Source organism: Pinus tabuliformis, chromosome 5_2 (genome assembly GCF_031772625.1).
Source record: "Pinus tabuliformis cultivar Carrire ecotype Pingquan chromosome 5_2, CPIR1, whole genome shotgun sequence".
Lineage (NCBI taxonomy): Eukaryota > Viridiplantae > Streptophyta > Pinopsida > Pinales > Pinaceae > Pinus > Pinus tabuliformis.
In genome coordinates, this window is record NC_142306.1 from 882,417,877 (window position 1) to 882,562,055 (window position 144,179).

A 144,179-nucleotide genomic window follows, 5' to 3' on the forward strand; every position below is an offset into this window, starting at 1 on the left:
CACTTCCTCGGCAATGTCTATCGAAATAGACAAAGGTGAGCGACGAAGCCCGCCAACTCACATAACTTTGACAAAAGAATCTTATTCTAGAATAACCTTCTTCCAGCAAGGGCGGGGTATAGACTAGTCATATTCTCCCGCGGAAACCTACTTTATACCCAGAGTTTTCTCTGCCCAAAGCAGACCAGGATGCATGCCCCCTGGGTTCCAGTCACATCCTTCCGAATCACTCGCGCTCATTGGGAAGAAGGACTGGGGGTGGAGACATTTCTTGCGTGAACAGACCATTTAGGGTTGGTATATGATTATTTGCGATGCGTGATCCCGGAAATGAAAGTTGGTCTACGAGCTTGACCATTCTTCCTTCGTGTGGAAAACACATTACTCTAAAGAGTGACAAGACGATGGATCCCATGCAATATATATAGTCACGTCCAAGGAGTAGGTTATAATCCAAGGGTCCTTGAACGAACATCACGTTCATTTGAATGGTCTTCCCTTTCAATGTTATGGGCACATTGGGGAGGATCCCTAAAGGTCGACTGGTTCCTTTATCGAAGCCTGATAGATTTCTCATTTCAGGCAAAAGCGCTAGCGAACCAAGTGCTTTCCAAGCAATAGAGGAAAGGATACTCACAGATGCCCCCTCATCAATGGTTGTGCCAGCCATTACCATTCTAAATATTTGGATGATAATTCTGAATGGTATGCTTGCTGGTAACCGGGGTCTGCCTAGTTGGTTCCAGTTGAACGAGACAACTAGGTTGCTTAGTGGTGGGACCGAATAGACAGTCGGATATCGCTCTGACGAACTTCCTTCCTGCGATAAAGGAATGGGAGGGTTGCCCCCTTGTTCGTCGAAGTCTGTGTTGATGTAAAGAATCTGGATGGTGTCATCCTTATCCTCTTCAGTGACGGTATGATTCGAAGATGAATCCTCTGAAGGCAAGACCGGGTCAACTGCCGCCTCGACCTTTTGACTTTCGTCAGGTATGGATTCAGTAGGTTCATTTTCAATGACTGACGCTTCAGTCGACCACTTGAGTGGGCCAGCTGGATTCTCAACTAACGAAGGACTTGGCACGAGTTTTTTATATCCAGGAGGAACTCGTAACGGTGAAACCGAACGATCTTACAAAACTCTTTTCCCCTCGTCTAAGAAGGGACAACGGTGGATGGCGTGATCGCCTTCACACAGTCTGCAAGGAGATCTAGCTCTCCCTCTTTGTCCTGGAACTTCACTTTCGCTAGTTGATGATATGCATTCAACATGGCTATCAGAGGTTGATGCTACCGGATTGTGCAAACGAGGAGACCAGTCCCTCAGTATCCGGGGAATACAGGGACAATCTCTATGGAAGTGGTCTCCTCTACATATGACACATGGCGATTTAGGCCCGGTCAGTGCTGTGTGTGGATTTTTTCTGGACGACTCTTGTTTGCCCCCAGGTGCTTTTGGCTCCTTCTTCTTCTTCTCTTTCTTCTTCTTCTCCTTCTTCTCCTTAGGAACTTGGTTTTTAGCTTTACCAGTTCCCTCAAGCGAAGAGGAAGGAGGGGAGGAAGAGTTAGAAGAGGTAGAAGGCTGGTGGGCAACTTTAGACTCATCTAGCTGTCGATTCGACTGTTCAGGAATAGTGGTGTTCTGAACTACATTGGTTGAGAAGAGCCAGACTGGCAAGCCAATTGTCAATCCTGGAAGCGACAATGTGGCCATATGGGGCACACTAACATCTCCCCAAGAGGAGAAGGGACTAGGATTTCCACCAAGGGGAATTCCTTGGTTGGCGTGTTCCATTTTCTCAACCGAAATATCAACGTAGGAAAAGGGGGTGATTTTGTTCCGTTTAAAATAAATTTTAACGACGCTTTAGACACAACTTGCTTTTTCAATTTTAAAGAGTCGAGAAAAAGCTAAAGATGACTCTAGTCTCCTTTGATGTTTTAACGAGCCCGAGGTGACAAATGCTCGGATGGACTTTTTCTATTATAGAGTCTGAAAAAGGCCAAAAGAAACTTCTATGGAGTTCTAGGCAGAGGGTGTGCCAAACTTTTCGCAAAACCGCAGAATACTTTTTAAGGTACGGGCGGTCGATCTTCTTGAATGCTGTGTTCAGTGCATTGCGATCAGTAGGGCGGCCGACACGGCTTCCTATGGATAAAGGCTTTATTCCTATAGGGGTCTCCCAATATATACGCGACGGTATGTGGGAGCACAATCCGTACTGATACTTATCGCTTCACCGTGGAGGAATCACCCAACCACTCGACGGTAATATATCAGGCTTTACGACGCCGGAACACGTCTCTAGCCTAGACCTCTATGTTGTGCGTTATGTTACAAAGTGTTGTTAAGTTCATTCAATTTATTTTAGGTTGACCTTTTTTAGAAGTTTGCCTTTTTGGATCACCACGAGATGTATGGTACAACTCCTAAATGCAGTCTAAAGATGATAAGCAAGCTTTTTATATCTTTTCAACAGATGAAAATCCTAGCTACAAGGGGAAAAGAAAGACATCATCTTTTCTCACAGAGCATAGAGCACACAGTAATGCACTTTTCCTAAATCAACATACAAGCTGTCAAAATGCAAATGCACAAATGCATGTATTTCTTTTCTCTTTCTTAATATTGATGTTTATATAAAGAAAGATGTTGTATAACTTTGAATTCGATTTCAAGTGAAAACATAAACAAGTTCCTTTTTCCAAAATCAAAAGACACCTTATGATTTACTTGTTTCGTCACTAGAAATGCATAAATTCAAACCAAACGACGAAAGTAAAAGCTAAATCAACTGTGAACAACAAACAAACTCACTCCTAAGATCAAAATGACACTTATGACAGGTCTAGATCTAAGGGTCACAGTAAGACTAGTTTACTTTCGTAATGGGAAACTGCAAATGATGCAACAAATACACAAAGAACAAATACAGTTTCTTCATACAACTGAGGTGGAATTGAGGCAAAGAGAGGTGGTTTCAGATAGGAACACTAACTGATAACAGGCTGCAAAAAACAGGGATAAAACTAAGCAAAAGGACACAGGGAACCACAGCTGCACAAAGCAAAGACTGTTCAGCGCAGATCTAACACAGAGGTTTTGACATTCAGCGCAGGTAGCCTTCACGGGACCTGCGTTGAAATGCAGAACCTCTTCATAGGCTCTGCGCTGAAGCAGAAACGAGAGTTGTTTCTAGGTTCTGGGTTACAGTTTGCAGTTAAATTCACAGTTTTTGGCCAAATAAAAGCTATCAATTGGGTACAATCTAAGGGATTATTCAAAGGAGGATGAAGATCTATCACTAAGAGCTATTAGAGCACTTGTGGATCAGCTTTTCAGATCATAAATAGGCCCAGTGAATGGACTAGAGTAGCTACTCTCTACTTTGCATTTGAAAGAGACAAATGTAGTTCGATTCGACACTCTTTGAGTTTATGAAATGTGTTATCACTAGGAACTATAGTTCATGTATATAAGAGTGTCCATAAGTTTTTATAAAGTATTGAGGTCTTGTAAATAGGTTTGTTAGTTGATGTCAATTTCAAATTTGAAATTCAAGAGTTGTGGATGAGAATTCGTGTAAAGGCAAGATCATTAGACACCCTCCATCATTGTTAGTTATGTCATGTCATGTCATTGGTACTTTGCGCAGTTTCGCAGCGCGGGTATGATGTCTTTGGTACTTGCGCAGTTTCGCAGCGCGGGTGTGATTAGTCAGTTTTGCTGCGAAATAATGTTTGCGTGTTTTCGTAGCGCTCTGTTTGTCAGCGATTTCGTAGCGCATCCTCTTAAACTTGAACTACCCGCGCTACGAAATCGGAGTTTCAGGGTTTTTTGCAGCGTTTTTCTCTGAATGTCTAATCCGAGAGTAGTGAGTCACAAATCTGGTTATGATTGTCTTTTCACACCCTTTCTATGTCATGATTAGCCATTATTTTGCCATAAGGTCCGAAGTCATATAGTTGTGTGTCAGTTTGTAGGACGTTATAGGCAGTGGTCATTCCATAATGAGTTCTTCATATCATATGAATGTTTTTGCTCTATGAAAAGCCTGAGCTTTGTTTTAAACGGACTACTGCAAGCGAGCCTGCTCTCTACAGCTAAAGATTGTCTTCGTGCTGCAAACCACCGTCATTCCCTTGTGTAAAATTACTCAAAGAAGCATGGAAAGAAGGGAACATCGTTCGGGTAAATGTGTGAGAACAGAGCCGGAGGGGTTAGATGTAACCCTCAGGGATGAGGAGGTAGCAAAGGCGTTTAGAAGTGCTGGTTGCTGGCAATTTTGTGAAAAATTAAAGGGTGGACATGCAGAAGTGACCAAGGCATTTGCATTGAACTTCACTGGACTGAATTCGAAGGTGACCATGTTGGATTTTCCGGTGTCACAGAAGTCATTTCTTCTGTCACAGAAATCCCGAGGGGTGGCCAAGAGTGGTTCAAGAATTTCAAGTTTGACATGGGTCCGTGCAAGGAGTTCTTGAAGGCACCATATGTAGACGAAGATCTTACTAAAGCTGTCCCAAGGAGCTATCTAAAGGAGAATTATGCTATGCTATTGACATGTATCCAGAAATACCTGACGTGTGAGGGTCGGTACAACAAAGTCTACTCATACCATTTTAAGCTGCTGCTACACTTCACTGGTAAGAGCTCAATAGACATACCTTTTTACTTATTCAGAAGTATTAGCAAGATGTGTGATAAGATTCAGTTAAAGAAGGAAGCTTATGAAACATCTCTTTTTCATCATGGTCTGGTTAAATTACTAGTGTTGGATAGCCTACATAAAATTGGTAAAGACTGGGATTCATTTGTGTTCATGGCCGGTTTCCCAAGTAAAACGGGCCTAACTCCATTACCTGTAAGAGAAAGAGAAGAAAAGAGTGAGGAAACTACTTTGGCTGAGATTAGGAAAGAAATAACAGACCATAAGAAGCCCAAAGCTAAAACAAAGAAATCAGAGAGGTCTGTAACAGTTAAAGAAACACCTGAAGCATCAATGAAGAAAACTCCTAAGCCAGCAGTTAAAGAAACACCTCAGTCATCAAAACAGAAGACTCACAAAAGAAAGGATGAAATTAAATCTAGTGAAGTTGAAAGGGTTTCAAGGGTGAGAACTAGAGGCCAGCTAAGCAAAGAAAAAGGAAAGTCAGCCCCTGTGGAAGAGAGTCCTATTTCTAAGGGCAGTTTAAATGACTTACTGGAAGCCATTGAATTAGAGCAAGACCATCCAATTCAAATTGAACCACTTGAAATTGAGCAAGATCAATTGGTATCACCAATGCATATTGATCTAACACAATCCTCACCTGAAAGTTCTAAGAAGTCAAAGGCTTCTAAAAGATTAAAGTTTGAAGAACCAAGTGAAGAGTATGCCTTTAAACCACGCAGACCAATGACTAGAAGGCAAATGAAAGAAGTGGAAAAAGCTCAGAAAGAGAAAGCATCTTCAGAGATGCCTAGGACAGAGGCACTTGAAGTCTTCTCTGAAATAGTCCAAGCAGCTAAAAACAAGAACAAGGATAATAAGGTTGTTATCAGTCAAAGTGGAAATGTGATTGCCATTAAGAAACAAGCTGAAGCAAGTAAGGAAATACCTCAGGTTCAAAATGTTTTTAAAGAAAAGGCAGTAAGATTTACAAGCTATAAGAAAGCTGTAATGAAAGGTAAAACAAGTTTGATCAGTCAAGCTAGCTCAGTATCTGATGCCTATGTATGGACAGTGCCAGCTCTGAAGCAGGCGAAGACTATGAAACAAATAAATGCAGGTCTAAGAGCAGAGAACAAGAAGTTGAAGGAAGAAGTCATCAGCCTGAAAGAGAAGCTAGACAAACTAGCTAAATGATTCAAGAAGGGATGTGTTTTCCAAATTTTGATATATTTTGGCCATCGTCTTTTTAAAAGCTTTTTGAGACTTTTTGATGTCTTTACACCTGTATAGAATGATTGAAGAAATCACAGACTTGAGTTATTGTTGCTTTAAGGTTCATGTATTTAATTTTGATGACCTACAGCAGTTTCGTAGCACGCTACGAAACTGCTGTAGATGACTGGTTATGTTAAAAACTTGAGTTTGAATGCTGAGGTCAGCAAATATTTAAAGAGATGACTTAATGCCAGCATGGAGGTTATAGAAGGTCAGTCAGATATTTAAAAAAGGTTGCCAGGTGTAAATATTCGAAGAAAAGGTGAAGTTTTGTTTCTTATTGAAAGTTTCACTTTATGTCCGAGTTTTTAGGGTTGTGATAGAGCTGCTGAGGTGTTAAGTGATACACTTGTCTAGTTATGGGATGGCCAGATCATGAGTTTTCTTCAGTCACACGGGACTATCCAAGGATTAAATGGCTTGAAACTGGATCATTAATACATGAACACCGATGGGAGGCAGCAACCGAGAATATAGGCTTCATTTTCTTATTGGTTGATGAATCATCTATGCATCAGTTATCCGGAGCTGTCCATACATTGAATCTGCTTTCGGTTTGGGTTTGGTTATTATTGTAATGCTACAGGTGGCAAGCTCTGAGAACGCAGCAAAGTATACGAGGAGAAAGACTTAAAGTGCCAATGTGACAGAGTCCTCTGTTTTCGTAGCACCATATCTCTTGTAATCAATTAGTTTGTTTATGATATAGTTAAGGTCATTAATGTCAAAATTCCGAGCTCCCTTCATGCTTGTTGAGGAGTCTCGTGCAGTAGTGTTTTGATTGGCTATATATAGGAATAACTTTTATGTAAAAAAGGTTGGATACTTTATAGAAAAACAGTGTTGTTTTGGGCCATTGTAAGACCTCTTTGACAGTAATAGTAAAACAGAGTTATTCTCTTCTCAAGATTCTCGAAGGATTGTCATGTTCAAATGTAGTGATGGTGTTTTATACTTTATGTTATTTTATAGTCTTGTTGTATGCAATCACTCAGAATTCATAATTATATGCTCTGACTTCCTGTGTATTCAACAAGCTATGTTTTGGTGGAGTATGTTTGACATGTAATGCTAAGAGCCTTGATTTCCATGAGATCACTGTGTTTTCCTTGTTTACTTAATATTATAGACTCCATAGCCCAATGAGAGCCAGTTTGATGTGTTTCCAACCAGTTATGCTTTCATAAGTGAATAAAGAGTTAGCCATCTAGTGTTTGAAGGATTTTATCAAGAGTTGTGAGAGAGCCCTCTCTGATTAGGAAGGCTAATTCCTAATCTAAAGTATGGTCTGAAACAGTTACATGAAACTTTGCTTGGTTGCAGCCCCTAGTTCTGGTTTTGTGATAACATTTTGGTGCGTCTGCCGGGAGCTTAAGATTGAATTTCTGAAGGTAGCAGGAGTTCAAATGATTTTCGAGGCTGCATTCTACCTTGGTGACTCCATTTGTTATTTAAAAGTTTAAAGGTGGCTTCGAAAGGAAGGTACACAAGGAGTAACCCTGATCCAAATCCACCTAGTCCTGTGGAGAATCCTAATATCATCTCAAGGAGTAAACAAAGATTCTCTGATATACCAGGTACTTCAAGTATTTCAAAGTCATTATTTATTGAGTTTTCTAGAAGTCCTGAGAATAAACTTGTTGATGATAAAGTTCAAGAGGTCATATTAAGGTCTGAAAATGAAGAAGAATTAATTGGTATCATTTTGGATCTACAAAAGAGAGGTATTGATACTTCTTCTCTAATTTCACATAAAGATAAAGAGGAGTTTTGGGAAATTGTTTCTTCTGAGCTATTATTAGAGAAAGAAGATTTAAAACAGCTCAAGGAGCTTGACCCTTTTGAAATTTTGCTCAACTCAAAGATTGGTTTACCTCTCCCAAATTGGAGTTCTTTTGTTAGTGGTCTACAAAGTCCTAATAGTCCTTTTCGTACTCATATTTTGTCCTCTGCTTCTGCAAGTCCAAATAGCCCTCAAGCCACATTTCATACTAGTTCTGGTCATAACATACCTATTGTCACTCTTCCTCCTTTCATTATGGCCGTACCTGCTAGGTATGCTCCTTTGGCTCTTCCTGCTGTTCTGCATGATTTACCAAATAAATATGCTGCTAGGATCCCAAGATGGGGAGGAGATGAGGACATTACAGCTGAAGAGCATGTGGATAGATTCAATGACTTTATTGATAGGTATGAAGTGGATGATGAAGATGTCAAATTGAGATTGTTTGCTCAGTCTTTCATTGGAGAGGTTAGGAAATGGTTCAAGGCCTTGGGAGCTGGTAGCATTCACAGTTGGGCTGAGTTTGAAGATAGCTTTCTCAAGAAGTGGGGAAATAGAACTAATCCAGTTCAGGCCCTCACTGAATACAATAATTTAAGAAGAACTCCAGATGAGACTATTCAAAATTTTTCTAAGAGGTTTAACAAGATTTATAATTCTATTCCAGCTCACTTGAAACCTCCTGGAGCTTTAGCACAATTAAGATATGCTGAGTCCTTTCATTCTGACTTCTCTCTTTTACTTAGAGAAAGAGAGTCTGCTACATTGGCTGACATGCAAAATGATGCTATCAAAGTAGAGGTGAATATACTTGCCGCTAAAAAGTCCAAGATGGCTAAGACCAAGATAAAGGAAGAGGAAAGGCCTTCTACTTCTGCTCAAGAGGATAAAGTTGAAACCATGATAAAGACTATGGAAAAATTGATGGACCAATTAGCACTTGGGAATACTGCTGCTCCTCAAGTACAACAAGAACCTCGGTTTAGAAATCCTCAGTTTAGAAGGCCACAAAATCAACAAAGGCCAAGGGAGAATAGAAATCAACAAGCTGATCCTCCTGTAAGACCTCCGTTTCAGCAAAATATGGTAGATGGAGAAGAAGAATCTGAGGAACCTGAAGAAACTATTCATTGTCTTGGTGAAGAAGATTCAGAGATCTTTCTAACAAAAGAGGAACATGATGAGTCTAGCCAACAAAAAGTTGAAGAAGAACCTTCAGATTTCCTAAAGGGTTATCAGCATGCCATATTTGAAATTCAAAAGCAATATAACCTCAGAAATAGAGATGTTCCCATTACAGCAAACAAGGGTCAGCCTAAGAAGAATATTTCAAAAGCAGTGGAAGACAAAAAAGAAAAGCCAAAACAAGCTGAAGAAAAAGGTGATGCTCCTATTGAAAAGAGAGATAATCAAACTCTTGTTCTTCCTAAGGAAGTTGAGAGGTCTACTCCAGGATTCAATATAGAAAATGAGATTTCTAAAATCAAAATATCAGTCCCATTTAATGAGATTTTGAAAGTAAACAAGTATAGAAGCAAGATTGTGGAAATGCTTAATTCTCCCCCAGGAGGAGCTGATATTTTAAATTTGCAAGAAGACAATCCTATTATTTGTTTAGGCCCAAGGCTTGAAGATGAGCAGAATGATGAATTTCCTCCTTTTTATATAAGCATCAATATACATGAAATGACTCTTCATAATGCCATGTTGGACTCAGGAGCATCTCATAATCTTATGCCCAAAGTCATTATGGAAAGGTTAGGATTGGAAGTGACTAGACCTTATAAAGACTTATTTTCTTTTGATTCTAAGAGGGTTCATTGTATTGGGTTAATTAAGGATGTTGTTGTGGCACTTACACAAATCCCAGCTAAAACCACTGTCATGGATATTGTTGTGGCTGATGTTCCACCTAAATTTGGAATATTACTTTCAAGGTCATGGGCAGCTAAAATTAAAGGTACCATGCAAATGGATTTGACTTATGCTACTATTCCAGTATTTGGGGAGCAGAGAAGGTTATACCGGGAAACAAGGATGGCATATATGGTGAGTAGCAAGGATAAACCACAGAATTTTCCTATCTATTCTTGTGATACAGGCTTGGGATCAGCCATTCTATTTAATGAATCAGTGGGAGAAGAATCACAGAAAGAAAAAGCAGAAAATCAGTGTGAAGAGTTGCAGCAAAGTAATGAAGAAGATATTTCTGGTTGCTGGTCTTTGTATTTTGATGGACCAGCAGGGAAGGAAGGAGCTGGTGCTGGAATTTGGATCATGAGTCCAGATGATGAAAGTAAGTTTCTGTCTTATAAGCTCAATTTTGATTGCACAAATAACATGGCCGAGTATGAGTCCTTGGTTTTAGGCTTAGAAAATTTGATTGAGTTCAAGGCAAAAAACATTGCTGTTTATGGGGACTCTGAGCTGGTTATAAAACAAGTTCAAGGTGTTTACCAAACAAAAGATGCAAGAATGAGAGCTTATAGGAACTTGGTGTTAGAATTGTTGGAAAAGTTTCAATCATACACTTTCAATATCAAAACCAGATAGCAGAATTCCATGGCAGATTCTCTTGCTGTAGCAGCTAGTCTTTTTGTCATTCCTAAACATGCTTCTGACAGTTATGAAGTCAAAGTCCGCCATAGGCCAGTAATCCCTGATAATATATTAAATTGGCAAGTCTTTGAAGATGACCAGCAGGTGAGAAGTTTCATAGAATTGAAAGGAGAATTTGAGCATTGTCAAATTGATCAGCAAAACATGTTAGTAGAAACAAAAGAAAAGTCTGAGGTGTTACAGCTCCAAAATAATCTCATTCCTAAAGGTTTGATTCCTCTTGAAAAGCTTTTTGATCAGAATGATGTCTTTAAGGCGCCAAGGTTGCAAGCAAATGAAGAGGAGATAGAAAACTGCAATCTAGGTGATTTAGTAGCGCCTAAATTGATCAAAATTTCAAAATTTTTATCAGCTGATCTAAAAGTTAAGTACATTGATCTATTGAAGAAGTTTATTGATGTGTTTGCTTGGAATTATACTGATCTCAAACAATATGATTCCTCAGTTATACAACATACAATCCCCATCAAGCCAAATGAGAAACCTTTTAAGCAAAAATTGAGAAGAATAAATCCTCTGCTAATGCCATTAATTGAGAAAGAAGTCAAGAAGCTGTTTGATGCAAAGATTATTGCTCCTATCAGATTTTCAAATTGGTTGGCCAACTTGGTTCCAGTTAGGAAAAAGAACGGAGAAATAAGGATTTGCATAGACTTTAGGAATTTGAACAAGGCTTCACTGAAGGACAATTATCCTCTTCCTAAAATGGATCTTATGCTGCAGAATATTGTAGGCTCTCAAAGAATGTCAATGTTAGATGGCTTTTCAGGATACAATCAAATCCTTGTTCATCCAGAGGATCAGGAGAAGACAGCTTTTACCACCCCATGGGGCACCTTTATGTATGCCAAGATGCCTTTTGGCCTCATGAATGCAGGGGCGACTTTCCAAAGGGCTATGGACATTGCTTTCGCAGAGGAGAAAGATAAATCAGTTGTGGTATACCTTGATGATATCACAGTCTTTTCAAAGAGAGAGGAAGATCATTTAAAGCATCTGGAGAAGATATTATTGAAGTGTAGAAGGTTCGGCATTTCTTTGAATCCAACTAAAAGTATCTTTGCTTTGACTTCTGGTAAGTTGCTTGGGCATATCATTTCTCAAGAAGGCATCAAAATAGATCCAAATAGAGTTAGTGCTATTTCAAGGCTGGATTTGCCAAGGAGTAAGAAAGAAGTTCAGTCTTTTCTTGGTAAAGTTAATTTTGTTAGGAGGTTCATTCCTAACTTTGCAGAGGTGGTTAAGCACATCACAAAAATGCTAAAGAAGGGAGCAGACTTTAAGTGGACAGCTGAGGCAAGAAAGTCATTTGAAGAAATTAAAAAAGCACTCACTCAAGCGCCGGTTCTTATTAGCCCTGATTTCTCCAAGGAATTTTTAATATTCACCTATGCCTCTGAAGATACAATCACTGGAGTTCTTTTACAGAAAGGGAATCAAGGTACTGAGCAGCCTATCTCATTCTTCAGTAAAACATTGGCAAATGCTGAATTAAAGTATAACATTTTAGAAAAGCAAGCATATGCTTTGGTAAAGGCAATCAAAGATTTTAGAATCTATGTGCTTCATTCTCATATTATTGCATTTGTGCCAAGTGCTGTTATTAAAGAAATTCTCACACAAGCAGACCCGGATGGTAAAAGAGGGAAATGGATAGCCAAATTGTTGGAATATGATATTGAAATTAGGCCAACTAAATTGGTGAAGGGTCAAGGGTTAGCAGAATTGCTAACTCACTCAAATCTAGACTGCAGTGACATTAATTTTAATGCAGAAATATCAGAAATTTTTGAAGAAGAGGAAGAGTTGGTCAAAATTAATGAGAAATTTCTGATATCTGAATGGTATAAGGATGTCTCATTTGTTCTACAGCACAACAGAGCCCCTGACAAACTTCCCAAGTCTAGAGCTCGTTTCATCAAGCTGAAATCCCTTAAATATTTTGTTTATGAGCAGAATTTATTTTGGAAGGATGCTGGAGGGATTCTATTAAGTTGTTTGATTGAAGAGGAGGCTGATAGGGTGATTGAAGAGTTTCATAAAGGAGATTGTGGGGGTCACCATTATTGGAAGGCTACTGCTAATAAAATATTGAGAGCCGGGTATTTTTGGCCCACCATGTTCAAAGATATTTATAAAAAGGTTGCAGCCTGTCATGAATGTCAGTTGTTTGAAGGTAAAAGGAAGCTCATGCCTATGCCTCTAGTTCCTATTTATGTAGAAGCGTCGTTTCAGCAGTGGGGGCTAGATTTTATAGGTGAGATACATCCCTCTTCATCAGGCCAACATCGGTGGATACTTACAGCCACTGATTATTTCACAAAGTGGATAGAGGCAGTACCAACTAGACAAGCTAATGATGCAGTCATTATTTCCTTCTTAGAGAACAATATTTTATCAAGGTTTGGATGTCCACTGAAGCTTATCACGGATAATGCTCAAGCCTTTAAGTCTAAGAGAATGATAAACTTTTGCCACCAATATCATATTTCTCTTGGTCACTCAACAGCCTATTATCCACAAGGCAATGGTCTAGCTGAAAGTTCAAATAAGAGTCTTGTGAGGATTATCAAAAAATTGCTGGAAGAAAACAAGAAAACTTGGCATTTGAAACTGAAGTATGCATTGTGGGCTGATCGCATATGCACTAAAAGATCTATTGGAACCTCTCCTTATGAACTTGTGTATGGAGCAGAAGCTATTTTTCCAACGTCTCTTGGTGTCCCAGTTATGAAATTAATTCAAGGACTTGAAGAAGAACCAAATGCCATACAGCGGAGGATTAATCAATTGATTGCATTGCAAGAAAAAAGGAATGAAGTGGTTGAAGATTATCAACAAAATCAGAATAGAGTCAAGAGGGCTTTTGATAAGAAGATTAAAGATGTGACCTTTCAAATTGATGACAAGGTTTTGAAATGGGAAGCCAAGATTGAAGAAAAGGGCAAACATGGTAAGTTTGAGAATTTATGGAAGGGGCCATATTTGATCTCTGCCTTCCATGGAAACAATACTTATATTTTGCAAGAAGTTGATGGATCACAGTATGCTGGTGGGCCTGTCAATGGCAGGTTCTTAAAGCATTATTATCAGTGAAAAATCTGCCAAGTAATTCATGATCATTGTAAATAATCATTGTTTTTGAAGTGTTTGTGTTAGCAATAAGTGACAAGCTGAACTAGCAGACTTTAGCCCGAGGAGAAGGCCCACAAAGTTTGAGAGGAATGCTTGTCAGCCAGATGTGAGTGTAATAAATGGATAAAGCACTGGTACTGCGTGTTCTTAGTGTACCACAGGGGCACACTATCCCTAGTGGAGCCACTGTTATCACTAGGAACTATAGTTCATGTATATAAGAGTGTCCATAAGTTTTTATAAAGTATTGAGGTCTTGTAAATAGGTTTGTTAGTTGATGTCAATTTCAAATTTGAAATTCAAGAGTTGTGGATGAGAATTCGTGTAAAGGCAAGATCATTAGACACCCTCCATCATTGTTAGTTATGTCATGTCATGTCATTGGTACTTTGCGCAGTTTCGCAGCGCGGGTATGATGTCTTTGGTACTTGCGCAGTTTCGCAGCGCGGGTGTGATTAGTCAGTTTTGCTGCGAAATAATGTTTGCGTGTTTTCGTAGCGCTCTGTTTGTCAGCGATTTCATAGCGCATCCTCTTAAACTTGAACTGCCCGTGCTACGAAATCGGAGTTTCAGGGTTTTTTGCAGCGTTTTTCTCTGAATGTCTAATCCGAGAGTAGTGAGTCACAAATCTGGTTATGATTGTCTTTTCACACCCTTTCTATGTCATGATTAGCCATTATTTTGCCATAAGGTCCGAAGTCATATAGTTGTGTGTCAGTTTGTAGGACGTTATAGGCAGTGGTCATTCCATAATGAGTTCTTCATATCATATGAATGTTTTTGCTCTATGAAAAGCCTGAGCTTTGTTTTAAACGGACTACTGCAAGCGAGCCTGCTCTCTACAGCTAAAGATTGTCTTCGTGCTGCAAACCACCGTCATTCCCTTGTGTAAAATTACTCAAAGAAGCATGGAAAGAAGGGAACATCGTTCGGGTAAATGTGTGAGAACAGAGCCGGAGGGGTTAGATGTAACCCTCAGGGATGAGGAGGTAGCAAAGGCGTTTAGAAGTGCTGGTTGCTGGCAATTTTGTGAAAAATTAAAGGGTGGACATGCAGAAGTGACCAAGGCATTTGCATTGAACTTCACTGGACTGAATTCGAAGGTGGCCATGTTGGAGTTTCCGGTGTCCCCTGAAGTCATTTCTTCTGTCACAGAAATCCCGAGGGGTGGCCAAGAGTGGTTCAAGAATTTCAAGTTTGACATGGGTCCGTGCAAGGAGTTCTTGAAGGCACCATATGTAGACGAAGATCTTACTAAAGCTGTCCCAAGGAGCTATCTAAAGGAGAATTATGCTATGCTATTGACATGTATCCAGAAGTACCTGACATGTGAGGGTCGGTACAACAAAGTCTACTCATACCATTTTAAGCTGCTGCTACACTTCACTGGTAAGAGCTCAATAGACATACCTTTTTACTTATTCAGAAGTATTAGCAAGATGTGTGATAAGATTCAGTTAAAGAAGGAAGCTTATGAAACATCTCTTTTTCATCATGGTCTGGTTAAATTACTGGTGTTGGATAGCCTACATAAAATTGGTAAAGACTGGGATTCATTTGTGTTCATGGCCAGTTTCCCAAGTAAAACGGGCCTAACTCCATTACCTGTAAGAGAAAGAGAAGAAAAGAGTGAGGAAACTACTTTGGCTGAGATTAGGAAAGAAATAACAGACCATAAGAAGCCCAAAGCTAAAACAAAGAAATCAGAGAGGTCTGTAACAGTTAAAGAAACACCTGAAGCATCAATGAAGAAAACTCCTAAGCCAGCAGTTAAAGAAACACCTCAGTCATCAAAACAGAAGACTGACAAAAGAAAGGATGAAATTAAATCTAGTGAAGTTGAAAGGGTTTCAAGGGTGAGAACTAGAGGCCAGCTAAGCAAAGAAAAAGGAAAGTCAGCCCCTGTGGAAGAGAGTCCTATTTCTAAGGGCAGTTTAAATGACTTACTGGAAGCCATTGAATTAGAGCAAGACCATCCAATTCAAATTGAACCACTTGAAATTGAGCAAGATCAATTGGTATCACCAATGCATATTGATCTAACACAATCCTCACCTGAAAGTTCTAAGAAGTCAAAGGCTTCTAAAAGATTAAAGTTTGAAGAACCAAGTGAAGAGTATGCCTTTAAACCACGCAGACCAATGACTAGAAGGCAAATGAAAGAAGTGGAAAAAGCTCAGAAAGAGAAAGCATCTTCAGAGATGCCTAGGACAGAGGCACTTGAAGTCTTCTCTGAAATAGTCCAAGCAGCTAAAAACAAGAACAAGGATAATAAGGTTGTTATCAGTCAAAGTGGAAATGTGATTGCCATTAAGAAACAAGCTGAAGCAAGTAAGGAAATACCTGAGGTTCAAAATGTTTTTAAAGAAAAGGCAGTAAGATTTACAAGCTATAAGAAAGCTGTAATGAAAGGTAAAACAAGTTTGATCAGTCAAGCTAGCTCAGTATCTGATGCCTATGTATGGACAGTGCCAGCTCTGAAGCAGGCGAAGACTATGAAACAAATAAATGCAGGTCTAAGAGCAGAGAACAAGAAGTTGAAGGAAGAAGTCATCAGCCTGAAAGAGAAGCTAGACAAACTAGCTAAATGATTCAAGAAGGGATGTGTTTTCCAAATTTTGATATATTTTGGCCATCGTCTTTTTAAAAGCTTTTTGAGACTTTTTGATGTCTTTACACCTGTATAGAATGACTGAAGAAATCATAGACTTGAGTTATTGTTGCTTTAAGGTTCATGTATTTAATTTTGATGACCTACAGCAGTTTCGTAGCGCGCTACGAAACTGCTGTAGATGACTGGTTATGTTAAAAACTTGAGTTTGAATGCTGAGGTCAGCAAATATTTAAAGAGATGACTTAATGCCAGCATGGAGGTTATAGAAGGTCAGTCAGATATTTAAAAAAGGTTGCCAGGTGTAAATATTCGAAGAAAAGGTGAAGTTTTGTTTCTTATTGAAAGTTTCACTTTATGTCCGAGTTTTTAGGGTTGTGATAGAGCTGCTGAGGTGTTAAGTGATACACTTGTCTAGTTATGGGATGGCCAGATCATGAGTTTTCTTCAGTCACACGGGACTATCCAAGGATTAAATGGCTTGAAACTGGATCATTAATACATGAACACCGATGGGAGGCAGCAACCGAGAATATAGGCTTCATTTTCTTATTGGTTGATGAATCATCTATGCATCAGGTATCCGGAGCTGTCCATACATTGAATCTGCTTTCGGTTTGGGTTTGGTTATTATTGTAATGCTACAGGTGGAAAGCTCTGAGAACGCAGCAAAGTATACGAGGAGAAAGACTTAAAGTGCCAATGTGACAGAGTCCTCTGTTTTCGTAGCACCATATCTCTTGTAATCAATTAGTTTGTTTATGATATAGTTAAGGTCATTAATGTCAAAATTCCGAGCTCCCTTCATGCTTGTTGAGGAGTCTCGTGCAGTAGTGTTTTGATTGGCTATATATAGGAATAACTTTTATGTAAAAAAGGTTGGATACTTTATAGAAAAACAGTGTTGTTTTGGGCCATTGTAAGACCTCTTTGACAGTAATAGTAAAACAGAGTTATTCTCTTCTCAAGATTCTCGAAGGATTGTCATGTTCAAATGTAGTGATGGTGTTTTATACTTTATGTTATTTTATAGTCTTGTTGTATGCAATCACTCAGAATTCATAATTATATGCTCTGACTTCCTGTGTATTCAGCAAGCTATGTTTTGGTGGAGTATGTTTGACATGTAATGCTAAGAGCCTTGATTTCCATGAGATCACTGTGTTTTCCTTGTTTACTTAATATTATAGACTCCATAGCCCAATGAGAGCCAGTTTGATGTGTTTCCAACCAGTTATGCTTTCATAAGTGAATAAAGAGTTAGCCATCTAGTGTTTGAAGGATTTTATCAAGAGTTGTGAGAGAGCCCTCTCTGATTAGGAAGGCTAATTCCTAATCTAAAGTATGGTCTGAAACAGTTACATGAAACTTTGCTTGGTTGCAGCCCCTAGTTCTGGTTTTGTGATAACAAAATGAATAGCAAAAAACACAAATAAACGAACAAGATACAATCCCCAACGGAGTCGCCAATTTGTTGTTGGGAAAAGTATCCAACACGGAATGCCCCTATCCCACTCTAAGGAGTGATAGTGCCTTAGCAACAAACAAGACAAAACTATCTGAGTATTCTTCTTTACGAAATGTAAATATAGGAGAAAGAAGTAACTAACCGATGTCTTCCGCTAGTTTGTCAATCCAATCTCACTCTCTTCTATTTGCTTCCCGCTGCTTGTTCCTTCACTGGCCCAGCTACACCAAATTCCTGCAAGATCACAAGAGAGGGAAACTACAAGAAGCATAGATTTACATTCATAACTAGTTTAGGATTAGAATAAACTAAATATGCAAATACAACAAAACATCATTGATATACATGCATATAGAAGAAACTCAAATGGTTTTATTGATGAAGAAATAAAGTTCAGGAAGAGATACAACCACGTGAGGCCCAATCCAGCATCGCCTTCCCAGCAAAAGGAATCTCTTCTTCACCTCCTTCAAAGCAAATCACCCAATAGTTCTAGTCTCAAACCAACAGCAATTCTCTGCAAAATACCAACTTCCAGCCTCCGGATCTCATGGAGGAGAGATCCATATATAGATTTTTGGAGAGAGGATGAGTCAGCTTGAGATCTGACTAGTGTCCTCTCCCTCTTTCAGTTCTTGCTTCCACTTGGAGATTTGGAACCTCTTACTCATCACCAGTCGAATTCACTGAGGCAAGTGTCATTTTGGAAGCTTCCTGGGTTTTGACACCTTGAGGAATGAGCCTGCCACATGTCCAATCTCGCTCAGCGCAGGTAGCCAGTGTTGGCTTTGACATTCAGCGTAGGTAGCCAGTGGATCCTTTGACATTCAGCGCAGATAGCCAGTGGAGCCACTGAAATGATCCTGATTTGACTTGTTTCGAGCAGTTTTCTGGTGGAGAACTTCTGTGAATTGCTGTGGTATGTTAGCCTTGTTCCTCTAGGGGTAGGAACAACATGTTTAGGGACTTTGGATCCCTTAGATTATGGACATTTCATGCTCAATGCTGTAAGGCACAAAAATGTCTATAACAGTCATTTTCATGATCCCAGTCATACTTCTTTGTTTTTGAGCTTCTCTAGTCATGATTGTTTTATAATAAACAAATTAAGTTGCTTTGTGGCCAAAGTTATGGCAAGAGAAACATTGGGCATTGAAGAAACTTCTGCGATTATCAATTCTACCTACCAAATTATTGTAGTTTCTATTGTCATCCATTCTTGAGGCAAATTGAGAAGCTTTAACCTGTGGCTGGTTGTAGCTTTTGTTCATCCTTAAGGTGGATTTCCCCTTATTTACCTGGTAGTCCTTGTTTATTCTTGATGTAACTCGTCCCTATTTTACCTGGTGATCTCCATTGGGCTTTTGCTCATCCCTCCTTGCTGCATTGAGATAACTCTTTGAGGTGGATGCTTGAGATGCTTCTCCATTATACCCCAGACCTGTCTTGATTACTGGAGAATGTTGTACATTGATAATCTCCTCCAGAGTTTCAGATCCTTTAACAAATTTAAGATTAAGAGCCTTTGTTTTCTCAATTTATTTTCTAAGGCCAACAATTTCACATTCTAACTTCTCAAGAAATTTTTCTTTTCAATCAAGTTGGAATTGTAGAGTATTAATGATCACATTCTTTTCTTCTAAACATGTTTTGAGTCTAGAAATCTCTTCATAAAAGCCATCCACATCTTTAGCATCCGTGTAATCATCATCTTCAAAAGCCATTAAAAGTTTATAGTTATTACCTTGTTCATCTTTATCACTATTTGAAAGACCATCACTATCTTCATGAGTATAGTAACTTTTCTTAGTTACATTTTGTTTCTTGTTCCATCTAACAGGTTCCTTCCCTTTGTCAGTTCTATCCTTATGAGGACATTTGGCAGCATAGTGACCGACTCTCCCATAAGCAAAACATTTGAAAGGTAACTTACCTCTGAATCTTCCAGTACCCCGTTGACGCATGTCATAACTCATAGTAGTCTCCTTTGCCTGAAGCCTTGAAAGCTGCTTCTCTCCTATCTGATGGTCCTCCCTTCGTCATTTCATAAGCAGTTAGAATCCCGTGTAGTTTTGACATGGTAAGGTTTCGTAGATTCTCCTTTTCTTCTATTGCAAAAACATTAGATTCAAACCTAGGGGACAGAGATCTTAGAACCTTTTCAACCACAACAGCCTCTTTTATTTCTTCACCCAAAATTTTCATACAATTAACAATCTCATCTACACGAAGGAAATAGTTAGCCACACTTTCATCATTGTGGATTCTAAGATTTTCATACTGAATCCAGAGGGTTTGAAGTTTTGCTCGTTTTACCTGTTCATCCCCTTCATAGCTCAGAACAATCTTGTCCCATATTTCTTTTGCGGATTTATATTGCATTACCTTGACAAATTCTAATTGAGATAGGCATCCTAATAGAGTATTGACTGCTTTTGCATTTGTTTCATATTTCTTCTTCTCAGCGGGATCTGTAGGAGTTGCTGAAGGAAAAGTGTACCCTGTATCTATGATATCCCAGACTTCTGTACGAAGTGATTGAAGATAGGCAGTAACTCTTACCTTCCAATATACAAAGTTTGTCCCATCAAAAATCGGTGGCCTGATAGATGCTTCTCTCTTGTAGTTTCTCATGATGATGGATCTTCCTCCAAGCGATCAAGCTTCTTCAGAAGGACCTGCACTGATACCAATTGTTGGAAATAATACTCAGAGGGGGGTGAATCATTATTATCAAATTCTTTTCAATATATCTTCCAGATTTATACTTTAAGTTATTCTTCAGATATTGATCTTTAGTTTGTATGTCAGTACCATATAATAATGAGAAAGAACAGGAAAAATAGATAATCACACCAAAGAACACCAGATATAAGGTGGAAACCCAATGTGGGTGAAAACCACCTGTTGCAATATGTCTCTATATTCTTTCAATTAGAAACTTCTTTTACAATGATTTTGTACTGGTACAGTCCTTTACTAGTACGCAGGCTACAACCTGCAAAGAGCTACAACCCTCTCTCATTTTCCAGTCTCTCCTGGAAGGGAGCTACAACCCCCTACTTCTTTTCTTCCAAGGGCCACTTTTCATAAATTTTCAAACTGGATCCATGAACATCAAATAATCATCATGTACATGTGAATCACCCAATCAACTTTTTCAATCAACCAATAACTTCTCAGAATGTAGTAACCAGATCAGCAATACCAATAATCTAAACACAAAACTCTACAGCAATAGATAAAAGTCAGGCAACAAATGTTTCAAGAAAGGTCTGCAACTTCACCAATAGAGGCCTGCGAATATCCACAGCTCTTCTGTGTCTAAACTGTGCAGATCCGCACCTAGTCCTTCTTCTGCTCTGCGTACCTCTGCACCTACTCCTTCTGCTGCCCTGCATACCTCTACTCAGATCCGCACCTGCACTATCTACCTGACAGCATACCTCCGCACCTGGTCCTTCTGTTCCCCTGCGTACCTCCGAACTGTGCCTTCTTCTTCACTGCGTACCTCGCACCTGCACCTTCTGCTGCGCTGCGGATCCCCGCACCTGCGCCTTATGCTGCGTTGCGGACCCCTGCACCTGCGCTATGGATCGCTTGCGGACCTCTGAATAGATCCAAATTAATAGTCCTCCAATGTGCCACAGACAGTCAGATCCACAGACGTGCCCGAGAGATCATGACCTATCAATAGATTCACCTTAAAATTCACCTTGATTTAGATCTAGGTTTTAAAACCGATCACCCAAAATTTCAGATCTTAAGATATTCAATTTTCACAAGTATCTAGCCAAGTGATCTCCTTTCCTTTTTATAGGCAAGCCCTTATTCACACCATGGGACAAAACCATCGGAAGCCAATACAAGGGATCCAAACCGGGGTTCAATACTTTAGATCCTATACCACGGACCAAAACCATAGGATCATGATCGACGGACTAAATACCAAGGGCCGACCATAAGAAACCCCATGTGTGCACACTACTCTACATTGGAGTGAGTGAACTGGGGTTCGCACCTTCTGAACGCAGCACCTGCGGATATGTCCGCACTTCTTGGTCTGCGTACCTGCGGGTCCGCAGCTTCTCTTAGGATTGCCTGTGGGTATCTCATTTTCTATGATTTTGAGAGCTTGAACAGAGATCTGCCACTTGAGTGAGTTTCCATCAAGTACAACACCTGTGCCATAGTGCCAAACTTGAATCATAATTCCAACAATCTTCCCCTTTGGACTTGATGGCAACCCCAAGATCCTTAAAGTCATTCTTCCCCTTTGACATCAAGGGCAAAGGGCGGACCAAGATATTCTCTTCCTTTGCTGTCCATACTCCGCCTGTGTGCCTGCTGAAATTTTTGAATGAGCTCTCCCTGACTATAGACCAAATCTGCGAAAGAAAAATTCTTCGAGAAGAACCATAAACTACCATACACCATACATGACTTTGACAAAAGAGATAGAGACATATTAGCAGCAATATTCAGATCAACATTCATGTTCTCCTTCTGTACATTCTCCTCCAAGACCTTCTATCAGAATGCCTACAATGCATTAATAGAAGAATATATGCTCCCCCTGAACCTATGCCATTCGATCTTCGACCAATCCATAACCCAGCAAATGTACACGTATACCCCATGTGAAACTCACGTACAACCAACAATCTCTGAAACAGATGAGATTCAACAACAAGATGATGCATCAAGTACCCCCAGATTTTTCCTGATGTATTCAAAGGTCTCCCTGGGCAATGGTTTGGTGAGTATATCAACAACTTGTTCCTTAGAAGGAACATACTCCAACTTGACCTTTTGTTCAAGCACTTGTTCCCGAAGAAAATGATATTTGATAGGTATATGCTTGGTATTTGAATGCATGACTGGGTTCTTTGAAATGCTGATAGCACTTGTATTATCACATAGGATGGAGATAGGTGGTGTACAAGTGATTTGAAAATCCTGCAAGGTCTACATCATCCAAAGGAGTTGAGTGCAACAAGATGCAACAGCCACATATTCTGCTTTAGCTATAGATAAAGCAATTGAACTCTGTTTCTTGCTGAACCAAGATACTAATCTCAAACCCATAAAGAATGCACCACCACTTGTGCTCTTCCAGTCATCCACGCTTCTGGCCTAATCTACATCTGTATAAGAATGAAGTGTGAGATCTGTATCTCTAGCATACCATAAGCCATAGTTTTGAGTTCCTTGAAGGTACTTGAAAATTCTCTTCACTGCCTGAAGATGAGTTTCCTTTGGATTTGCCTGAAATCATCCAACTATTCCCACTACTTGCATGATGTCTGGTCAGGTACCTGTCAAATAAAGTAGACTTCCAATCATAGATCTATAGGTTTCCCGATGCACTGCTGCTGATTCATCATTTGCACTGATGCTACATCCTGTAACCATAGGGGTACATACTGGTTTTGAATCTTCCATGCCATACTTCTTCAAAATCTGCTTGAGGTACTTGGTTTGAGACAAAAAGATACTGCCTTCATTTTGTTGGATTTGTAGACCAAGAAAATATGTCAGCTCTCCAAGTAGTGACATTTCGAATTCTTTCTGCATCACCAAGGCAAAGTTTTGACTCATAGTTTCTTCATTGTTGCCAAAGATAATACCATCTACATATAGAACAAGTATTAGCAATTTGTCATTTTCAATTTTTACATAAAGATTGCTATCTGCTGATCCCTATGAAAAGCGTTGTTGAGGAAGATATTTGTCCAAACAATAGTACCAAGCCCTTGGAGCCTGTTTAAGACCATAGATAGCCTTTTTCAGTCTGCATACAGGATTTGGATCATTCCCATGAATGAAACCATCTGGCTGCTTAATGTATACTTCTTCTTCTTCTATGTCTCCATTCAGAAAGGTTGATTTCACGTCCATTTGAAATACTTTGAACTTCTAAAAGCTTGAGAGAGCAAGGAACATTCGGATGGCCTCAAGTCTTGCAACCCTTTACAAACAAGTTTGGCCTTGTTTCTAATTACTTCCCCATTTTCATTCAACTTATTTTTGAAGACCCATTTTTTCCCTATGACATTCTTATCTTTTGGTCTAGGAACCAATTCCCAAGTATTGTTCTTTTCGATCTGCTCAAGTTTTTCATCCATTGCCTTGACCCAGCATTCATCTTTTCATGCCTCTCTTACATTTTGTGGTTCAGTGGAGGAGAGTAATGACAAATAGCTTGAAGCTTCTGCAATTGTTCTTCTTGTTTGTACGCCTGCCTCCTTTTGCCCCAAGATTTGAGATTCTGGATGATTCTTTTGAACATACCTGGATGGAGTCTTCTCTTGTATCCTTGTCTATTCCTCTGGTGCCTCTTGAGGTTCATCTTCAGTCTGATTTGGAGGGTAGTCTTCATCCTCTTTGATATTTTCATGACTTACTTGCCTAGGAATGTTTCCTTTCTCATCAACCACCACATCAATGCTGTCAACAATTCTCCCAAGTCTTTTATTGTAACACTTATATGCTTTTCTGTGAGGAGAATAACCAAGGAGAATGCCTTCATCTGCTCTAGGTTCAATTTTGCCAGGCTGTTCATCATTATTCTTAATATAGCATTTTCTTCCAAAAATTTTGAAATGATTTACCAAAGGAGTCTGACCATACCAGAGCTCATGAGGAGTTTGAGTGCTGTTCACTCAGACATTTGTTTTGTTGAGAATAACAACCGCAGCAAATGCAGCTTCACCCCAGAAGGTTGCCGGTGTTCCAGACTCATCAAGCATATCACAAGCCATTTGTTGAACCGTTTTGTTCATCCTTTCCACCACTCCATTTTGCTGAGGAGTCCTAGCTGTAGAGAATTCCCTTTTTATTCCATGTTCTTCACAGAAATCGAAAAATTCATTTGAGGTAAACTCCCCACCTCTGTCAGACCTGAGGCACTTAATTTTGTGATATGATTCGTTTTCAGCCAAGGCTTTGAAATATTTGAATTTTTTGAATGCTTCGTCCTCGTGTTTCATAAGTCCTAGCCAAACCATCCTGGAGAAGTCGTCAATGAATAATATAAAGTATTCTTCTCCTCGAGGTGACCTTGTCCTAAATGGACCACATACATCTGTATGGACTAGTTCAAGAGGCCTGCTGGCTGATCGTTCCTTCTCAGTGAAGTTAGTTTTGGTTTGCTTACCAAACTGACATGATTTGCATATGGTGTTGTCTGGAATTTTGATATCTGGAAGACCACGAATTGCCTGGTACTTGCATGCTTTCCTTATTTGTGAAAAGCTTAGATGCCCCAACCTCTGGTGCCATAACCAGTGTTCATCATCCTTGCTCAAATAGCATTGTTTTTGTCCTTCTTCAAATATGTATAAGTTATTTGGAGTTATTCTGCCTTTGACCACTATTTTTCCTGTATCAAGATCACGAACACTACATCCATTTGATCGAAATATTACCTCGGTTCCTTGATCCCACATATGATTGACACTCAGAAGATTATGCTTCAAGCCATCAACATACAAAACATTTCCAACTTTGACCTTTTATTTCAATTGAGCAGTGCCTCTTCCTTTTATGACTGCAGGGGTATCATTTCCAAAAGAAACCTTCTTTCCCTTTTCTAAAACACTATATGATTGAAGTTTTTCTTTATCACCTGTCATATGTTTCGAACATCTGATGTCGATGTACCATTGATTTTCCTGTCCTTCTGCATAAAAGCCTATCCCACATCTTTCTGGTTGTGGTTCCTTTATTCTCCATGTTCTGGTACTTGAGGCTTGTCCCTTTGTCTACCAAAACCTGCTCCTGCATTCAGAATCTTCATGACCAAAGTTATTACAAATAGAACATTCAATTTCATTTTCAAGGGCCGAAAAGTTGTTATAGGTCCTTTTCGTGATCCCAGTCATACTTCTTTGTTTTTGAGCTTCTCTAGTCATGATTATTTTATAGGAAACACATTGAGCTGCTTTGTGGTCAAAGTTATGGCAAGAGAAACATTGGCCATTGAAAAAACTTTTGCGATTATCAAGTCTACCTGCCAAATTATTTTGGTTTCTATTGTCATCCATTCTTGAGGCAAATTGAGAAGATTTAACCTGTGGCTGGTTGTAGGTTTTGTTCATCCTTAAGGTGGATTACACCTGATTCACCTGGTAGTCCTTGTTTATTCTTGATGTAATTCATCCCTGTTCTACCTGGTGATATCCATTGGGATTTTGCTCATCCCTCCTTGCTGCATTGAGATTACTCTTTGAGGTGGATGCTTGAGATGCTTCACCATTACCCCCAGACCTATCTTGATTAGTGGAGAACGTTGTACATTGATAATCTCATCTAGAGTTTCAGATCCTTTAACAAATTTAAGATTAAAAGCCTTTGTTTTCTCAATTTCTTTTCTAAGGCCAACAATTTCACATTCTAACTTCTAAAGAAAATTTTCTTTTCCATCAAGTTGGAATTGCAGAGTATCAATGATCACATTCATTTCTTCTAAACATGTTTTGAGTCTAGAAATCTCTTCATAAAAGCCATCCACATCTATACAATCCATGTAATCATCATCTTCAAAAGCCATTAAAAGTTTATAGTTGTTACCTCGTTCATCTTCATCACTATTTGAAAGACCATCACTATCTTCATGAGTATAGTAACTTTTCTTAGTTACATTTTGTTTCTTATTCCATCTAACAGGTTCCTTCCCTTTGTCAGTTTTATCCTTATGAGGACATTTGGTAGCATAGTGACTGACTCTCCCACAAGAAAAATATTTGAAAGGCAACTTACCTCTGAATCTTCCAGTACCCCGTTGAAGGTTTTTGACAAAATTTGATTCTTCTTCCTCTTCTGACACATGTCCTAACTCATAGTAGTCTCCTTTGACTGAAGCCTTGAAAGCTGCTTCTCTCCTGTCTGATGGTCCTCCCTTCCTCATTCCATAAGCAGTTAGAATCCCGTGCAGTAGTGACATGGTAAGGTTTTGTAGACTCTCCTTTTCTTCTATTGCAGAAACTTGAGATTCAAACCTAGGGGACAAAGATCTTAGAACCTTTTCAACCACAACAGCCTCTTTTATTTCTTCACCCAAGTTTTATACAATTAACAATCTCATCTACACGAAGGAAATAGTTAGCCACACTTTCATCATTGTGCATTCTAAGATTTTCATACTGAATCCTGAGGGTTTGAAGTTTTGCTCGTTTTACCTGTTCATCTCCTTCATAGCTCAGAACAATCTTGTCCCATATTTCTTTTGCGGATTTATATTGCATTACCTTGACAAATTATGATTGAGATAGGCATCCTAATAGAGTATTGACTTCTTTTTCATTTGTTTCATATTTCTTCTTCTGAGCGGGATTTGTAGGAGTTGCTGAAGGAAAAGTGTACCCTGTATCTATGATATCCCAGACTTCTGTACCAAGTGATTGAAGATAGGCAGTAACTCTTACCTTCCAATATACAAAGTTTGTCCCATCAAAAATCGGTGGCCTAATAGATGCTTCTCTCTCATAGTTTCTCATGATGATGGATCTTCCTCCAAGCGATCAAGCTTCTTCAGAAGGACCTGCTCTGATACCAATTGTTGGAAATAATACTGGGGGGGTGAATCAGTATTATCAAATTATTTTCAATATATCTTCCAGATTTATACTTTAATTTATTCTTCAGATATTGATCATTAATTTGTATGTCAGTACCATATAATAATGAGCAAGAACAGGAAAAACAGATAATCACACCAAAGAACACCAGATATAAGGTGGAAACCCAATGTGGGTGAAAACCAACTGCTGCAATATGTCTCTATCTTCTTTCAATTAGAAACTTCTTTTACAATGATTTTGTACTAGTGCAGTCCTTTACCAGTACGTAGGCTGCAACCTACAGAGAGCTACAACCCTCTCTCGTTTTCCAGTCTCTCTTGGAAGGGAGCTACAACCCCCTACTTCTTTTCCTCCAAGGACCACTTTTCATAAATTTTCAAACTGGATCCATGAACATCAAATAATCATCAAGTATAGGTGAATCACCCAATCAAGCAATGAATCAACCAATAACTTCTCAGAATGTAGTAACCAGATCAGCAATACCAGTAATCTAAACCCATAACTCTTCAGCAATATATAAAAGACAGCCAACAAATTTTTCAAGAAAGGTCTGCAACTTCACCAATAGAGGCCTCCGAATATACGCAACTCTTCTGTGTCTAAATTGCACAGATCCGCACCTGGTCCTTCTTCTGCTCTGCGTACCTTCGCACCTACTCCTTCTGCTACCCTGCGTATGTTATGTACCTAGGGGGGATAACATGGGGTACCAAGGGAGGTACCCAAGGTAATAATGTAATAATGGGATGGGCCATAGTAATAAATAAGGTGGTTAACCCATGTCATGTAAGGGACCACAAGTAGTTAATAATAATGTAAGGGGCCCATGGTATTAGTTGATGGTATGAGGAAACCATGGTAATGATACATGGTATTGTATGTATGAGGCCTATATAAAGGCTAGATACTCCACATGGAGGATATGAAGATGAAGAGAAGTATTCTTGTATGAATAGGCATATGGCTTGTGGAGTGTTCTCCTTCCTTAAGGAGTGAATGTATGGTGTTGCCCTACCATAAGGGTTTTGATCAATAAAGAATCATTTCATATTATTTCTGGGTATATTTGCATTATCTTATGTTTTGATATCAGATCTATAATATTTCTGGGTTAGATCTACACCAATTGGTATCAGAGCACTTTCTTGGGCACCAAAGTGGAGAATTTTTTTATTTATTTATTTTTTTTTTTGCAGGGATTTTTGGGCGGCGAATTTGCAGATCAGATCTGTACATTTTGGTGCAAGATTTGCAGAATCTAATTACAGATCTGTATTCCTTGTGAAAAAATACCCAAATTCAAAAAAAAAATCAGTTGAATCGGAGTCCGGATGAAGGAGATATCGCTGAATTAAAAAATCAGTGGGGTTGCAGACAATTTTCAGGACAGCGAGTTTGCGGCACAGATCTAGAAGTCTTGGTGCAAGATATGCAAGATCTAATTGTAGATATGGAATCCTTGTGAAAAAACACCTAATTTCAAAAAAAAAAATTCAGTCGAATCGGAGTCCGGATGAGGGAGATATCGCTGATTTAAAATCAGCTCTTTTTGCAGAAATTTTGGGTGACGGCGGGAGAGTAGCAGCGCAGTTCTGAAATTTCAAGTGCCTGGATCAAGATTTCTATCACATGGGCAGATGCAGAATGGTTGTTCCATTTCCAAAAACAGGTTATAATAGAGATTCTGAGAAATATTGACAGATTTGTGGCCGTTTCAAATTTTCGCCAAGTTAGTGAATCTTTCTCAAACCCTCCTCATGGAAAAGTTTACAGGGAGAGATGATGGCCCTACTATTGAAGAATACTTACAAAGAATAAAGTCCAAATATGGGATATGTTGGAAAACTGCATTATGGTTTAATTTGACAGAAGAGGCTGACAGATGGTATTCTTCACTTGACTACCAGCAGTTGATCAAACTTTCAGATGCAGAATTTGAAAAAGTCTTTTTGGACAAATGCTCTCGGGCTAGAAAAAAGGAGAATGAGACACATAAGGGGTTAATTGCTACGGGTATATCCTTATTGCAGATTCATGGATTGATTCAGAAAGAGAAGATCATTGTTTCTATCAATCCTAGTTGTAAATATAATTTTATTTGTGTTAATTTGGCAAAAAGATTGCAAGTTCCAGCAAAAAACATTGAAACTTTACAAGTTGATAATGAGGATGTTCAAGTGTACAAGGATTTGAAGATTTCTATGGATAAATATGTGTTGCATGGTGAATTTTATGCTTCAGATATGGATAACATGGATGTTGTTTTGGGATACCCTTGGATGGAATCCGTGGGTACTATCAATATTAATGTGCAGAAGAAATTCCTGAAGCTATGGTACAAAAAGAAGAAAATAACATTACAGGATATGTCCATCCATAAACAGGTAGAGCACATGGAGGCTGAAGCAGAAGATGTTCAAGGGACTGACATATCAGATGATGAGCAATTGATGGTCGACAATCAAACACAAACAGAGGCTGAAGCAGAACAGGTTACAGGTGCTGACACATCAGATGAGGGTTCAGTGGTTGAAGTCATATTGAAAAAGAAGCCACCACAACAGGCACCACAGCAGGGTGAAGTAAAGAACAAGCCATCGTGGGTTAAAACTTCAACATATCATCACCCACATCACCCCGCAAGGCAACCATCAAGATGGCAACCAATTAGCCACATGGACAACAAACCCCGCAGGACAGATCGAGAGGAACAAAGATCCACCTACTACACTTCCACACAGAAGAGCTACCGCAGTCAACTTCCATCTCAAGCGAGCGAGGCACCAGCGAGATCGAGGGTTCACCTTTCTCTTGGATGGCTAGATGCACGTGCATGGTATCAGTGGACTACTCTCTTGAGTAGATCTTATTATTTATGTTCTTCCCATGTTTCGGGGATGAAACATGTTTAGGGGGGTGGAATGTTATGTACCTAGGGGGGATAACATGGGGTACCAAGGGAGGTACCCAAGGTAATAATGTAATAATGGGATGGGCCATAGTAATAAATAAGGTGGTTAACCCATGTCATGTAAGGGACCACAAGTAGTTAATAATAATGTAAGGGGCCCATGGTATTAGTTGATGGTATGAGGAAACCATGGTAATGATACATGTATTGTATGTATGAGGCCTATATATAGGCTAGAGACTCCACATGGAGGATATGAAGATGAAGAGAAGTATTATTGTATGAACAAGCATATGGCTTGTGGAGTGCTCTCCTTCCTTAAGGAGTGAATGTATGGTGTTGCCCTACCGTAAGGGTTTGATCAATAAAGAATCATTTCATATTATTTCTGGGTTTATTTTCATTATCTTATATTTTCGTATCTGATCTATAGTATTTCTGGGTTAGATCCACAACAATTGGTATCAGAGCTACAACAATTGGTATCAGAGCTATAATATTCTGGGTTAGATCTACAACAGCGTACCTCTGCTCAGATCCGCACCTGCACTGTCTACCTGACAGCGTACCTCCGCACCAGGTCCTTCTGTTCCCCTGCGTACCTTCGCACTGTGCCTTCTTCTGTGCTGCGTACCTCGCACCTGCGCCTTCTGCTGCGCTGCGAATCCCCACACCTGCTCCTTCTGTTGCGCTGCGGACCCCCGCACCTGCGCTGTGGATCGCCTGCGGACCTCTGAATAGAGCCAAATTAACAGTCCTCCAATGTGCCACAGACAGTCAGATCCACAGATGCGCCCGAGATATCACGACCTATCAATAGATTTGCCTTAAAATTCACCTTGATTTATATCTAGGTTTTAAAACTGATTACCCAAAATTTCAGATCTTAAGATATTCAATTTTCACAAGTATCTAGCCAAGTTATCTCCTTTCCTTTTTATAGGCAAGCCCTTATTCACGCCACGGGACAAAACCATCGAAAGCCAATACAAGGGATCCAAACCGGGGTTCAATACTTTAGATACTATACCACGGACCAAAACCATAGGATCATGATCGACGGGCCAAATACCAAGGGCCAAACATAAGAAAGCCCACGTGTGCGCGCTTCTCTGCATTGGAGTGAGAAAACTGGGGTCCCCACCTTCTAAACGGAGCACCTGTAGATATGTCCGCACTTCTTGCTCAGCGTACCTGTAGGTTTGCAGCTTCTCTTAGGATCACCTATGAGTATCTCATTTTCTATGATTTTGAGAGCTTGAACAGATATTTGCCACTTGAGTGAGTTTCCATCAAGTACAACACCTGTGCCATAGCGCCAAACCTGAATCATAATGCCAACACAGAACTCACCCACTAAGAAATCTAGAAAATAGTGTGCGAAGGGGTCCCCACCAAACAGCGTGATCTATCTTGAGCGTTGAATTTCCCATGCTCCATTGGATGGCTGAACCAAATATTGCGCATCCAAAGTGATCGACCATTAGGTAGCGGGGAAAGTGGTATTATGAACGAGCCCATATCCACGTGTCACTCTCTCAGTGGCATCACTGCCAAAATTAAAAACCACTTTTGACATAAAAGTGGTGCGACGCAATGACCCCACTCCCAAGGCAGTTTTAACTGAGGAAAATGGAAAAAGTGGGTGAAGCGTAAAAAATCAATTGTCAGGAAACTCTGATGACGGTCACAGAGTATAATCCTGATCGTGGTCGACTTTGCCGCATACCTAGTTATACCTCTCATTATGAACTTATCTATCCAACCTAAAGAAGCCCTCTGACTATGGTCCATTACTGGTTTGATTCTGTTCTTTTGCTTCTAAAATCTGCTTTGTCCTCCTTCGCCTGGTTATGACAAAGTTTTTTTAGATTACTTTGCTCCATAGTGCTCCACTTCCTTGAAATTTCTCTGTCCTTGCGGATGACACCTTGATTTGCAATGTCCACCAATTTGTTGGCTTTTCTCCTCACATGAATAAATCTGAGAGTGAAAATTTCCCGTAGATGTTCTTGGATCCTGTGTAGAACCTGAGTTAACCTCCAGTGTTTAGTGACCTTTTTCAGCCCTGCACCATTACTGATTCTCTTGGCAGCATTTATGACCAACTCTGAATCCACTTATATTATGACATTATGACAGTTTCTTTGAATCAAAAGTTCTAAGCATTGTTCCAAGGCCATTAGTTCAGCCATATTGTTAGTGGCTTTTCCTAAGTGTCCATGGAAGAGGGAGATTATGTTTCTTAAATCATCCCTTAGAACTCCCCCAAAGCCAGCCACCCCCGAGATGCCTTTGGAAGCTCCATCAATTTTGAACTTTAGAAAACCTTCAGGGGGAGGATGCCAGTATTCCCCCCCCTTATTGCACATACTTGCTTCTCTGTCTAGATCTTGAGGAATAAGCCCTTGCAAGTCTAACAGCTGGAGGATTCTCAACTCCTCAACTGAGGGAGGATTTTTGGGGAGATTTCTAACTGTGGTTCCCACTGTCTCTTTAAGTTGTTTTTCTATCAACTTCACCAGGCTAAGAGGGACAGTCTTTACCTCTTTGAATATCTATTGTTCCTTTCTTTCCACGCATTCCATATAATGAAACTCAGCAAGAGTTCCTAGGCTGAATTTAGAATTTCATTAGTAGAAAAATTGTTCCTCTAGTTTATGAGAGTGTTAGAAATACTTTCTTTGTCTCTGTCAGACTACTTGAAAATATTAGTAAAAAAATCCCAAATTTTGTCGGTGTAGATAATATTCTCCTCATGGGTCTCACAGAGATGACATCTGGAGGGTCCCAGCATGCCCCTTTTTTTAATGTTGTCCCAGGTTAATATCTTCCTATGGTGAACTAACCACATGAAGAGTTTGATTTTCATCCAACCTTTGTGTCTCCAAAGCTTCTGCTAGGTTTTATTGGGAGCTTGGGGTTCCTGATCAAGGAGAAAACCTTTAGCTTCATTAATATTAAAGTTGCCCTCTTTGTTGTTACCCCATCTCAGTTGGTCATGCCCTTCTGCTACTAAAATTATTCTCTGATCCATCGTTCTCTTAAGGGACTCTGCTTGACTGTTGTGGGTCCTTTCCTCTCTGCCCTCAATTTTTTTCCAAATTCTCCATTTACCAACATTATGTGGATTCTCCCAAAAGTCTTTCACTTTTACTAAACCTTGACTGTCAGTCTCATGCTTGAGGCTTAGAAATTCTTCCTTCAGTAGATTTGGTTCTTGCTACCACTTTTCCTCCCAGAAAAGTGCCAGATCTCCCTCTATGATTTTCCAGAAACTATTTTTTTGAACCACTTCTCTATTCGCCCAGGCCTTGTTCCATATGGGTGAGCCTTTCCTAGCTCCTGTCATATGAATGATTTTAGACGCCGACCAGTCATTGGCATATTTTTCCTTCCAGATGCTTGCCCATTGAGCTTTAGGATACTTAACCCACCTCCGCCAGAGCTTGGCTCCAAGAGCCTTGTTGAGAATCTCAGGATCGTCCAAACCCAGGCCTCCTTGGTTCTTGGGTTTGCAGATCTTTTCCCATGAGACTAAGGCCCATTTTTCCTTGTTTCCTCTTTGCCCCAGAGAAAATCTCGTTGGATATTCTGAAATTGCTGTAAGACTCCTATTGGAGCTGGGAGGGCTAATAGCATAAAGATTGGGATCACTTGGAGAAATGCTTTAGTAAGAACCAATCTACCATCCAAATTTAGAGATCTGTTTGTCCATTTCCTGACCTTGTCTTGCATTTTAGTTACTAGAGGATCCCATATACCCTTTTGTCAGGGTTTAGCTGTAAGAGGAACTCCCAAATACTTGGAGGGAAGGGATTCTCTTTGAAAGCCTAAAATTCTGGAGACATTTCTCTGTATGGCTATATGAGTGTTAAAGAAAAATACTTTTGATTTGGAAAGGTTAACTTCCATACCTGTGGCCTTTGCGAAGTCATTTAAAATTTGTTTGTAAGCAAGTGCTTCTTTAAATGTGGGAATTTCCTGTAGCATGGTATCATCTACAAATTGTTGATGAGTCAGAACTTGCCCATTCTCCAAAATTTGGAGTCCCTGAACTTTTCCCATTACTCTTGCATTCTTGATGGACCGCCCCAGCCCTTCCATCATGAGGATGAAGAGAAAAGCGAAAGAGGATTGCCCTGTTTAAGACCCCTCGAAGGGAGAAAAAGTTCAGAAGGGGAGCCATTCACTAAAATTGAAAAGCTGGAAGAGGTCACGAGGGCCATGACCCATCTGACCCAATTATCATCAAAACCAAAAGCTGTGAGCACTTTTTTGATGTAAATCCAGTTTACTTTGTCGTATGCTTTCGCTATGTCCAGTTTCATGATCATGCCCGCTCTCTTGCTGCAATTTAACGAGTGCACCACCTCGTGAGCTTGAATTATGTTGTACATAATTTGTCTTCCTTCTACGTACCCTATTTGTTCCCCAGAGATGAGTGTGGGCAGTAGGGGTTTAAGTCTGTTAGCCACAACCTTGGAAATTATTTTGTAGACCACATTGCATAAGGCAATGGGCCTATAGCTCTCGAGAGCTTGAGCACTATCCTGTCTTGGAATCATCGCAATGAAGGAGGTATTGAGAGCTTTCAAAATGGTCTTGTTCCACCTGGAGTCTTCGAGAATCTCAACAATATCCCTTTTAAGAATATGCCAGTAGGCTTTGAAGAAATCCACATTAAATCTTTCCGGACCTGGTGCCTTGCCATTTTGCATTTCCTTAAGGACCTCACTGATCTCCGTTTTAGTAATAGGTTTGTTGAGATTAAAATTTTCCTCTCTGGATACCAGTTTAGGAATGTGTTTTATTAAGTTTTTAATGAAAGGTTCTCTTCCTGAAAAGTTTTCCTTAGCAATGCCCCGAAAATGCTTTACTAACACTGCATCTATCTCCTTGTGGGATTGGAGAATCTGGCCATTCTTGTTCTTGATTGAAGAGATTCTGTTGTGATTTCTGTTCGCAATGGTAGATCTGTGGAGAAATTTAGTATTTCGTTCTCCTTATTTTAGCCAGAGAACCCTAGATTTTTGTTTCCAAAAAATTTCTTCTTGATTACACAGCATTTCCAATTCTTGGTGATATTTCTCTGCTTGTTCATTTTTGTCTTTATCAAAGCCATTCTTGATCAGAGCTTGGTTGAGCTCTAGGATTTTTTATTTCTATAATTTTTTTACTTGTGAAAATATTGCCAAATTCCTTCTCGTTCCATTCCTTTAGCTTCTTCTTGATGTTTTTTAATCTCTTATGCAACAGGTACATGGATGATCCTTGAATCTGTAGGTCTTCGGCCCACCATTTTTCAATGTTGCTGATGAAACCCGGGTGTGAAAGCCAAATATTTTCAAACCTAAATGGTTTGTTTCTTGGGGTACCAATGCCCTTGATCTCCATTTGAATCAGCCAATGATCTGAGCCTCCAAAAGGAAGGATATCTGTTGTAATTTCCTTGTCTAGAAGCATGAGCTCTTTCGAGATCATGAATCTGTCTAGCTTTAGAGCTACCAGGGAATCCCCTCCTCTTTTATTGTTCCAAGTGCAAAGACCATTATTTGTCTCAATGTCCACCAGCTTCATGTTTTCAGAAAAACTTTGGAAAGCTGAGGATTCTTTGTTTAGTGCCCTTGTGCCCCCTTTTTTCTCCGAGAGAGATCTAATCATATTGAAATCTCCTCCTATAACCCATGGTATCCCTGCAAATCTGTTTCGAACGTCCACTAAGGACTCAATAAACTTTATTTCGTCCTCTAACCTTTGTGGGTCGTAAACATTCATTACAAGATAAGTCTCCCTATCTCCTATAGGCTGAATGACAACTGATAAATAATTCCTTGTTGCTTCCGCATCAATAATACCTATTTTATGGGGATTCCATAGGATGAGGATACCCCCTGCTGTATTTTCTGCTTTGACTTCTATAAACTCATATTTGCTGAGCCACTTACTATGGATTTGTCTTATCTTTTGGATAGAGCTTTTCGTTTCTTGGACAAAAATTATATCTGGAGCTACCTGTTTCATTCTATTGTTCAACATTCTCTATTTTATTTTAATTCCTAGACCTATGATGTTCCAAGTTGTAAGCTTCATAATTACAGATTGGTAAAGGAGTAGTTGGTTAGGCATTTCACCTTACCTGAGTCTATCATGAGCTTCCCACATTCCATTAATAGCTCGTTTTTATTTTTTCTACCCCCTTTTTTCCCCGAGTTTCTTGGAACTAATACTGGAGTTGATTTTACCACTTTCACTCCCTGCTTACCCTGTCTTTCACTGTTGTGATCTTCTCCCAAGCCCTTTCTCTGAGTTTTCCATAAGAATAGTTGCTTTATTCGATTGCATTCTTCTTGTGGTAGAGATTCTACTCCATTAGTTGTACCCTTACTCAAGAACCCTTCTAGATCTAGGTTTTCTCTGTCGAGAATCTCTTGTAACTCATTGTCTTCCATTTCCATCTTGCTCTGGGTCATCTCCCGATCCATATCCATCTCTGGTTCACTCATCATTATCTCTTTCTATTTTTCCTTTACCTTCTCTTGAACTTGTTCTTCCTCATTCTCATGTTTATCATGTTCATCCTTCCCAACTTGATTTTCAACTACTGCGTCCTCCTCCTCTTCAGGAACCTGGAACTGATTTTGCCTCACTTTTTGGTCTTCATTTTGGTACTGTTTTGGCCCCCTTTTTCCGTTTTTGCCTTTGTGAGTTACTTTATGAAAGCCATATGTTTCTTTCATTATGTTAGCTTTGCTTTTGTTCTCTGCCTTACTGAGAGGACAGTCTCTCAGAAGGTGCCCGTGTTCATGACATTTTTGACATCTAAACAGAATATGCTCGTAGTCAACCGTTTGCACCCATTCCTCATCATAAACCTCGAGTATAAACTCGTCTAGAAGAGCTCCAGATAGGTCCATTTCCACACAAATCCGAGCAAAGGAGGTATATTTTCCCCTTCTTGTTGCTTCAGAAGTTTTAACAAACCTTCCTAATTTATTTCCTCTGGTTGTTAGTGATTCTATTTGCCAATAATCCAGAGGTAGCGAATAGAGTCTTACCCAAACTGGCGCTGAGGTAAAGGTTTCTTGCTCCGGCATGAAGTTCATCATCCACGGCCGCATGTAGAACCCTACTGCTCCATAGAAGTAGGGCCCACCTTCAAACACTCTGTCTTTGTCCTCAATGTTCGCAAACACCACAATGAAAAAACCCTTGGAACCTAGATGAATATCAATTCTTCCTTTAGGCTTCCAGTGGTATCTGATCCATGTTTGTAACGCCTTTTCGGTGGGCCATAGTCCCATGAATTTGCATATGATTGCATACATCTGGATGTGCTCCCTGTGGGCTTGTAGCTCAGGGTTATTTAAGATAACTTTGGGAGTGACTTCAGCTTTGGGTTTGCATGGTCCCTTTTGTTTCCTGTCTTTTGTTCCCTGTTTTTTGTCATTTTCCTCTTTGTCTTTTGTGTCAACATTCTCCTTCTTGTTGTTACTTTCTATTTCCTATTTCCTATTTCTTCCTCCTTCCATCGTTTTGCCTTTGTCTGATTCTGGAGGGGCCTTGATCTTGTTAACCACGACCTCTCTAAAGGAGGGAGTGGAGCTCCCTGCTCTGCCCCCATCAAAATGCCACGTAGAAACTCTCCGTTTTGGTTTTCCACTCTTCCGCTCTTCCGCTCTCGATCACTTATATTCCCTTTCACTGTTATATTCCATTTCCATATTGTCACACGGAATGAGTCAATCTTGCAGACAAGATAGACCTTCCTAGAATCTAACGATATCTAGTGACAAGCAAGCCAATCAAAAACTATATTTCTCTAAATATGCAATTACAAACAAATGAAAACAAGTGTTTAGGCCTACCTTGGGTCCAATGCAAGTTTGTGGAAGCCTTGCTCCTTTGATCCAAATGAGCTCCCTTGTAGCGAATCTGTAAACACAAACAAGCAAACAAATTAAATAACACCTGAAAAGCCAATATCATAAAGCATACTTAACATGATGATCAAGGAATTCATGAAACAAATGACATAAGACAATTTGTTGAGAAAAATGAATATGATTGTATTAATTCAAATCAAAGAAGAACTTTACAACTTGTGCCTTGATGTTGAACAAGCTCCTCCCAGGGTCCAACAAGAAGTCTCCTCTACTTTGACAAGTTTCACTCTCTTCCCAATGAAGCCAAAAAGGTATCTGATCTCTCCTCTCAATCTTAACTAGGAAGTCTCAATTCCACCAGCATTTACCCTAAAAAAATTTCAACTTCTAACCTCTCTAGCAACTAGCCCAAAGCCTTAATTTATAGTGCAATGGAGGGAAGTTACTAGGTCCTCCTTCAAAGGGATAAAGCCCTCCTTCAAAGGGATAGCTCCTCTCATCAAGGGATTAGCTCCTTCTCTTTTGGGATGCATGAACCACCTAAGAGCAACCAATCCACTTCAAAATTCCTTCTAGAATCATCTAGAATTAACCCAAAGTGAGTTTTTTTAGAATAAACTTGCGCCTTTTTGACTTTCACAGGGGTCCGCACCCACTCCTTTAGGAACAGAGCGGGCAGGTCCACAGGTATTGTGAACAGGGGGTGCGGGACCGCAGGCAACAATGAGAGAAAGTGCAGAACCAGAGTTTTGTTGATTTTCAATGTCTTTCTCTCATTTTCAAAGCTTGACTTGAAGAGCTGAGGTCTGAGACTTGCTTAGGAGGACAGTACAAGTGATGATAGACCCATACTGACTGCGAATAGACATGGTGACGATATTTTTGTGTAACAGATTGCCGCCTAAAGTGTGAAGTCTGTAGTAGATGAGGATTTCATTTATCATTAGGAAGAGTGAAGTACTTTATCATTTCGAGGATCATATTGTGGAGAGCCCGGTCAGAACCTATAAAAAAATTCAATGCAAAATATATATATGAGATCATATCATCGCTGAGGTAGGCATTCCCATACTCAGATCAAAACTGACTAGAAAACTAACTACTGCTCTGATATAAGAATGATCTTGTAATACATCACAAGTATAGACACATGTAGACACAATATGGATGCAACCATCTGTTTATAAATAGTCCACAATATAATGAATACAAAATTCCTCGCAGCCTGGATTGCGGAAACTAGATCCAGGGTCTTCATTTCAAATTCCTGAAACAGTACGATTCTATCCATGCGAATGAATGTGTTGGAGTCGAACATGGTAGAAACCACTTGATTACCAATCAATGATGTAAACAAGTGTGAGAGAAACCACCAGTAATGTTAATGGCTCTCAAAGTACTCAGTACAACCCACGAGATGTGAATAGATGTGTTGATGTCAAACATGTCACGAAGTCCTTGGATCGAAGGTCAATGATGCAACCTATCGTCGAAGGCGAGAAACCTGCCATTGAGGCATGCAAATCTCAAGGTACTGAGAATTTCTAGATCATCTTTCTAGATAAAGAGCTAAAGTCGATAGAAAGCGATCCGTCGTAGGCAAGCCCACAACACGAAATCATAGATCAAGTTGAACAAATTTAGTTGCAAGGACTGACTCAAGGATGGTCAAGATGGATGATAGATATTTTGCAGATGAATGGCTTATTGGCACTAACCTCTTGAACACATAATGACACAACAGATGGTTTGGTGACAATCGACCCAAAGTTAATACCCAAAACCCAGCTGGAGACTTTCAATGTGGTTTGATCAACTGTTAGGAAAAGGATTTCCCAACCCAGGTGAATAAAAGTGTCATGTTCAAGAGTGGTTACAAAGTATGACAAACAGGCTCATTTTTCTCTCTTTTCCCCCACCATTTCTGGCAAGTACCTCTTTATTTTTGACAACCTTGAGGAGGATAACATTTTCTTGATTATAAGCTCATCCTTCGGATGAGTCCAACTTAGTTTAAATTCGAACCCTAAGAAGGAGTGGTCTGTTCCTGTTTGTAATTGAACAGGTCCTTTAGTGTTAAATTTTAATGAGTCCAGTATAGGAGAAACTCGGCGTTTTTCAATTTTAGAGAGTCTGAAAAAACTTAAGAAGACTCCAGGGTTGACCTTTTTCGTAAATTTGTGTCTCCCAAGCCTGAAAAAGTATAAAATAATACTTGAGAGAAGTGCTTGATCTTTACGATCAAGGAGTACTTTTTATAATTAGTGCCTCTGATCCAAAAAAGTAAAAAAGTGATCAATGACACATTGTTTTATAACCAATATCGAATTTGAAATGACAAAAATATGGCAATCTTTTCATGTTTTTACGGTAAGAAAAAGATCTGTCAGTGGACTGTCTTTTTAGTTCCATTTTAACGAGTTTAAAAAGAAAAACTCGGTGACCTTTTCATGTTTTAGGAGTCAGAAAAGAGCTTAAAGGTGACTCTAAATTTTTTTTTCGTCGAAAATGACCGATTTCGCCTGAAAAATCCGTTATCTTGAACAAAAATGCAAACATTACTCATACCTGTTCGACATGGATAAAAATGCTGCAAAAGTTACCTTTCTAAAGTGAAACATAAACAAATTTACAATTCATTTATTTAACAAACTTATAAAAAGGGCTTTCGTCAATTCATTTTTACCATTTGAGATTTGGGTGAGAAAATAGTGCTTTTGGTCAGAAACTTCCCATGAAGATTGCGGAAAATCCATCCGTCAGAATCGAGCGCCATCTCCTCCAGGTAATCCACATCATCCTACTCTTCAATTTCATCTGTTTGAATTTGTTTTTGAGGGTTTTATTTCATTTTTTAGAGGGCTTTTAGGCTAGAAACCCGCGCGCGGGGGCCCGCAGGCATAACACTGGCAATCTGCGGACCCCGAATTTTTCTCAATGGGGAAAAAGTCAGGGGTCCGCACCTTCCGTGAAGACAAGGTGTGGACCCATGCATTGTCTCTAATAGAGAGGGTGCGGTCCCCGCAGCAAGGGTTGGTAACCCTAAATTTCTCAAAATTGACCCAAACAATTCAATTTTTTGTATTCTAATTCGCCCTTTTGTTGGATGTAGAGTATACATAATGCTTGATTGGCGAGAATAGGAGCATGAGGACGTAGATCTTGCCACGTTAAATCACCAACCTTTGATCGATGCATTGAGGGCATGTGGCTTGTACAAATTCTGGGCCATACCTGGCATGAGGGCCCAGGTGGACTTCTTGCAGTGGCTGGTAGACAGGTGGAGCATACAAGGCTAGTGCTTCTTCATTGGTGGCCACCAGCTCAAAATTGAGCCGGCAGACATATACTTTTTGACTGGTTTGCCTAAGAGAGGCAAAGACTTGACTCTATTCGGGACTAGGCCAGGTGGCCAGTCTGTCGATAGCCTCCGGCTAGAGTTCTGCAACAACCAGGCTAGAGACAAAGGGATAGACATTAAAACCATATCCCATTCTGAAATCATGGTGATCGTGTTTACTGTTACCAGGCTTTGTGGGAGCGCTGCACTACATATAGCCACCGGATCCCAGATGCGGATGGCAGTTGACTGCTTTCGAGGCACCATCTTCAACTGGTGTGATGCTGTGTTGGCTAATGTAAAAGGCCAACTGACCAGAGAAAAGAACGGACAACTGAAGACCTTTGGATATGGTGCTTTAGTTGTGAGCTTTGGTCTGGAGAGGGTCCCATTGTTGGTCCCACAGCACCTCACTATTGGAGCTGGACTTCCTCGAGAGCCCAAACTAATGTGATGGGTTGCAGTTATGGCCCGTCATCCTGACGAGGGGACAAAGGTCATTCGATTCAAACCTGAGTATTTCCATTGGTTGGAAAACCAGGTTTTTGCTATTCATGACTTCCCTTACGCTGGGGTAGATTTTCGTGGTGACCCAGACATGGCTCTTCCACCAGGAGAGTAATGGGATGACTCAGGTAAAATCATTTTCAACATTTTCCTATTTTAATTTTTTTTTGTTTTTATCTCATCCAAAAATTGATAGTAAAAGTTTCAAATGTAGATGTGGGTCTACAGTGACCAGCCGCTCTCCGACGTTATGAGAGGAAACAACCAGCTGCAGCGGCACCAGCCCCACAGGATGAATCAGCAGAGACCTTGGCCGAGTTGGAGAGTCATCTAGAGCATTTGATAGGGGTCACTCCAGAGACTGGCATAGATGACATTCCTCGTCGACTATAGCGCTATGAGATTGGGGTCCCAGGACCTTTTAGGAGGTTCCTTTGTAAGGTGGCCCGTACAGTGGTTTCTTATCGAGATCATCACCAGTGATAGGATGATCACCTATTGTAGACACATATGACATTTTTGCTTTTTGTACTTATCATTTTTTCCGATCATAAGGTGTTTTTCAACCTATGATTGAGGACGATGTATATTTTGACACACTCCTATATTATACTATATCACTATTACCGGCTCATATTATAAAACATGTTATGGAATGCTTTTAAATTTACATGTATGATTATTGCAAATTTCTAATTAAAATTCGAGAAGCAATTGCATCTGCTAATGTATTTAAAGATCTTGGAATATGCTGATATTCAATATAATCAAATTCACGTTCCAAGAGACGCACTCTCAAAAATAATCTCAATAACACTGGATTTCTAATGGCATATACTCTATTAAGCTGTAATACAACGAGTTGAGAATCTAACCTCACTATCAAGCTCCGAATCCCAAATGAAATAGATTCAGATAATAACTCAATCATTGCACTATACTCTGCAATGTTGTTCGTTGTTTGACCGAGGCTTACCCCATGCATAGATACCAACTCGTCAGAGGGCGAATAGATAACCCAAGCTGCGGAAGAAATGTTCCGTGTATTACGACAAGCACCATCAGCAAAACCAATGTATGTTTGGAGAGGCATCGACATCTGCAATATCAAGAGTAAAACCAAGATAAGCAGGAATAATGACGAAAAACACTCTCTAAGCTAAGCACACTTTTTAAACTAAAACACACTAGCTAGAAAGAAAACTATCCTAACTAAAAATCTCCACAACCATCCTTTAAGCATAATACCTCTTCAGGTAAAGACCATTTCTGGGTTTACCTAAAGAGTCCCGGTCAAAGTCTACTAATTCATAGGCCCCTTTTGCTAGCTTTTGCTTGACAACATAGGGACCATGCCACATAGGAAAGAATTTTCCAGTGCGTAATTTATCATTAGCTTGATCGTACAATAAGACTAGGTCTCCTTCTGAAAAATTTTGAGGGGTCACATTTTGATCATACTGAGCTTTAATACGTTTTTCATGAGTTTCGATCGCTAATGCAGCATCACGTCGATTCTCATCTAATTGAGCCAATTATAACAAATGTTTTTCCTCTTCGGAAGTGGCTGGAAGTAACTCGATGGCCATTTGCAATGACAGGATTTCGTATTCAATGGGTAACACAACCTTCCAGACTGTTGTACGGAAAAGTATCCAATACGGAATGCCCCTATCCCACTCTAAGGGTGATAGTACCTCAGCAACAAACAAGACAAAACTATCTAAGTATTCTTCTTTATGAAATGTAAATAGAGGAGAAGGATGTAACCAACCGATGTCTTCCGCTAGTTTGCTGATCCAATCTCACTCCTTCTGCTTGCTCCCCGCTGCTTGTTCCTTCACTGGCCCAGCTACACCGAGTTCCTGCAAAATGGCAAGAGAGGGAAACTACAAGAAGCATACATTCATAACTAGTTTAAGGATTAGAATAAACTAAATATGCAAGTACAACAAAACATCATTGAGATACATGCATATAGAAGAAACTCAAATGGATTTATTGATGAAGAAGTAAAGTTCAGGAAGTGATACAACCAAATGAGGCCCAATCCAGCATCACCTTCCCAGCAGAAAGGAATCTCCTCTTCACCTCCTTGAAATCAAATCACCCAATAGCTCTAATCTCAAACCAACAACAATTCTTTGCAATCACAAAATTCCAGCCTCCTGGATCTCATGGAGGAGAGATCCATATATAGATATTTGGAGAGGATGAGTCAGCTTGAGATCTGACTAGTGTCCTCTCCCTCTTTCAGTTCTTGATTCCACTTGGAGGTTCTTGCTTCCACTCGGAGATTTGGAACCTCTTACTCATCACCAGTCGAATTCCCTAAGGCAAGTGTCATTTTGGAAGCTTCCTGGGCATTGACACCTTGAGGAATGAGTCTGCCACATGTCCAATCTCGCTCAGCGCAGGTACCCAGTGTTGGAGTTGACATTCAGCGCAGGTAGCGAGTGGAGCCATTGACATTCAGCGCAGATGGTCAGTGGAGCTGTTGACATGATCCTGAATTGACTTGCTTTTGAGCAGTTTCAGGTGGAGAACTTTTGTGAATTGCTGTGGTTTGTTGGCCTTGTTCCTCTAGGGGTAGGAACAACATGTTTAGGGACTTTGGATCCCTTAGATTATGGACATTTCATGCTCAATGCTGTAAGGCACAAAAACGTCTATAACAGTTGCCCCCTAAAGTATGAGGCCGTTTATCGGGTGAAATGCTTTATACAGGAGGGTCCGAAGTTCATCCATTTGCTGGGAGGAGACCTGTAATAAGATACAATACAATACATTATGATTCATACTGCTTTCATGATCTAGCTGAGGCGAGCATTCCCATGCTCAGCTTTATAAATTCATTTTCGTACATAGAACAGACGATCGTCTGATGGTAGACTGATAATTTTGGTGAAATCATCATCCTTTCAGTAGGATGATCATCTGCTGCAATGATGTACATGTCAAAATGTCTTTATTTTTCCTGAATATATATCGCAGCCTGGATGGATGAAACTAGATCCGGGGTCTTCAAACTCGTTCGATCTTCACTCTAAGTACAAGTCGATCCATGTGAGAATTGTTCTGAAGTCGAACACGGAAAGACATCGCTTGATTACCGGTCAATGAGGTAAACCGTTAACAAGGGCGAGAGGAATCATTGATAATGACAATCACCCTCAAGGTATTGCAGTACAATCCACGTGGTGTGAATAAAGGACTTGGCGTCGAACACCACGCAAAATCTTTCGGTCGAAGGTCATTGATGTATACCTGTCGCCGGAAGTGAGAAACTTGCCATTGAGGCATGCAAGCTTCAAAGTACTGAAGGGGTTGTTCCTAGATCAACTTCTTGGATAATGAGTTGATGTCGACAAGAAGCGATCCATCAAAGGAGGGCCTTAATGAATCCCACATCAGTGACACGGAACGGAGCTAATGATTTTGATGGAGGTGAAAATGATCTGTGACATATGATTCAGGGTGGCGGTCATGAAAGGATGAAGGATAATGTATGGCAGTGGATGGGACACGGTTGACTCTTTCTGAACGACTTCTCTTGAACATATGGCGACACTGATGCGATGGATCGGTAGCATTACCCCAATTATGGATGGTATGGCGAGACCATGGTGATGTGACCGGTGAATGAAACAACCCAACCCGATTGTGGTACGGAGGAAAAGTGTCATGTTCAAGAGCGACTTGCTACCATCAAAGCTTTCTTTGAGTTTCTCCCAATTTTTCCCCAGTCATTGCTAACCAGTACCTCTTTATTTTTGTCAAGCTTGAGGAGGATAACATATGCTTGTTCTATAACCTGCCCTTCGGGCAAGCCCATCGCTATGTTTTAACGAGCCTAGCGATAGGGAAACTCGTTCTCGTCTAAAGACAAGTTTGTCGCTATTTAATGATTTTAACGAGTCTAACGACAAGGATAACTCAGTCCTTTTCATTTTTAGAGAGTCTGAAAAGGTACATAAAGTTAACTCCAAAGTTCCTTTTTCGTCATCTAATCCCTTAAGTCCGAAAAAGTATAAAACAATACAAAAGGGATGGATTTTCGATCTTTTTTAACGAGCCGAACAAAACAAGCGCTCGATCGTTTTGTGCAATAATCCCTCAGGTCCAAAAAGATTAAAATCTAGAGGAGGGATAGCACTTCCGGTCGCTTTAATGAGCTGGAAGGCCAAAACTCGGCAATCTTTTCATATTTTACAAGTCAGTTGAAAAGAGCTCAAAGAAGACTCGTCTTTTGAGGAACGAGTGATGAACAGGGTTAGCAGCTGATTCCAGGTACAGGTTGGAATTTTCCAATCACGGCAGTGTCACAAGGATGGCTAGGTGAAATCACTCTTCGCAGCTGTTCCTCAAAATGGGTAAACAATCAAATGGAGGTGAACGATCGGCCAAATGAAAAGTGGAGGTGACGGTGCAAACACGACCAAGGCTTTAATGGCTGACGACCTCTACATTCACAGTGGTTTTTTACCGGTTCATTTTTTCTGGATGAGCTTGAACTCTAGGGGAAAGCTTGCTCACAATCGCTTTTGTATTTTTTAACGAGCATAAATTCCACGTTAAAACTGCTCGATCTTATGTTTATTTTTTAACGAGCATGAACTATGTGCTAAAACTGCTCGTTTATACCAGTCATATGATAAGAGCGTCTCATTGGAGATGCTATTTTTTATGGAGCTTCATCTCACGTAAGCTTTGCCCCGGATCCTTTCGTTATGTAAGTTCGGAAACGACTAATCCTACGAGTTTAAAGGGTTAGACCTACAGGTTTAAAGGGAGGACCTAAAAATTTAAACAATAAATAGCCGCCCCTTGCTAGCACTCCAAAAGGTTTGCATGCCCCCAGGCATAAAGTACGATTTCAAGGTTACCTCTCCTGCTTCTCACCTCTTCTTCTCTTTGGGTGTTCACAGCTACTTGTCATCTTGCTAGTCTAGCTTTAACGGGTCCATACGAGATCACAAGAGAACAGCTACTTGCCTTCTCGCTAGACCAACTTTCAATATATTTTTGCAAGATCGCAAGAGAACAGCTACTTGCGACAACAGAAGAACACTACTCAAAGACAAAACATTTGTTTTACTGAGAGAGGCCTACCTATTTCAGGTCACCCAAAGATTGTCTTGTTAATCTTTCAAACAAAACACTTCCTCGGCAATGTCTATCGAAATAGACAAAGGTGAGCGACGAAGCCCGCCAACTCACATAAATTTGACAAAAGAACCTTATTCTAGAACAACCCTCTTCCTAGACGTACGGGGTACGGACTAGTCATATTCTCCCGCGGAAACCTTCTCTATACCCAAAGTTTCCCTGCCGAAGCAGACCAGGACGCATGCCCCCTGGGTTCCAGTCATATCCTCCCGGATTACTCGCGCTCATCAGGAGGACGGACCGTGGGTTGAGACACTTCTTGTGTGAATAGACCATTTAGGGATGGTATATGACTATTTGCGATGCGTGATCCGGGAAATGAAAGTTGGTCCACGAGCTTGACCACTCTTCCTTCGTGTGGAAAACACATTACTCTAAAGAGTGAGGAGACGACGGCTCCCATGCAATGTATATAGTCGCGTCCAAGGAGTAGGTTATATTCCAAGGGTCCTTGAACGACCATCACGTTCATTTGAACGGTCTTCCCTTTCAATGTTATGGGCACATTGGGGAGGATCCCTAAAGGTCGACTAGTTCCTTTATCGAAGCCTGTGAGATTTCTCATTTCAGGCAAAAGCGCTGGCGAACCAAGCGCTTTCCAAGTAATAGAGGAAAGGATACTCACAGATGCCCCTTCATCAATGATAGTGCTGTCCATTACCATTCTGTATATTTGGACGATAATTCTGAATGGTATGCTAGCTGGCAAGCGGGGTCTGCCTAGTTGGTTCCAGTCGAAGGACACAACCAGGTAGCTTGGTGGTGGGACCAAGTATACGGCCGGATATTGCTCTGGCGAACTTCCTTCCTGCGATAAAGGAATGGTGGCATTGCCCCCTTGTTCATCAGAGTCTGTGTTGATGAAAAGGATCTGGATGGTGTCATCCTTATCCTCTTCAGTGATGGTGTCATTCGAAGACGAATCCTCTGAAGGCAAGACCGGGTCAACTGCCGTCTCGACCCTTTGACTTTCGTCAGGTATGGATTCAGTGGGTTCATCTCCAATGACAGGTGCTTCGGCTGACCACCTGGGCGGGTCAGCCGGGTTCTCAACTAGCGAGGGACTTGGCAAGAGTTTTTGATATCTAGGAGGAAGTTGCGCTCGTAAAATCGGGCGATCTTCCAGAACTCTTTTTGCCTCATCTAAGAAGGGACAACAGTGGATGGCGTGATCGCCTTCACACAGTCTGCAGGGAAATTTAGCTTTCCCGCTCTGTCCTGGGGCTTCACTCCCACTAGTTGACGGTGAGCAGTCGACATGGCTATCAGAGGTCGATGCTACCGAATTGTGCAAACGGGGGGACCAGTCCCTTAGTATCCGGGGGATACAGGGACAATCTCTATGGAAGTGGTCTCCCTTGCATATGACGCATGACGATTTAGGCCTTGCGGGTGCTGTGTGTGGATTTTTGTCAGATGACACTTGTTTGCCCCCAGTCGCCTTAGGCTCCTTCTTCTTCTTCTCTTTCTTCTTCTTCTCCTTCTTCTCCTTAGGAACTCGGTTTTTTGTTCTACCAGTTCCATCAAGCGAAGAGGAAGGAGGAGAGGAAGATGAAGTGGAAGGTTGGTGGCCAATTCTTGTCTGATCTAACTGTTGACTCGACTGTTCAGGAACCGTGGTGTTCTGAACAACATTGGTTGAAAAGAGCCAGATTGGTAGGCCAATTGTCAGTCCTGGAAGCGACAATGTGGCCATGTGGGGCGCACCAACATCTCCCCAAGAGGAGAAGGGACTAGGATTTCCACCAAGGGGAATTCCTTGGTTGGTGTGCTCCATCTTTTCAACCTAAATATCAACGCGAGAATAAAGGGTGATTATTCCATTTAAAATAAATTGTTAACGACGCTTTAGACACAACTTTCTTTTTCACTTTTAAAGAGTCGAGAAAAAGCTAAAGATGACTCTAGTCTCCTTCGATGTTTTAACGAGCCCGAAGTGACAAATGCTCGGATGGACTTTTTCTGTTATAGAGTCTGAAAAAGGCCAAAAGAAACTACTCTGGAGTTCTAGGCAGAGGGTGTGCCAAACGTTTCGCAAAACCGCAGAATACTTTTTAGTGTACGGGCGGTCGATCTTCGTGAATGCTGTGTTCACTGCATTGCGATCAGTAGGGAGGCCAACACAGCTTCCTAAGGATAAAGGATATATGCCTATATGGTTCTCCCAATATATACGCGACGATACGTGGGAGCACAATCCGTACTAGCGCTATCGTCCCTCAGGAGGAATCACCCACCTTCCATGAGATCGACAGTCACTAGGCTTAACGACGCCGGAACACGTCTCTAGCCTAGACCTCTATGTTGTGCGTTATGTTACAAAGCGTTGTTAAGTTCATTCAATTTATTTTAGGTTGATCTTGTTTAGAAGTTTGTCTTTCAGGATCACCACGAGATGTATGGTACAATTCCTAAATGCAGTCTAAGATGATAAGCAAGCTTTATTATCTTTTCAACTTTGAAAATCCTAGCTACTAAGGGAAAAGAAAGACATCATCTTTTCTCACAGAGCATAGAGCACACATTAATGCACTTTTTCCTAAATCAACATGCAAGCTGTCAAAATGCAAATGCACAAATGCAGGTATTTCTTTTCTCTTTCTTAATATTGATGTTTATATAAAGAAAGATGTTGTATAACTTTGAATTCGATTTCAAGTGAAAACATAAACAAGTTCTTTTTCAAAATCAAAAGACACCTTATGATTTACTTGTTTCGACACTAGAAATGCATAAATTCAAACCAAACGATGGAAGTAAAAGCTAAATCAACTGTGAACAACAAACAAATTCACTCCTAAGATCAAAACGACACTTATGACAGGTCTAGATCTAAGGGTCACAGTAAGACTAGTTTACTTTCGTAATGGGAAACTGCAAATGATGTAAGAAATACACAAAGAACAAATACAGTTTCTTTATACAACCGAGGCGGAATTGAGGCAAAGAAAGGTGGTTTCAGATAAGAACACTGACTGATAACAGGCTGCAAAAACAGGGATCAAAACATGGCAAGAGAGAGCAGAGAACCCCAGCTGCACAAGGCCAAGCTGGATCAGCGCAACCTCAGCACTGTGGGTTTGACATTCAGCGTAGGTAGCCTTCATGGGACCTGCGTTGAAATGCAGACTGCCTTCACAACAGTTGCGCTGAAGGAGAAACTCTCGTTTCTCCTAGGTTCTGGGTCACAAATTGCTCAAAAATCAATAGTTTTTGGCCCAATAAAAGCTATCAATCAGATATAATTTAAGGGATGATTCAAAGGAGGATGAAGATCTATCACTAAGAGCTGTTAGAGCACTTGTGGATCAGCTTTTCAGATCATAAACATGCCCAGTGAATGGACAAGAGTAGCTGCTCTCTACTTTGCATTTGAAAGAGACAAATGCAGTTCGATTCGGCACTCTATGAGTTTATGAAATGAATAGCAAAAACACAACTAAACCAACAAGATACGATCCCCAGCGGAGTCGCCAATTTGTTGTAGGGAAAAGTATCCAATACGGAATGCCCCTATCCCACTCTAAGGGTGATAGTACCTCAGCAACAAACAAGACAAAACTATCTAAGTATTCTTCTTTATGAAATGTAAATAGAGGAGAAGGATGTAACCAACCGATGTCTTCCGCTAGTTTGTTGATCCAATCTCACTCCTTCTGCTTGCTCCCCGTTGCTTGCTCCTTCACTGGCCCAGCTACATCGAGTTCCTGAAAAATGGCAAGAGAGGGAAACTACAAGAAGCATACATTCATAACTAGTTTAAGGATTAGAATAAACTAAATATACAAGTACAACAAAACATCATTGAGATACATGCATATAGAAGAAACTCAAATGGCTTTATTGATGAAGAAGTAAAGTTCAGGAAGTGATACAACCAAATGAGGCCCAATCCAGCATCACCTTCCCAGCAGAAAGGAATCTCCTCTTCACCTCCTTGAAAGCAAATCACCCAATAGCTCTAATCTCAAACCAACAACAATTCTTTGCAATAACAAAATTCCAGCCTCCTGGATCTCATGGAGGAGAGATCCATATATAGATATTTGGAGAGAGGATGAGTCAGCTTGAGATCTGACTAGTGTCCTCTCCCTCTTTCAGTTCTTGATTCCACTTGGAGGTTCTTGCTTCCACTTGGAGATTTGGAACCTCTTACTCATCACCAGTCGAATTCCCTAAGGCAAGTGTCATTTTGGAAGCTTCCTGGGCATTGAGACCTTGAGGAATGAGTCTGCCACATGTCCAAACTCGCTCAGCGCAGGTAGATAGTGTTGGAGTTGACATTCAGCGCAGGTAGCCAGTGGAGCCATTGACATTCAGCGCAGATGGTCAGTGGAGCTGTTGACATGATCCTGAATTCACTTGTTTTTGAGCAGTTTCAGGTGGAGAACTTCTGTGAATTGCTGTGGTTTGTTGGCCTTGTTCCTCTAGGGGTAGGAACAACATGTTTAGGGACTTTGGATCCCTTAGATTATGGACATTTCATGCTCAATGCTATAAGGCACAAAAACGTCTATAACACAGACGATAAACTAGTTGGAAAGGAGTGAACCCTGTTGACGTTTTTACTGAGGTTCGATACGCCCAAAGCGCTGAAAATAGCATGTTATGCCAATTCGATTGATGAATCCCAATGATTCGTCGGATCATGATGACTAAAAATTTGTTGATGGATTCAACCAGACCATGAGGTTGTGGATAATAACGAGTTGAGCTAACGTGACGCAAGCCAAGCTGGCCTATAAGTTCAGTCATCATAACGTTTCAAAAATGACGCCCATGATCAGTGATAATCACTTGTGGAACACCAAACCTAGCAATTATATGATTGAACACGAAAATTGCAGCTGTTTTTCCGTCTGCCTTAAATGTAGGCATCACCTCAGCCCACTTGGTAAAATAATCTACCGCAAGGATGATATACGCATGCCCCCCGGCCGAGTGAGGGTTACATGTAATAAAATCGATACCCCATTTGGCAAAAGGACCAACGGAAATTATAGGGTGGAGAGGAACAGGTGGAGCGCGCATCTTTTGATAAAAAATTTGGCAGTTGTGGTATTTTCGGACCGCGTTAATACAGTTTTTAAACAAGGACAGCCAGAAGTAGCCAGCGCGCAATATATTTTGGGCATACCTAGACATATGACCGCCACATGCTCCAGAGTGACAGTCATTTAGAACCCTTTCAACTTCCTTGTGAGTTAAACAACATCGAAAAACAGAGTCCACCCCACCGCGATAAAGAGTATCTCCAATAATTCTGAATTGTTGGGACTGGAATCATATTTTTCGACGTTCTGACCTTGAAATTTCTGGCGGAAAGGATTGGGTCTGGAGATAAATGATGATATCCCCATACCATAGATCTAAAGTGCTAATTAGAAACAAGGATTCGTCCGCAATGGGCTCCTCCACCACAGTTTCCGTGTCAGCACGCGGGAAGTCACACATTAACTCCGCAAAAGCTAAAGATTTCTTAGACTTAGACTTTTCAAATTCCAAGTCGAACTCCTGCAGGATCACAATTCATTTTGAGTACTTGCCAGGAATTGACCCCGCAATTGTTGTTCATGAAATTGAGACTTACCCGGATGCTAAACCCGTCCGGCAACGTTTGCGTCAAGTTCACCCGAGAAAAGCTGCTGCTATTAAAGCAGAAGTTGAAAAATTACTCCAAGCAGGTTTCATTTATCCGATTCCGTTAACGGATTGGGTATCGAATATTGTTCCTATTAACAAAAAGCAAGGGACAATAAGAATATGTATCGATTATAGGGACATTAATCGAGCCTGTCCAAAGGACAATTACCCAACTCACTATATCGATCAAATCATTGATGATTGTGCCGGCAGTGAAATATTTTCCTTCATGGATTTTCCCCAGTGGAGTCGCCATTTTGTCACACAGGTATGAGTCAATCTTGCGGACAAGATAGACCTTCCTAGAATCTAACGATATCTAGTGACAAGCAAGCCAATCAAAAACTATCTTTCTCTAAATATGCAAGTACAAACAAAGGCAAACAAGTCTTTCAGGCCTACCTTGGGTCCAATGCAAGTTTGTGGAAGCCTCACTCCTTTGATCCAAATGAGCTCCCTTGTAGCGAATATGCAAACACGAACAAGTAAACAAATTAAATAGCACCTGAAAAGCCAATATCATAAAGCATACTTAGCATGATGATCAAGGAATTCATGAAACAAATGACATAAGACAATTTGTTGAGAAAAATGAATCTGATTGTATTAATTCAAATCAAAGAAGAACTTTACAACTTGTGCCTTGATGCTGTACAAGCTCCTCCCAGGGTCCAACAAGAAGTCTCCTCTACTTTGACAAGTTTCACTCTCTTCCCAATGAAGCCAAAAAGGTATCTGATCTCTCCTCTCAATCTTAACTAGGAAGTCTCAATTCCACCAGCATTTACCCTCAAAAATGTTTAGCTTCTAACCTCTCTAGCAACTAGCCCAAAGCCTTAATTTATAGTGCAATGGAGGGAAGTTACCAGGTCCTCCTTCAAAGGGATAGCTCCTCTCATCAAGGGATTAACTCCTTCTCTTTTGGGATGCATGAACCACTTAAGAGCGACCAATCCACGTCAAATTTCTTCTAGAATCATCTAGAATTAACCCAGAGTGATTTTTCTTAGAATAAACTTGTGCCTTTTTGACTTTCACAGGGGTCCGCACCCACTCCTTTAGGAACAGAGTGCGCAGGTCCGTAGGTATTGTGAACAGGGGGTGCGGGATCATAGGCAACAGTGAGAGAAAGTACAGAACCATAGCTTTGTTGATTTTCAATGTCTTTCTCTCATTTTCAAAGCTTGACTTGAAGAGCTGAGGTCTGAGACTTGCTTAGGAGGATAGTACAAGTGATGATAGACCCATACTGACTGCGAATAGACATGGTGACGATATTTTTGTGTAACACATTTCATTTCACATTCATATTCCATAGCCATACTTCATTTTTATCATGTTCTGTAGCTAATTCCATTCCGTAGCTAATTTGATTCTACAGCTATAACTCATTCCACATCTTTGTTCCAAACAAATGATGATTGCAAGGAATTGAAGAATCTTGTTTTTGAAGATTGATATGCTAAAAAGAGTATCTGCAGATCAACATCAAAGAAAACAACAAACGAAAAGGTTAAGTTCTAAGAGGTAAAGTGCAAAAAATTATTTTAAATAGCAAGGTTAGAACATAAAGCATATATAATATGGGTATTCATATGTTTCCTTGATGAATCATCATTTGATTTGATTGCACTCTCCATCGTACTGCATATCCGCCACATCCTCTATGTTTTGTCACATAAGGTCCATAATTAACTCCCTCATTGTTTTTAACGGTCATGACTACGACGTGACATACTTGTCCACGTTTCTCCAAAACCCCTACCATCTACTTATTTCATACAAATCTGCAGTTCCTTTCACCATATTCATAGTCAATCCATTTCATAAACCATGAAGGGTAATTCTGAAGGTTAAAGAACTTTGTGTAGTAGAAGGCATGGGGCTAATTGTCAGGTCAAAAGCAGTAGGAGCGAAGTATATGGAAGGATACACACAACTCAAGGAAATGTTGCAGAAGGATGGATGGCTCAAATTCATCGAGAAATTTGATGGTTTTCATAAGGAGATTACAAAATCCTTTGCTAGATCTTTTGATGACATAGAGGTAGAAATTGGAGATATTAAGTTTGCAGTAACTGAGTCATTCATAACTGAGGCTATAGAACTTCCAAGACATGGTGAAAGATGGTTCAAAAACAACGAATTCCAAAGTGAATCATGGAAAGTAATGCTCAGAAACCCTGGTATGGATGTCTTTATTTTTAGAAAAGGAATTCCCATTTCATCTCTTAAAAGTAAGTGGAGGAACATGCTTTTGATATTCTAGAAATTTATCACCTATGAAGGGAGATTTGGTTGCATGTATGTCTACCATATCTGTTTACTGATGAATTTACTAGAAAACAGAGAAATCAATCTCCCTTACTTCCTACTAAATAATTTAAGAAGGATGGCTCAAATGTGCAAAAGGAAATAGAGTTCATAGATACAACCATATATCATTATGGGTTGATAAAGATACTGATTGAGTTTCATTTAAAAGGCATAGGAGATACCTGGGATAATTTCCTCATTAGAAACCATTTCCAAGAAGCACCAGAGTCACCTAAAGAAGATAATGTTAGAAGAAATAGAAGAAAGAAGACTGGTATAACTATTAAAGACAGACCTGAGTCTTCATTACAGAAAAACGATGAAAAATTAATCTCTGAAGAACTGACAGAAATCAAGAAGCAAATCAGAGCAAGAGGAAAAATAAGAAAGGAGAAAAAGGTCACAGAGGAGGAGAATGTAAGTCATCCACAACCTAGAAGAAGCTCTAGACTCCAAGGTTTGGTAAAGAAAACATCGTCAAAAGGGACAAAGTTTATAAACTTAGAGGAATCCCCAGAAACATCTCCTGTTAACATCCCTTCTGCACACAATCCTCAAAATTCTCCTGATCATCATTTTGAAGGTAGCCCAAGCAGAAGATCTCCAGGCATAGACCCAGTGCAACAACAAATATATGATTATATAGAATCAATGGAGACGAGAAGTGCCTCAATGAACCCAGAACCTTCTATCAATCCACAAGAACCTCTAATTGACTCTCTCAAACAAGAAATTTATGAATTAGAGATATTGAATAGACATATCAAACAGGAGAATGAAACCTTGAAGGAAAAAAATAAATTGGAGAAGACAATTCATGATAATACCATTATGCATCTAGGACTGTGGTATACGAAAAATAGAAAGTTGAAAAGAAAGAATAATATTATGAATAGAACAGTCATTAACCTTAAGTACATGCTTCTTATGAGAAAACCCAGAATGATAGTCACTTCAAAGAAGAACAAAAGAAGAAAATTGGATGTACTAGAAGAGGTGTCTGAGCAAATTCATTAGAGAAGAAGAACTAACATTTTTAGCAAATTGCATGAGGACATGTAATGATTTTGCAGTGGGGGTATGTTGAACCTTAGAATTACCTTCTCCTTGACATTTGTTCTCACCATTTTATCTCATTTTCTCATAAGACTACGGATCAAATCAATGATAAATGATGGGTTTTGTCTTAGGAAAGCATTAAAATGATCACCATATTATATTTTCATGTTCTTGCTATTTTAATAGATTTTTGAAAATTAGCTACAAAACACAGCCTATTCTACAGCGAACTGTGGATTCCATAGCTACTCTCATGGTTTGGTAGGTTACAGGTGTCAAATGAAGAATTGGGCCACATGGGCATTTCCAGAATCATCTCCATGTGGATTCTATCCTATTTACTCAGTCCAGATCAATAGAAAAGCGTGCCTAAAGTCATGGTCAAAGGTGGATTCAAATATGTCATCTAGAAGCAGTAGGACTCTTGATTTGCTCTTTCATAGCTAATCAAGAGTCTAACAGTTCTGTTGAAGAGTTAATTCGAATCAAGCCACCTGTAGTTGATTAGAAGTTGGACAGTCCTATTAAAAATCGAATTAAGCCACTTGTAGCTAATCAAAAGTTGAATAGTCCTATTACTATTCGAATTAGCCACATGTAGCAAGTTTTTCTCTTTAAACATATATGTTATTTTCCTATAAATACCGGTTGCATGAAATCGAGAAGTAGTTAGAAGCTACAAGGAATTACAGGCTTTTTTCTTATACACTATATTCGAACTTCATTTTGTTCATAATACAAACTTCGTTTTGTCAATGGTGGTTTAAAGTGCATCTTTAACTAGTTAACGTTCTAGCCGAATCAGTTGCAAAGGGCCCCTGCACTGAAGGAGGTTTTTGACTTGTTGTTTTCAGTTTAATTTGTATTACTCTGTTTTCAACAAGTCTGTTTTCTCTAATTTAGGATGATGTTTCATTTTAGTTGATAACCAATAGTGTAAGGATAAAATCACAACTATGTAGCCTTGTTCTTCTGAGATATTTTATGGGAAAATGGATAAATGAAGATTGAAGTAATAAGAACACACAATTGCCTAGTTTCTTACTGTTTTGTTACTCATTTTCTTAGAACAAAATTGTCAATTTGTTGTATTAATAAATGTTCTCAAAAACAATTTCAAAATAATGATGATTCTAACTTAAATGGTTAAATATCTAATTCATGCAGTGATTGAATTTACTAAGTACATTGTTAGTTTTACATGCTTTTACTTTCAGGTCCTTACTTAGTTGCATCACTTGACATTCCAAAAAATCATTTCAAGGAGATTGATTCCATCATATTCCAAGATTGAATGGTTGAATGTTTACATGAATGAAATTACTGAGTTACCTTCTACATCAATATTACTTCTGGTTTTAAGAATTAGATCCATGGATTAGGAATAATGATAAGATAAGATAGATGCTTCGTTTTCTTATTAGGTTCTAACTAGTTAATAGATTCTTAGTCTATTTTTAGGATATTAGACTAACTTAGGAAGCTTTCATTTCTTTAAAAATTCATTAGATCCATCTAAACCTATCATAGATTGTATATTCTTAGACATCAAAGAATATAAACCCCAAAACAAACATAAAAATACAAAACAAAGAAGTAAGAGAAAATTTAACTAAGCACATATAGTGCATCACACTTCATCAGTCTACAAACCTCGGTTGATAATTCATGCAAGTAATTTAGGACACTAAATCGACTAAACACCTTGTACATGATTTTCACATGGCTTCATTGGAAGTTATCTTTCACTTGAAGGAGGATATTGTTTCTCGAGTATAGTAGGAAATTTAGTATTGTAAATAAATAAATGAAAATAGTAAAGAGAAAAATAAGTCCTTTTGGGAAAACCAGCTTGTCTGGCACAACTATACAGGGACTTTGCTTGAAAACAAGGTAACTGATAGGCAAGGTTCCCAATAAAGTTTGTAAATTTTTATGAGTTCTTAAAATCATGTATCTTTTAAGTCATTATGTTTGTACTCAAGTTGGTTGATGTGGGATCCCTTAAGGCCCACCTGCCAACAAGCCTTGTCCCATCGACATCAGCAAATTATCTAAGACCAAGGTTAGGGTTAGATAAGGTACCTGGGAGCCTGTATGCCTTAATGGAAGGTATCCTTGTCATCTACTAAGGAAATACATCAATGTTTCTTGGTAGATGAATTCTATAGTCCATTCAACTTCTACAAATCCATTCATGGCTAGTAGAATGTACCTAGTTCCTTAATTCCCATTGACATCAAAGGTGGGATATCTCGCATTGGTTAACGATATCCTCAATGATCAGTAATCCAATGATTATTTCTTATGTTCGACGTTGACACCATTTATTCACATATGCAAGATTTCACATGGGTGTGTAGTGGTTGAAGACTATATGGTTTTGTGATCTCAACACAAAATTGCAGTAGTTTGGATTTTTGTATCAACACTTCCATTGTCATTTGCAGTAGCAGTCACCTTTCCTCAGTTTCTTGGGGACATACAACTCCTTAGGCATGGGGAAAAAGGGGACCTTTGGCTCATCCTTCAGCCTTCTTCAGTAGGTCACATAAGCTCCAACCATTCCATCATTCACTTCATCTTGCAGCACCGAGCACATCAACAACAAAGGTAAAACTTGAGGTAAAGTTGGCTTAAGATTCTTTAATTCATTAGAGATTTAAGAAATATTTGATGATTAACCACCACATATTCTGTATATTTTGTTTTCCATATACCCTCCATTTGAAAAATCCCCATTCATAATAGAATGCATGATACTCTAATAAGGTCATAATCATGAAAAGAAAAGTATATTGGTTCATGAAGATAGAAGGAGTAACTATAGTTCCTTCCCCTCCTACATTCACACATACTGTTAGTTGAATGTATGCAATAGAGGATGAAGTCATTGCTTCCTTTCATAAAGGAACCATCCATAAGCATTGGCCTCACAAAACAGAGTATTAAAGCACCAATTTACATACTTACTATTTCCATTTCCACCTATCATCTCATTCATCATTTCCTCCTACCATATCTATTGTTTATCCTCAATTTGTATCACTCTCAAAATCAAATCTATGGCATTCAAATAAGAATGGTGTTGCTCCACAAGAACCAACACCCTCAAATCTTCACGTAGTGTTGCTCCACAAAAACCAACCCTGCCCAAAGCCATGATGCCATAAAATTTATAAATGAGCAAAGTACTTGTTTGCATGAGGACATGCAAATCCTCAGGCATGGGGGGATGTTGGGCCTTAAATATGCCCATGTTTTCATCATACAATACCACCATTCATAACCTATATTCATGTAATTTTAACCCATTTCGTACCATAATTCCATCACTTGCTGCAAAATACATATCTTACACTCTATGGTTGGTTATCATTAGTTTTCTTGGCTCTTCTTTTATTAAATATGATTTTTCCATGACTTTCTAATGATGGTTTTTCTAAGTTCCTTTTTCGCAGGGTTCCATCGTTGAAATTCTTCACAAGCCAGTTAAACTAGTTACTACAAGGTTGAGTACGGAATGAAATTGTTGTAGGTGAAACTATGAAGTTTGTGATCAAATGGTGAAGAATCTTGACATTCCGAGACTTGCATCATGCTCAAAATACCCTCTTTCATATAACCAAGAAACTGTTCAGCAAAATTCGTCACCAAAAGGAAGTTAAGGTCAAAACAATTCTTAAGTACAAAATTGGTGAATGTGAATGGTTTTTGTTCTGAATGGTTTTGGTTTTGAACAGGTCAACCATGTGGAGGAACATGATTTGAATAAATCGCTTCATGCTCAAACAAGGAACAATTTTGTTACAAGACAACACAACTCAACCTAATTTAGTTTAGGATCCTTCACGAAGATACATGCAACTAATCAAGCATTGATTTCATGAGCCCATCATAGCCATCAATTAATAAATTTTCTATGTTAAGATCTTTGCTAGTTTAGCTTTGTTCCATCGAATATCTTCTTAAAGACCCGATGAGTTGAGATTAGGGGGGAGCCAAGTAATTGAGTAATGATATTGTTGTAATTGTTGTAATGCTCCAGAATTGTTGATCACGAAATTATGTTATTCCAGACTTTGTATGCCATCATTTTGATTTAATACAAGTTCTAGCACGCGTTCCACTATGAGTTATTTATGATTGTGTTTTGATTTACATTTTAATGAGTTAGTTTCGCTTGCTCCAGGAGTGGCAAGGGCCCACCACCTCTGGAAGTAAGTTCTAAAACTAGTATAGATATTAGGATTAAGTTTGATCGTTATTTAATAGTGTGCATATTTGTTTGAGAAGGTATTATTCAGATTTTTAAATTGTCATTTTTATTCTGTACTTAAATCTGTCTTCTGATCTATAAACACATGTTGAAAGTGATATATTTCACTTCTCGATTGGTGGGAATCAACAAATTTTTAATTGGGTAATGATCCTTAACATGTCACTGATGCAATTAGATAACACAGAAGTATTTTTGAAGCACTTTTAATTCAAGGGTATGCAGGGATTGAATATGATATCTGATATGTCGAAATGGAATTAAGTTTATGCTATGTTTACTTCTGAATCTTGCAGCGTTATGTTCGTATGAAAAAACACTCAGGGGTGTTTAATTTTGAACTTGTTGATTCTGAACCCAACATGGTCAAAGGAATATTGAATTAGAACTGAAATATAGTCTGCATTAAAAGTAGGTTTTCTGAGTTTGATTGGAATAAAGTGAATTTAGAATAGTAAATTCTTTTTGTGAAATGATTTTCTGAGTTTTAGTTTAGAACAATTTTTGGTCCTTTGAATTTGAGTATGTTACTATAGTCAGTATGGAATATCGATTTAAGGTTTGCATTACTTAGTTTCTTTTGAGCATTTGCAGAATTAAATACTTGTCGATTTGTTTTATCACCCGAGATTTAGCTTAGCAATTAGATATCTTTTCCATTAGAAGATTTCTTCTTTTTCATAGCATAATCATTTCTTTGTAAGAGAAAGTCTGAGTGTGAATTTGATTGCGCAAGTAGATATATCACTTTAATGAAGATTGATTTGGCTTTCATTTACTTTTGAGTTTCGATTATGAGTTTCCAGATTATGAAGAGTGATATTTCTTTTGAATGATTTATTTCATTTAGATTAGGAGTATTGAATGGAATGTTTTTCATAGATTAAGTTGCAATGAGTTTCTTTTAATAGGATATTTCAAGTTAGAATTTCTATCATAGGCATTCTTTTTGAGAAAGTGTATGGTGTGTTCTCTTAAGAATTTATTTTATAGCAGTAATTAGTGTTCTTTAATAGAAGTAAAATAATTAATTGATTTCGTACTCTAATTTAGGTTAGCTGCTATGATCCTACATTACCTGCGCTTGTGCATTGAAGCTTACGAGCCCCAGATTGATAATTTAATGTTGGAATTATTACACATATAATTTCCCCAATGATCCCTTGACGTCATAATATCAATCCCTTGGCTTTATTGATCTAAGGGTTCATATTCCTAGGGTTTATTATTATTCAACAATGGTTAACCATAATCAACCATGTTCAACCATGGTCAACCATAATCCAGTGTTGCATTGTGACAAGAATTGATTGAATATGAAAGTCAATCATGCTCAACCATGTTTATTTTAGTATTTTTAATATTTATCTTAGTGTTTTTATAGCTTCGGTTTATAATATTAGTCGATTGGGTTTAATATTATTCACTTAGGTTCATAATTGCTTGGGGTTTTAGTAATAATCCCTTGGGTTTATAGTATCAGTCCCTTGGGTTTATTATTCCCTTAGGTTTATAATATCAATCATGGTCAACCATTGTCAATAATAGCCAACCATGGTAAACCATAGTTGAATGCCGCATTGTGACAAGGATTGTCTCACTATGAAAATAAAACACGTTTATTTTAGTGTTTATAATATTTATATTAGGGTTTACCAATGTTGGGCTTATAATCTTAGTCCATTGGGTTTTATATTATTCCTTTGGGGTTTTAGTATTAATCCCTTGGGTTCATAATATCAATCCCTTGGGTTTATTATTAACTTGGGTTTATAATATCGCTCATGGTCAACCATAACCAAGCATGGTCAACCATGATCAATCATGGTTGGATCTCATATTATGACAAAAATTGTCCCCATATAAAAATCATAGACCGTGGTCAACAATGGTTGATCATGGTCAACCATGGTGAATCATGGTCAAGCATGGTCAATTTTAGGTTTTTAGTAAATTAATCCTAATGGTTTGTTATTCCTTTGGGTCAAACATGGTGAATCATAGTCAACCATTGTCAACCATGCTCAAATGTCGCTTTGTCACAAAGATTGCCTCCATATGAAAATCAACCATCACCAACCACGATCAACCATGATCCAACGTCACATTGTGACAAAGAATTAATTATTATTATGTAAAAATGAATTAATTATTATTATTTAATAATATTTAATTAAAAAATTATTATTATTGTTTAACAATAATTAACTAATTAACTATTAATTATTAATTATTATTAGTAAATTATTATTATTATTATAAAATAAATAAAATAGAAATATTTATATTTTTTCTGAAAGCAATATTCAAAGTTACTTTCTTTTTAATAAAATAAGTAATTATTTATTTACATTTCTAAAAAACAATAAATTATTATTGTTATTGTTATTTTTATTATATATTTATGAATTGTTCGTGTCATAGATATAAATGAAGCCTTATGCATATATCGACCACATTTATTAAGATAATTATTGTTATTAAAATTGTTATTGTTAATTACTACAAGTAATATTTTTATCAGTTAATATTATTATTAAATAATTTAAACTAAATAATGTTAAATAAAATATTATACAATAACTTAATATTATCGTAATATATAATATAATAATCATAAATATACAAGAATATGGTTGTATTATTTATAGATATTAATAATCATAAATAATTGGTCTTTAAAAAATACACATAATAATTATTAATGTGGTTAATAGAAGTCTATTGGCGTATATCAACCACATTGGAAAATGTTGTTGTATATATGCTTTATATATAAAGTATATCAACCACATTGACAAATATGGTTGTGCTAGTTTTACTATATTTAATGGAGAAAAAAACACATCAAACTCCAATCATGAATTCATTCATGAATTCATGATTGGTAACTACATAAGAAACCAATACCGTATCTTTCTAAGATTTATTTCAATGCTTTCATTATGGTGTCCCTGAGTGAGACTGATGACGCATTTCCCATTTACAAGGAATGAACTCACCATATTCAATGGTCGTCATTTCTGAAACCACCTATTTATTCACCCGCTCAATTAACTAGACACTGGAGGCCCATTCTCGACTAAACCAAGCCAATTAATATGCCGTCTACACTTTACCGTATGTGACACGTTAAACAAATTTAATAACCATTTTTAACTGGGAATCCTTGATTTGGTTCCAGCTGCAAGGTTAAGTCGTAGTATAAATCTTCTACGCTGGCCAACTGACTCGAGCTACGAGAAAGGTTCTACGTCAATTTCTAAAATTGTGGGGAGGATACACCATGATTCAGCACATTCAATGTTTCCCATAGATGGGCGACCTACATTATTTCGTTGTAGCTTCCAAGTTTCAAAAAACACATATTTAACGGAGGTGATGTTTTTGTTACAAAAATAATGGATATTCCAGCATGATTTTAACAAAACTCTACTAATTATTTGAAATCTTGGTTATAGTGGTAGAGCTTTAGGATTGTAATATCCCTAACAACCAAATAATCAACTGATCTAGCACGTCTAGGTGTTCTAGTTAAAAATAATTACAATCAAACACTGAACACAACGGGATGTGGAAATGCAACCTTTATTTATATTAATAAATGAAGACAATAGTACACGCCCATACAATAAATTTCAAACCCCTGCAATGGCATGCATGATTGCTTATAAAAAGAAAAGACAAATGCACTGAAGCACAATCTCATCATGGACCCCGATGGATCCACCAGACACAATAACATCCACGGGGTTTTCGTTCCTGGGATCAAACAGGAACTCACCACTCCAAGTTCTCAAGAAAAACACAAGAAGATAGATAAATCTGAATGATCCAAATTCTTATATTCTATCCCCTTTTATAGGCTTGATGCTCTCTCTAAAGACCCTATTTTATTATTTTTCCCTCGAAAACCGAAGGCAAACACCATGGGTTGATACCATGGGAAAATACCACCGTAAATACCATGGATAGATTCCGTCCATTTTGACAATATTAAGAAAGTGAATATTACAAATCCTTCTGCCCAAAGATTGCTTGCCCTCAAGCAATTCACTACTATTTACAATAGAAGCATTGATACAAGGATCCCATACAACCCAGTATGTTATTCCATACCTCCATGCTACATGATCCTGAATGGATCCTTCGATACCTGGATCCCAAATGATCCTCTCACCAATCCTCCCCTCGATAGATTCATCTAGATCTCAAACAATCCTCCGACCAATCTTGGCCCTAATGGATTCTTCTGGATCCCAATGCCACCTAAGTCCTCGGTCCTGTGGGTTATGGTACCATCTCAACCCTCCATCAATGCCCGTGCTTAAGGGTCCAACTTGCATTATGCCCTTGGCTAAGAGCGTCCCATCAATAGAGTTCCAACTGATAATATCTCGCCAATCCATCTCGTGGGAAGGGTATAATGCATGAATTTCTACACATGGAATAAGTCTACCACGCTGATGTTGCCTGATGCTCAACTCATGTTGCTCCACCCAATCACCCAACATGATCCATTTGTAGAACTCTTCTCTGCTATCTCCAATGTATAAAGACTGGTTTGTAGTGTTGCAAGCCTTATCTATGTACTCCTATAGAGGGATGCTCTTGAACTCATAATTGTGTTCCTCCTGTTTCCTAGTGAGGGACTTCAGATGTTCCTCTACACTAGACAGTTTGGTTGTTGACTCAGCAACCCCTATGAAATTCTCAATTTTTCTGTTATCTTGTAAGATAGTGTCTCTGACTGTCCAGACTCTCGTCTTCAACATCATAAGATATATCTTGAAATGCTTAACGTTTGCCCAAAATTCCTCTACGAGCAATTCTAGTGCCCTGCTGAATCTCTCTGTACCTGTTTGCACCAGATGCCCCACGTCCACAGCTTCAACTTGAGCCTTTGACCAAATCTCTATAAATGGCCCATCCTCCACATTATATCTATCATGCTCCTCCTCATGATCATGCTCATCATTTTGATTCACTAATGTTGGCTCCTCACTCAATTTTTCTTGGTATCCCACATCTGCGAAGACAATATGTTGTTCATCTTCTCCCGTTGTCAAACATAGATGCACGAGTGGACTGCTATCTATACTTGATTACTCATATTCTTTATGGACATCCTCCCAGATACCTATGGACTCAGTTGTATAATAGTCTACCTTATCAACACCATTAGGTAGAATTTCCTCATGCACTTTTGAATGCTTGTCATCTTGTAAGTCTCCCTGAATAATATTGTGTTGCTGCTCACCATCCTGAAGATCAATAGATCCAACTATAGAAGACTTCCCATGATCTGTAAGAATCTCCTCTTGTTTTTTCATTGTTGACTCCTTCCTATCATTTAGACATGAATGGTTAGGTGTCCATGCTCTCTTGCAGATAAAGAATAGTCCTATCCTTATTAGTACATTCTTGTTGCAGGTTTTGTTCTTACTTCCTCGATCGATCCTTCTCAAGTCCTTCCTAGTCAATGTCTTTCTGAGAAATCGTATGTTTTGTCTGACCAACTTCTCGACTAGATTATAGGTGGTTGGTGGCACCATTGGTTTCTTCCTCCAAATGGTCAACAATTTGGATCTTAGTATCTTGCATATATTGGCATCTCCTTTTAAAAACAGGGACAAAATATTTTGCATGCATGTCTTGACATGGCCTCAATGAGTTGATGTAATACTGGTGTAAAATTTTTGGAGCAACTGAAATATCAACTGATCACACTCCAGATTTAGGATGAATATGCTAGAGCTGAACTCTGCCATTAGTTATAGAATTTTGTGCTGCTATGGAAAGGTAGGAAGCATGATGTTGTCCAACCCTTGAAGGGTTTCTACTATCAGTTGCAATATCTCCCTCATGATATCATTGTTGTAATGTGTTAGTGGAAATGTGTTATCAAACCAGCTCACAATAAGATAGAAAAGAGAGATAAACACCTTAGAATTTAGCCTCTTTGAGGGGGAAACCTCCTTTACATTACCCAAATGAACAATTCTTGGATGATACAAATGACAAGACCTATTTTCTATATATAGGAGTCTAAGGGGTCATAATATAATCAGAGTTGACATAACAATAATAATGTAACGGAACAATAATAACAATAGTGAGATTCTATGGGGCACAATAATAACAATATGGGGACTACATGGGCACAATAATATAATAAGGCGGTTGTACTAATAACAATAAGGGGTTACACTAGTGGTATAGGGACCTAACATGCCCCTTTCCTTAAAAAAGTGTTGTCCTCAATGCTTGAGTAATTCTTGATGCTTCTGTATAAAATTCTTGTCCTCCCATGTGGAATCTTCAACAGGTAAGTTCGTCCACTTGATGAGATACTATGAAATTGATCGATTTCGTAGCTGTCGGGTTCTTGCTTCTGTCACTGCTTCAGGTTCCAATACGATTTTTCCTTCCTCGTCAACTTCTGGCAATATTGTTTGAACTGGGATCTTCTGCAACTTTTGAATGAGTGGCCACACTTCTTTGTCCTTCTTCCATTCATCCCTTGCTTCGTTTATCCAATATGGTTGGATAACAGAAATAACACAAAACAATGTTTCCATATCCTCATCCTTTCTTGAGAGAGCATCTACAACAACATTTTGCTTCCCTTTTTTGTAGATGATTTCGAAGTCATAACCCAACATATTTGTGACCCATTTTTTCAGTTCTTCTGAAGATAATCTTTGTTCTAGAAAGTATTTAAGACTATCATAATCCATTTTTACCTTGAAGTGTCTTCTAGCCACACTGCTTCGTCCTTCTTCCATTCATCCCTTGCTTCATTTATCCAATCTGGTTGGATAACAGAAATAGCACAAAACAATGTTTCCATATCCTCACCCTTTCTTGAGAGAGCATTTGCAACAACATTTTGCTTCCCTTTTTTTTAGATGATTTCAAAGTCATAACCCAACATATTTGTGACCCATTTTTTTTGTTCTTCTAAAGATAATCTTTGTTCTAGAAAGTATTTAATACTATCATAATCCATTTTTACCTTGAAGTGTCTTCCCATTAGGTAAGGTCATCATTTCTTAAGTGCATGGAGTATTGCCAACATTTCCTTCTTATAAATAGCTTTCTTGATATGTAGCTGTAAAAATACCCAATCGCCTACACCAAAACTTCTTTCACTGCAATGTTGATCTACCTGTTGTTTCATTCGATTCTACACCAAAGGGGTGTTATCCTTTAAAAGTTGGAGAACTTCTTGTTGATGCTTGATGTGATCTTTCACTGCTTGAATCTTTTTCTTCTTACTATGTCCTTCTATCTTGAGAGTTTGAGGAGAGGTAATTTCTTCCAATGCATTACAAGATATGGTCGGATTCATTTCTTGATGCTCGATGTGATCTTTCACTTCTTGAACATTTTTCTTCTTGATATGTCCTTCTATATTGATAGTTTGAGGAGTGGTAAATATGACCAATGCATTACAAGATATGGTCAGATTCATTTCTTATTTCTCAATGTGATCTTTCACTTCTTGAGCCTCTTTCTTCTTGATATGTCCTTCTATCTTGAGTGTTTGAGGAGTGATAATTCTTGCCAATGCTTTACAAGTCGGATTCATTTCTTCTTTCTCTGGGGTTGGTTCCTAGTGTATATCCTCTTCTTTTGACGTTTCTTGATCATTTTCTTCCTCCTCTTCATAATCTATGTCAAATAATTTCTTCTTAGCACACTATGTCCTTTAGTGCATTTGTTATCACAATTGTAACAAAGCGCTTTTGCTCTTTTTTCTTCCAATTGTTGTGGTGTCAACCTTGTAGGTTGTGGAAGACTAGGAGAAACAACACTTCCATCTTTATAGTTGTGAGGGGTAGACTTCCTTTTTGCCATAATTTTTCTTTCCACTTTTCTTTCCAACTTGAATGCCTTCTCCAATGAATTAGGTTCCCAAAGACAAACCTCATTTTGAATGTTATCCTTTAAGGTCCCTATGGAGACATCAATCCTCTGCTTCTCTGGAATATCGTTTTCCCTTATCTTCAATTTTTGAAATTCCTCAATGTGCTCTGCCATTGAACACTCTTGTTTGATATTTATCAATTGGCTAAAAAACATGTTTCTCTTTGTATCCTCATAATGTGCTATCATTTCCTCCGTGAAAATTGACAACGTAACAAGTGGTTTACGAGAACAAACCCTTTATACCATAAAAATTGATCTGGTTCTAAATATGAAGATGAAATATGTACCTTTTGTAATACTTGCACCTAACATAGATCAAAATATTGTTCCATCTATAGTATCCAATTAATTGGATCCTTGCCATGAAACTTCCTCATATCACCTTTTCTTGATTTTAGGAGCTCGATCTTGAAACGATTGTAACTCTATAATTTCAGATCTTCCAGTTTTGAAATCGCGACCTGCAGTAGCCCTCTATGTCCTCTTTCCAATTCCACCAGTCTGATCGAAGATTCAACAAGAAAGAGTTATGCACAGTCTCCCAAGATGACCTGATTATATACCTTTTTAGAAGAGCACACTTGTATGAAGTGCCACGTGTCACTGTTTCGACCTTAGGATCTAAAACAAATACAGTCCGTCCTATTTCTGTAACTTCTTATGAAATTTCAATATGATGCTCAGAGAGATAGTTATGATAATTTTCCCCAGGTCACTTGTTTGGGATGTAATTCGGGAGCCTGCAGAAACCCTAAATGTATTGGACTGTATCTTCGAAAATATAGCGAAACAAGCTTTGAAATTTGGACTCGAAGTTCAGAACGATTTCAGCTCAAATGGTTCTTTTTTTTTAGCTTTTGAAACGTCAGAGAAAAAAGTTATATCGAAAATGCCATGATGACTTGTTTGGAGTAGCGAAACCCTAGAATCTAAAGCTCTGATACCAAATGTTATGAAACAAGCTCACAATAATATAGAAAAGAGAGATAAATGCCTTATAGTTCAGCCTCTTCGATGGGGCAACCTCCTTTACATTACACAAATGAACAATTCTTGGATGATACAAATGACAAGTCCTCTTTTCTATATATAGGAGTCCAAGGGGTCATATTATAATCAGAGCCAACATAACAATAATGATGTAAGGGCATAATAATAACAATAGTGGGCTTCTTTGGGGCACAATAGTAACATTATGGGGACTACATGGGCACAATAATATAAAAGGGGGTTGTACTAATAGCAATAAGGGGTTACACTAGTAGTATAGGGACCTAACACAATGTCAAAGCTATGATCCTGCTGAGACAAGAGGTAGTTGTTTGTCTAACCCTTTCACAAGAATGTTCCAATAACGTGGGTTGAATCAAAGAAATCATTGATGGATCCAAGGCCCAACCTGGCCTTTTCCAATCTAATTGCTTTACTAGGGAGAAGGTCATATCTAATGTGTCCAACTATAAGAGTACATCTTCAGACTTTGTATACTTTAATTTGGATCCAAGTTCAAAGAGACGCTTGCTTTTTACATCTTCCTTCCGGATATCCTTTGACTACTGAAGGATATCATGGACCTTCCAAGAGAAAGGCCTGTTGATATGGTCTTTACCCTCATTTGTAAGTTGTTTCCATTTTTTATCTACAGAAGTAGTGTAGTCCAAGGGATCGGATGATTTATTAACATGTTGATTCATGATGTGTTTCCAAAAGTAAAATGATCACATTTTCTCTCCCTCATATTTCTTCCCTCCTCTTCTTCCCTCCTCTTCTTCTCTTTTTTTTTGCTTTTATTTTTTTAAGGTAATCAATGAATTTATTACTCCCAAAAACATAGCGATTAACTCAACACAAATACTTTTCAAAATGACAATACTGAGCTTGAATAATTGTAGAGTAAACCAAGATTAGTGGGATTAATTTGTCTAGAAGATGGAAAAATCTTTAACTTGAAATTAAATGGAAGCATGTGAGAAGCAGAAAGGTAAGAACTGTTGGCATAAAGAGCCAAACAATTTCTATTTCATGACTTGGAAAACTTAATATTGCACTTCTATGTCGTTCTCCTTACACCCTGTTTATCCAAACCTATCTCCTTCATCTTGCTTCGCTGGTGATGCTTTGAACTAATCCCATGATGTTACCCTTGCGCACTCTATCCAATTCCATTTCCTTCGTCATTTTTTAACTAGTGGCATCATAAGTCAGGAAAAATCTAAATTGGTAGCTTGACTTTGTTGTAATTCCATGTCATTCCCTTCATAACTATTTTGTGCAATGGTCGTTCACTCCAACATCCTTTCCACAACCACAAATGGAAATTCAAACACAAATCCAACTAATGGGCAAATAATTCCACTAGGCCCTTTTGACTTCCAAATTTCTGGCTGGAGTATCATATGAGGCAATGTTTCTAACTTCACAGCCTCCCAACAACATCTTCATAGTGAGTGTTCTAAGCTTATGCTTCTATCCAGTCTTTTTGAAATATGCATATCTCGACTAGTTAGTTCAAGTTTATGTGGCTACATATAACCCACAGGTTCTAGCACACTTTAAGGAGATTCATTGATCCTCTTAGGTATTTTAACGTGGTTAGATCACCGACATCCCTACACTGCCAGATCCATCAATGGTTTTCAGTATTTTCTACAATCACAACTTGACTCTCTCCAATGGTGCATTCTGGTTGGCGCTGTAGAAAAAACAAAACTCTTGACATTTTCATCCTTCAACAATTCTCCGGGCCTCCTAACTCCACTGTGCCAACTTCTAATGTAGTATTATAGCCCTTCAAAGAACACAACCCTTTTCTTGTGACATGTTGGACCCTCGTGATCCTTCAAAGATAGCCAATATCTACTCAGGTAATATAAGCGCTACGCATTGCTGCAGTCGAACTCATAGATTCTTAATGAAGCATGAAGAAAATGCCCCGGTCTTCAAACTGTAACATGTGAGAACTGGGAAACAATAATTACGAATGTCAACGGAAGTAACAACGTGATACGTTATCTTGAATTTATGACTCTGCCTGTATATTTTCGTTCAATGCAGTGTTGGTGTCTCCACTTGTTACCTACTGAATCGAGGGTTTGGTTGCTCAGTTGCAGCACCTCCAATAACCATTAGATCACTCACTTATGGGTCTTTCCACATGTATTTCCCGATAATTATGAAACCACGACTCGGTATTGCTATGATTGTGTGGTCTCTTGATCTTGTAGACTACAATGTTGCCATCGAATCCTTCAACCAATGCACTCCTGTGTTTTCTCCTGGTGGTATGACTTCATGGTCCTTCAGCTGCAGATTTCGTTCACCCTCGGTGTCTTGGCACTATGGAACAATGGTTCTGATAGAGAGACTATTTGGACAGTATATAGTATGAATTCAGAGACTCAGATTTCGCAGACTACACAAGGTTGTATGGCCTACTAGCTTTGGTGCCTCTCGCAATGGACGATGGAGACTTCTCAGCCCGGTTCATGCATGATGGATGAATGAGCACTTAATGAAACAGTGTGACAGCCTTCTCAAACCCGAATGATCGACTCATCCCTGCAATTAACCTAGAAGGGCGTACAGTGATAAGAAAAGCAGCCACGATATGGACTGGCACTGCTTCAAATGACAGCACAACCTCAATCCTTGGTAAATATCTTGGAAATAAATCAATAAACCGGTGCTTCAAACCACCAAAATGATCAACGCCCAGAACTCTAGGATTATTTTTTTATTTTTATTTTTAATAAAAAAATGAGAAACTCTCTGTCCAATACAGATTTAGATCTGATTTTCGAACTGGCATTCGAAAAACTTCAAAATTAACTGAAAAGTAAGACACCAACTAGGGTGATACCAGATATCACTGAAGATGGAGACTGTCGGCTATCACCAAAGATGGAGACTATCGGCTAGGGTGATAAGAATTCCACCTAAGTTATGACAATCTTGCAAACATAAATCCCTCACAATCACAGGATGCATAGCTCTGATACCATTGTAATATCCCTAATAATGAAATGATCAACTGATTTGGCACATCTAGGTGTTCTAGTTAAAAATAATTGCAATCAAATATTGAACACAACGAGATCTAGGAATGCAACCTTTATTTATATTAATAACTGAAGACAATGGTACATTCCCATACAATAAATTTCAAACCCGTATGCACGGCCGCATATCAAAAGAGAAGGCAAATTCACTGAAGCACAATCATGGACCCTGGATGGATCCATCAGACATAATAACACCGATGAGGTTTTTGTCCCTGGGATCAAACTAGAACTCACCACACCAAGTTCTCAAGAAAAAACACAAGAAGATAGAAAAGCTTGAATGATTCAAATGCTTATCTTCTATCCCCTTTTATAGGCTCGATGGACTCTCTAAAGACAACATTTTATTATTTTCCCTCGAAACCGGAAGGCAAATACCATGGGTTGATACCATGAGAAAATACCATGGAAAGATTCTATCCATTTTGACCAGATCAAGAAAGGGAATACTACAAGGATTTTGGTTGTTCCAAGGGTTTTTGATGGTGTTGAATCCATTTCCACCATCCAAAAAAATAATTCAAACACTCTTAAGTCCTATTTTCTTGAAAAAGAATAGTAGAATTATGAAGAGAAATTGTGCTCCATGCAAAATTGTAACCTTTTGATCGAGGAGGATCTCAAAGTACAAGTGGCCTTAAAAATAACTCAAAAATCAAAGTGGACAGATAGCAACAAAACTAGAACCAGATCTACGTACTTGTTGCCCTGATTCCAACTGTGCGAATGACACTCAAATCCGAGTTCACATGGTTCAGTTATTTAGAGATATTTTTTTTGTGAAAGTGACAGGCTTAAGGAGGCAACAAATTGACTGGGACCGGTGCCCGGAATTTGGCTCCTGGGAACAGGCAAATTTATTGGATGATTAATTTGTCTAAGAACCCTTAATTTCAAAAAAATTAAAAAAAGAGTGGTTTGTTATAAAAACCAAAAAAATATATATTGGGGGTGGGGGGGGGGGGGGGGTGGAGGATGGACTGCCACCCCCGACACCCCCTAACCGCCAACGATTATGCTGTTTTAAAGTTCAAACATAAAATAGTTATGTTGAGGGGGGTTGGGACACCCACGGTGGTCCCAACCCACCCTGTGGTAAATGATCACGTAAAACATGGTGGCGGGGTCTAAGTTGTTATTAACAACTCGTGGAAAATTCTGTTGTGCCTTATAACAAAACACCTATAATGGGGGTGGGGGGGGGGGGGGTGGAGGATGGACTGCCACCCCCGACACCCCCTAACCGCCAACGGCTATGTTGTTTTAAAGTTCAAACATAAAATAGTTATGTTGAGGGGGGTTGGGACACCCACGGCGGTCCCACCCACCCTGTGGTAAACGATCACGTAAAACATGGTGGCGGGGTCTAAGTTGTTATTAACAACTCGTGGAAAATTCTGTTGTGCCTTATAACAAAACACCTATAATAGGTGGGCGGGTGTTTGAACCCTTCCCACCCACAAGCCACTTGCCTCATTTAACCAACATGCCAATGACTTTAGCCTTGGAAACTTCACCCTCCCGTTTGTATTTAATCTAGCATCGACCACTCAGATGAGGAGGGCACCAGTGGACCATTGCAAACCTGCAAGCGGAACCACAAATCCTGAGAGGTTGGAACCTTTCCCCAGGGGAATCTAGGGGTATCTAAAATATTCCGAGAGGTGCCAAAGGGACAAGTGTCAGAATTGGACGTGTGGATAGTCATTTTTGCACTACTCAACCAAAGAAATTTAGTGGTGATATCACTTTCAACAGTTGCGATCTCCATTTTTCGGTCATCTTCCATCTTGGAGGTATAAGGGTCTTTATGTAATTTTTTTTGGTAGTTATTCCATTTGATGCCAATTAATAAGAGAAGGCATCCACACTTTTGAATAGGGCCCAGAGACATAGCCCACATTGGGTGAACTCCGTAATAAAATTGTTGTGTCGTGATCTCATGCTTGTTATGATATTTCCTCTTCATTTTATGTGCTTTTAGTTTTCCTAGTTAACATGCTTTGTAATATGTAATTCTTTATGCATCTTTAAGAAAAATATCTTGGATCACGATTGGTATCAGAGCAGGTATTTTTCGATGCGAATTGCATGCATATATGTTAACCAAGAACAAGCTCCAAAACGATGAAGGAAATCTTAAGTCCTTTGATCCCGAAGCAGGATATGCACCACGAAGAAGAAACATGGAAGATGAGGAAACTTGTTGGCAAGAAGAGCAAAATTATCGCAAGGCTTTCTACAACATGACAAATAAAGTTGGTGCATTGTTTGCAGAGTATGAGAAGACATTGAAACTAGAGATGAACGGGTTAGATAATCATGCATCAGTAGGCCACAGAGGTGGAGGAGAAGAGCCTCCTCCCTCTCCATCCAGAAGTGAAAGTTCTTCTTCTTCTTCTCATCATTCTAATAGGAATCAAGGAAATGCGTCTAAGAAACCATTCTTAAAGATGGATGTCAAATTTGATTTACTTGTATTCAATGGAGAATGTAATGCAGAAAAGCTAGATAATTGGATACGACAAGTTGAGGTATATTGCTGCATACAACCGATCAAAGAGGATGAAGCCAAGATCTAGCTAGCATTCCTTCAATTGAGTGGGACCACTCTCGTATGATGGGAAGGAAAGCTGCAACAAGGTGGTGAGAATAGTCATAAAATTCTTTCATCTTGGTCTGAGTTCATTTCTGCTATACGGGGACAATTTTACCCATTGGGTTATCGAGAGAAAGCCATGATGGATTGGCAACATTTGAAACAAAGTAAAGGTAAAAATGTTCATAATTTTACAGAGGAGTTTAGGAAACAAGCTCTAACATTGAATGTCCCCCTAGACACTCCTGAGAAAGTTGATGAAATATGTCGAATCTTTTCGTAGTTATTTACATCATTCGATATTATTGTTTGAACCGAAAAATCTTGATAACTCTAGTGTGAAGGTTGTGTATCTTGAAAGTGGGGGTTTTTCTCCTCTTCTCCTAGTTGTCACTGCACTTTTTTGGTGGTCATCTTGTTCATGCAAACCTTGTACTCATTGTGAGAAAGAAGGGCATGATGAGGAGAATTTTTGGATATTTCACCCAGAATTGAGACTTAAGAGGAGTGACAAAAAAGAGAAGTAGAAGACAGTTGCAACCATGCACCAAGAGTCTGAATCAGAGAAGGATGAGAAAGTCACAACCACAGTATTTTCAGGTGGTGGACCAATTTACCTAGGGTCAGATTCAGCTGATGAAATGAAAATTTCAACCTTTGGGATCACAATAGATGGACCCATCGACTTAGGTTCTGATTCAAGCAATGAGACAAAAATATCTGCATATGTTGTGCTGAAGACGAGAAGGAAACCAAATGTGGCATGGCTCCAAGAAATCGAAGAAATAAAACAAAGAATTCAAGAAGAGAATGTTGAATTAAGGAGACTCCTACAAGAAGCAGAGAAGGAGAAACAAAGGTTGCAACACCAGTTACAAGCTAAGGAGGAGGCCTTAGGAAAGTTGTAGCATAACCAACCTAAGGTAAAAAGTGATTCTTTAATTTCATGTACTTTTCATGATGAAGATTTTGTTTCTTTTAAAAGACATACTATAGGAATTGGATCATACTTGTTGAAGAAAATGGGGTATTAAGGAAAGGGCCTCACCATTAACGGCCAAGGCATCGTGAACCCCATCAAAGTAGAGGAATTTCCTCGTTATGTAGGACTTGGGTATGTCAGGAAGGAAGTTGGGGAATGCTCCAAAATAGGTATTGACCGACCAACGACACATGATGAGAGAACCTCATCACATTCCGGTGACAGTGGGGGATCCATGAGAACTTATTAGAGGCGCACCATGAGAAAGAGTTCCAAGACGATTTGGAAAGTCTGGAGGAGGAAGAATCATTGTAACGAGGATGGACACTAGAAAGCCGCATGTCAAACACTCCAGGCCCAAAAATTACCCTCGAATATTCTAGTCGTTGAACATATTCCGCAAGAAAATCCGCTAGATGGAGATGACCCATTCACCTTGTTAAGTAACAAATGGTTTTACTAGATATAGTCATGGCCAAAATTTGTAAATCACACATTGCGAATAATTGTAAAAGAGATAACATATTTTCCATCACTTAATAAAACAGTGATGATGTTCGGCCTTTTGTGAGTAGTTTGGTTATTGGTTTCTATTATGTAAAACTTGACCAAGGAGTTATAAAATCTTGGCAAGTGTGGAGTTTCTTGAGAAATGTGTGTTTTGTATGTGATTGCAAAGAATGTACCAGATTTTCATGCAATGCAAATGATTGAAAGTGTGGTTTAGCAAGGACACAAGCAATGTGTTGGACGTGTTAATGCTTTTGGTAGTCCAAAAGATATTTTAGTGGGGAGGAATGATCTAGGAGGATCTCAAAGTACAAGTGGCCTTAAAAATAGCTCAAAAATCAAAGTGGCCAGATAGCAGAAAAAATAGAGGCAGACGAAATACTCACCACCTTGATTTGAACAGTGTGAACGAGACTCAAATCCGAGTTTGTATGGTCGAGTTATTCAGAGTCAAAGTTCTGGTCAAAATGGATAAGTAATAGGCTTAAGGAGGCAACAAATTGACTGGGACCGATGCCCAAAATTCGACTGCCAAGAATAGGAAAATTTATAGGATGATTAATTTGTCTAAGAACTCTTAATTTAGGAAAAAAAAAGAGTGGTTTGTCATAAAAACCAAAAATATATATATTTAGTTGGGGGGGGGGGGGGGACGGGCGCGGCGAGGGGGAGCTACCACCCCCCAACCACCAAAAATTACGTTGTTTTAAAGTTCAAACATAAAATAGTTATGTTGAGGGGGGTCAGGCCACCCCTGGCAGTCCCGACCGACTGCGTGGAAAACAATCACGCAGAACACGGTGGAAGGGTCTACGTAGTTATTAACACCGATGGAAAACTGTGTTGTGGGTTAGAACAAAAACACCTATAATGGGTGGGCAGGGCTTCGAACCCTACCCACCCACAAACCACTTTCCCTATTTAACCAGCATGCCAATGACTCCAGCCTTCGTAACTTCACCCTCATGTTTGTATTTAATCTAGTGTCGACCACTCAGATGGGGAGGGCACCAACGGACCATTGTAGACTTGCAGGCAGAACCACGAATCCTGAGAGGCCGGAACCTTACCCCTGGGGAATCTAGGGGTATCTAAAAGTTTCTGAGAGGTGTCAAAGGGCAAAGTGTCAGAATTGGACGTGTGGATAGTCATTTTTTCACTACTTAGCAACAAAAATTTAGTGATGATGTTAGTTTCAGCAGCTAGGCTTTCAATTTTTCGGCCATCTTCCAGCTTGGAGGTATAATGGTCTTTATGTAACTTTTTCTTGCACTTATTCTCTTTGATGCCATTTAATAAGAGAAGGCTCCCCCACTATTAAGAAGGGCCCGGAGACATAGCCCACATTGGGTGAATTCCGTAATCAAATTCTTGTTTCGTGATCTCATGCTTGTTATGTTCTTTCCTCTTCATTTTATGTGCTTTTAATTTTCCTAGTTAACATGCTTTGTAATATGTAATTCTTTATGCATATTTGAGCAAAATATCTTGGATCACCTTCATAGACAAAGCCTTTTAAAAATACATTTTAAATTATAATTATAATTATAATTATAATTATATATATATATATATATATATATATATATATATATAGAGAGAGAGAGAGAGAGAGAGAGAGAGAGAGAGAGAGAGAGAGAGAGAGAGACCTTATTATCAAATTCCAAAATCTATTAATCAATTTAATTAAAAAGATAAAAGGAATATAATTATTTTGGAGATAAATCTCAATTGTTGCTTTGTGAATATTATTATGAATAGCCTCTAGAGGTTAAATATTTACCATACACCTATTGATTATTAATAATTAAATTAAAATTCCGGAATCCAAAATGGGTACCTCTATAGGCATAATTAAATTGAAAAGAAAAAAGGGAAACTCTTTATCTCACTTAGTAATAAATGACTACCATACACCTATTGATTATTAATAATTAAATTAAAATTTGTGGAAAAGTTATTCCAAAATATACATATTTATGGATGTAATAAATTAAATAATGGATTACATTTTATCATAAATCCCTTGATATAAATAAATAAAATAACTTTAATAAAATCCATTGGATGACATGGTTGGACCAAGGGGCCCTAACATAAAGTGGGTGTTTACTTTGGGATATTATGTAGATCCAAGGTGTTACATCTAATGTCAAGTGTTATCAGTGTGAACATGTTGACATTTCAGAAGGTGTAGAAACCACAAGGGACCTTAACTTGGTGTCTAGGCTCAAAAAGGCAATTAATTTTAAATTGTCGAAAATCTCTTGATGAGCATAAGATGATGGTTGTCTCAGGATTAGGGCTTTAGTGGACTTAAAGAAGATTTTTTTTTATGACCCTGTATTCCTTAGTCCTTAGGTGACCTGGGGGGTTGGGTATTGTATTACACTCTACATCATTATGATTCCTAAACAAATTTGAGAACACTATTGTAAAATCGATGATAATGACAATGATTTATCGGATGGAGTGGTATGAAGAAGCCTCTTATTGGTCTAAAGGTACTTAATTGAGTTGCACACATGGTAATAGCACGAAAGGGTGTTATGGGTTGATGGTAATGAGACATAGCATGAAGAGTTTCATGATGAGTTTATCCTATCTAGAACAATATCTTAGGCATTGTAGTGGATCAATAATGGACATGGGCGGTAGTATGGAAGGAGTAGGTTGTGGGTTTATTAAAACCAATCCCCCATGTAGGTAGGTAGACTACGTGGTGGAAGAGGGAGGCTTAATTATCTCCAAAACTATTTAGGGCATTGGCTAGGCCTTAAAACCTCCACATAATTCTATTGGTTAGTATCTGACTCTTTTGACTCAATTTTTTTTTCTTGAATATATTTGATCCACTATTTTGAAAATTGGTTTATAGTTGAGGGATTATGGTGATTCTAAGGAAACTAGGAAGGATGTGCATGTGAGTTGTCTAGTTATTTTCACTTTTGTCTTGGTAATTTCTAGTAGAGCTATTAGATCAAGTCATAGTATAACCATTCATGTGCTTGCACACCAATATTGATCCATAGAAATTCTATTATATTAACATAATAAACATTTGAGCCTATTGCTTATTTGAATTCTCGAGCTAGTTTGTTATGATAAAGTTTATTTCATGTTTTATTCCCACAGGAGTGTAGGTAATGTTTCTTTATTTCCTAGAACTTGACCCTTCCTTTGGAACAACTTAGAAACCCAACTTAGAAACCCCTATGAAATTGCTTAAAATTGACCACAAAGACACCAGATAAGATGTTCATCCTAGTTTCAAACTCTATGTCTCTTAGTCCCTTCTCTGCCTAGATCGGCTTCTTATGCTCTTATAAATATTCAACCTCCCATAACAAGGCCTATATGTAACAAGACCAAACTAGAGTGCAAACAATGGGGTTCTAATGGAGGATTTACATTTGTTGTCAAACTTCTCCCTTCCCTACAAACTTCACAACATATAGCTTGATTCCAAATGGATGTCATGAGGGTGGCCATGAACTTCTAGTGTAGATTCCTAATAGAGATTAACACTGAGGTGTACATGAGACATGGGTCATCAAAAGGAAGAAATATAAACCCTCCAAGGACCAATTAGAGGTTGAGTTCAAATATTGGGGCCTAGACTCTAACTCAAGAACACAAGACACTAAAATATTTAAACTAATTGAGCTACAATGGATAAATAAGGTTTTCATAACTCAAGTGGAGGAAGAGAGAGGTAATCAATAACACTCAATCTTCCAGAGAATAAACATAATGGAAAAAAATTGATGTGTTATGTAGGGAGGCTTTCGATGTTGGGATTATTGTCAATAGCCATGCTAATGACTAAAACATCCAAAGGTAGCATACAGAGTAATTTGTTTCCTCTATTGGTACTTATTTAAACCAAATTTTGTTAGATGGGGTTTATAGGGCTTAAGGTCATAGCGACCACTTAAAATATTATTTTGTAACCTTGAGAGACTCATCCAAATTTGAAATTTTGACCTATGGTCTCTCCATTGACAAAATATTTTTCATGCTTAGTTCAATTTTTTGAGCTAAACCAAAGACTCGATACCCATACATAGACAACTTCAAATAAAAGTCAAAACCGCTTGAGTTAATCTTGTTGGCTCACTTTGGATTATATATATATATATATATATATATATATATATATATATATATATATATATATATATATATATATATATATATATATATATATATATATATATATATATATATATATATATCATCATAATGAAACTCTACAAGATTTGTTTATCTTAAAAACAATATATGAATAGAAAGAAACTTAGAAATGAACCACTAGCCATAATACCAATTCATAATATTGAGGAGATTAATCAATTCAAGTCTTTTTCACATATAATTTTCCTATTAACAATATATCATGAGTAGTCTACGGGGCATAGAGTAGGTGGTGATATGGTGTTTTGTTAAAGCACTCCATGGTGTAAAGGTCATTGATTCAAAACTTTGTGGGAAAAAATCAAGCCATGCTAACGATTGGGGCGACCCAAACTGGATGTGATTGTTGAGCGATTTTGACTGCTTAGATACTCCTCAATCGTAACTACTCAAACCACAAGTTAATCATGTCAATCATCTTAAAATTGTCATATATATATATATATATATATATATATATATATATATATATATATATATATATATATATATATAACACTTAATACATAGTATGTTATTGTTTTTATGAATATTATTGAGAAAGGTGATGTGTTTATGGAATTAAGCATTTAAAAAAAAACAAAAAAATATGTTTAATTAGTTATTAATATTAATTTATAAAATTTAATATAAGTGATTTATTTATGGAATTATTTAAAAACTTAAAATTTTAATTAAAAATAATTAAAATAATTAACATGAATTTAAATTTATTTTAACATGAATTTAAATATTATATTTTAAATAATTAAAAGATTTAAATTGGTTAATAAATGTGTGTTTTTCTTTTACATATATATTTATGTAAATTGAGTTTTCCCTCTAATTTTGTGGAAAATGATGTCTTTAAATTATTGAAAATGATATTTGTAATTTTAATTTCATTAGAAAAATATATTCTCTAATTTAATAAAAGGTTATATTGATAATCTCTAATCTTACAGTTGTGAGAGACAATGATCTATAATATTAGAAAGAAGTCGTTCAAATTGTAGCTAATAGAGAAGCCAAGGTATACATCAATCCATAAAACTTCAATGCATTGTGTTCAAAGTGCTATTAATACACGCCATAGTTATAGTTTGAATATCTAATCACTTTTCAAAATTTGGTCATTTACTATTGTTGCATTGCAGCTTAAAAAAAAAAAATATGATGTTGGTCTCCATAATGATGATTATTTTCACCATCCTTTCACCTTTAATATCCCACATGGTTTCTTGTTTCTTATTTCATATCTAGGTCGATTCTACAGCCCTCTAAGAAGTGGTCAAAAATCATGACAACTCATTCTAGGAAGAATCAAATCATCTACTTCAGGCATGATTTCTGGGCAAATGAAAAAAATGGAAAACAAAAAACATAGGTTTTTCTCAAGTTATCCCCAATTAGGTTAACCGTAAGGATTTTCTCCACAGAGTGTGTGGTTTGGGAGATATCAAATGTTCCTTGAATGGAAAATTCAAGATTACGACCAATGTCTCATTGTATCCAAACTCAACAATTAGTTAGTAACTCAAACTAGATCTAGCTATTCTCGGAGGGTTTAATGTTAAATTGATCCCATCTGATCATATATCTAGCTGAAGAAACCAAAATATCAATCCTTCGTAAGATCAATCATGATTTGTTGGGCAATTTTTGGGGAAAGTTGTTTCAACATGCCTTGTATAAATATTTGGGCAGAAACTCTAATTGGGTGTTAGAAACTCTAATTGGGTGTTTGAAAGGATTTATAGAGGAGTTCAGGAAAGGAATTTTTTCATATGAGGGATGATCCCTGGTGGTGACCACTGTGGATTAGTCTCCTTTGTTCTAGTATCGATGAAAAATGTCATTTCTTAATTTAAGGTTGTTGATGTGTGCTTAATTTACTTGTTGTTTGCAATATTGTTAATATCTGTGATTTAGTTTTCTAAGAAGTAATAAGTTGATTGGCTTAGGCTTACCAATCCAACTCGTTTCTCTTTCACTCTCTTTTGTTTGAAGTGTGCTTTAATGTGTAGATATGAATATTAACATTTTGATTTAGAATTATGGTTTGAGTGTTCAAGAATGTATCTATGGTCACTCTTCATAATACTTGATGTATTTATAATACTATGTAAAAGCAGGAAAGAAAATTAAATTTTAAATTAGAAGAAAGAAAATTAAATGAAAGGAAATCAACAAAACCACCTAAAATTAAAATCCTTGAAAATAGCTCACACACAAGTAAATAACATATTTACCATTAGTTATTACCCACCATAATTTAAGCAAGCATTTGCATAAAAGATGGAGTATGAACAAGATGTAAATAACTATACTTACTAGGAGTTATTGTCCATTGTTAATTATGTGATCTTCAAAATGTGAATGTGCAGACTTACTAGAATTTAATTTACAAAGAGAGATGATTAAATTTAAGAGACATGTCTTTGGGTATAAAATATACTTAACTTTTTCATTTTACATACACAATTATTATTCACATATCTCCCGCTCATACACATTGTGATATCTACTTTCTTTTCAAGGTTATTAGTTAAATTTCTGAAGTGTGACTACTTGATGAATATAAAAGCACTGTAATATATATTCACAACTAATTACCATAGTTCAAAAATAAAATACCTATATCAATTACACTAAAAAATCAACATGGTATCAGAGCTTTGGTAAAGGAAAGAGAACATAGATCACTCCTTGAAAAACTCGAAACCTTAGATCTATATTCAATTTGCATCCATGACCTCTACTATGATATCAAAGAACAAGTTAGAGGAGACCACTAACTTTAGGGCTTGGAAGAAAAGAATTGACCTAATTATTATAAAAAAAGACCTTTTGGAAACTGTACAAGGCAAAATGACTAAACCTTCAAATGAAGTTGGAAAGAAGAAGTGCAAGAAAGATGTCATCACCTCCATGAGAATTATTGTAGACTCCATCAAGGATTATATTATTTCATACATCTCAAAGATTGACACTTCAAAGAAGATATATGATGCCCTAGATAAGTTATATACTGTCAACAATATTGGCCAAGTCATGAGCGTGAGAAATGAGCTTCGTTATATAAGAATGGAAAAGAATGATACACTAGATTCATACTTTGTGTAAGAAGCTGAAAGGAAGCTCCAAGTTTTGAAGAACTATGGGAAGCTTGTTCTTAGGAAGAATCAGGACTTCTATCTAGAGAAAGAAAGCCAAAAGAAGAAGAAGATTCTCAAGCCTATGTTGCTCATTCCATGAAAGTTAGAGGAAGAAAGAAGTCTGACTTTCAGAAGAATAAAAATGGTTTTGATACTAGACCCAATCATTAAAGGAATAAAGATATGTCTCAAATTCACTACTTTCATTGCAACAAATTTGGTCACTTAAAATCCCAATTTCTTTAAAGGTTCAATGGTAGGGAGAAGAGAAGAAATCAACATCCTACCACGATAGAATTTGATGAGCATTCTAAGAGTTCCAAAGTCGAAGGAGATAAAGATAACTTCTACTATTCTACACTTGCAATATCTCTTGTAGATGAAAACAATATATATATGATTGACAATGGAGCTTCAAGACATATTATAAGTGATCATGATCACCTTAAAAGTTTTATGGAAAGAAGATTGGCACAAAAGGGAGAGCTTGGAGACAACAACAATTATGTAGTTAGAGGAATTGGGACGATAATTGTTGAGTTGGAAACATGTAAAAGCGTTCAGTTGAGAAACATACTCTATGATCCAGGTTTGAAAAAGAATTTGGTTTCAATTTAATGTTTAGAAGATAGAGGAGATAGAGTGGCTTTGATTCATGGGGCATCCCTTGTTTGGGACAAGGGTTCTAGTATAAGCCCTACTAGGGTTATTGGGATTCAAGAAGGAAGGTGGTATAGAATTTTGGGGAAATCTTCCAAAGATTTAGTACATAATGATATTAACCCTAGTGAGCTATGCCATATGATATATGTACAACTTCATAAAAGAGCCTTGCCAACTTTGAAGCAATTTTTTTCAAGTGTACTAGATTTGCAAATAGACCATGAAGTTGTGTGTAAGGGACGTGCTTAGGAAAAAAATGATAAAGAAACCCTTTCCAAGAAGTGAACATAGGTCCAAAGAAATTTTGGATACTTAACTTTTTCATTTTACATACACAATTATTATTCACATATCTCCCGCTCATACACATTGTGATATCTACTTTCTTTTCAAGGTTATTAGTTGAATTTTTGAAGTGTGACTACTTGATGAATATAAAATAATTGTAATATATATTCACAAGTAATTACCATAGTTCAAAAATAAAATACCTGTATCAATTACACTGAAAAATAAACATGCTATCAGAGCTTTGGTAAAGGAAATAGAACATCGATCACTCCTTGAAAAAACCGAAACCCTAGATCTATATTCAATTTGCATCCCTGACCTCTACTATGATATCAAAGAACAAGTTATAGGAGACCACTAAATTTAGGGCTTGGAAGAAAAGAATTGACCTAATTATTATAAAAAAAAAGACCTTTTGGAAACATTACAAGGCAAAATGACTAATCCTTCAAATGAACTTGGAAAGAATAAGTGCAAGGAAGATGTCATCACCTCCATGAGAATTATTGTAGACTCCATCAAGGATGATCTTATTTCATACATCTCAAAGCTTTACACTTCAAAGAAGATATATGATGCCCTAGATAAGTTATATACTATCAACAATATTGGCCAAGTCATGAGCATGAGAAATGAGCTTCGCTATATAAGAATGGAAAAAAATGATACACTAGATTCATACTTTGTCTAAGAAGCTGAAAGGAAGCTCCAAGTTTTGAGGAACTATGGGAAGCTTGTCCTTAGGAAGAATCATGAATTCTATCTAGAGAAAGAAAGCCAAAAGAAGAAGAAGATTCTCAAGCCTATGTTTTTCATTCCATGAAAGTTGGAGGAAGAAAGAAGTTCGACTTTCAGAAGAATAAAAATGGTTTTGGTACTAGACCCAATCATTAAAGGAATAAAGATATGTCTCAAATTCACTACTTTCATTGCAACAAATTTGGTCACTTAAAATCCAAATTTCTTTAAAGGTTCAATGGTAGGGAGAAGAGAAGAAATCAACATCCTACCATGATAGAATTTGATGAGCATTCTAAGAGTTCCAAAGTCGAAGGAGATAAATATAACTTCTACTATTTTACACTTGCAAGATATTTTGCAGATGACAACAATATATATATGATTGAAAATGGAGCTTCAAGACATATTATAAGTGATCATGATCACCTTACAAGTTTTATGGAAAGAAGATTGGCACAAAAGGTAGAGCTTGGAGACAATAACAATTATGTAGTTAGAGGAATTGGGATGATAATTGTTGAGTTGGAAACATGTAAAAAAGTTCAGTTGAGAAACATACTCTATGATCCAGGTTTGAAAAAGAATTTGGTTTCAATTTAATGTTTAGAAGATAGAGGAGATAGAGTGGCCTTCATTCATGGGGCATCCCTTGTTTGGGACGAGGGTTCTAGTATAAGCTCTATTAGGGTTATTGAGATTCAAGAAGGAAGGTGGTATAGAATTTTGGGGAAATCTTCCAAAGATTTAGTACATAATGATATTAACCCTAGTGAGCTATGGCATATGATATATGTACAACTTCATAAAAGCGCCTTGCCAATTTTGAAGCAATTTTTTTCAAGTGTACTAGATTTGAAAATAGACCATGAAGGTGTGTGTAAGGGATGTGCTCAGGAAAAAAATGTTAAGAAACCCTTTCAAGGAAGCAAACATAGGTCCAAAGAAATTTTGGACCTAGTCCACTCTGATGTGTGTGGTCGCATGTTGATTAAATCTCTTGTAGGTGATCTATAATATGTATCTTTTGTGGATGACTTCTCCTACAAGAAACAAATATATCCGATGAAGTCAAAATACAAAGTTCTCATAATTTTCCAAGAATTAAAAGTTTAAGTGGAGAACTAGATAAGGAATTGAATCAAGATCTACAGATTTGATACTAGAGGAGAATACACCTCCAAGGAACTCAATTACTTATGCAAGGAAGCTATGATTAAGAGGGAGATAATAGTTCCATATAATCCTTAATATAATGGAGTAGCTGAAAGAAAGAACATATATATTAAATATTCGATGAAGGTGATGATACATGATTTATATGTACCAATATTGGTATGGGGAGAAGCTGCCAAGACAACCATATACATCCTACATAACAATCCTCATAGGCTTCTAGAAGATAAGACTACCAAAGAAGCATTTGTAGGTCAGAATCCACAAGTTAATGATATGATAATATTTGGATGTCCAATGTTCGTACATGTACCCAAGGATAAGATAAACAAGTTAGAGCCTTCCGATAAGAAGGGAATATTTTTTGGGTGCAGTGATTCATGAAAAACCTATTGGATCTATGTTCTAGGGAAACAAGTTGAAGTAAGCAAAGCCATGACTTTCAATGAAGATGAAACTTATTGGAAATCTAGAGAAGAGAACTTGGACATTGAAGATGAAGAGAAGAAGCATGTGGCTCCTAAAGAAAAGGTTGATGAGTCCCATCAATAGGTATATTTTGAAGTTAATTATGCTATCCTCCAACCTTAAAACTATCCTTTTCTCACATTAATTCACATTTTTTGTTATAATATTCTTAGTAAGAAGAGTAAAAGGTGTTTGTCATAGTATGTGGCCTAATGTGATTAAATTGTAAGAAAAATAAGCATTTTTGAGGCATTTATTATGCATGTGCTTGATGGAGACAACCACGAGGGAATCTAAGGAGGCTTGTCCACCTCCTTAACTCTCTAACTTGGCTTGAGATCACCGAATCCTCACCCAGGCTCGAATTCACTGACAATGAAGTGACTCCAAGTGCAAGAGAAGCTCAAGGAGGACACGATCCAAATTTTTTGAGATCAGTGAGGGAATCACTCATATTTCCAAGGGAGCTGTTATCAACTACCCTTTTTTTATAAATAAACGAGCTAAAAGGATCATTAGGATTCATTTTTTTTATTTATCTAGGATTAGCTATTGAGCCCAGGGCTTGACCTTGTTATTTTTAACTTTCATGTGAGACTACTATCTTTTGCTAATGAGAAGTTTGTTATTGAGCTACATCTAAGCTAGTTCTAGAGGGTTGAAACCCTTGGGTTTGGGCCCAACCCAGAAGCTTTAGTCCCTCTTTTGTATTTCTGTCTTGTTTTTATTTCCAAGCATTTCATGTCTTTTTTGTTGTTGCAATAGATGTTAAGCTATAAAAACTTATGATTGTAGACTTATTTATCACCTCTCTTTTGGGAAAAGTGGTGGGAAATATTCACAATATTAGTGCAAAAATATTTGTTTATGATTTCATGGAAATAGGTAGATGTTAGTTATCATTTATAATTTTTACTTTTGGCAACCTAGGAGTTAGTTCGGTGATTAGAGTAGAATTGTGAAATAGAATAAGATTGTAGTCAAATTAAACTCATATTTTCCATGAAAATATATGTCACTCTATTATGGATCATTTCATACATGTAGTGGCTAGTTGAAGGGTTGTGTTTACTTGCAAGGGTGGCCACATCTTTCATCTCCACTTAGACTTTTCCATCTTCCCCCTTTACCTCTCACACTTCTCTCAAACTCTGTTTCCACAGTCATTTTGTTTAGGCAATTAGAGACACTGTGGGCATCCATTGTGGTGTAAGACAGATCTATGAGAGGTATTGAGCTTGGCTAGGAGGTTTCCCCAAACTTAATTCACTCTCTCCTACCTTCATCCATCTCTTGCTGCCCTCAAGACACCATATACACCCTCAAATGACTCTTGGAACCCCTCCTATAGTAAAAAGGGCCAAATGTAGCAATACATGACCTCCTAAAGCAGTACCTGTAGCCGGCCTGTAGCACCATTTTCCTCTACTTGTTTTGCTCTGCACTTCAACCTTAGCTTGGTTCATATAAATAATGACCCCCTACTTGTGATTTGATGATCTAGAGAGGTTCTTAGACCACTCCAACCTCCTCTTTTCCTGAATACAAAACAAAGTAGAATTAATGTTTTTAATTCACAAGCATGTGACAAGGTAGATTTCCGATTTTCAAGCAAACGTAAAGATTGATATGATGAAATTTGCAAAATAGAGTAGCTTCGCTTTTGCAAGTAGACTAGTCTTTTTCTCATGCAATGTTAATTAGTTGAACGCATGGAATTTCCACTTTCATAGTTAGAATCGGTTTGATCAAGAGTTTTCACTATATTTAAGTTGGAGGAATCGTCTCTGAACACTTGGATCTAATATCATAAGTGAGGGTGGCATGAGTAGAACCTAACCTATCGTGCATATGACACTATCACCTCTAAGTTTGTACAAACCCTAGGTTGATAATTAAAGTTGAGGAGCCCTGGGGAGTTGCAACACTCTTGGTGAAATACCAGGGCTCACCAAAGGTTACAAATCCTCCCTCATCCTCCAATCATCTTGAAGATCATGAAGAATGCCAGAAGGAATTAGTGAACTATTCGATCATGTGGTTGTTACTGAAGATATAAAAAGATGAGCTTGGATAAAATATACTTTGCAAGATGTAGAATATGTCAAAAACTAACAACAAGAAATTCCAATTTAATTTGTCCTTGAATTAAATTGTGAATTAAAATTGTGATTCTATTCTCATAGCAACTTGTAATAGTTAGTTAAGTTAAATCGACTTAATTCACTTAGGAAATTCAATTTTGAAGTCTATCTAGAGTCATGTAGAGTGATACATAATTTTTAGGGGTCCAATTTGAGTTCTTTTGAGTTGTAATTAGATAACTTAGTTAACTTAGTCTAACTGAGTTATAGTTAGTTAAACTAGTTCTAATTGTTGGAGGAACTAGCAAAGGTCTAGTAGTGGAGCAGTGCACGAGTTCATCCCCAGTACCACACAAGCTAATTGAATATTCACTCATAAATAACACATGCATGTCAGTTTTGAGGAAGACCCGGTTGAGATTAGAGTGCAAGGACAATGTACTATCAGTTGTATAATTTTTCGAGTTGTAGAGATGGTGCATGAAATCAGTTCAGGACCTATAGTTGGATTGCACAATTATGGAAGAAGGATTGCCAAATTAAATATGGGCTAATTCTCTTAGGAATTGCGCAAGGAAGTACGGGCTTGAAAGGCAACAAATTTAGCTAAGTGCTGGCTTGAGCTGGCTTGTGAGGCAGAGCATTAGATTATACTTGTGCAAGAATTTTTCAGGAGGAACAAGCTTTATATTAACTTCTCAAATCTTTTGGTTAATGCAATATAGATAGTCATGGTTTTTAGCAGTTTCTTTCCCCAGATAAATATTGTGTTATGTGCGATTAATATCCTTCCTCTTTCTTCTTATTGTTTTCATCAATCATTTTTGGTTTCCACAGAGAAGAGTAGAGTAGATTTTGGTCTTGTGTTTTAGCAAATCACATAAGTTGTTGAATCTATAGAAAAATCTACATGGTATTATAACTAAAAACAATATAGAAGAGGATATTTAAAGGCTGTTGTGCAGGTGAAAATCAAATTTGTAGTTCATACTTCAGAGTCAGAAATATTGCTTTCTACAGTTTGAGACTTGAGTATGACTTGGAAGGCCGCTTGAATTACATAGCCTGGAAGGAGAGGATGGAAGAAGTGCTTGGAGATGACAGGCTAAAGAAATTCATTGATCAAGAAATTCCTAAGCCTCCAACATCGGATGCAAAAGATCTGGATGAATTGATAAAATGTGTGGCAAAATCGAGGCATATTATCCTTGAGGAAGTTCGAGATCACATTGTCTCTAGTCTCCATCGCAAGGAAAATCCATAGTCAATGTGGAAGGCATTGGAAAACCTATTTCAGAATATCAGTGACCATGGGAAGTTGGCACTGAAGGAAAAAATTAGAAAGATCAAGATGGAGAAGGGTGACTCAATTCTAAAATACTTGACCAAGTTCACTCATTGTTGTTAGGAGCTTGGAAGTGTCAGGATTATTGTTTCCAATGAAGATATGGTGATCCTAGCTCTTCTACAACTTCCCAAGAGTTGGCATAGTTATCAGGACTCTGTCAATGAGAGGGATACGCTACCAGATTGGGAATCACTGTGGTCAGATTTGGTACAAAAAGAGATTCATAGGAACACCAAAGACAAATCCTCATCAAAGACTGATGATGAGTAAAATTGTGACTTAGCGGGTAACGAAAAGAAAGGGAAGGGGAAGGCAGCCCATTCCAAATCAGATTCTTGTTATGGAGGCAAGAAGAAGGATATGTTGAAATTCAAGTGCTTTCATTGTCACAAGTTGGGAAATTTTGCCACAAGTTGTCCACTTAATAAGGCCAGGAGGAATCCCTCTGGAGGAGTGGTAGGCGAGGCCCTTTCCTTACAATTCGCACTAGAATTTACCCTCATCGCATGTATGGTGTCATCAAGGATGGGTATTGTATGGTACCTAGACAATAAAGCTTCTTTCCACATAACGGGTAAAAAGGAGCTCTTTAGTAACTTGGAGGAGAAGGATCTACATATGCATATTCAGATGGGTATAGCGCTACTGGGCTTGGTACAATTACTTGTCAAAGGGATTCAGGTGCTCCCCTCACTTTGCGAGATGTTATGTATGTTCTTGGTTTGAAGAAGAACTTGGTATCTATTGCCATATTGGAGGATAGAGGCTATGATGTGATCTTTAGTAAGGGAAAGGCGTTCCTTCATCACATATCCATGGGATAGGTAATGAGGATAATGGTTTGGTTGAAGAATCTCTACAAGTTGGAGGTAGAAGATTGTGTTGCCTTGAGCATGAAAGAAGAGAAGGTGAAAAGAGGAAACATTGGTGGGTTGTGGCAGAGGTGGTTGGGTCACTTGAATCATGGCACTTTGAGAATGATGCAGCAAATTTCTACTAGTCTTCCAATAGGTACACTAGAGCAAGTTCACACATGAAAAGGGTGTACTTTGGGAAAATACGCCAAAGCTTCCTTTCACGACAAAGATAGTCGAGCACATGCGATCCTCGATCGAGTGCATTAAGATGTGTGTGGACCATTCTCAACAACATACACAACCAAGCATGGGGATTATTTTATATTTTCTGATGATTTTTCTCATAAATGCTAGATCTTCTTCATGTAGAAGAAAGATCAGACTTTTGCAAAGTTTTGTGAATTTAAAGCATTGGTTGACAAAGACACTAGCAGGAAGGTTAAAGCTCTTAGGAGTGATAATAGTGGAGAGTATGTGTCGAATGAGTTTAAAAAATTTTGTGTGACAGAAGGCATTCGACGAGATTCGATAACACCTCGTAACCCACAACATAATCAGGTGGCTGAAAGGAAGAATAAAATAATTATAGGGGAAACATGGACGATGTTGCATGATCAAGGCCTACCACTACACTTATGGGATGATACATGAAACACAGTTGTTTATTTGTAGAAAAGAATCCCTTGTTGAATTCTTAGGATGAGCACCGGAGGAGGTTTTTTGAGGGAAGAGACCAGATGTGGGTCACTTCAGGATTTTTGGATCATCGGTATATTTCATTGTGACCAAATATGCACGAAAAAATATTGAGCTAACAACATACTTGGGGATGTTTGTGGGGTACACTGATACACCTCACAACTATCGGGTGTACCTACCGACCAACAAGATGACAATGATTCACAGGGATGTAAAATTCGATGAAGAGAAGACCATGGGATGTTCCCTTGAGAGGGAGCTTCATCTACATGCAATTGAGGATATTTTACCTCCTAAGGAGGAACCTCAAATTGATGTGGAGCAACCACATGCAGAGGATCTGAAAGTGGAAACACCCACTAAGGTAGAGTCTTCCAAAGATGGGATAAAGTGCACTAGAGAGGCTAATAGGTTATTGCATGACGTGAGAGAGAATGTGGGAGCAACCACATCACAACACAGACAAAGGAGGTCACCAGAGAGGTACACTAGATACATGGCTCTTATGAGCGAATTTGTTGAGACATAGCCATCTTCTTTTGAGGAGGTAGTGCAACAACTGGTTCGGGTTGATGCCATGGTTGAGGAGTATAACTCCATTGTTAGGAAGAGTGTTTCAGATGTGGTCCCAAGAACAATGGACAAGTCAGTGGTGAGTTCTTGATGGCTTTACAAGGTAAAGAAAGTAGGAGATGGTAGTGTGGAGAAACACAAGGCCAGGTTTGTGGCTCGAGAATTTTCTCAGGTAGAGGGGAATGATTACGACGAGACCTTTACTCTTATTGCAAGGTACTCATCAATCAGATCCATTTTGGCACTGTCAGTGAAAATGGGTTGGAAGATACATCAGATGGATGTAAAGACAACCTTCCTTAATGGCATGATTGAGGAAGAGGTGTATATTGAGTAGCCTTAAGGTTTTGAGACCTTTGACCGAGATTCACATGTGTGTCGACTCAAGTGAGAATTGTATGGGCTGAAGCAAGCACCCCATGCTTGGTATGCCATGATCGATAACTATTTCACCAAGTTGGGCTTCACAAAAAATGAAGCAGATGTGAACCTTTACCATATTGTGGTTGAAGGTAAATTGTTGATTATTGTTTTATATGTTGACGATTTGATTCTGACATGTGATGATAAGGTGATCAAGCCTTGCAAAGAGGATATTGCAAGATATTTCGAAATGAAGGACTTGAGGCTCATGCAATACTTTCAGGGCATGGAAGTATGGCAAGGTGATGAGGAACATTTTGTCTCTTAGGGAAAGCAGGCCAAAAAGATACTGAAAATGTTCCACATGGAGAGAAGTAAACCCATGGAGACTCCTCAAGCAGGTAACTGGAGGAAGGAGGATGCTACTTTTGGTGAAGTAGTGGAAGCTACTATTTACAGGAAACTTGTGGGTTCACTCGTATTTGGTGAACATATGACCAGACATGTGCTACGTAGTTAACCAGCTTAGTCAAGTGATGGTTGAGATGACCAAGTTGTATTGGAAGGAAACCAAGCATGTGTTGAGATACCTCAGAGGCACCACTCAGTGTGGTTTATGGTACATAGGGAGTGAAGCTTCAAGGCTTCACCAATGCAGATTGGGTAGGGAGTCCATCCGACAGGAAGAGCACATCCAAAGGGATCTTCAATATTGGGTCAACAACTATTTCTTGGTACAACAAGAAATAGATATCAGTTGCACTCAGTTGAGTAGAGGTATAGTACATGGATGCTAGTCAAGAAACTTGTGACGCTATCTAGATGAGGAATATTTTGGTTGGTTTGTTTCGATAAAAGATGGATCTAACTGTGATTTACTGTGACAATTAAAGTTGTATCAAACTCTCTGAAAATCCAATTTTTCAATATCGGTCCAAGCATATTGATATTTTGTATCATCATCTTCGAGATTATGTGCAGAGGAGGATTATGTTGTTGGAGTACATTCCCAGAGAGGAGAAGGATGCTGATATCTTGACAAAGGCATTGTCAAGATGCAAATTCAAGTTTCACTAAGACAAGATCGGGGTAGCTAATAATCCCTTTCTTGTTGAGAGGGAGTGTTAAAAAATAGCAACAAGAAATTCCAATTTAATTTGTCCTTGAATTAAATTGTGAATTAAAATTGTAATTCTATTCTCATAGCAACTTGTAATAGTTAATTAAGTTGAATTGACCTAATTGACTTAGGAAATTCGAGTTGGAAGTATATCTAGAGTCATGTAGAGTGATCCCTAAATTTTAGGGGTCCAGATTGAGTTCTTTTGAGTTGTAATTAGATAACTCAGTCTAACTGAGTTATAGTAAGTTAAACTAGTTCTAACTGTTGGAGGAACTAGTAAAGTTCTAGTAGCGAAGTAGTGCATGAATGCATCCCCAGTACCACACTAGCTAACTAAATATTCACTCATAAATAAATCATGCATGTTAATTCAGAGGAAGACCCAGTTGAGATTAGAGTGTAGGGGAAATGTACTATCAATTATATAATTTTATGAGTTGTACAGATGGTGCATGCAATCCGTTAATGACCTATAGTTGTATTGTGTAGTTATGGAAGAAGGATTTCCTAATTAAATATGAGATAATTATCTTCAGAATTGCGCAAGGAAGCAGGGTCTTGGTAGGAAGTAGATTTGGCTAAGTGTTGGCTTGAGCTAGCTTGTGAGGGAGAGAGTTAGATTATACTTGTGAAAGAATTGTTCAGGAGGAACAAGCATTGTACTATCTTCTTAGATATTTTGGTTAATGCAATTTATATATTCAGGGTTTTTAGTAGTTGTTTTCCCCAGAGAAATATTGTGTTATGTGTGATTGATATTATTCCTCTTTTTTCTTATTATTTTCATCGATCATTTTTGGTTTCCGCTTAGAAGAGCAGAGTATATTATTTTATTTTGTTTTAGCAAATCACATAAGATGTTTAATCTACAGAAAAATCTACAGAAGACATGCAACTCCACAAGGAACCTTCAAGGAATCTATGAGACCTAAGAGGTATTTTTATGATGTAGCTTTGATGACTAAGCTGATTGATTCCAAACCTTCCAACTTTGAGGAAGAAACTACTTCACAAGTGTGGAAGGATGCAATGATGGAGGAATACCAATCTATTACGATCAAAGATGCTTGGGAAATTCTTTGAAGACTCGAAGGAAAGTCTGTAGTAACGTCAAAGTGGATTTAAAAGATCAAGCATACAACATATGTGAGCATTGAAAAATACAAGGAAAGATTCGTGGCTAGAGGATTCTCCCAGAAAAAGGGAGAATACTATTACGAAGTCTTTGCACCAATTGCCATATTAAAGAAGGTCTTATATGGACTCCAACAAGCTTTGAGAGCTTGGTATTATATAATTAATGGATATCCGATGAGTCTTTGTTTCTATAAAAGTTTTGTTGATCCAAATCTTTATATCAAGGTTGTAAAAGGTGACTCGGTGATACTGCTACTAAATGTTGATGATTTGTTCCTTACTAATGTAGAGCATCTTATTGCTAAGTCTAATTTAGGGAGTTGGGCTTTGAATTTCACATGAAGGATCTTGGCTTGATGCATTACTCTTTGGGGGTGGAAGTTTGGAAGAACCCTGGTGAATTCCTTCTTAAACAAGAAAAATATGTCATTAATATACTTCAAATGTTTGGAAAGATGGAGTGTAAGTTGATCGAAGATCCTATGATGATTAACCTAAGAATGATGAGAGGTTCTAATTCTTACCTAGTGGATCCATCCATGTAATCGAAGTTGACTGGATCATTAAAGTATTTGGTAAATACCATGATAGATATGTGCTTTGTGGTATACACGTTGAGCCAATTCTTGATGGAATCAAGGCATAAGCATTGGATTGCAACAAAACATATATTGAGATATTTGTGTGGTATTGTTGACTACTATTTGATATATGCTTCAAATGGTGAGATACAATTGTAGGGATATACAAACTCTAACTAGGTAAGAAGTGTGGATGTCACGAACAGTACATCCAGTGTATGTTTTAGTTTGGATTCTATTATGATATCTTATATAAGAATGAATAAAATCTCAGTAACACTTAGTAATATATAAGCATAGTATATTGTAGCTTATTTGGCATGCTTTGAGGGAGTATGGATTTGAAAGCTACTCTCTCAACTGTTCGAATAGATGTTGGAACCGATTATGCTATTATGTGACAATCAAAGTTGTGTGAAGCTGACATATAATCAAGTTTTTCATGATAAGACAAAGCATATTGAGATCAAGTACCACCACAGTCATGATATGGTACAAAAGGGAGATGTGAGTCTCCAGTATATCCTCACTAATGAGTAGACGACTGATATTCTCATAAAACCTATGTCTCAGGCGAAATTTGTATAGTTATGAGACAAGATTGGATTAGAGGCAAACTCCTTTATTAGTGATAGGGAGCATTGATATGAAATCAATAGGGGCATGGATTGTACTATTGGTAACAACAAGAGCTTGGCTCATATTTTTAATGGGTAGACAACAGGGGTAGGTCTCAAACTGTTTGTGAAAACTTCAACATGACCCAAATTATTGGTGAGATAACATGAGGGACACACATTCTTGAAAGGGATGGTCTTTGAGGCTTAGAGACTCATGGAGTGGGTGCCTCTTTAGGATCATTTCCTAGAGAGAGGCCTTTGGATTTGGGACATGGGTTTCCCTAGGGTTTGACCATGGGGGATGGCAACCCTGAACTAGTTAATGTACCATGAGGTGAGGTGCCCATAGGATCATTGTGTCTAGTTGATTAAGTACCATCAATTATGATATTTAACCTGGGTTATGGAACATATTGATGATGATGTTGATGTAGGTTAGGGGTATTGACCTAGATAAATATTCTATCAATGACATTTACCTTTTTAGAAAGACCATGTATACAAAAAACATCTAGATAGGAATCATGAATACCTCCCTAGCTAAGAGGTAGTGTTAAAGCATGTAGCTATGTGTTGTGGTCACCAACAAACCCCCTCTTTGTTTGATATTAGCAATAACATCAAGCAAATGGGGACCCTTAACAAAAAATCCCAAAAATATTTTTATCAAATTTTTTTTATTTAACTCCCTAAAAGCTATATCGCATCGCAAAGAGAGAGTGAAGCGTTTTCCTATGCGCGTAAATAAGCTGCAAAGAAGCGATGCGAAATTCATCGCATCGCATATTTTAAAAGCGCCCTTAAAAGAAAGGAATCACCGATGGTCGATGTTATCACCCAGGTTGTTCCCTATGACTCCCAAGGGAATACAGCCGGGGTAACCACTAACCAATCTTTGGATTACAGTATCTAGCCAAACTGTAATCAGAGAGGGCTCTCTCTTTATGCTTTGTCTCTGTTATGATAGTATTTTAGGCTAGCTATTATGCTCAGGTTGTTTTTTATGTTTTGGTTGAAGGATCTCTTTAAATGCCTAAGATGTAATGTTTAAACAGTTGTGTTTCATTGGGCAATGGAGTCTAGAGCTGTGAAATGCCCGAAATGCTTCAGTGGGAATGCTCAGAATGCAAGGCCTATTGAGTATCTTAACAAACAAAATTTAAACTTAAGTGGTGATGTATGGTCAGCCAATGGAAAGCAATTAAGAATTCTCCATTAAACTGGTGATGTGAGAGTGAAACATGTTGCTTAAGAGCAAACCTGAATTCCTGAAACAAAGATCACTGTGAAAGATATATTCTGATAGTGTAGCAATTAAGAATTACACTTATCAAGATTATAGCTGAAGAAAACATTCATAACAACATGGATTGAGCTCAGGGTATTGCATGAATAAATCCTGAAGGCTATTCTTTTTCTTTGTTGCTAAATATTTAAAGATTGGAAACATATATGGATTGTAAAAGATTGAAACACATAACATAGAGAGTTATAGAATCTTATTGTATTGTGAAGTACACAGGAATCCTGCAGTCTCAACAAACACCAGAACGCATTCAACAGTTCAGAACTTTGAGAAATTCCATCACTTTCTTTATTAGACTCTGAAAATATTACAGCATAAGAACTTCTTCAAGAGAAATCAGCAACCACCCCCGCAAGCTTGTGCGAGGGGCAAATATATACAAACAGTTTTACAAAATATCTAAGGCGTTGAGTCATCTGAGAAATAAATATTTCACCAACTTTGTACAGAACAGTAGATAAGAAGTTATTGTTGTCTTTAATACAACATAAATGCATCTTTCAATCGGTCAGAAGATATTTTGGCTCTTGGAAGCCAACGAGTCGGTTAGAGTGACCTGCATTAATGATGGAAAATGCGCTTTTGGAGCTGCTCTGTTGTAGCTTCTCGGCCTGGACACCTGTAGCTTCTCACCTTGCCTTGTTGGCCGTAAGTTCTGCTGAGGTGGCTCAACTTTCATCTCTAATGCATGCTGATTTTATTGACTTTTCCTGTGCATGCCACTGTGTAATTTTTGATAAAAAATAATAAAAAACTTGAAGAATGGCTTCCTGCTCTATAGGATCATCTGTATTGCCTTTGTCCACCAGTCTTGTGTAGGTAGTTGATGCCTGAGAATTGCATCCATAGTCTCCTCTGCCTCTGTATACTTATAAAAATTGGGAGCCACTTCAAACAGGTGATTGATCTCATTCATTATGAAGAATAAACTTTCTACTCTGTTGTAGAGAGTCTATCCTGTGGTTGGCCATATTTCCTCTGAGCTGCTGGGATTCTCATTGATCTGGCTTGTGGCAAATGCATTGACCCTCTTGGCATACTGCTCATGTGTGAACAGTCTCCCTGTGCTGTTCAGTAAGCTAAGGAGCCCTCTGTTTTGTAATACCTGAAACTTGTCCATAAACTTGTTTACCTGAGTCTGCATGTCTTGGGTTCTTCTCTCTAATGTCTGCACCAAGTTTCTCAGTGTAAGAACCCTCTTGATTAACTGAATGGTCTCAGTTCTGTTTGAAATTCCCATGTTAGCCAACTGAGTACTTGTTCTATTCTTAAGCACATTAATCATCCTGGTGGCAACTTCAGACATATTTCCTAAAGCAGCCCTTGATCTATGAATTTCAGTCTGTGCTTTTGGAATGAGCTCTAGCCGCTCATGGATTGTCTCGATATACTGCCATTGGTCAGTAATGGACTGGCCAATATTAGCCCATAGCATTGCTTTAAGCCCAGACACAACCTTATCTAACTTGAGCTCATTCTTTAGCTCTTTGATCCTGTCTTTGAGGGCTTTTACCTCCCTGCCCTTTTCTACCACAGCCTGCTTGGATTTGTCATATCTATCATTTACTTTGGCCAATTTTTCCCTGGTCTCATTCAGTTCTGTCATTTGAGCTTCCAGGGCCTGAATTTCATTTCTTAGCTTTTGCATGTCCAAGCTAGGGGCCTGCTCTGTTGTCGGTGGTGCTGAAGTAGATGGTGCTGCTTGTTCAGTCTGTTGAGGAGGAGGAATAGTAGTTGGAGCAGCTTCCTCAAGGTTAATGATTTGAGGAGGAGGCTGGGAGGTCCGACCTTCTTCTCTTTGTTTCAGAGTTGCTTGTAATGCTGTCTGTGCAGCCTCTGATTCTCCCAGCTTTTCTTGTGTCTGGATAAGCTGCTTATAGAGAGACACCAGCAAAGCTGTGGCATCTTCATCATGCCTCTGTTGAGCTACTTCATCTGTTTGAGGGTGAATTGTGGCTGGGAGTTTGAACTTTCTCCTTAGAGCTGCCATATCTGCATCCCTCAGCTTCAATATCTCTTGTATGCCCTTGATATCTTTGGGATCATGCCCAATCTCAATAATTATATCTTCTAAGGACCTTATTCTGTTGTCCTTTGCTTGAGAGGATGCTCTCTCCAACTCAAGCTGGGCAGCTGTATTATTTAGGCTATTTACTAGCCTGTAGTTGTCCAAGGTTTTGACTGCCAATGAAGCATAGACCATCTCACCTGTTTGTTTATGCAATTCAATTTTGTCCATTGGGTGGATGTCCTTGGCCAGGACCTCAAGATTGGTCCTCAAGTAATCTGAAGGGGACTGTGGCTGCAAAGTAGTTGGCATGAAGTGACTCATGATCATCTTGCCCTCATTTACATCATAGGCAGACATTAGTCGCTGCTGGTTGGTTGGAGCCATTTTCAATAAATGGTTATACAGCTGTATTTTTATGGGGTCACTTCTCGTCTTTATGTCGATGAACTACTGTTTAATGCTCAGTTCACCCTCTCTCTGCTGGCCAGAGGAGCTGACTTCTCCTCCCACTGTCGTCTCTTGTTCTTGTTGGAAGAAACTTGCAGATGCCTCCATACTGGGTAGGCCCATACCCAAAGATTGCCCTATAGGTATCTCTTCCTCTGAAAGGGGATTTATCCTATGCCTTTTCTCACCATGGCTTATTGATGTAGTTAAGGGGGTCTCTCTATCCCTTTTTCTGCTTACATCCTCCCTTTGTGGAGTTTGGAGGACTGAGGCTTCATTAACAGCTTCTTGCCTAGGAGGCACCATGTTTTGAGCCTGCTGCTCAGTGAGAATTGGGGCCTCAACCGCCCCTTCTTGCTGTGTGGGCTGGTCTTTGTCATGCTGCCCTTCTCTTTGCTGTGATTCTTATTGTTGTTGTTGCTCTACCTGCTGCTGTACTTCTTCTTGTTGTTCCATGTCCTTATCTGCTTGGTCTTCAGTCATGGGAGGTGGTTGCTCTTGTTCCATCTGCTTTTCTTTGCCTTTGCTGGATGTTTGTTGAGTTTCCATGGCAGCTTGCTGATGTATTGTTGAAGAGGAGGCAGCTGCTCCAAGTTGCCTTTGATATGATAAGGAAACTTGTCCACAAGTTTCCAAGTCAGCTTCTTTTCGAGCATTCCTAGCCTCTTTTTCTAGCATCTGTTCTCTAGTAATTGGCTCTTCTAGAGTGCCCTCCTTCCAGCTCAAAGAATTGGCATACTTTTCAATATGAGGCAGCCTTACATGTGCATAGTTACCCAATTTGTATTTTATCCTTCTGAGGGTAATAAAATGATTAGGGTCATAGGGTGTCCATTTGAAACTGGTTTGCAGTTTAAAGCCCTCTAGGATCATATCTGCCTCCTTCCATCCCTCCTCTCTTTTGTTATACAGAAAAGGGCCTAGCTGGTTCCTTACCTTCAGCTGCACCTTCTTATTCCTACTTTGGAAATGGAAGCAGTCTGCATTTCCAAACTGCCTGAAGTATTCTAGGGCAAAAAGTCTCATAGGGACATACCGTGGCAGCCTATAAGGATCCAACTCACAGCCATATACTCTGATTACTGTGTGATGTTGGTAAAAATACCAATCACCAATGCTGTATTTTTTGGAGAGATGGAGAATTCTCTGCATGTCATCGGTCAACCTTGGAGGAGGGACACCATACAACAATGTCATAGCTGGGTGAATAAACAGGTCAATGAATTCACAGTATGTGTATGGTGATTCAGAAACATAGTGAAACACCGAAGACCAAAACACAACTGACCTTGGATTCCCTTGTACATTAAGTTTCCTGAGGGGAACGGAGAAGCTGTCTGGTTGATAGAACAAGAATAGATGGTAAATGTAGGATGTGTATCTGAACACCCTTTCCCTTTGCAGATTCATTAGCTGTTCATGAATCTTTTCTGCAATGTATGTGGCATAGTCATAGTGTACAGCTGGAGCTTTCCCAGGAGAAAATATGGACAACATTGCCATGATAGTGTTATCAACATCTTCAACTCCCCTGTACCCCAGGACATAGCTGATCAAATCTACTAGCATTCTGCCCAAATCATTCAGATAAGGATATCCAATAGGAGGAGTTCTTATGGTTTCAGAACTTGGTAGTATGAATAACTGATTGATTTTGGTGATCTGGGCACTTGACAAGCTACTCCCCTTCTTGACCAAGTCTATCATGGAGAGGGGGGCCAATGGTCTTGCAGTGTTAAAACACAACATCTCATTTATGGCTTCTGGGGTGATATAGAACAACACTGAGCCTGTAGGACTGAGAACAGCTCTTTGGCATGGGTCATAGCACTCCTGGCACCTATGGACCAAGTCTGGAAAGGCATTGATTTGAGGGAGGTTATAAATTGGTAAATTTGAGTCCCAAATCCCTAATATGTCAGCTCCACTAAGGTGTTGGGCTTTCAACTCATTTAGCATGTGAATATTGAATTTAGAATTCGTTGGGAAGGCGTCCATCATCTGGTAATCTAAATCTCCCAGGGCTTTCCATTCTAACTCCCTTTGAGGAGCATTCAAAGGCTGAATGTTCAGGGCTATTGGTGTTTCCATGGCTAATAAAGCTCCTGAATTGTATGTGAACTGTTATGAGTGAGCAGAACAAAGCAGAGGAGTTTCTTTACACTGTAAATTTGAAATTTACGGAACAGAGGGTGAATTGAGCAAACAGCAATTGAAATACTGTTTATAGGGTCAATTACAAAGGTAGCAGGACTGACTACAGTATTTCTATGGTGAATTTATGTACTGGAGGTTTCTAGTTCACGACTGCGTGAACTACCCGTGAATTCAGGTGAATTTGGTCAAATGCGGGCTCTGCAGAAGGTTTATTGTTCCACCAGTTTGAAATAGGTGCAGGTTTCTGAGTAATTGATGGTGAAATCAGTGGTTTTAGGCCTTCTTAAACTGTTTGTTTGCAGAAATATGGTAAAACCAGGTACAGGGATTTATCTCGAGAAATACCTTGCGAATGGTCGATAACAAGTTGCAACTGCAGGTGCAATGGAAGCGCCGACGGTTTCGGAATCAAATTTGGCAGGTTGGCGCTGGTTTGAACGTAAATAGCATGCAGAAATAGCGACAGTTTCTTTTGGCAAAAGTGGAAAAAACACGAAATTTTGGCCAATATATGGATTTTTGGCATATTGGCACGTTTTTGGGATGACGTCAGCATGACGTCATCAGGTGGGGTCGAGGTCGGATGACGTCACCGGGTGAGGTGGCAGGCTGTGATTGGTCCACGGATATGATGAAGTGGCAGACACATCAGCGCGGGGGTGGAACAGAATTCTGATGCGACGGCGGGGTGGCACTGACGTGGTGATGACGCGAGCATGGGAAAACAGGCGATAAGGAACAAGGCGGTAATGCTTTTCTCGGACCGCCTACGATACGGCCGTGGTTTTGTCAGAGGCCAACCCGAGAAATTGTGAGGGCGACGCGTGGCGAAGGCCTGACGTCACCCTCTGACAGTTTATCGGGGGCTAATCTTCGGATGTCGGGCCCAACCCGATATGCATAATGGCCGTCCGATCAAAGGCACCCGATCGGACGGTTGACGGGTCGCTGAGCAGTGGGGACGATACGGCAGCAGGGAAGCAATAAAATATTATTTTCTCTTGAACGGCGTGCCCAGCGGGACTTTGGGTTTCGGCGGGTTTATATGGTTTTTCAATGTAAAATGAAATATTAATATCACCGCGCCCATACTTTGGATAACAATGAAAAAGTGGGTTTTTGGGCGCCTTTTGCAAATTAAAGCGGGTTATAGGTAAAAAAGGATTTTTCATATGTTTTTCTTAGCAAATGGGGTGTAATGGGTCAAAAATGGATTCAGAAGGGGGGAGAGGAGTAAGGCTTAGGTTTATCAAAGTGACCAGCTGTCATTTTGATCCCTGACAGAGAACATATGGCTATAATGCCAAGGGGAGGGATATTTATACAATGTTTGGGAGTTTATACACCATGGTGTTATAATACTTAGGGAATGGGTAACATAGGGGATTTATATAATAGAGTTAGGGGTTAATATGGATGAAAGGAGTGGATTAGGGGAGACAATACTAAGTTTATTTGAAAAACACTTAGCTTAAGGAGTAGATCAAAATGAAAAGATTTTTACACAGGAAATGTGGCTTTTAAAAGCATAAGAACCAGCATAAGAACATCAATTCATCCATGAATCTCAACTGATTAGGGGATGTTAGTAATGAATGGAAAAAGGGAAAATTGTGAAGTTAGACATGCTTCTTTGCTTTGCTGCAACCTGATAGAGAAAAAGGACTTCTCAATCCATTGACTTTGCTTTGTGAAATAGGTCAGCACACCTTTGATTGTAAGCAATGACACTTCTGCAACCACATCTGCCTACCCATCTATTTGCCTAGCATTTTTTATTTCTTCTTGGAGGGTGCACTTAGGCTTGCAGACCCTTATTTGCCTTTTCTTTTCTTTGGCTTTTTCCTTTTGATTTTCTATCTAATTCTACCCTTATTTCTTCCAAGGTCCCAGATTAAGCAGTTGGGAACCTTACTTCTCTACCTAAGCTAGTTGTCTGCCAAGATTAAACAGTTTGGACAGACTTCCTTCTCTATTCTATAACTGGAAATTTAAAACATGGCATGATCCAGATTAGGCTTTTGGACCATCCATCAAAATTGAGTCCACATCAAGATATATACACACCTTGTCTCCTCATGGAAATATGGGATCTTTGCATCATCAAAGCAGAGCATATTTGGACCTTTTTATAACCAATCATGAAATATGAAACCTATTGATATAGGTAGCAAACAGTGGCTCCACATGGGGATGGTTTTTCATTTGAAAGACCAAGAAGAGCAGGTCAGAATTCCCTGGCCCTTGACTGCTTTTACCAAACTTGCAGTATGCTACCTTGCAATGCCAAAATTGTGTACTTTCCTTCTTGGTAGACCTCTGATCCTATTTACCTTTTGCCGATAGTCAATAAAATTTTGAGAAACTGCATTTTTACATCTTAACAGAAAGTAATATATACATCTATATATGCAGAAGGGGAACTCAGGCTGCACTTATGGATGGTAGTCAAAATAGTGCTTCAGCATCCTACCATTCACAGGACCTTCATCCAAGTCAGTTTGATTTAGACTTTTAAGGAAATAAGTATTGTTTCCTTGCACTGCTTGGACAGCGAATGGTCCTCCCCAAAGGGAATCAAATTTCCCATGTTTTCCCTTATCCTCTCTTCTTGAATCCCACTTGAGGACTTTGTCACCAATGTTGAAATCTTCTGCCTTGGTTCTTCTGTCAAAGGCCTTCTTTAATTTTTCTTGTAGAACCCGAACTCTGCTGAAAACTTGGTCTCTAGTTTGCTGTAAACATATTATTTGATTGATTCTTCTTTGCATATCATTTGGTTCAGCTTGGCTTTCTTGAAGAAGTTTCATAACAGGCACCCCTAGTGATGAAGGAAATTTGGCTTCTAATCCATAAACCAACTCATATGGGCTGGTCCCAATTGATCTCTTGGTTGTTAGTCTATCTGCCCATAAGGCATTTACCAGCTTCTTGTGCCAATTCTTCTTGCTTTCTTCCAGCACCTTCTTTATGATGTTTACTAGGCTTTTGTTTGATGATTCAGCCAGGACATTACCTTGGGGATAGTATGCAGTGGAATGGCCCAAAGTAATATGAAATTTGTGGCAGAAACTCACCATCTTTTTAGATTTGAAAGCAGCAGCATTGTCTGTTATTATTTTGTCAGGGCAGCCAAATCTAGCCAATATGTTGTTCTCCAAGAACTGAATGATTGTTGAGTCACTTGCCTGTCTGCATGGAGCAGCTTCAATCCACTTAGTGAAGTAGTCTGTAGCTGTTAGAATCCACTTGTGTTGTCCTGAGGATGAGGGATGAATTTCCCCAATGAAATCCAAGCCCCATTGTTGGAAAGGTCTCTCTGTTGCAATAGGCCTTAAGGGAAGTGGCAGTAGCTGTCTCTTTCCCTCAAACACTTGACATTTATGACATGAGGTGGTAAATTTCTTGACATCAGAGAACATGGTGGGCCAGTAGTAACCAGCCCTCAGTATTTTATCCACAGTGGACTTCCAATACAAGTGTCCACCACAGTCACCTGCATGAAATTCTTTCATGATATTGTTAGTTTCATTTTCAATTAAGCAGTTCAGTAGTATCCCTTCATGGTTTTTCCAAAGCAAATTTCCATCCATCACACAAAATCTTGAGGCTTTCATTTTTAAGAATCTACATTTAGTTCTGGACAATCCTGGGGGAGCACACAGGTTTTGTAACACATAACATATATCGGAGTACCAAGGGGATTCTTCAAAGGCTACATTGATCTTTGGAGTCGCCAGCTCCGGTTCATTGTCCAGCTGGTTGATGTCTAAGGCTTGGAAGTTGGCTTCTGTCATTAGTTTGGCCAAACCTTTCCCTTTTATTAGTTTTTTAGGTTTTATCTCAATATCAAATTCCAAAATGTTGGCAATCCACTTTCCTCTTCTGCCCTCTAATTTTTCTTGAGTGAGTATGTCTTTTACAATGGGGCTTGGCACATATGCTACAACATGGGAATAAAGGATGTAAATCCTAAAGTCCTTGATAGCCTTTACGAAAGCATAAGCTTGTTTCTCCATGATTTGGTATTTTAGAGGAGCATCTCTAAGAGATCTACTAAAGAAAGCAATGGGTTTCTCATTTCCTTGGTCATCTTTCTGTAACAAAACATCAGCAATAGTATGCTGGGAGGCAAAAGAGAAGATGATAAATTCTCTGTCAAATTGAGGATTGGTCAAGACTGGGGTTTGGGTAAGGGCCAGTTTTATACCTTCGAAGGCTTGATTTGCTTCAACTGTCCATTTCACTTTTGTATCTTTCTTTAGCATGTTATTTAGTAATCTGATTAGTTCTGCTAAGTTTGGGATAAACCTTCTCAAAAAGTTGATCTTTCCCAAGAATGCTTGTAACTCTTTGATGTTTCTTGGGTGGGGCATTTGTAAGATAGCTTGTATCCTATCTGGATCAATTCTTATGCCATCCTTTGAAATGATGTGTCCTAACAGCTTACCCTCTTCCAGACCAAATAGAGACTTCTTGGGATTCAAGGAAATTCCATATTTCCTACATGTTAAGAAAATCTGCCTTAAGTGTTTTAAATGTTCTTGGTCAGATTTTGAAAAAGGTGTGAGGTCATCTAAGTAAATGACTAAAAAGTCGCAAATCTCCTTTGTAAAAGCAATATCCATTGCTCTTTGAAATGTTGCTCCTGCATTTTTCAATCCAAAAGGCATTTTTACATATTTGAAAGTTCCCCATGGGGTTGTAAATGCAGTTTTGTCTTGATCATCAGGGTGCACCAAGATTTGATTAAAGCCTGAGAATCCATCAAGTAGTGAGATCCTTGAGGCACCTACCACTCATTGAAGAATGTGATCCATCTTGGGTAAGGGATAGTTATGTTTGAGGGATACTTGATTCAGATTTCTTAGATCTACACAAAGCCTTATTTCACCAGTTTTCTTTCTTGTAGGGACCAAATTTGAAATGCAATCAGAAAACCTGATTGGTGCTATGATGCCTGCCTTGAACATTTTTTGCACCTCTTGTTCCATTGCCGGGAGAAGCATAGGATTGATTCTCCTCAATTTTTGTTTAAAGGGTTTTTGATCAGGCTTGAGAGGGATAATATGTTGGATAACAGAGGTATCATAGGACTTTAGATCCTCATAACTCCATGCAAAGACATCCTGGAACTCTTTGAAGAGGTCAATGTATTTAGGCTTTTGATCAGGAGGTAAAGATGCAGACAATTTTATTATTTTGGGCTTGTCAATGGTGCCAATGTTGCATTCTTCAATGGCTGCATTTAAGGGCTGCATTTTTGGTTTTCTGGGAATATCATTTGAATCAATGATGTCCTCTAGTGGAGTTAGGCCTGTTGGCAAAAAATTGTCTTTCAGCTCTATGATTTCAGCTTCAGCATTGGCCACTTCTTCACAACTGATTGGTTGAATTTGCTGAATGTTTTCCTTGTTGAAGATAGTTGGATTTAGCATTTGTTTTACTGTTTTGGGTGACATTGGGTGGTTAGTTCTTTCAAATTGTATTTGTGATTGACTTGATCTTTCAAGTATTTGTGATTGACTTGCTCTTTCAGGTATTTGTGATTGACTTGCTCTTTCAAGTATTTGTGATTGACTTGCTCTTTCAAGTATTTGTGATTGACTTGCTCTTTCAGGTATTTGTGATTGACTTGCTCTTTCAGGTATTTGTGATTGACTTGCTCTTTCAGTGTCAATGTTTAGTCCTGCAAATTCTTGTTGCAATGTCAAGAAGTTGTTTATTTGCATATCATCCTCAAATACCTGCCAGTCTTTAACATTGTTTGGAACGGAGGGTCTGTGTTTTATCTCAGCTGTGAAACAATTGTTAGGTTCCAATGGTAATTTGCAAGTGCTAGCAAATGTGGCCAAACTATGAGCATGCAGATTATGGGTCCTAGAAATTTTGTTGATTTGGAATTCAGAGAAGAAGCCTAGTATTTCAGCCACAGCAGACCTATAAGACCTTAGTCTTTTGTCATTAGTGACAAAATTTCCCTTCACTTGTTGGATAACTAAATCTGAATCTCCCATGATTGAAACCCTGGCAGCTTGCAAGAATTTTACTAGCTTGAGGCCTAGTAAAAGAGCTTCATATTCTGCCATGTTATTAGTACATCTGAAGTTTAATCTATAGGCTCTGCCTTCTGCATGACTGTTTTCTTTATTGTGTACCCAAACTCCAGCTCCTGCCCCTAATTTGTTGACTGAGCCATCAAATTCAAGGAACCATAGAATATCTTGTTGTGAAGGAGATTTGATGATCTGTTCATGGGCTGGCAATGTAAGTTGAAGTTCTGGTTTGCCATCTTGTTTGTCTTCTAGGGCAGTCTCTTCACTTGATGGAATCAATGTGACTTCTAGAGCAGCAGCTTGGCTTAATGATGGTTGGACCATTGTTTCTTGGGTAACAGTTTGTTCATTAGTGTCTTCCTCTTGTATGAGTGTCTTGGTTTCAACAACATTATTTGAAAGAGTTGTGCTATCATTGAAGAGAATGTATGAGTCTACGTCTGAATGGACAGCATATATGGGAAAGTTTTGAGGCTTTTCTTCACTGCTGACCATGTATTTCATGAGTGTTTCTCTGTATAGTCTTTTTGGTTGCCCAAAAACAGAAATGGTGGCATATGACATGTCTAATTGTAGGGAACCTTGGAGTTTAGCTCCCCACGATCTTGATAATAGCATCCCATACTTGGGTGGGATGTCAGCAACTACAACATCCATTAGAATTGTTTTGTTTGGGTATTGAACCAGAGACACACATAAATCTTTTATGAGACCTAAACACTTGACTTGGCTAGAGTCAAAGGAAAACAGGTCCTTGTATGGTCTTGTTATATCTAGATTCAATCTCTCCATGACTGCTTTTGGCATGAGATTGTGAGAGGCACCTGAGTCAAACATTGCATTATGTAGTATTTTATCATGAATATGTAAGCTGACATAAAAAGGTAATATCCCTGTGACTACTGTCTTTCCATCCACTTCTGGGCCAAACAGTAATTCTGGGGTGTCATCCAACACATTGACATCATCTTTGCTGCTGGTGAGTTGAAGGGACTTCTTGATCTGTTGTTTATAAATGTCATGCTTGGCTAGTTCTGAGAGAGGAATTGCTATCTTTAGTTTGCCCATTTCAGTTTCTAGGTCAAAGGGTTTTTCAGATTGAGTCTTAGGGTTATGGATAACAGTCCTTTCCTTGTTCATTAACTCTTCTTCTTGATTCTTCACTTGATTTTGGGACTTGTCTTTTTTACTCATCTCTTGAGGAGCAATATTTAAATCAGGGTGAGAGGATGAGGTGGCCATGGGCTGCTGTTGCAAGGACAATGGTTCAGTGATCTCTTCAATGATTACTTCTTCTGCAGGTGGATTTGTTTTGTCATTAGGCTCTGTGACTATGGCTCTTTTAGGCTGCTGATTATCCTTTATCTTTTCAGGCTGATTTACATTCACAGTTCTGCTCCTTAGCTTGTATTGCTTATGGACTTCATAAACAGCAGTGTCATAGCCTTGCTTAAAGTCAAAGGATTCGCCTGATTTCATTGGGAACAGCTTGGTTACCTCATCCTCATGGTCTTCTTGTGTCAAAAAGACTTGACTTTCACCATCTAAACCCATTAAATTAATCTGAGAATCTTCATTGGGTTCACCTGATGTGGAAGTTTCAGCATAGTTTTCTTGGAAAGGGGGTCTTATGTCTTGGTCAACACTGGCCTTGCCAACGTTTGGATTTTGAGTTCTCCTAAAATTTGGATTCCTAGGAGGATTGTTTTGTGGTGCTTCCCATGATGAATTTCTCTCAACAGACTCTACTCTATCACCCAGTCTCTTCATACCAGTAAGTATTGCATCTAGTTTTTGATCAAAGGCTGAAGGTTCTTCTTTGAAGGTGGTTCTCTTTTCCAACCTTGCCCTGTTTCTTTTGGCAATCAGGTTAGCTTCCACTGTGACAACAACCTTTTGGGCATCTGCAAGGGTTTGAGGGTCTCTTTCCTTTAACTGATAGGCCATGTCAGGGTCAAAACCATCAGGGAACTTGTACAAAGCTAAATCAGGGGGAGGTCTTAAATTTTGTGGGATTGCGTTATATACATTGTTGAATCTTGCACAATACTCCAAAACAGTTTCTTGGGGACCTCTTTTGATAGTGTCATATTCACCAAGTATGTGTAGAGGATCCTTCTTTTTCTCCCATCTGTTAGTAAAGGCTTGATACAGCTCATCAGGAGTTGTGATGGAATTTGCATTCAGGGATCTAAACCAAGTTCTTACATCCCCAGTTAGGCTTTGAACAAACATCCTCATTCTCACACTGTCATCATCTATTTCATAGGTCTCAAAATGGTCTTGCATTCTTTTGGCATGCTGAATAGCTGTAAGATGGCCAGTGGAGTCAAAATATGAGATTTTAGTTTGGTAGTCTTGGGGTAGAGCTGCAGCATTAGCTGGTAACTGCAAAGGTGCATATCTGTTAGCCATATTCACAGGGTTCAAGGGGTTGATAGGGATGAATGGGACCGGGGTGACTGGTATAACAGGGTTAATGGGAGGGATAGAAGCTTGGATATTGGTTAAGGGAGTATGTGCAGTGGATGAAGGTGTGAAAGGAGGGCTTTGAGATGTAAAAGGGGAACTGGGAGAATCAAGAGTAGATCGAAATAGCACCTTGATTGGAGTTGGAACAAGGTTTGGATAACGTGTTTCAGGAGTTGAATCAGTAGGAATTTGCTGTCCCTGCTACTTCCTAATGATCCTAGGGATTATATTAGGATTTTCAAAAACAGCTGGTGGTTCTGGGTCAGGGTTTGACCTAGTGTGTCTGGTTTCCCTTTTAGGAGCCAGTTTCTAAGCTTCTTTTTGGTATTTTGCAGGATATTTTTGTGTCTACAGAGGCCAGACAAGATTTTGAACTTACTGTATATTTTCCAGAGCTAGAAGCAAAGGGAATAAGCAGCTTTCGAGAGATAGACAGAAATTAGAAAATCTTGAGGAACTCCCCAGTGGAGTCGCCAATTATGTTATCACCCAGGTTGTTCCCTATGACTCCCAAGGGAATACGGCCGGGGTAACCACTAACCAATCTTTGGATTACAGTATCTAGCCAAACTGTAATCAGAGAGGGCTCTCTCTTTATGATTTGTCTCTGTTATGATAGTATTTTAGGCTAGCTATTATGCTCAGGTTGTTGTTTATGTTTTGGTTGAAGGATCTCTTTAAATGCCTAAGATGTAATGTTTAAACAGTTGTGTTTCATTGGGCAATGGAGTCTAGAGCTGTGAAATGCCCGAAATGCTTCAGTGGGAATGCTCAGAATGCAAGGCCTATTGAGTATCTTAATAAACAAAATTTAAACTTAAGTGGTGATGTATGGTCAGCCAATGGAAAGCAATTAAGAATTCTCCATTAAACTGGTGATGTGAGAGTGAAACATGTTGCTCAGGAGCAAACCTGAATTCCTGAAACAAAGATCACTGTGAAAGATATATTCTGATCGTGTAGCAATTAAGAATTACACTTATCAAGATTATAGCTGAAGAAAACATTCATAACAACATGGATTGAGCTCAGGGTATTGCATGAATAAATCCTGAAGGCTATTCTTTTTCTTTGTTGCTAAATATTTAAAGATTGGAAACATATATGGATTGTAAAAGATTGAAACACATAACACAGAGAGTTACAGAAACTTATTGTATTGTGAAGTACACAGGAATCCTGCAGTCTCAACAAACACCAGAACGCATTCAACAGTTCAGAACTTTGAGAAATTCCATCACTTTCTTTATTAGACTCTGAAAAGATTACAGCATAAGAACTTCTTCAAGAGAAATCAGCAACCACCCCGCAAGCTTGTGCGAGGGGAAAATATATACAAACAGTTTTACAAAATATCTAAGGCGTTGAGTCATCTGAGAAATAAATATTTCACCAACTTTGTACAGAACAACAGATAAGAAGTTATTGCTGTCTTTAATACAACATAAATGCATCTTTCAATCGGTCAGAAGATATTTTGGCTCTTGGAAGCCAACGAGTCGGTTAGAGTGACCTGCATTAATGATGGAAAATGTGCTTTTGGAGCTGCTCTGCTGTAGCTTCTCGGCCTGGACACCTGTAGCTTCTCACCTTGCCTTGTTGGCCGTAAGTTCTGCTGAGGTGGCTCAACTTTCATCTCTAATGCATGCTGATTTTATTGACTTTTCCTGTGCATGCCACTGTGTAGTTTTTGATAAAAAATAATAAAAAAATTGAAGAATGGCTTCCTGATCTATAGGATCATCTGTATTGCCTTTGTCCACCAGTCTTGTGTAGGTAGTTGATGCTTGAGAATTGCATCCATAGTCTCCTCTGCCTCTGTATACTTATAAAAATTGGGAGCCACTTCAAACAAGTGATTGATCTCATTCATTATGAAGAATAAACTTTCTACTCTGTTGTAGAGAGTCTGTCCTGTGGCTGGCCCTGTTTCCTCTGAGCTGCTGGGCTTCTCATTGATCTGGCTTGTGGCAAATGCATTGACCCTCTTGGAATACTGCTCATGTGTGAACAGTCTCCCTGCGCTGTTCAGTAAGATAGGGAGCCCTCTGTTTTGTAATGCCTGAAAAATTGTCCATAAACTTGTTTACCTCAGTCTGCATGTCTTGGGTTCTTCTCTCTAATGTCTGCACCAAGTTTCTCAGTGTAAGAACCCTCTTGATTAACTGAATGGTCTCAGTTCTGTTTGAAATTCCCATGTTAGCCAACTGAGTACTTGTTCTATTGTTAAGCACATTAATCATCCTGGTGGCAACTTCAGGCATATTGCCTAGAGCAGCCCTTGATCTATGAATTTCAGTCTGTGCTTTTGGAATGAGCTCTAGCTGCTCATGGATTGTCTCGATATACTGCCATTGGTCAGTAATGGACTGGCCAATATTAGCCCATAGCATTGCTTTAAGCCCAGACACAACCTTATCTAACTTGAGCTCATTCTCTAGCTCTTTGATCCTGTCTTTGAGGGCTTTTACCTCCCTGCCCTTTTCTGCCACAGCCTGCTTGGATTTGTCATATCTATCATTTACTTTGGCCAATTTTTCCCTAGTCTCATTCAGTTCTGTCATTTGAGCTTCCAGGGCCTGAATTTCATTTCTTAGCTTTTGCATGTCCAAGCTAGGGGCCTGCTCTGTTGTCGGTGGTGCTGAAGTAGATGGTGCTGCTTGTTCAGTCTGTTGAGGAGGAGGAATAGTAGTTGGAGCAGCTTCCTCAAGGTTAATGATTTGAGGAGGAGGCTGGGAGGTCCAACCTTCTTCTCTTTGTTTCAGAGTTGCTTGTAATGCTGCCTGTGCAGCCTCTGATTCTCCCAGCTTTTCTTGTGTCTGGATAAGCTGCTTATAGAGAGACACCAGCAAAGCTGTGGCATCTTCATCATGCCTCTGTTGAGCTACTTCATCTGTTTGAGGGTGAATTGTGGCTGGGAGTTTGAACTTTCTCCTTAGAGCTGCCATATCTGCATCCCTCAGCTTCAATATCTCTTGTATGCCCTTGATATCTTTGGGATCATGCCCAATCTCAATAATTATATCTTCTAAGGACCTTATTCTGTTGTCCTTTGCTTGAGAGGATGCTCTCTCCAACTCAAGCTGGGCAGCTGTATTATTTAGGCTATTTACTAGCCTATAGTTGTCCAAGGTTTTGTCTGCCAATGAAGCATAGACCATCTCACCTGTTTGTTTGTGCAATTCAATTTTGTCCATTGGGTGGATGTCCTTGGCCAGGACCTCAAGATTGGTCCTCAAGTAATCTGAAGGGGACTGTGGCTGCAAAGTAGTTGGCATGAAGTGACTCATGATCATCTTGCCCTCATTTACATCATAGGCAGACATTAGTCGCTGCTGGTTGGTGGGAGCCATTTTCAATAAATGGTTATACAGCTGTATTTTTATGGGGTCACTTCTCCTCTTTATGTCGATGAACTGCTGTTTAATGCTCAGTTCACCCTCTCTCTGCTGGTCGGAGGAGCTGACTTCTCCTCCCACTGTCCTCTCTTGTTCCTGTTGGAAGGAACTTGCAGATGCCTCCATACTGGGTAGGCCCATACCCAAAGATTGCCCTATAGGCATCTCTTCCTCTGAAAGGGGATTTATCCTGTGCCTTTTCTCACCATGGCTTATTGATGTAGTTAAGGGGGTCTCTCTATCCCTTTTTCTGCTTACATCCTCCCTTTGTGGAGTTTGGAGGACTGAGGCTTCATTAACAGCTTCTTGCCTAGGAGGCACCATGTTTTGAGCCTACTGCTCAGTGAGAATTGGGGCCTCAACTGCCCCTTCTTGCTGTGTGGGCTGCTCTTTGTCATGCTGCCCTTCTCTTTGCTGTGATTCCTGTTGTTGCTGTTGCTCTACCTGCTGCTGTACTTCTTCTTGCTGTTCCATCTCCTTATCTGCTTGGTCTTCAGTCATGGGAGGTGGTTGCTCTTGTTCCATCTGCTTTTCTTTGCCTTTGCTGGATGTTTGTTGAGTTTCCATGGCAGCTTGCTGATGTATTGTTGAAGAGGAGGCAGCTGCTCCAAGTTGCCTTTGATATGATAAGGAAACTTGTCCACAAGTTTCCAAGTTAGCTTCCTTTCGAGCATTCCTAACCTCTTTTTCTAGCATCTGTTCTCTAGTAATTGGCTCTTCTAGAGTGCCCTCCTTCCAGCTCAAAGAATTGGCATACTTTTCAATATGAGGCAGCCTTACATGTGCATAGTTACCCAATTTGTATTTTATCCTTCTGAGGGTAATAAAATGATTAGGGTCATAGGGTGTCCATTTGAAATTGGTTTGCAGTTTAAAGCCCTCTAGGATCATATCTGCCTCCTTCCATCCCTCCTCTCTTTTGTTATACAGAAGAGGGCCTAGCTGGTTCCTTACCTTCAGCTGCACCTTCTTATTCCTACTTTGGAAATAGAAGCAGTCTGCATTTCCAAACTGCCTGAAGTATTCTAGGGCAAAAAGTCTCATAGGGACATACCGTGGCAGCCTATAAGGATCCAACTCACAGCCATATACTCTGATTACTGTGTGATGTTGGTAAAAATACCAATCACCAATGCTGTATTTTTTGGAGAGATGGAGAATTCTCTGCATGTCATCGGTCAACCTTGGAGGAGGGACAACATACAGCAATGTCATAGCTGGGTGAATAAACAGGTCAATGAATTCACAGTATGTGTATGGTGATTCAGAAACATAGTGAAACACCGAAGACCAAAACACAACTGACCTTGGATTCCCTTGTACATTAAGTTTCCTGAGGGGAACGGAGAAGCTGTCTGGTTGATAGAACAAGAATAGATGGTAAATGTAGGATGTGTATCTGAACACCCTTTCCCTTTGCAGATTCATTAGCTGTTCATGAATCTTTTCTGCAATGTATGTGGCATAGTCATAGTGTACAGCTGGAGCTTTCCCAGGAGAAAATATGGACAGCATTGCCATGATAGTGTTATCAACATATTCAACTCCCCTGTACCCCAGGACATAGCTGATCAAATCTACTAGCATTCTGCCCAAATCATTCAGATAAGGATATCCAATAGGAGGAGTTCTTATGGTTTCAGAACTTGGTAGTATGAATAACTGATTGATTTTGGTGATCTGGGCACTTGACAAGCTACTCCCCTTCTTGACCAAGTCTATCATGGAGAGGGGGGCCAATGGTCTTGCAGTGTTAAAACACAGCATCTCATTTATGGCTTCTGGGGTGATATAGAACAACACTGAGCCTGTAGGACTGAGAACAGCTCTTTGGCATGGGTCATAGCACTCCTGGCACCTATGGACCAAGTCTGGAAAGGCATTGATTTGAGGGAGGTTATAAATTGGCAAATTTGAGTCCCAAATCCCTAATATGTCAGCTCCACTAAGGTGTTGGGCTTTCAACTCATTTAGCATGTGAATATTGAATTTAGAATTCATTGGGAAGGCGTCCATCATCTGGTAATCTAAATCTCCCAGGGCTTTCCATTCTAACTCCCTTTGAGGAGCATTCAAAGGCTGAATGTTCAGGGCTATTGGTGTTTCCATGGCTAATAAAGCTCCTGAATTGTATGTGAACTGTTATGAGTGAGCAGAACAAAGCAGAGGAGTTTCTTTACACTGTAAATTTGAAATGTATGGAACAGAGGGTGAATTGAGAAAACAACAATTGAAATACTGTTTATAGGGTCAATTACAAAGGTAGCAGGACTGACTACAGTATTTCTATGGTGAATTTATGTACTGGAGGTTTCTAGTTCTCGACTGCGTGAACTACCCGTGAATTCAGGTGAATTTGGTCAAATGTGGGCTCTGCAGAAGGTTTATTGTTCCACCAGTTTGAAATAGGTGCAGGTTTCTGAGTAATTGATGGTGAAATCAATGGTTTTAGGCCTTCTTAAACTGTTTGTTTGCAGAAATATGATAAAACCAGGTACAGGGATTTATCTCGAGAAATACCTTGCGAATGGTCGATAACAGGTTGCAACTGCAGGTGCAATGGAAGCGCCGACGGTTTCAGAATCAAATTTAGCAGGTTGGCACTGGTTTGAACGTAAATAGCATGCAGAAATAGCGACAGTTTCTTTTGGAAAAAGTGGAAAAAGCACGAAATTTTGGCCAATATATGGATTTTTGGCATATTGGCGCGTTTTTGGGATGACGTCAGCATGACGTCATCAGGTGGGGTCGAGGTCGGATGACGTCACCGGGTGAGGTGGCAGGCTGTGATTGGTCCATGGATATGATGAAGTGGCAGACACATCAGCGCGGGGGCGGACCAGAATGCTGATGCGACGGCAGGGTGGCACTGATGTGGTGATGACGCGAGCATGGGAAAACAGGCGGTAAGGAACAAGGCGGTAATGGTTTTCTCGGACCGCCTACAATACGGCCGTGGTTTTGTCAGAGGCGAACCCGAGAAATTGTGAGGGCGACGCGTGGCGAAGGCCTGACGTCACCCTCTGACAGTTTCTCGGGCGCTAATCTTCGGATGTCGGGCCCAACCCGATATGCATAATGGCCGTCCGGTCAAAGGCACCCGATCGGACGGTTGACGGGTCACTGAGCAGTGGGGACGATACGGCAGCGAGGAAGCAATAAAATATTATTTTCTTTTGAACGGGGTGCCCAGCGGGACTTTGGGTTTCGGCGGGTTTATATGGTTTTTTCAATGTAAAATGAAATATTAATATCACCGCGCCCATACTTTGGATAACAATGAAAAAGTGGGTTTTTGGGCGCCTTTTGCAAATTAAAGCGGGTTATGGGTAAAAAAGGATTTTTCATATGTTTTTCTTAGCAAATGGGGTGTAATGGGTCAAAAATGGATTCAGAAGGGGGGAGATGAGTAAGGCTTAGGTTTATCAAAGTGACCAGCTGTCATTTTGATCCCTGACAGAGAACATATGGCTATAATGCCAAGGGGAGGGATATTTATACAATATTTGGGAGTTTATACACCATGGTGTTATAATACTTAGGGAAAGGGTAACATAGGGGATTTATATAATAGAGTTAGGGGTTAATATGGATGAAAGGAGTGGATTAGGGGAGACAATACTAAGTTTATTTGAAAAACACTTAGCTTAAGGAGTAGATCAAAATGAAAAGATTTTTACACAGGAAATGTGGCTTTTAAAAGCATAAGAACCAGCATAAGAACACCAATTCATCCATGAATCTCAACTGATGAGGGGATGTTAGTAATGAATGGAAAAAGGGAAAATTGGGAAGTTAGACATGCTTCTTTGCTTTGCTGCAACCTGATAGAGAAAAAGGACTTCTCAATCCATTGACTTTGCTTTGTGAAATAGGTCAGCACACCTTTGATTGTAAGCAATGACACTTCTGCAACCACATTTGCCTACCCATCTATTTGCCTAGCATTTTTAATTTCTTCTTGGAGGGTCCACTTAGGCTTGCAGACCCTTATTTGCCTTTTATTTTCTTTGGCTTTTTCCTTTTGATTTTCTATCTAACTCTACCCTTATTTCTTCTAAGGTTCCAGATTAAGCAGTTGGGAACCTTACTTCTCTACCTAAGCTAGTTGTCTGCCAAGATTAAACAGTTTGGACAGACTTCCTTCTCTATTCTATAACTGGAAATTTAAATCATGGCATGATCCAGATTAGGCTTTTGGACCATCCATCAAAATTGAGTCCACATCAAGATATATACACACCTTGTCTCCTCATGGAAATATGGGATCTTTACATCATCAAAGCAGAGCATATTTGGACCTTTTTATAACCAATCATGAAATATGAAACCTATTGATATAGGTAGAAAATAGCCGATATGCGACGTCGCATATCACAACATCACATAAGCAGCGCATATTGATCAAATGAAAAATCCGATATTGCAATCTGCGATCTGCGATCCGCGAAGAATGAGACTATCAATTGCTGCGATGCGAATCGCAGAAACCACTCATCGCAAAGTTTCTTCGGCATGATATGTAAACCCAAAATTGAGCGCGCACCTTAAGGGAAATTAATGATCGCACGCCTGAGTATCCAAAGATGATCGTGTTGCGTTTTTCGAAGAGTCAAGTCATTAGGAGTGTCATGATTATGCATTCATTAGAACTTAAAGCTTTCATGTCAATGTTTTCGTCAATTCTCTTTTCCTTTGCGTGAACTGTAAGGGAGCAACTAATATAAATCTATATGCAGGAAACATCTAAGGAAAAGGGGAAAGCGCCAATACTAGAAGAACAGAGAGGAGATGCCTTCGCAGATGGATGCCGCATGTAGCAGGGCCGCGGATTCCAGAGTATCACTCAACAGACACTGATGAAAATAGACTATCCAAGACTCAGAGTCAAAGGCGCACAAAAGCAACATGTTTGCAAAAGATCCTGGAGCTCAAATTGGATAAAGCAAAAAGAAAAAACGTTGAAGAGGGAAGACGCTCCAGAAAAGCCAAGAACAAAGAACGGAAGATTGTTCAGGCAACGAAATCCCTAACTCATCGAGTCATTCACACGGTCGGAAACCGAAATAGCAACAACACAATCAGTTTGAAAGAAATCTGGGTTATACTAAGTATACACACAACAAATACACCCAGCCAGAGGAAGATTTTCGAAAATATCTTCTAGTTTGTCATAAAGAGGTGCCAACTTTTGTTATTTCTACTTTTATCACTCGAGCAAAAGAAAAGGACAACCAACCAACTCTTTCTAGGCGAACCTTGCATTGCTTACAGCACTAAGGAGCAGATACAGAAAGGGTTAGAAATTAGATTCAATTTTTAGAAATAAATTTGTTTTAGTAAAAGGGCGGTCATTTGAAGCCGTTTCCTAAATTTGTGTAATTAAGATTAGTTACTTAGTAGTATTTAACCCTTCTCATGGCATTTGGAGAAGGGTCCGGAAATTTGTCAAAAAACTTGTCCTCAGAACATGCACTTTTGCACCCTCGAAGGGGGTTTTTGATGAATGGATGGATCGAGATTTATTTATGTTTGCATTTTAATGTCTGCTACTGATGTTTCACTTCTGTACTCTTAGTAGATGTTAGAAGTAAGTAGAGATAAATCGTTATTGCTTGAAGTTTGTGAGTGAAATCAGTCATAAATGGTACTTTTATCTCTTGATTAATTTCTGCTCATATTCTTAGAGTGATATACAACTGAGTTGTTTATATGTTAATGTATGAATGTGTGGGTTACCATTTGGCACTTTTGTACGGTGGAGTCATTTGTTTGTGCTTGACATATGAATAACTGATTATGTGATATGCTGTTCACAACTGTTTTGCCTAACTTCTTATGCAGAATGGTTTATCTTAATTGATTTATATTCTTATGATAGCTGAATGATCTTTATTACCAGTTATTGTATGAAATCTTTTTAGATCGCATAATAGAAGAATTTTACCCCGGGTTAGTATAGATTAGATGTGCTGTTTTTGTTAGATTACAGTAGCATAGAGTTAGTTTAGAGTCTAGAATTAAATTAGCTTAAAATTACCCCTATATTAGCATCATCAAAATCTACACACACACACATCTTTTAAATTGGGAAGCTAGTCCCATTATCCCCAGTCGGACCCGCTACACCAAACGGGCAAGGAGTCGCCAACCAGGTTCCCGACTGGGTGGGTATCCCCCTTGTTGTTGACCCGATTTTGGGGCCCTCAACACTATGATAGGTTTTTATAATCCTTAATGTATTTATAATAATATGTAAAAGAAAAAAAAACAAAATCAAATTTTAAATTAGAAGAAAGAAAACTAAAAGAAAGGAAATAAAAAAACACCTAAAATTAAAATGCTTGAAAATAGCTCATACTCACACAAATAACATGTTTTCCATCAATTAATACAAACCATATTTTAAGAAAATATTTGCATAAAATACAGAATAGGAACAAGATGTAAATAAATATACTTACCAGGAGTTACTAACCACCATTATTTACGTGATCTTCAACACTTCAAAAATATGAGTAAAATGTAAATGTGCAGACCTATCTGAAGTGTAATTGCTTGATGAAGATAAAATAGCTATAGTATATATTCACAAGTAATTACCCTAGTTCAAAAATAAAGTACTTGTATCAATTGTATTGAAAAATCAGTAGATCTATTGGTTACTTCTCAGATCCGGGTTTAACCAATTTGAATAGCACACGGATTTATTGCTTTCTCTTGTTTGAAGTATTTCTTGGGAATGTGAATGGATGTACGTAAATTTGGAGATGTATGAAGATTAACATTGTGAGGTTATTTACTGTATAATATCATAGTTTGTGATCTGTTTGAGGGGTTAAAGTGTCATTGATAATTTATTTATTTATTTATTTTTTCAGAATTTCTTTATTATGCAAACAATACCCTATTATTTATATACAAGATCTCAATGAACTTTTATAAGATGAATATTTCATAAACCACTCAGTAAAGGAACCTAAAATATCCTATAACCTTGGATCTAGATTAAGAGATTTCATTTGATCAAATCTAACCTACAATGTATAAGAAGTGACTACAAGAACACTAATCTTTTAAATCAGATATAGGTATTCAACCATTAAGAGATCTTTGTGATTTTATATGTTTATTTCTTTTGTATATGAATTCATGGTATCATTTGTGTAAACCCTTATGCAAAATTTGTATATTAGTTGTTATCACAATAGGATAGATCTTCATGTTAAGATATTCATTCACACAGATCATGTTGGTAATAGAGAAAGCCTCGTATCTGAGCATTATTTATTTTGTTTCTACAATTTATAGTATGTTTGGATTGTTACAAAAGTCATATTTATTTGTATTGAATTGATATGGTTTGTTGAAACAGATCTTGGTACCAAAATGCTACAAGTTGCACTCCCCTTTCTGAAGACATATCCATAATAGAAAAGAGAGTGATTACAATAAGAAACTTTGGTAGGATTTAGGACTAGGTCTTGTTTCCCTTTTACTGTTGTTTATTATATATTGAAAGAATGATTAAAGGTGAATTCAACTAAGTTTGCGTATTTTCTCTTTTGATATTTTCAAAGGAGATCCCGAGTCCTTTTTTCCTCTATATACTTTAGCAAGGCACTAGGTTTTCTAGCTTGCTTGGATCCAGGACTAGGAACTTTGTTCCTTCATTGTCTTAGAGGTGTGTAAACCATAGAGGGTTGTTTAATTTCCTTTTCCTCTAGATAATTGAGTCAAACCATTAGTTTCTCAGCCTAGAAGGAGCTAGAATTAAAAGATCTCAGTGGTCATTAGTTAGGAGTTTTACATTGTCTTGTTAGAATAATGCCAATAGGGTTATTTTTCCAATTTGATCCTAAGAGGCTGAGTTCTAGGAGATATTGAAGTTGATGATATTATTTGAAGATGATTGTGTGAGTTTCCTTAGATACACAGAGTTTGGTTTGCATGTTCTTGTAGGCTTTTTCCTCAAATAGATTGTGTTGTGCTTCAAATTTTATGAAGCCCAAGTTGACATATTAAGTGTTGAGACAATTGTTTTCCAAACACCACACTCAATAGATGATATAATTTAAAATGCATCAAAATAGTTTTCTCACATTATGAGGAATATAGACGAAGGATTACAAACCTTCATTATGTAAGAGTACTCAGGCCAAAGATTTTTGTTGTGAGAAAATTTTGTAAAATGGCACAAGTCTATGTTGCAAACATCGTAAAAGCTCCAAGGTGGTTAATTTAGAATTTGTTCAAAAAGATACAGAGGCATAATCATAGCATTGTGAAATTAAAAGAGAAAGCTAAAAATTGTAGGCATATCCTAGACCACCCTGAAATGGAATGAGGTTTAAGGTGCTTTGTGTTAATGTTATTTTGATTCTTGTGCTACTATAGTTCTCAAAGTAAAGATACTGTATTCATATTTTAGGGTGCATGATCGATAGTACATGACACCTTAAATTAATGTAAAGTCATGCAAAAATGAAAAATAGACATAAAAGCAAGTGAGACTGAGATAAAATAACCAAGTGCAAGCAAGGGAATACAAGAAATCATAAAAAATGGGTAAAGGAGGAAAGTGTTTACAAAATGCATCTTAGGACAACAAGGATTTGCAAGAGTAAACTATGAATTGCAAGATCAAAATTAAGTACTTGAATGGAAATTAAATAACACAGGGAGCTTCACTCAATGAGCCTCTTGCATATCACATGCATTAGTGTCATACTAAACAATACCCCTAATTTAACTACATATTGGAAAATACCTTTAAAAATCACATTTTTAACCCCTTATAAATACGAACCCAATACACCTTCCCAATTTAATAAACCCTTACTTTCACTAGAGATTGTAGGTATCTTTTTTTTCATTAACTTTTTTTATACCCCTTATATTTTTTCATTAACTTTGAGCTCCATTTTTTATACCTGCCAATATAAAAACCTTTTACCCCTATTATATGCTTAATATATTATGTTAGTTTTTCCTCAATATATATCCCCCAGTATGAACACACGTGGCATGGTATTTCTCCCTAGTGAAGCCCTTGTGTTAAATAACAAACAAATCATAACTAATCAAATGACTAATATTATACAATTAGTGAATAATCTTCAAAGTGATCTAGATATGAAGGATCAATTGATTGATGCACTTTAGATAAATTAAAATAAACCAATGATATGTTTGATGTAAAATCTATAGAAAAGATAGATACAATTTGTGACACAGAAGATCCCATCCAAATAGTGATTGAATATTGTGATACATATGAACTCATCTAGAAGGTTAATGAAAGTTGGGATTTAGTGGAGCTACTAGAGAAAATTGATGCAACATGTGATATAGAGGACATTACCAAAAAGTTTGATGCAACCTGTGATATAAATGAAATAATGACAAAATTTGATGTAACTTATGATGTCCAAGACATAATGCAGTTGATTGATGCTTAGTGTGATATTCAACACTTGATGGAATCAATGGTTGAAGCACAACATGATGGAAAAATCAATAGAAAGTTAAAATGTGAAGAAGTAAAAGAACTACATTAAAGATCTTTCCAAGGTATTTTTACGACCTTGAAAAAATATATCATTCAACAAAAATCGACATGGCTTGGAATATGAAAAATTGGAAATAAGTTGCATATTTCAGATTACTTCAAAGAAGTATTTGTGAGAATAGGATTTCTTGAAGATGTTCAGAATCTTGAAAATAAATTCCAACATTGTCAAAGAGTTGATCACATTGAGAGTCAATGTTTTTATCTGCATCCCTATCTTCATTGTGGGAAGACAAATCAATTATTCGAAAAGTGTCAAAATAAGAAGTAGTTTAAGAAGACATTTAGTTATGAATGGGTGAATTCTTGGAGATGGAATTTATAAGTGAAACAGTTGCATCAGTCTTACTTCTTAGTCAATATATAGGTAAAGACACAAAAAATAAGTATTATTATTATCATCCAATTTTAAGGTCACAACCAAGCCAAAAACCAAACTGGTGTATGAGACCCCCTTGCTTGTGGGACAAGGGACCCACCTCCACGCAATGATTTGACTGCTAAGTCTGTGAAGGCATACATATTCTACTCCCCTCTGGTTTTGGACCTGTGACCTCTTAGGATGAAACACATGCTCTTAACCATTAGGCCCACTCAAGTTGTTTCCACAACTCAAGGTGGGGATCACAATGAGAAAATAAAATCTCCTACACCTTTAAAGGGGGGAGTAAAATGATGAAGTCATGTTACTTAGTGATCATCCAAAACCATTATATTATTTAAGTGAAAATAGTTAGTGGTAAACTAGGAAACACCACATTATTCAAAGTACATTGGTGAGTGGCCATCCAAAATTCACCACATTATTCAAAGTACATTGGTGAGTGGTAAACCATAAATCACTAGTTTCAAATGGAAGATGGTTAGTGGTCAATCAATAAAGCCACCACCTAAAAAATATAAAGCCCTAGCTTGCATCCTTTCCATAATGAACTATTGAAAAACTTCTCACCTTTCACTTGACAAGGGAAAATATTAGATATTAGGCTTTAATATTTGAAGTAAATCAATTAGAATTGGCGATTCTAGCATAGCAATTGACATCTTGAACAAAAATAGTTTTAGTTATTCATTGGGAATGTTCAGACATAACATCTATTCAATTCCAAGATAGCCTTTTTTTAGGAATATCTTCATCATAGCCTAGTTGAGTAGTTTCATATTGAAGATGAAAAAAGTCAATAAAATTATTTAGACCTATGATTGACATGGAAAATGTTAGACTATGAGTCCCCATACAATCACAAATTCCAAGATCACATACATATGAGTTGTAAACCTTATCCTTGATGATGTGTTGCCATGATCCACAAATGAGATGTCAGTGGGATCTATATCTATAATGGTCCAATTCTAGTATTAAAAATTCATATATTGTGATCAATACAATATGTAATAGAGAACGACATTAGGCATTTTCTACCATTTTCTTGTCTTGTCTCATTCATGTTAATTCTTAAAATTTATCATTTGAAAAAAATATGATTTCATATCGTGCCAACATATTATGTAAAAATGAGGAGTTGAACCATTTGGACCCGAGGGATTGTCAAGTTCAAAGATTGTAGCCTAGACCTCCTCTTATATTACTGGTTGTATTAACCAGTAGCTATCTTTTTCTGAGACTAATTAGGTGATATGTTCCAACATTGCATCTTCATCTTCATAATTCTGATTATTAGGCTGAGAATAAATTGTTAAAATGTTGATAAGAAACTTCCTTTATTTTTGCAAAGGAGTTGTTGTTCTCTCCATTCAGACTTATTGTCTAAACATTGTTCTACCAAAGAAACATCTTTTCTTGTTTTGTGAAAATACTTGGTATTTCAATATCTCACTTTAAACCATAAGCTTCTTTATTTGTGTAGATAGATTTTTGGTCTACTCTAATGGATTATCTAAGCTTGATGAATTTTTATTTTTCTTCTTCAAGGAAGTCTTAGTTTACCTGTTTGATTCTTAGTTTATTTCTAATTTCTTCTAATTGAGACTTTAGAGCCAAGATGTTTTTGTCTCTTTATCTAAAATGATATTTTTTCCATACCTTGAGTGCTTTCTTAGTCAAGTTTATTTTCTACTCCCAAATGAAAGAAGGTAACCTTTCTACCTTTTGATTGTAGGCTACTGTGACTATCTAAAGAAAAAACTTATCTCGAACCCACTATGGATTAACATTAAATGGAATGGGGCCATAGTCTTCTTTGCCAGAGGAGAGAAAGGATGATCAACTTGTGATCAAATCAATTCCAAAAAATAATTTGAGAAGACATAATAATCCCTTGTTCTAGAATGTTCCCTTTTACTAAAAAAATATCTAACCAAGCTACAATATGCCCTAGTCCTTTCCTATGATTGTTCCAAGTAAATTTACATTTTGTTGGATTGATGTCAATGGGATATAGAAGGGAAATGAAGTCCTCCATTTTTTCCTTGAAAGGATCTCTTACTATCCACTATCCTTTCTTCTCCTAGGAGTTACAAGTAGTATTAAAATATTTGGAAAAAAGAATACATTTTTGACCAAAATATGATTCTCTTAGGTGGCATAAAGAATTTCAGCATAACAATTTATCTTGGTATGGAATTGGCACATAGGAATTTATTATGTTACCGTATTTTCTTGTGGGGATGTGGGGCATATTGGTGGCTATCCAATGAGTAGTGATTTGAAACTGAAGTAATTTAAAAGTGGATTGAGTCTAGAGTATGCAAATCTCCACTAAGGATCCTCTTAAAGGAATTTCTTTATCTTCACTTCCATCCATATTTGGTTCCTTTTTTGAAGAGATATATACTCTCATAATTTTATTTCTTGGGGTAGGATTATTTGAGATTTTTTCCTCCTTCATAACTTATGTATTGTTACTAATTTTCATATCACTCCCAAGAACCCTGCAATTGCACAAACCCACTTTCATTACTTACTGTGGGTTTTGTACTACCCACAGAAGAGGGGATTGAACCAACTTGGTTCCTTGTAATTCTAGTCACTTTGTACATACTATCAGTAGTACATTAGGTTCTGATTTCTTTGTATTTATATTCCTATTATTCCCTCTTATACCTATTTGGATTGTGTACTACTTTTTCCCTATTTTACTAGGCACAATACCTTTATCAAGATCTCCATTTGATCCTTCATTTGTCTAAGTTGAACCTAATATGAGATTGCATTTAAGAGAGTATGATATTTTGTAGGGGATATATATGCCTCTTCCTCGGGATGCACTTCATCCTCATGTAGAATGACAACTAGGATGTCCTTTAGAAACATAATTTTTTATAATCTCTCAATAACTTGCCCTTGTTCCTATGAGGTTTGATATCCTTGGTTATCCAATGGTTCATATCTTCCTCTTGAGGTAGTTCACATTCCTTTAATGCTTGAATGTGTTGGAGATACTTCTTGGTGAGGTGATGATGGAGGATGTTAGGCCCCTATACTACTAGTGTAACCCCTTATTGTTATTAGTATAACCCACTTATTATATTGATGTACCCATGTAGTGCCCATATTGTTACTATTATGCCACATAGAAGCCCACCATTGTTACTGTTGTGCCCTACAATATTATTGTTATGTAGGCTTTGATTGTATTGGGACCACTTAGACTCCTATATATAGAAAGGAGGTATTTTCATTTGTATCATCCAAGAATTGTTCATTTATGTAATGTAAAGGAGGTTGCCCCCTCAAAGAGGCTGAATTCTAAGGCGTTGATCTATCTTTTCTATCTTTTCTTGAGCTGGTTTCATAACATTTGGTATCAGAGCTTTGGATTCTAGGGTTTCGCTGCTCCAAACAAGTCATCGTGGCATTTTCACTATAACTTTTTTTCTGTGACGTTTCAGAAGTCGCAAAAAAAACCCATTTGAGAAGAATTGAAGTTGAACCTTGGGTCCGAACTTCAGAGATTGTTATGCGATATTTTCAGAGATATGATCTGAGGAAGTTGGTATTTTTGCAGACTCCTGAATTACATTCAAAACAGGTGACCTGGGGAAAATCGTCATAACTCTCTCTCTGAGGATCGGATTGAAATTTCGTCAGAAGGTACAGAAAGAGGACGGACTGTAGTTTCTGTTTATATAATTTTCAGAGTCAAAGGTTGAAACAGTGACACGTGGCACTTCATACAAGTTCGCTCTACTGAACTAGTCTATAATCAGGTCACTGCGGAAGATTGTACATAACTTTTTCTTGGAGAATCCAATTTGGATCAGAGTTGTGGCATTGGAAAGAGGACACAGAGGGCTACTACAGGTCACAATTTTAGAACTTAAAGATCTGAAAGTACAGAGTTACAGTCGTTTCAAGGTAGAGCTCCTAAAATCAAGAAAATGCAAGATGAGGAAGTTTGATGGCAAGGATCCAGTAAATTGGATACTTCAGATGGAGCAATATTTTGATATACATGGTGTACAACTGTTACAAAAGGTATGTATTACATCTTCATATTTAGAACCAGATCAATTTTTATGGTACAAAGGGCTTTGTTCTCGTAAAAAACTTGTTACGTGGCCAATTTTCACGGAGGAAATGATAGCACATTATGAGGATATAAAGAGCAACACCTTCTTTAGAGCAACACCACAACAATTGGAAAGAGTAAAAGGGCTTTGTGACATAATGGAAAGAAAAATTATGGAAACCAGGAAGCATACCCCTCACAACTATAAAGATGGAAGTGTTGTTTCTCCCAACCTTCCACAACCTACAAGGGTTACACCACAACAATTGGAAGAAAAAAGAGAAAAAGGACTTTGTTACAATTGTGATAGAAAATGCACTAAAGGTCATAGGTGTGCTGAGAAGAAATTATTTTACATAGAATATGAAGAGGAGGAAGAAAAGGATCAAGAAACATCAAAAGAAGAGGATATACGTCAGGACACCACCCCAGAGAAAGAAGAAATGAATCAGACCATATCTTGTAAAGCATTGGTAAGAATTACCACTCCTCAAACTCTCAAGATAGAAGGACATATCAAGAAGAAAAAGGTGCAAGAAGTGAAAGATCACATCGAGAAAGAAGAAATGAATCCAACCATATCTTGTAATTCAATGGATGAAATTACCACTCCTCAAACTATCAAGATAGAAGGACACATCAAGAAGAAAAATGTTCAAGAAGTGAAAGATCACATCGAGCATCAAGAAATGAATCCGACCATATCTTGTAAAGGACTGGAAGAAATTACCACTCCTCAAAAGATAGAAGGACATATCAAGAAGAAAAGGGTTCAAGTAGAGAAAGATCATATCGAGCATCAACAGCAAGTTCTCCAACTTTTAAAGGATAACGCCACTTCGGTGCAAAATCAAATGAAACAACAGGTAGATCAACATCGTAGTGAAAAATGTTTTGATGTGAGTGATTGGGTATTTTTACTGCTACATCTCAAGCAAGCTATGTATGAGAAGGAAATGTTGGCAATACTACATGCACTTAAAAAATCGCGACCTTACCGAATGGGAAGACGCTTCAAGGATGAGGATGTGGAAGCATTGTTTTGTGCTATTTATATTATCCAACCAAATCGGATAAACGAAGCAACGGATGAATGGAAGAAGAACGAAGAAGTATGGCCACTTATTCAAAAGTTGCAAAAGATCCCAATTCAAGCAATATTGCCAGAAATTGAAGAGGAAGGAAAAATCATATTGGAACCTGGAGCAGTCATAGAAACAAGAACCCGACAGCTACGAAATCGATCAATTTCAGAGTATCTCATCAAGTGGAAGAACTTACCCGCTGAATATTCCATATGGGAGGACAAGAATTTTATATAGAAGCATCAAGAACTACTCAAGCGTTGAGGACAACGCTTTTTCAAGGAGAGGGGCATGTTAGGCCCCTATACTACTAGTGTAACCCCTTATTGTTATTAGTATAACCCACTTATTATATTGATGTACCCATGTAGTGCCCATATTGTTACTATTATGCCACATAGAAGCCCACCATTGTTACTGTTGTGCCCTACAATATTATTGTTATGTAGGCTTTGATTGTATTGGGACCACTTAGACTCCTATATATAGAAAGGAGGTATTTTCATTTGTATCATCCAAGAATTGTTCATTTATGTAATGTAAAGGAGGTTGCCCCCTCGAAGAGGCTGAATTCTAAGGCGTTGATCTATCTTTTCTATCTTTTCTTGAGCTGGTTTCATAACAGAGGATTTTGAACTACATTTGTGACTGGGGTTTTTAATGAAATTATTGTCTTACTCAACCTTTTTGTCTTTTGAGTTGTTGACATCAGTCTCCATTGTCCTTTTATTTATTTTTCTAATCCATATTAGGGAATTTCTTACAAAAAATCCCATAATCATGACATACTTTTCACTTAAAGGCGGTTTGATCATAATCCATTGGTTGAATGAAGTTCCAATTTTGCAATGATAACCAAATTGCCTCTAGAATCCCTTTTTCCAGATCTACTTCAACACATAAACTGGTAAAAGAGAATATGCCATCTTTTGGTTCTGTCTTGTCAATGTATTTTGCTCGAGTATTTCCATTGTGTTTTAGGGTTTCATCATTCTAGCAGTGTAGGGGAAGATGAGGAAGTTTAACATAAATTGGAATTTTCGATGGAATGTCATTTACTAGGTTGAATTATGGAATCCATTAATTATGATATAAGCCCTGGGATTTGAGAAAATAACGTATGCTTTTAAATATGAGATCCTTGTCTGATTGAGCTCGAGGTTCTTGGGATGGTAAGATATCTATATATTCTCCCATCCCCTTTATACTAATGTAAGAGCCAAGTTTGAGCTATGTGGATAGGGAATTTGGAATTTCATCTAGCTTCTTCACAAATTAGAATGAGATGATTTGGGTTGGAGAGAAAATCCCACTACCAAAATTTTGAAGATTGTGACATTTAGAGGCAAAGTGGGGAAGTGAGGTAAGGGCCAAAGGCGTGCCCTCCCCTAAAGAGGTAAAAACCATGAAACAAAGAGTGATTGCAAACATAAAAAAAACACTAGCAAAATGATCATATAAAAAAACCATTTAAACAAATATTAAATAAAGATTAAATTAAAAATACAAACTATTTAAATTAATTTTATTTAAATTTAAAGAATTCTAAAAGTAAAAATTTAAATATTTAATTAACTAAATCTTAACTTATAATTAAAAATTAAAAGAACTCCGATCAACTTAAACAAACTATAATTAAATTTTAATTATTAAACTAAAAAATGTCTTAATAGAATTAGACACAAATAACAAATATATATTGCTGTTCATATATGTATAAGAGATTGAAAAAAAATTAAATATATAAAATTAAAATTAATTTTATTTTTTTTAAATATTAAATTACTACAAAAATACATTAAATTATTTAAATTTTTGAGATGACATACTCAATAATAAGGAAAAATTTCATAAACATGACATCTAAATTGCCATAGTAGTTGTCATTGTGCTTTCATCCGAAGTTCGCAGGAAGTTCGCCAAAGGAACGAAGGGATGCCAAGGCCATTGTTAGGCAAGGAAGTCGTTGTCGAGGCCGTGAGAGCATGAAAATTCTGAGTAGGTTCACCACTGTTTCGCTAGGAGTTGGCTATTAGAGTCAAATGAAGAGACACAGCAAGTAGCAAGCTCCTGATAGGAGCCCTTGCTTAAAATTGTATCGGAGCTAGTAACGTCTGGTTCAGAAGGTCGGTATTCAAAACTTTGCACTCATAAAGAATGGATTCTCTCCATAAATCAGTTTCTTTCTGAGAATTAGAAGAGAGAGATTCTAAGGTTGAAGAAAAACCTTTAAGGGATATGTTTGCATCAAGTTCCAGTCGTGTTATAAATTTTGTTGAACTTGAATTTGAAGAACCCCAACCTTCTGCCTGATGGGAACTACCTGCAATAGCTCCCTAAGAAGTGTATAGTGATATGTCTGCTTTCCATTTAAAAGTTGCAACTAGGATTAGTATAATAGAGTATGTGAGCCAAATACAAGAAAACTCAGATAATATCCAAACCATATCTCTGTTAAATCCAAAAGAATTACATGCCAAGGCAAAAAGGTCGAAGACAAACTATTTTCATCTAGGATGCATCCGAGTAGGAATCAATCCTTTGATACATAAAGGATTACATACTTTTGTGTTGGCAACTCTCAGAGATATGGTGTACAATAAGTATACAGATTCCTTAATAGGCAGAATTGTTGCTCCTCTCTCTGATGGCCCAGTTTATTTTGATTGTTACCCAAATTTCTCTGTTTACACCTTTGATGAAACCATAGACCAGATTCTGCAACTCCAAATTCAGACTACTGGTTTCGATATGAAAAAGAAGAGAAATAATATTGCCATTCAGACCAAAGGTTGTTTTCGTCACACTAATTATACCTTGTGGCCAGCCATCCGCCATACACCTAGTAGAGACTCAAAGTCAAGTATTGTTGTCATGACTGATGCGAAAAATAAAAAAATTGAGCATCAGACAATCCGGTGGGAAGACTTGACATTTACAGAGGAATGGGTGGTGAATAATCCTAAGCCTCTTTTTCCAAAGAATATCACCTCTGCTGATATTACTGAAAATCTGACTCCTGCTATTATCTCTTTCCCAAGAAGATTTACAATTGACTGCCGAAGAATTGAAACCACTTGTAAATTATCCAAATACTACAGAGACCCTTCCATTGTAGATACAACTTCTTCCAAATCATCCTTTTGTAAACATAATTCTTTGTACGAGTTAGCCCAGCTTGTAAATTATTGTTCTTTAGAAGTCAAATGTCGAGATTGTCAAGAACATGTAAATTTTCTCACTATAGTCGAGTCTAAAATCCATGAAAATCATAATCCCAAGACTGGTATTGCTCCTCCTTCCACATCTGTAAATGCATGCCCAAACCCCAAGTGCTTAGATATACCTTTCCCACATGAGCAAGATCCAGATCATGTACTCATGATGCATGAGATTGTAACATTAGAAGGAGAAGACCCAAGGTTGAGTAAGATGATATGTCAAATGAGACTAGCCAAGCCCATATATGGTTTGGGATATCTTGAGTAGGCCAATGTCCTGATACCAGAGTGCAGATTTCGCCCCGTTCCTCCTGACTGCAAAAAGCCTGCAGTAATGAAATGCATAAATTTTTCTCTCTCATGGATGGATGCTTGAAATCTATGATTAGTGCCCAATGGATGGAAGCTATGATAAATTGGGATCTATACACTAATCCTCAGGCTCATGAATTTGATCAGAATTACACTCCTGTAGAGAAGAGACAATTTACTGAAGATGGGAAACACTATATGGAAATAAATAACACTTGGATATCTTTCTATTCATGGAAATATAATATTTCTCCATTGAATGTCTTTACTGGTTCTACTAGTGCTTCAGCAAGAAAACATGCTTGGACTACATTAGATGGAACAAAAGTTGAGATTCCATCAACATTTCCTCCTTTCAAAAGAATTATCAGTGGAGAAAATCAAAATACAGCCAAAGCCATACCACTAGTACAGAAGGATGACAATGCTCTAGGCATTGATGGAAGAATACAAAAAGCCAGTGAACAACTCAATTGGACAAATACTGCATTAAAAGGCTTAGAAATAAATGTAGCAAAATCTGCAGAAGTCAAGGAACAAATTGATACTGTGCAAGTATCAATTAATGATGTAAATAAATGTTTGAACAATGTACAGTTTGATTCCAGTTTGATTCGTTCTTATGCAAGAGAATCTTTATCTAAGATAGAAGGAGTAGAAGAAAAGTTAGTTGATCATTTAGATACAACTAAACATCTCATAACTGGTTTAACAGATAAAGTTGAAAAGATGAATCTGTCAAAAGTTGAAAAACCAGTTCCAAACTCCTTTCTTGTAAAAAGAAGCATAAAGATTCAAGATCCTGTTAAAACTGTCAATAGGTTTCTAGCTCTATTTCCTAAAGAAGTACTCTCCTCCTCAGAATCTAAGACTACAACAAAGATAACCATTGCATCCTTGTTCAAGGATGAAGAAGAAGAAAAAGGGAAGGAACCAAAAAGTTAGGACACACAAATCTTCCCTATATATGAACCTCTAGTGCATAGGTTCACCAAATACCCAACACCTGACATTGAAGGAAAAGGAAAGCTTCCTGAAGCACATACCTTTTTCCTAGACTCCCAGAGAGAGTGGAATATAGATAACATGAGTGTCAGCCAAATCGAACAAATGATTCACATGATGTATACATAATATAAACTCATGTGTCTTAGAGGGAAAAGTGAAATTGATGCTTGTAGGACAATTATTCAATGTTTTACAGGGACACTCCTCAGGTGGTGGGAGACAGAATCCTCTCCTAATCTCATTGAAACAATGGAAGCAGAAGTGATTAAATATAAGAAAGGAGATGTAATACATAATTCTGATGGCACAATTACTATCAATATGATAGGCGCCCTGACATCAATGATCTTAGAACATTGGTGTGGAAGTGAAACAGAAATTGCTGATAAAAATGAAGTTATTTTGATGAATCTAAAATGCCACAAAATGTCCTAATATGAAGACTTCCATAGAGACTGCATGCAGAGAATCTATGAATATAAAGATTCCAAAAAACTGTTATGGAAACATGTATATCTTACAGCCTTGCCATCCAGATTTGTCGATTATATTAGATTACAAGAAGTCTTATAGTTACCTTTTGAGTCATACACATGGGGTGAGATATATGCTCACATTACAAAGGTGCTCGTAAATGTTTGTGCAAGTTCAAAGGCAAATAAATCTCCGGAAAAACTTCCTAGACTACCAAACAAAAAGTCCATCTACAGCAAGTATGGACTTGCAAAAGATGATCCTTTGGTCAAAAAGAGAAAAGCTAAGAAAATAGCAAAGAGAGAGTTCAAAGAAACTTTCTACAAGAATAGAAGAAAGTATCCAAAGGACTGGAAAAGGTATTCTAAACCAGTGAGAGGCCAAGCCTCTAAAACAAAGAGAGGGTATTATGAGTATGTTCCTAGAAATCATTATTATAATCCCTCTGATATTCACCTGCACATAGCCAAGCAGGAGAAATGGAACAAAATCACTTGTTAGTTATGTGAGAAAAATGTACATACATCCTCCAGATGTCTACAAGGCGAAGAATCAAAGTTAAACAAAGGAAATAAATCTAAAGCCTTTGCTCAGAAAGCCAAACAAGTTAAGAAAGAAAGAAGAGAACCAATGCTCTGCATGAAATGTGGTTCTCGAGCACACAAAACAGAGCGCTACCTGAATGTTACCATCAAGGAAATTGCTTAGCATCACTAGATAGAAGAGTCATCTTATCATTCTTTCAGTTCTTCTTCTGTAGAAGAACTACATGCTCACATGGAACAATATTCAGAGTCTAGTTCTTGAGATTGTTTCTATTCTGATCCTGAAGAATGTGCTTGTCATGCTCAATATGATTCTGATTCTAAATATTCCAGTGAGTCAAGTGAAGAAGGGGAAAAGCCCCAAAAAGAAAAAGTCCTCATGGCAGCAAAAGAAGAAGACGAGCTGAAAATTCTATCCCATATAAGAGCCATGGAAGAAGGAGACATGAAAAATCGCCTGATCGAAGCTTTTACAGATTAGCTCAAATCCAAAGCTTCAATAGAATTAGGTAAGAAGTCCTTATTTATTGATGCCTCGTCTGAAAGAAATACCAAATCATTTCAAATGCATCATCAGAAACCTGGTAGAGTAAGATCACTCACTCTAGGAGAAGTAAGCTGTGAGATTCATAATCTCAAGGAAAAAATTTCTACAATAAAAGCTCAAATTGCAGAGCTGCAGAAAGGAAAGGCAGTGGTAAAAGAAGAAGATGATGATCATCCATGGAGTACTACTCAGTATAGCAGTAACCAAGAAGTTCAGGTTGCTGAAGGAATAAAGGAACCAAGTTTTGGATTCAGAGATATGAGATTATTAACCATCTCCTATCAGAAACACCATTTCAAAGTAAATGTCTGCATAAAAGGACAAATGTTTGAAATGGTTGCACTTCTAGATTCTGGAGTAGACATAAATATCCTTAACATGAAAAATATTCCAGCAAAATATTGGGTTGCTGCAGAAAGAAAAGTCGTTGGTTTGGGTAATAAAAAGCTCCAATATGAAGTACCAAAGCCTCCCTCTGCTTTGATACTCACTGTGTTTATCTGAAATTTGTAGTAGTTGATATACCAGTAGATTGCATACTAGGAAATGTTTTTCTGACAACAGTAGAACCTCATGGGTCACTCAGACTGAAAGGAGGAAAAGCTGGATATTTTATCTCTGTTCCCACATCTAAGGGGGCAAGAAAGAAAATTGAGCTTCCATATATTTCAAATCCCAGAATTTCAACAATGGTCCAAACTGTGCAGAATTTGGACAAAGCTAAAGCTCAGTTATGAGATCTAAAAGATCTGAAGACTACTCTAAGAGTAGAAGAACATCTCAAGTTACCCCAGACAAAGAGAAAAATTGAACATCTAAAGGAACAGATCGAGGAAGAATGCTGCTCAGAAGAACCGAATGCATTTTGGCATAGGAAGCAGCATACGGTAGAGATCCCTTACAAAGAAGGATATGCTGCTAAGCCTTGTAAGATCCGAGAAATCCCTATGAGAAAAGAATACAGAGATCTTTGCGAGCAAGAAATTTAGCAGCTCCTTAGCATAAAATTGATCAGAGAATCAAACAGTCCTTGGAACTGTTATGGGTTGTATGTAAATAAGAGAGCTGAACAAATAAGAGGCATCCCAAGTCTAGTCATAAACAATAAGCCTCTAAATCAGTCCTAGCTAATGACACCTATCCCATACCCCATAAAGGAGATCTAATCAGGAGGATAGCGGGGGCCAAAATCTTCTCCAAGTTTGATCTGAAAGCAGGATTTTGGCAAGTGGCCATTTCTGAGAAGGATAAATTCAAGACTGCCTTTAGTATACCAGCAGGACATTATGAATGGAATGTCATGCCTTTTGGGTTAAAGAATGCTCCATCAAAGTTCCAAAAGGTAATGGACAGTATTTTCAAGCCGTATTTTGATTGGCTGATTATATATATAAATGATGTCTTATTATTTTCTAAAACCATTCATGACCATTTTAAGCATGTAAATATACTTAAGAATTTGGTTAAGCACAATGGTTTGGTGCTTAACAAAAAGAAGATAGAAGTTTTCCAAACTTCTATCAAATTTTTGGGCCACACAATCTGCAATGGGCAAATTTCTTTGCAGAAGCATGCACATGATTTTGCAGATAGATTTCCAGATGTCATCACTGACAAGATCCAACTACAAAGGTTCTTAGGCTTCCTTAACTATGTCAGCAACTTCTATCAGGACTACGCCAGTGACAGGAGAATATTGAACAAAAGACTAAAGAAGAATCCTCCAGAATGGACGGATGTCCATACAAAGGCAGTCCAGAATATCAAGGCCAAGGTAAAATCTTTGCCTATTTTTTACATTGCTCATGATATTGTGTATAAAATTGTTGATTCAGATGCAAGTAATTTTGGATGGGGTGGAGTTTTAAAACAAAAGGTTGGAAAAGAAGAACAAGTTGTTTAATTTGCCTCTGGAGTATGGAATCCAGCTGAACTGAATTACTCCACAATTGAAAAAGAGGTTAAGGCAGCATGGAACTGCATCAGTAAATTTGAAGTTTATCTCATTAATAAATCTCTTTTGCTTAGAACTGATGCATCTGCTTTATAGAAGGTCTTAATAAAAGACATCAAAAAGGCCGGAGAAGCCAAGTTTGCCAGATGGAAAGCTCTTTTTGCAAACTTTGATTTTTAAGTGGAACACATTAGAGGAAAGGACAACAGTCTCCCTGATTTTCTTAGAAGAGAATAAATTGAATCAAGAGATCATGTCATGATGATCATCACTAAGTGGGACTAGCACCAGAAACAAGAAGTCTTAAGGACTGTCCTGGATGACCAAGACTGGGAAACTTATAAGAAAAACTGGAGACCTACTTGGCAGCTGAGAAACACAAAGGTCCTGGACGCCAACTTATAGCCTCATACAGATATCCAACACTTTGTCCAGGAAAGAAGAGTGTACCCTAAAGGAGGCAAGTGGATTCATGATATTATAAATGACAAAGCAAGATGATATGCTGACATTACACAGCGGGCATTGGAGAAAAATTTTCATGACATTGCCACTATTTGGTACCATGGAGGATCCAACACAGGAATACATGAAAAGTATGTTTGCATATACAGAACAAGAGATCTTTGGAATGAACCGGGATATTTCAGAACATAACCTGCTGCCAGATGGCTAAGAAATTATCCCAAGATCATTTTTCCAGACATGGTGTACAATTTTATAGACTATAAATAGCTCTGGTGGGACTTCCTGAACGTTGATGATAAGGTAGGAACCCACTACACCATATTAAAATTTAGCGCCATTAGCCATTCTCAAGGGTATCAATAATGTAAGTGGTTTAGAGACTGGTGGACTAATTATGGTGTAAGTAGGACCGCAATGGACCCAATATGGCATGAAAAATATTGTAAGACTCACTGTAATATATGTAATCAAAAACATACGTAATGTATTCATCCCACTTATAAAATTGTCAAAGAAATGGCAGAAGGTGAATGGATGACCTACAAGTCATCTCCCTATAATAATTCCCTGGAAGAATATATGAGAGAACACATGGAGTGGCTTGTATTAACCAAAGTCTAGTATCAGATTGTACTCAGGAGACCAATGATAGTCTGCAGGATCTGCACAAAAGCCTGTGACGAAATTTTATATAAAAAACGTAGATTCCCTGATTTGACAATATTTTGACAGTTCTCATGGGCTTTCCATAAAAAGCATCTATATTGTAGAAAATAAAGTACCAGTCACAAGGGCTTAATCGTGGCCAGATTTCTCGTGGATTTTGCTGTACTAAAGTTTCCACTATGTAAAAATCTTTCTGGTGGGCTTTATGAAAAGCATCCACTTTGTCGATTTCATAGTTTTCTCATGGGCTTTGATAAAAAGTATCCACTTTGTCCTGTGCAAATTATTTTCCATAATATTTGCTTTTTCAAATAGGAATCTGCTGGAAGGATGAAGCTCTGGCATTACTCGGAAGCAATAATTCCATCCATTTGGACCAGAATCTTTGTGCAGACGTTGCCCTAGCAGTACGTAAAAGTAACGATTCCATCTAAGTTTAGGTCAGATCACGAATGACCCACAGTAATGCTTGTCCCCCCTCGCTTCCTATATGAGGGTAAGGCTCATTACTGAGGCATTTGCATTTGGAGTCAGTTTGAGTCTTTGTGTGTTGTGTCGAGTCTCTCTCGTGCTCTACATCTGCAGACATACTGTCTGATCTTCTTGCATCACGAGAAGAACTAAAGTGCTTAGGTGATTTGGGAGCCTGCGCATCAGTGTTCTCGGCACTGGTGAGAACGTAAAGTGGCCGAATCATTTAGAGAGTCGTCCAGTCTGTAAATGTTGTGTTGTGTCATATTCTGAGACAGAGCATATCTATCGCCAGGTAGCCTTCGATATTGCTTGTTCTTTATTAACGACATAAAGCCCAATAAATGCAAAGATAGTCAATCTCTGCAAGGAATCTCTTTGTAATCAGTTCATCCATTCTAAAATAAAACGAGTACACGATTCTGCAACTAAATATTTTGTCTGTGCTTTAATATTGTCTACTGCGGTAGTAGTTGTCTTTGTGCTTTCATCTGAAGTTTGCAAGAAGTTCGCCAAAGGAACGAAGGGATGCCAAGGCCTTGTTAGGTAAGGAAGCCATTGTTGAGGTCATGAGAGCGTGAAAGTTCTGAGTAGGTTCACCACTAGTTTGCTAGGAGTTGGCTATCAAAGTCAAACGAAGAGACGCAACAAGCAACAAGCTCATGATAGGAGCCCCTGCTTAAAATTGCTACTTGTTGTGTCTCTTTGTTTGACTCTGATAGCCAACTCCTAGCGAACTAGTGGTAAACCTACTCAGAACTTTCATGCTCTCACGGCCTCAACAATGGCTTCATTGCCTAACAATCGCCTTGGCATCCCTTAGTTCCTTTGGCGAACTTCCTGCGCACTTCAGATGAATGGACAAAGACAACTACTACTGCAATAGACAATATTAAAGCGCAGACAAAATATTTAGTTGCAGAATGGTGTACTCATTTTATTTCAAAATGGATGAACTGACTACAAAGAGATTCCTTCCAGAGATTGACTATCTTCACATTTATCAAGCTTTATGCCGTTCATAAAGAACAAGCAATACCGAAGGCTACCTGGCGATGGATAGGCTCTGTCTCAGAATATGACACAACACAACATTTACAGACTAGACAACTCTCTAAATGATTCGGCCACTTTAGGTTCTCACCAGTGCCGAGCACACTGATGCGCAGGCTCCCAAATCACCTAAGGACTTGAGTTCTTCTCGTGATGCAAGCAGATCAAACAGTATGTTTGTAGATGTAGAGTAGGAGAGAGACTTGACACAACACACAAAGACTCAAACTGACTTCAAATGCAAATGCCTCGGTAATGAGCCTTACCCTCCTTATATAGGAAGCGAGGGGGGACAAGCATTACTGTGGGTCATCCATGATCTGACCTAAAGTTAGATGGAATCATTACTTTTAGGTACCACCAGGGCAATGTCTGCACAAAGATTCCGGTCCGAGTGGATGGAATTATTGATTCTGGGTAATGCCAAGGTGTCATCCTTCAAGCAGATTCCTGTCCGAAAAAACAAATCTTATGGAAAATAATCTGCACAGAACAAAGTAGATGCTTTTTATCAAAGCCCACGACAAAAATATGAAATCGACAAAGTGGATGCTTTTCATAAAGCCCACCAGAAAGATTTTTACACAGTGGAAACTTTAGTGCAGCAAAGTCCACGAGAAATTTGGCCACAAAATTAGCCCTTGTGACTGGTACTTTATTGTCTACAATATGGATGCTTTTTACAGAAATCCCATGAGAACCATCAAAATACTGTCAAATAAGGGAATCTACCTCTTTTATATAGCACTTTGTCCCAGGCTTTTGGGTAGATCCTGCAGACTATCATCAGTCTCCCTAGTACAATCTGATACTGGACTTTGGTTAATACAAGCCACTCCATGTGTTCTCTCATATATTCTTCGAGGGAATTATTATAGGGAGATGACCTGTAGGTCGTCCATTCACCTTCTGCCATTTCTTTGACAGTGTTATAAGTGGGATGAATACATTCTGTATCTTGTTGATTACATATATTACAATGACTCTTACAATATTTTTCATGCCATATTGGGTCCATTGTGGTCCTACTTACACCATAATCAGTCCATCAGTCTCTAAACCACTTACATTGTTGATACCCTTGATAATGGCCAATGGTGCTAAATTTTAATATGGGGTAGTGGGTTGCTACCTTATCATCAATGTTCAGGAAGTCCCACCAGAGCTACTTGTAGTCTGCAAAATTGTACACTGTGTTTGGAAAAATGATATTGGGATCAGTTGTTGGCCATCTGGCAGCAGGTTGTGTTCTGACATGTCCTGGTTGATTCCAAAGATCTCTTGTTATGTATATGCAGACATAACTTTCATGTATTCCTGTGTTGGATCCTCCATGGTACCAAATAGTGGCAATGTCATGGAAATTTTGCTTCAATGCCCGCTGTGCAATGTCAACATCTTGTCTTGCTTTGTCATATATCATATCATGAATCCACTTGCCTCCTTTAAGGTACACTCTTCTTTCTGGGACAAAGTGTTGGGTATCTGTATGATGATGTAAGTTGGCGTCCACGACCTTTGTGTTTCTCAACTGCCAAGTTGGTCTCCAGTTTTTCTTATAAGTTTCCCAGTCTTGGTCATCTGGGATAGTCCTTCAGACTTCTTGTTTCTAGTGCTGGTCCCACTCAGTGATGATCATCATGACATGATCTCTTGATTCAATGTATTCTCTGCTAAGAAAATCAGGGAGATTGTTGTCCTTCCCTCTAATGTGTTCCACTTGAAAATCAAAGTTTGCAAAAAGAGCTTTCCATCTGGAAAACTTGGCTTCTCCTGCCTTTTTGATGTCTTTTGTTAACACCTTCTATAAACCAAATGCATCAGTTCTAAGAAAAAGAGATTTATTAGTGAGATACACTTCAAATTTACTGATGCAGTTCCATGCTACCTTTACCTCTTTTTCAATTGTGGAGTAGTTCAGTTCGGCTGGATTCCATACTCCAGAGGCAAATTGAACAACTTGTTCTTCTTTTCCAACCTTTTGTTTTAAAACTCCACCCCATCCAACATTACTTCCATCTGATTCAACAATTTTATACGCAAGATCATCAGCTACATACATAATAGGCAAAGATTTTACCTTGGCCTTGATATTCTGGACTGCCTTTGTATGGACATCTGTCCATTCTGGAGGATTCTTCTTTAGTCTTTTGTTCAGTATTCTCTTGTCACTAGCGCAGTCCTGATAGAAGTTGCGAACGTAGTTAAGGTAGCCTAAGAACCTTTGCAGTTGGCTCTTGTCTGTGATGACATCTGGAAATCTATCTGCAAACTCAAGGGCATGCTTTTGCAAAGAAATCTGCCCAATGCAGATTGTGTGGCCCTATATTCTTTTTGCTAAGCACCAAACCATTGTGCTTAACCAAATTCTTAAATATATTTACATGCTTAAAATGATCATGAATGGTTTTAGAAAATATTGAGACATCATCTATATATACAATCAGCCAATCAAAATACAGCTTGAAAATACTGTCCATTACCTTTTTGAACTTTAATGGAGCATTCTTTAACCCAAAAGGCATGACATTCCATTCAAAATGTCCTGTTGGTATACTGAAGGCAGTCTTGAATTTATCCTTCTCAAAAATGGCCACTTGCCAAAATCCTGCTTTCAGATCAAACTTGGAGAAGATTTTGGCCCCCGCTATCCTTCTGATTAGATCTACTTTATGGGATATGGGATAGGTGTCATCAGCTAGGACTAAATTTAGAGGCTTATAGTTTATGACTAGTCTTGGGATGCCTTTGATTTGTTTAGCTCTCTTGTTTACATGGAACCCATAACAATTCCAAGGACTGTTTGATTCTCTGATCAATTTTATGCTAAGGAGCTGCTGAATTTCTTGCTCGCAAAGATCTCTGTATTCTTTGCTCATAGGGATTGCTCGCCTCTTACAAGGCTTATCAGCATGTCCTTCCTTGTAAGGGAGATCTACTGTATGTTGCTTCCTATGCCAGAATGCATTAGGTTCTTCTGAGAAGCATTCTTCCTCGATCCGTTTCTTTAAATCTTCAATTTTTCTCTTTGTCTGGGGCAACTTGGGTTGTTCTTCTACTCCTAGAGTAGTCTTCAGATCTTTTAGATCTGATAACCAAGCTTCAGCTTTCTCCAAATTCTGCACAGATTGGACCATTGTTGAAATTCTAGGATTTGAAATATATGGAAGCTCAATTTTCTTTCTTGTCCCCTTAGATGTGGGAACATAGATAAAATATCCAGCTTTTCCTTCTTTGAGTTTGAGTGACCCATGAGGTTCTACTATTGCCAGAAAAACATTTCCCAGTATGGAATCTACTGGTATATCAGCTACTGCAAATTTTACATAAACACAGTGAGTATCAAAGCAGAGGGAGGCTTTGGGTACTTCATATTGGAGCTTTTTATTACCCAAACCAACGACTTTTCTTTCTGCAGCAACCCAATATTTTGCTGGAATATTTTTCATGTTGAGGATATTTATGTCTGCTCGAGAATGTAGAAGTGCAACCATTTCAAACATTTTTCCTTTTATGCAGACATTTACTTTGACATGGTGTTGCTAATAGGAGATGGTTAATAATATCATATCTCTAAATCCAAAATTTGGATCCTTTATTCCTTCAGCAACCTGAACTTCTTGGTTACTGCTATACTAAGCAGTATTTCATGGCTGAGCATCATCTTCTTCTTTTACCACTGTCTTTCCTTTCTGCAGCTCTGCAATTTGAGCTTTTATTGTAGAAATTTCTTCCTTGAGATTATGAATCTCACGGCTTACTTCTCCTAGAGTGAGTGATCTTACTCTACCAGGTTTCTAATGATGCATTTGGAATGATTTGGTATTTCTTTCATACGAGGCATCAATAAATAAGAACTTCTTACCTGATTCTTTTGAAGCTTTGGATTTGAGTTGATCTGTAAAAGCTTCGATCAGGCGATTTTTCATGTCTCCTTCCTCCATGGCTCTTATCAGGGATAGAATTTTTAGCTCGTCTTCTTCTATCGCTGCCATGAGGAATTTTCCTTTTTGGGGCTTTCCCCTTCTTCGCTTGACTCACTGGAATATTTAGAATCAGAATCATATTGAGTATGACAAGCACATTATTCAGGATCAGAA